The sequence below is a fragment of the Varanus komodoensis genome, unplaced genomic scaffold (genome assembly GCF_004798865.1).
Source record: "Varanus komodoensis strain SLA01 unplaced genomic scaffold, ASM479886v1 scaffold143, whole genome shotgun sequence".
Taxonomy (NCBI): domain Eukaryota; kingdom Metazoa; phylum Chordata; class Lepidosauria; order Squamata; family Varanidae; genus Varanus; species Varanus komodoensis.
The window spans coordinates 119,922-264,100 of record NW_025335417.1 but is presented as its reverse complement, the minus strand read 5'-3'; the positions used below and the strand labels follow the sequence as shown (position 1 = coordinate 264,100).

The window sequence follows — 144,179 nt, the reverse complement described above, 5'->3', positions numbered from 1 at the left end:
TCCATCTTATCCCCACAACAACAACCCTGTGAGGTAGGTTGGGCTGAGAGTCTGTGACTGGCCCAAAGTCACCCAGTTGGCTCCATGGCCGAGTGGGGACTAGAACCCAGATCATCTGAGTCCCAGTCCCATGCTCTTAACCACTACACCACACTGGCTCTCAGAAGTATCCCAGAAGGCCTTAGTTCAACCACAGCTCCCCAGTGCATACGTATGAGTGCATGGGGGATATGAAAACTTATTGTTCACACTATATCTGCAACAGAACCAATTGCCATGCCAAGTCATTCTTAGAAGCCATGATTACTGGTGTGTAAACACTTCCGTATACATTTACGCCAATATATTCCTTGACTTTAGGACATTCTGCAAGTAGCTTGTTCTATTTAATTTCATTCCCAAACCCTGGACTTGGGAAAGTGGTACCTGGAGCTGCCTTGGAACCTCTGCTCCTCCTGCTTATTGTTGCTTCACTGATGCTATAGAAAATTGGGCATGATTTTTCAGCTCATGACCTATTTCCAGTGCAACTGCTGTGCTCATCACAGACTGTGTCTTCCCAATGCAGACAGACAATGGAGCTTCTGGACTACTTTTTTCTGCTAATGCTAGTTCCTCCACACTGAACTGTGACATGTGCCAAAAATACAGAAAGCACTTCACATGCAACGCCAGCTACATAGCTCTCTAGATCACACACTAAAAACTGAGCATGAGCATGCAAAAAGGACATTTCCTCCCTCGCAAAACACTGAAATTTGATATGGCAATGGGAAAAGCTAATGGGGGAATGTGCTAAAAGGGAACCATTTCTATTTATGTGCACTGCATTCAAAGAGCAGTGAATAGCTTAGGATATTTTTTACCTTCTAATCTTCAGCTTAACATTCTAGTTTTAAAACCCTGGGCATTTTCTCTTGCTGCTTATTAAGGCCCAGAAAAATTATTCTTTAAACTCAGGCAAGACATTTGGCTCTTTCCAGTATAAGTCTAAGTTAGAGGAGCAGGAAACAGAATAGTCCGCTGTATTGAAGTAGGAGTGTTATTCTGCATCAGAGATGCAGGCCATGGAAAACTTTATGCAGGTTCTAGTTTGATGAGGATAACATGATACACATTCTGGGAGGAAGCCCATGCTCCCCAGGGAGGCAGCTAATGGGACACAGGATCCTGCGGAAGTGATGCTCTGCCAACAGAAGAAGGAGGCCTCCTAGCAGGACTGGCACATAACTCCAGAGGTGCTGCGCCTGCAGTGTCAAGCAAGCTCTCTGGCACTGCTGTCCCACCCGTGTGAATGGGACCTTCCTGATGGTATTGCACATGGTCTTAAAAATCCCCATTCCTCCAAGCTACACCAATGCCAGGGCAGGAATAAATATTTCCTTCAACGGGAGAGAAGAATAAATCAAAACTGAAGAAAGCTCCACAACAGGCCAGGAGGATATTGGGTGTGGTGGGTACTCCACATAAGATCTCCCCAACACAGGACTGCCCCACACACCTCACCTATGGACACAAAAGCCTAAGTTAGGAGTCAGCAGCTGGCATCCATTCAGCCAAACTCAGCCCCCTAATGAAGCCATGCACCAAGTCCCCACAAATGCCAACCTCCCTGCTCAGTGCCTCAGTAGCACCTTCTGCTATGAGATTTATGGCAGCTGGCCATGGGCGGTGGGCATGACTGGTTCTCTGTCAAAACTAATTGCCAAACAGGGCCTAGACTGACAGGCACAATCCACTTTTTCTGCTATGTATTTCCAGTTTCCTGTGTGGCCCATTTTTAACCACTGATTCCAGTGAGCCTTGCAGACAAGGAAATAGGCTAAAGGTAGCAAATAAGATTGTAATTCTAACTATGCATGAAAAAGTTTGTAGTAATATTAATACTCGGGTCTCCTTAAGACAATGCTTAGTCAAATCAAGAGAGTAGCTAGGTAACTGAGGTATCATTTTATACCTGCTTTAGAAAACTGGTTTGTATGTTCACATGTGCATGTCAGAGGGAGCATTTTCATTTGTCTGTTATTGAGATTACTGTCACAACTTGACCCTCATTTTTCTATGTACTCATGAGGATTAGAAACCTAAACTTTAAAAAAAACTGAAAATCAGACGCTCTCTTTAGATTCAACAGATGGTATAGAGTGCCTTTGAACTGCAAAATCTTGCCCCAATTCAAAGCAAGCCATGCTTGTACAACAGCAGACACACTGGAGCTCTTGCGACCCAAGCTGTCCTTTGATTTCAATGGAGATGGTTCGTGTATGTCTGTTCACAAAATGGCTGCCTCTACTAAAATTAATAGGTGGCCCCATGCACAGCAAGATCCTGCATGCAAACCTGAAGGAGAATGTTGTAATTCTGAAGGGAGTAAATCTTACACACACACACACACACACACACTGCATTTCTAAATTATTTTTAGGATAACACTTCTGTAATGTGCACTCCTCTGGTCATCCAGATTTTCATTATGTGCTTTTCTACAGCATGTCAACAGCCATACCTGCAATGGATAAGATGCCAAAAGCAAAACATCCCAAAGCTGCACCAACTAGGCAAACCGGGCATTACATAACTAAGTCCCTGCCCTTGTTGCATACCAAAAGCAACTTAGAAAGATGCTAGACAACAATGGACACCCCACACATTGGCATCGCCAACTTTCACTCACAAGCAAGCCACCATGGTGTACTTTGCAGCATTGCATTTCTGTAACAACTGTAGGAGAGCTAGCATAACAGTTTTGGCACACCACTTACTTTTTTTTTTTGGCATTTTCAAAACTATTAAACAGAAGACACGATTACATCATGGGTCATAGAATTCAAGCTCTGAAATGTAACTAAACTGTGTGTATATAAACTTCTCACTCTGGACTAAGCACCACATTCAACAAGCTGTGCTTTGATCAGATGTGTTCAGTAAAGCCCATTAAAAAGCATTCAGCATCTGTAAAGTGTCATTTTTATGGAAGGAAAGATTTAAGCAATTACGGAAAACTCCAATAATCATCTACAGTAAATCCATGAAGTTCAAACCTCTGCTAAACATATTAGCTCAGATTACTAACTAAACACATACAAGTCAGGCAGTATACATTAATTAAGTAATAAATGAATTTTCCTGTTTCTATAAATCAGTGTTAGCAATGACAACTTGAGTCATCCAATTTTCAAGCACTAGGACAAATGCAGTATGATACTCAAAATCATGGTGGGTTTTGCATTGCACTAATTAACACCAACATTTACTGCACATGATGTATGCATACATCAAATTGGTGATTTGAAGGAGTGTTTCTCACAGTATCAAATCACACCCTAACCTCCTCCCACCCCAAGGTACTATTTATTTAAAATATTTATCTTTCCTAAACATTCATGCTCACTGACAAAAGAAATATCTCCAACCTATCAAAATAATTCTTAGGAAATGGTATATTCCTTTACGAGCTCCACTGAAACAGGTAATCACTTTATCACATGACAATGGCTTAAAAACTTACCCCATGTTAGTTCATCTGTAATTTAGCTATACAGCAAACAAAGATACTGCTTATCAGAAAATTCTGGGCATGAACCCAAGCCTAGATTTCCTATCCCTAACCCTTGCCCCAGCACCAATCCAGAGCACCAATCCACCATCAATACCTGTTTTGGAGTCACGTTTAATAAAAGTATCCAGGGTTGTTGCCAGGCAACCCCAAACATCTTGGGGCCACCATTTCAATTTCTTACATGGCTCAAAATGGATTCTAGGAGCTGTCATTTACAACATGGCCCAGTAAAGCCACCAAAGCACACCAAAATAGGAAGGAATGTACTAGAGGGCCCCAGCATTACAGGAGCAGTCTACTGACATAGAAGGGTCCTGTCCCCACCGTCAGAAGGAATGCTACAAAGTCCCCTACAACCTGAATCCAGCCTTGACTTAACCCAAAACTTTATGGGATGACAACAGGACTTTGTCTAGTGAACCTGAAGGCCCCAAACCTATATTCATGGATAGAAGACAGTAAGTAAATGGCATACAACTCCAATCCTTGGAGGGAGAGCTTGGATTTCCATTTTTGCCTAATGAGTGGTGTCATATTTCTGCTGCCTACACCTTGGGTTCTAGTTCAAGCCTCCAGTGACAGGCAGCAGAGACGAAAGGTCTGACTTCAGGTACAGCTGCCCACCCACTTCAATCTGAAAGCCCTCATCTGGGCCATTATTGCCTTCAGGCACCATTTCAGAACCACGGCCACTTCCTTGCCATCAGGTGAAAAACAGAAGAGTGTGTCATGCATCTATTGAAAACAGAACATTCCAAACCCGCATGGCATATGGGTGGGCTGAATCAATCCTTGAAGTTTCCTCAAAATGCTCAACATCACCTTCTGGAACTGCCCACCAAGGAAGGCCAAGAACCAACAGTGCCGCTCAGTGACATACTTACCAAGCAGACAAGAAGAATGCAATGGGTGCCTGTATCAAACATTGCTGAGGTCTGGCAAAACTGAAAGAAATGTATTGCCTCCTCACTTAGGTACAGGTCTACCAAAATGGTCAGCACTGTTTCGATCCCAAAATAAGCCTGAAACCTGATTGAAATGGGTCCATTAAATCAGAGCCTTTTGAAAAAAGAAGGAGCTGCGATGCCAAATGGCAAATTTGAGCCTGGTTCTAAATGATCCAATAGTGGGGTTTAACTCTTACTCCAAGCATCTGAAGCCTGAATGGAATTATGCCCTCCTCTAAGGAGACGTTCCTCACTACTTGCCCACTCAACAAAGCATCTTTAGCTGTCTTAATCAACCAAGAAGAGTAGTCATCAAGAGCACAAATGGCTGGCCTCTAAGTACCACAGGTCAGTCACATCCTCAGCTTGTATGAACAGAAATTTATCCATTTCAACTGAGTAAGTAGCTGTCAAATAGAGATCATCAGGAGCTGCCGCAACAATGGCGTATAGCATTTGCTAGAATTATTACTAACAAAAGAACACCACATAATAAGGGCAAAACCACTATGTGCTTTAGAAAAGCACTGCAAAAAGGCACATGGTCATTCTGTAAGACACAGGTTATCTGTGCTTAACTATTTTAAAATTAGATTTAATAAGCTTAGATTTCTCGCCTACATTTATTTTTAAAGTTTTTTTTAACCTCCACTGCAGATCCAGAATGAAACAGTAATCCAATATGGAGCCCCTTGAGATCAGCAACGGATGCCCTTCTCCAGGAACCCTCTGTGAATGATATTAGGAGGGTGAGTACCCGGAGGAGGACTTTCTCTACGGTGGCGCCCCATCTACGGAATGCGCTCCCCAGAGAGGTCCGCCTGGTGCCGTCGTTATTTGTTTTTTGGCGCCAGGCTAAGACCTTTTTATTTAAAACTTATTTTAATTGCTAAATTATTGTATCAATTAGGATTTTAAAATTTTTAGCCGAGAATGCACCGGGGGGGGGGGGTTAATGTTGTTGTTGTTGTTGTTTTCTTTTAAATTGTTATATTATTATTATTTATATATGTTTTTATGTATTCTTAGTGAGCCGCCCCGAGGCTTTGTTGCGATGGGGGCGGCACAGAAATGTTTTAAATAAATAAATAATAAATAATTAGCAAAGGAATTTTATCTGACAAAAATATTTTCCCTTCATATACAAAGGATGGCAAAGGACCTTTCTGGTCCTATGCCATCCCATTCCTGTCCCCATTTCCCCTTGCAGTTATGCGCTACCCCTATTTTCTCTCTCAAAAACCTACTCCTGAAGGCCAGAGGATCTTCTGGAAAGGTATTCAATGCAATCTAAAAAGTTAAAATAGAAAAGGACTACATCTCCTAATAAGGCACTCTGGATCTCTGCCTTTGTTGTGATCTTGATCTGAAAATAATTTGTAGGTGACTAATTCTGGTTGAATGCTAATTTGCAAGCCGCCAAAATGAATTATTCTTTGGTTAAATGGTAGATAATATTTTTTCACATTTATTCTCTATCTACCAGTGCTTTCAGTAATGGTTCATCTTACCATTTCAGTAGCTACAAGGACAATATCATATGCTAAACCAAATGAAATATAATAACTGGCAATCTTACCATAGAGAGCAAACTGAGTGCCAAAGTTAAAGCAACTACAACATTTCAGAAGGTGTCTTTGTTGAAATCAGTTTGAGTAATAGTTCAAATCTGGCCACCCAACAGCAAAAGAATTCCATTTTAAAATACTCCCAAGAAATTTCATTAGAAATTTTCTCCCAAGAAAAATCCAGTGAGTTGTGAATGGCTAAACAGCAATATAAGTAAGATAACAATTCTGTGGAATAGCAGAAGCAGAGATGTGGACTTTCTGGGGAAAAACCAGACACAGGGGAAAAACCCTCCCCCACCCCCCGGGTTTTTCATAGGGAACTCCGCATACCCTTGGAAGAGAATAGAAAAATAAGCATTACTGATTTTTAAGCACTCTTTATAGATCTGAAGTCACTTTTTAGCTTTACAACAGCCTTCCCCAGTTGGTGCCAGAACGTTCAGACTTCAGCTCCCATCAACCTCAGACAGCATGGCCAATGGTCAGGAGTGCTGGCCACTGTACTCCAAAATACCTGGAGTACATTGGGAACCTAAAGCAGTCTCTACGGCCCTAAAGTCACACTATGAATAAGATCCTACAGTTGTACTATGTATGAGCTGATTTGCTCATAAAATTATCAATACACTGAAAAACTTGTCTAACTCATGCCTTGAAATGTAATATACTAAATATGACAATTTTATAAGCAAAGCAAGGTATAAATCTTAGAAGCCAAAAGGAGCGGGAAGAACTGGAGGCAAGGAAGACTGCTGCATAACCTTGGTTCTCATTCTAAGAAACTTCAGGAAAATTCCTAAACTTGTTCCTGTGGTGTGGAGCTTAGGGAAATCTGGTCCAAATAAAAACCTATTGAGATGTTATTAGTCAGGCAAGACTCAACCCATTATATACTGCACATCTTTTTTTTTCATTAACTTTGAAAGTTTGCCTCTAGCGATAGCATCACTCCCATGCCTATGCCATAGGAACCAGGCTACTGAGGAAGGTTTTGTTGGCCTGTTTTGTTTAGGTAAAAAGAGGTTATTCTAGCAGCTGCAATTAAAAGATTTTATAGAAGAGGCACCATCAAAGGATGCATTAGTGTGAGGCCTAACTCAGAACTTTAGCAAAAACTGTAGCAGTGAGTTCTATAGACCCGAGGCTCACAGTTAATTAAAAGAAAAAGAAATGTAGGTGAGATAATCCCACATGCTACTCCATCGCATCTGGTGACAATTACAGCATAATCTAGCATTTTCTTTGCATAAAGGCTTCAGAGTAGAACTGCATTAGAGTAGAACTGGTTAGATACAGCATCTAACCAACATCTAGTCCCAGAAACATGGGACTCCATAGAACAAAATCCAAACTGTCAGGAACACACATTTCCTTCCATACTACAATAAAGTGATGCTACTCGCATGCTGGAAAACTAACCACGAGCTGATGCATCCCTAAATTTCTATTAGTCAAAAGAAATATTATGTCAACAATTTTGGCAAGGAATTTAAGAATTATTCTGGCAATCTTACACAGAGGATTAAAAATTCCCCCGTGGCTTAACTTTTTCTAGACATTTTACAGTTCTAGTTTCCCTACGTAAGTATTCTCATTATACAGTTTTTAGAACTAATTTGGGAGGAGAAATATATAAACACCTTGCCTTGAATTCTAAGAGAACATTTCATAAAGCAAAGCTGCTCAATTTTTTAGAAAAAAGAAAAACAGTGACAATCCTTGCAGAGGAAAAATCCTTTCTTTTTTTCTAGACCTTCACACCTCTGGGCAAAGGATTCCAAATTCAGAGCCCATCTGCCTGTCTTATGCCCTGCCAGGAAGAACGAGGCAAAGCTTAATATGAAGGCAATTTTGCCTTCGCCCTCTCTTTAAAAATACAGAGTTTCATTAGACTCACCTCTGGGCCCATCTAGCTTGACCTCCCTTGCTGCAACCTTGACAGAGCACTCACTGTGATGCTTTCTGCAGTGACTTTGAGGAATCAGGGTGGGCAAACAGTCCCATGTCAAATTCCCCCTCCTGAGGTCATAGGAGTGCCTACAGTCTAGAGTGATTCCAACATTTCCTATGGTCCCCGGAACATGCTTCTTTCCATGACAATAATACTAGGGTTCAGTTAGGGCAATTCAACGGCCAAAGAGGAAGACCTACTATGAGATGGATCTACAACCTGGAGTTTACAAAAGCTGAACAAGCCTTTCAAGAACAGGCCATTTTGGTGGGCACTCATTCATAACATCACCCTTAATAAGAGACAACTTGACAGTCAGCACCTAACAATGTAACAACAGTGACAGCAGGCTTGGCAAACATCTTGCACCATGGCATCCTCTGCACCATAAGAGCTTACAAGGTCTTCCGCCAGAGGATGTCACTACAGGATATCCATTTAGACCCCATTCACACAATTCACTTTTCTGAACAACTCCTGCACTCAACCCAGTCCAAAGGGAGCATACAGATAAAGTTTACATGTGCAAACTAGCCAAAAGCTGAAATCCTAAACACGTTTAGGAACAGTTCAGACACACGAGGCTGGACACCTCTGGAGCATCAAATGCCAGCAGGGGGGCACTTGCAGGAACCCCCTGGAGTTGCCCCTCTTTGTGTCCTGCTTGTTCAACAGGCTCTCACTCTGGCTGAGCCTGCTGCTTTGTCACTGGCTCACTTCCTGGTCAAGGAAGTGGTTCCAATGCTGGAAGGAAAAGAAAAGGGTGAGATGCAACAGGCTGGTGACAATGGTGGCAAGCAGCATGACTCACTGTGCAAATTCACGTAGTGTGCTTTGCTCAAGAACCCTCAGAAACCTGCAGCCAGCACTGATGGCCATCACTCACTTGATGAATTGAATGGTGCACCACTGAATGTGTGAACTCTTCTGGAAAGTCCCAACTCAGGTGATGTTAAGAGGATGCAAACGTTGTGACTATCCTGTCTAATCTGCAACCATCAATGTGCAACAGATCTAACCAATGAGTGGCACAAGCAGAAATGAACCACCCACTGAAATTGGTATTACCACTAGGCAGAGGTCACACAGAAATACTCCGTATGCCAACTGCTAAGCAGTTCTGGCATGATCCAGTAATCAACCAGGAGAACCTTCTCCCATATGTTCTTGCCCAGCTGCTAAGACAGCTCCACTCTGGGTTATACCACCCAAAAGAGTAGAAGCCCCCATCCATGGATTGCACTTCCCAATGCAAATAGGCCTGGCATATTCATTAAATGCATTTAGACACCTGGTTTAAGACAGACCTCTTTAAGCCAGCAGCTGTTTCATTTGCTGCTCTGATTGTTACTGCTGGGCCCTCAATGTTGTAAATATTGTTCATTTTTCCATGTTTAATATGTATTATTTTTATACTTCTTTGTTGAGTGTTTTTGTTATTTTGTTGCCGCTGCTACTATTTATTTAAAAAACATCACATCTCTAAAGGCATCCCAGATGCTCATGATTCCACAAAATCCCTTCGTCCTCATCCTTGGCAGAAATAATGACCTGGTTTGTTTTAGCATATCAATCCTTGGCTTTCCCACTGATTAACTTTGGCTTGTAAGGTCCTTGGGGCAGGAAACTTCAATTTGCTCATGTTACTGTGTAAAGTTCCATGTGCAAAGATGCACTAAGTAAACAAAAGAAAATAAGAAGAATCGTCTCCCGAGCACGTGGCTTTTTATATTGGCAGTTTTAATACGATATTCTTTGTTTTTTAATTGAAACACAGATCTCTTGACACTTTTAGAAACAGAGTTTGAATAATTTCCATTCCACAATCCCTTAATAACCAAATTCTCTTATTTTAAAGTCCTGTATTACCATTTAAATATAATGGAGCAGCTGAAAGTAAACTGGGTGAAAGAGGTCAGAAAAGAAAAATTGTATTTCAGGCTGATTGAAGCAAACTTTTCCCAGCTGTCTAGTAACAGGGACTAGCTTGTGTTTGGTGGTAGATGAAAAGTAAAAGCAAAATCTAACCTGAATAAATGTTTGCACCTTTCCTTTAATTTGGGCAACCCCAATCCAAGCCAGGATCTCTTTTTTCACAGGGTCTCTGCTCCAGCCCTGACCAGTGTTTCCAAGGATTTAGAGGGGAAGGTGAATAAGGTGAATCCTCCCCTTTCCTCTCCCATGTATCAAATGATGGATTTCCCTCTTGGCTGCTAAGTAGATCAGAATGTTGGATGAGAAAGCCTAACTGAATGCCACGTTCTGCGTAGGCATCCGTTTCGGCTGGCAGAACTGACTGGACCTTTGCTGCCGAGAGTCTCCAATATTCCTCCATTTGGCTGGAAGAGAGGACTGCAGCAAGTGCGGAATAAATTATGCAATTCAACTGCCACTAAATTCGACTGTGTGGGAGAAGGGCGGGTAGGGGAGAGGGGTTTGGAATTAGCATTTCTCCTTCCCTGAACATTTACTACGTTTACGTTTTGCCCCTGTCCTTAGGCATCCTCGACACACACAAAAAGGATATCCTTTTCCCTTAGTCAATAGAGAAACTCCTACAAGTGGCTTCCCCAACTGCATTCTGCAAAAGTATACCCGGAATGCGAACCCACGCAACTTCAGCCAGTGAAGTGGAATCGTGCAGGAGTGCGCATTTGTAATGCAAAAATACAATCCCAGAAAATTGCATGGCTCCCCCTCCCAGCTCAAAACACGGACACGGGGTGGCTGCGAGTTTCCACTTTACCCATTCCTCTCTAAAGTTTGAATGGGACGCTGCAAGCGGCACTTCTTTTTATTCAGGAACAAATACTAGCTTTCCACGCTTAGCAATCTTGAAATTTATTCATAGCCTTAAATTGACACAGAATTCTCTCCAATACTTTGAAAATCTACTCTGACCCCACACATGCCAAAAGCCAATAAATCCTTGTTCCACCGTAAGAAAATACACCCTTGCGTAACTTTCTCCAATCTAGTCCGAAAAACTACACACACTGCTTGCGACTGAGGGGCGGGGGGAGTCTGTGGAAAATGAGCTCAGCACTGGCACCAGAACAATACTTTCCCATAGAAACAGAGCCATATATTTAATTCTTAGTAACTCTACTCAAGTTTCACCTTCCATTTCCTCCAGAGACTTAAAAAATAATTTATATTTGCACTGTAAATTATCTGCAGATCGATCTGCATCTGGCCTCATTTTTTTTGCAAAAAAAAAAAAATGTTCAGCAGCTCATGCATAAGCTCTCCAACACCCTTTATCTGTCCTGACTGTGCAAAAGGCAAAAAGAGCTCAGTAATCCCAGCAGAAGAATGCAAATAACGTCAATGCACAGCTGAACAGCAAGCCCTCCCTTACAGGAACTATGCGCGCGCGCGCATGTGTGTGTGCGCGCGCGCGTGTGTGCGCGCACGAGTGTGTGTCTGCAAAAAGAAAAAAACACATACTAAACAGGAAATGTAACTGAGAGCTATTCAAAGCCTCAAACTTCAAAATGCAATTGCATTCCGAAAATTGCATGCATGCAACTCCAAAATGCATGGACGACTTTTTGCATATCTGCAAGAAACACAAGTCGGAGCCTTACCTCTCGGTTGAGACATTTTCCCCTCTGCTCTGATGGGGGAGGGGAACACAAAAGACTTTGCCTTCTCTCTTCTGTAGCTAGTTTTGCAACAAAGATGCAAACTGCAAGCGCTCAATCTTCATGCAACTGGAGTTTTTCTTACTTCCTAGACCAGATCTCCTTGCAGAGGAAAGAACTGCAATTGCACACCTTGCAAAACAGATTGCAAAGTGGGCTTTGCTCCCCCCTATTGCAATGGTAAGGAAGGCTCTGCTGCACCTACATGATGGGCCAGGTCTGGCAGCTAAAAGCTCCAAACTTGGATCCGAGTGTCTCAGTGCGCAGACGTCCTTTCTACGACCAGTGCATTGCTTTCTGGGTAATGTAGTTCCGCCGAATAGTCCATCGGAGGCTTCTTTAAGGAGAATCCTTTCGATGGTCGGGGAGGTGAAGGTTAAGATACGCGGAGCAGCCATCTACCCTGAGGCAATTGATAGGAGGTGGGGCGGGGATCATAGATTGCAGCGAAAATGTAAGTAAGGAGTGGAAACGGCGGCTTGCAATCTTGCGCTGTGTGATCCAAGGGCTGCAGAGAAGCATTGGCTAGCAGAGCTCGTATATAACCACGTTGCAAGACTTCATGTCTGTCTATTGGCAGTTTCATAACACTATATGCATTGCCATGCTGGATGAGGAAAGCGGTATGAGGTGGAATACTCGGTGCAGTCTGTCGTTCTGACTCTGTCTAGCCTGGCAATTCTGGAAAGAGTTCTTGTGATCCTTGTTCCATCCTCTGCCAGCTGCTGGCAATCAGAAGTAAATTGCAATAAAACAGGGAGCGTGGATGGTGGCCATTAGATCTGCGCTTCTTTCCCTTGCCCTATCCTTAAGAGGGAAAAAAATGGAAAACCCAGTTAACATAAAATTAAAGCATTTTTGCTTCCCGTTGGAGATATTTCTACCATGCAAACTAACACAATCCGTAAAGATTGTCAAGACACATGGAGGGCTGGTGGGAAGGGGGGGAGCCAAGTGTGTACGTAGATTTTAACATTCTATTTTTGTATTCAATATAGTACATTTATTTTAAAGTCCATTTAAAAGACTTACATCGACCAGGATTTCTTAATCCAGTGTTAAATCAAAGGAAGTATTTTGATTTCTGATGAGCTGCTGTTTTAAAAACGTTTGCCCAATTAAATACCAGTTTGCTCATTGCTTGTGTTCCTATTTCCTTTATATACCCTTAGGGTTCAATCCTATGCATACTTAGACACCCCCCCTCAAATGTCCTACATTTTCGAGCCAGGTAGAATTTTTAGAATAGATTTTTTTTCTATCTAAATATGCACAGGGTTGCACCTTAAGAGAGCTGTCAGATCCTTTAGTGCTGCTGACAGCCAGTGTAGCCTTGCGGTGCCCCATTCAACCATGAAGTTTCAAGCCAGTTGCTCTCAGCCCAACCTACCTTACCGGGTTGTTGTGAGGCACGTAACCCAGAGGTGGAGTTCAGAAGTGTAAGGTGTGGGACCTTGACCTTATAGGTTCAGGAACACAGCACAGCACAGGACTGAACCCCAGAAAAAGCCCCAGTAAAAGCAGCAGAGTCCATAGATGGAATGTAGTGCTAAAACTGGTTGGGAATGATGGGAGTTGGAGTTCAACACATCTGAGTCACACCAGCTTGGGGAAGGCAGACCTAAGCTATGCAACAATTGTGTATGCTTGTTACCAGTGGTACCATTGCAGTGGTACCATTGCTTGTTACCAGTGTCAGCTATGCAAAGCACTGGGCCAGCATATGCTTCAACTGTGCCACCTTTGTCACTAGGCAAAAACGTATGGGCAGGGAACTGAACTCTCGTTTCAATTTATATGTTTAATACACTTCTGTATTTAAGAGCTATTGTAGAAAACATTGGGACTGAGAACTCAAACCAGAGGCAAAAGATCGCTCAAGGAGGTGAGTCAAACCACAGAGCCCAGATCAAGCAGCAGATCATGTGACTCCACAAGTGTCACTGGAAGGACAGGTCTCAGCATGAGGCATATAGACAATGAATGCGACACTGTGGTAGGGCATCACGCCAATGAGTCCTGCTGCCTTTTTCCACCCCAAATTATGGCTGCCAGCAGAACATTAGAAAAGTAGGCTTTGCCTTGAAGAGGAAGAATTCTCAACATCTTTCAGCATTAGGAATTGCAACCAACTTTTCTGTTGCTCATTTTGTCTTTTCCACTGAACCACCTACCAGCAAGGTCATAGAGTTGCAGTGTGTTCTTGCTGTTGCCCTCCCTGGACTGGCCCAATCCATTTTGCGGATTGAGACCAAGAACAAGATGGTGCCTCCTTCTGGGCCATGAAGATAAGCCAACTGGACTGGCAGGTGATTTTTTCTGCACCGCTGATGCCTCCCCTGCCTCTGCCCCTGCCCCTGCCCTTGATGGGAGAGGGCTAACTTAGCGGAGGCCACATTGCACTCAGATCTCTCCTTCAAAGTTTCACAGCCATCTCCCGGCCTCTGGTGCCTGAGGCCATTGCTTCACCCTGCCTTTTGGTAGGACTGCCCCCCTGCTCAACACATCCTAGCCCTCTCCCTCGGAAATCAATGGGACATACTCTTACCTCTGACTGAGTCTTAAGCAGCCCCAAACTTATACACCGAGGGCATGGTCCTATGCATGTCTGGACACAAAGAGCCCCACAATTCCCAGCATGCTGAAAATAGTAGGATTTTTTTCTATCTCAACATGCATCGGTTGCACTGGGAGGGAGTAACCTATGGCTCCTACATGGTGTCTGAGGGGCCATGGGATATTTTTAATCTGGGAATTGGCTTTCTGATCCGCCTTTCCCCTCACAACCAGTGCAGAAAGGACTGCAGCAGTTGCCGCACCAGATCAGTCATACAAACTCAGAGGGATAAAAGGAAACCTTTTGGTGAGTGGAGAGGAGGAGATGAAAGAGGCCAGAATATGAAGTGGAAAATGCTGGGAGCTGTAGGACATTTTTCTGTCTAAGCATGCATAGGATTGCACACTTAAAATATTTTATTTCTGATGTTATGGCCCATTTTAAAAATAAAAAGCAAAGCTCTTCTAGTTCAAATTGTTGGCTCTGGAAACTGCTAAATGTGGACTGCTATTTATTCATTCATTTGAAGTATTTTTATCCCACTCCTCAGCTAAAACAACTCCTGAAGCAGCTTGCATGTAATCAGTAAAACAAGACTGCCTACCTAGAGGCTTGCGCCTTAAACAGATACAACTCTCAAGGAAAAGTGAATGAGGAGGGAAGATGAAAAAATTAAGTCTTTCAACCAGGCTGCTGGAATGACCCCATTTTCTACTCTCATGTTCCTGCTACATATGGTGGAGTTGTATGTTTGTGTGTATGTGTGTTTGTAAATGTATATATATCAGGAAAGATATTATTCTACAATGGCATTTTTCTTTATGAGCCAGTATGAACCTACACTGCCATTGCTAGAACCTTGCAATGAATCAATAAAAAGAACCCAAATTTTGTTAATAACCTTTTATTATACAGTACATATGCAGTACCACACACATTGGACAGGCAGGGTTGGGTTGTGGGGTGTGCGCAGGCATTAAGGACTTAAGAGAACTAAGTGAAAAGACTATGATAACCAATGGCACATTTTAAAAGTCTACTGGAAAATATGCATCCCTCACTTTGGCACACCAAAGACTGAATGTTGTTTACCAGAACATACTAAAATCTTTGGGGAAGAATAAGTATTGACTTTCTGGCAGCCTTTCTTAATATGATATTCTCCAGATTACAGCTCCCATTGTCCCCAGCTAGAGTGCAGCCAAGGAGTGATGGGAACTGCAGTCCAGCACATCTTGAAAGCCCCAGGCCACTATATGAGATAATGGCTTGCCTGGACATCCATGCAAATTTTCTTCCTTTCTTGTCTGCTTGTGTGTTAGCTCTTTCTCTCTGTCTGTCTCTTTCTCCACTCCCTTTCTTTTCCTAAGTTTTCTGACTTTTTAGAGCTATCAAACTGGATAAAATATATATATATATTTATTTATGTATTTAAAACATTTCTATGCCGCCTCCATCACAACAAAGCCTCGGGGTGGCTCACAACAAACTCAAGACTATTTTGGACAGCAAAGATGAGACTTAGATCTGGTCCGAGGGCCTTCCCTTTGTACCTCCCTCCATTTAGAATGAAGGGTCGCTATGCACATCTTGGTGTGGAACACTCACTCCTTTTGCTAGACTTTATGATTTGTGGGCATGGCACTTTATGAAGAACAAGTGGACAAGTCCCTGTCCTGGAAAGGCTTACAGTCTAAAACTGACACAATGGAGACAGAGGAAGGGAAGAGAAATGGAGGCAGGCCTAAACAGAGGAAACACCTGCCTCACAAGTCAGTCAGCTTAGGGCAGGGATGGGGATATGTGGCTTTGAAGAGGCAGTTGCACTGCAGCTCCCAACATCTTTCTCCACCATTCACCATTGATTATGCTGGCTAAGACTGATAAGAATGGCAGCTGAGCAACTTCTACAGACACACACATTCTGTATGTTTGCTTTAGGAGCTGGTAGAGAAGCTGAGCTCAGGGTGTATGGCCTCTTTGTGGGAAGGATACCTGGAGGGGGTTTTGTTTTGTTTTGTGGGTGTGTGGAGGGGGGGGATATGAGCTGGGTTCCAGCCCTGCCGACTTGACCAGATTCTTTAACTGCCCTTCCCCTTTCTGAATTACGGTTTTCTGCAGAGCAGTACTCCTAACGTGATGTTGTTGAACTGCAGCTAATTGAGAGAGGCAGTGTGGTGTGGGGAGCTGAGAGATCCAGATTCTAGTCCCTACTGAAGCCTGAAGCTGACTGGGTGATTTTGAGCCAGTTACTCTCACTCTGAGCCCCACCTTATCTCATAGGGTTGTTGTTGTAAGGGTAAAGTGGAGTTATGTAAGCTGTTCTGGATTCCTCACAAGAGGAAGAACTACAGGACATAAATGCAATGGAAAAGAATAAGAATTGGGGTCAGTGCAGAGAGAGCTCAGAATATTCTAGAAGCAGGAAACTGACCTACTGGTTACTTACTATGAAATTCCCCATCAACAGTGCATACCTGGACAGCAAAATAAGCAGACCCATTGCTCACTAGTCTTCCCCAGCTGTGGGGAGATACTGTATAGTTCCATCCAAATTCCTGCAGCTGCATCTGGGTCTGCACATTAACATATGCAAACCTGTGCACTCTTTTGTCTTCCTTTTTAGTGTTACATTAATATTGTTTTTATCCATGCTCCTGTAAAGTTAAAAATAAAGGCTCCAGTCCATGAAGAGCTCCACTGACAGAGGAGACACCAGCCGACCTGACTAGATACCTGGTAGGCTTCAGAGAATGTCATGGACAGCTGTGCTTTACTGCTCAGGTGCCATACTAGGAGGGGAACCATGGCTCAACTCTATGTGCAGAGGATTCACAGTTCCAGGTCCTGCTTAATAAATGTCAAAGGCTGCAGTGAATTAACAATAATTCTTTGATTGCTTATGAACTAGTGGGGGAAATCCTAACCAGGTCACTAAGGCAGGTTTCTCTTCTGCTACAGTCCTTCTGCTTTTTGTTTCACTTTTCCATATGATATTATCTCTTTACCTCTGTTGGGGATCACATTTCACTACAACTCCCACATAAAAAGTAGCTGCTACAAAAGTCTTTTGCTCCTGGCCTTACAAAGCTGCTGAGAATAGGAAAGAACAGCAGTCCAACCTGGCACTTAACACCTGTCAGGAGTGTATATATTCCTCCTGTCCTGCACCAGTTACTCAGGCTACAGATTTCCTCTGGATCCAGTCTGGGATCCTCATTCCTTAAATGCCCCCAGCCCACCAGGTAAGGTCTAATCATTGCTCACTACTGTGTCTTTGTGGCAGGTGAGGATGGTGATGCTGGCTCCAGCCAGACTTGCACAGCATTGTGTCCTAAGAGATCTTTCTTCATCAGCTGGCATTTGGCTAGCTGGTGCCTTTTCTGCTTGTTTTATGAGTCATGGTTTATGTGCTTCAGCTTTATTTTGTTGTATTACTTATTTATGAGTGTTTTTGTTGCTTTGTTGTCTGTGAAGGGCTTTGAGCTATTGAGCCACTGCACTGTATCCAACCCTGACCATTCACCAGCAGATTTTTCCCTCCCCTCTGCAGCCCCACATGAGCCTCCAGACCTGTTCTGGAAGGTTGTTGAACCTTCCAGGGCAGGTCTGCAGCAGCAGAGTAGAGAGCAAAGCAGAACTGATAAAAGAACAACATCAGCTGGTGGGCCACAGTCTCTTTAATTGACCAGTCAGCACAGATTCCCAGTGACGGGGGTATCTATCATTATTTCAGTACATTACAAGGGAGGACAAGACTGATCCTTTTAATTACTGTTCAGTTAGCCTGTTCGATATAGTAAATAAATTGTATGTTAAGCATGTATGTTGGAAACTCTGCGAATGGCCTGAATGGAAGAACTTTATAGTGGGAAAGTAAACAAGCTTCATGGTTGGCCATTTCATCATTGACGAATGCCAGATTTGATATTATTTGATTCCAAAATGTAGCAAAAGGCCAAAGGGAGCATGCCAGTGTTGCATCCATTGATTTTAGGTCAGTGTCTGATAATATTCCCCAGGACAGGCTAAGGGCAAAACTGGAAGCTTCTACCTTAGAGCATAAACTTCCTTATTCATATGAATATGTTATACGGTAATACTAATCTGAAAATAAGATGCAGCTGGCAGGGACATTGGTCCTTAGTTCTGGCCAAACAGGGAATAAAACAAGGCTGTATTGTGTCCCCTTTTCTATTTCATTGTTATGTTACCTGCTTGCTTCAGTCTTTATCAAACCTTGACTTCTATTCACCTTAGTTGGCAAACTGATCAATGTCTGCTTTGCTGTATGGGAATGATACTGTAATTCTGTCATTTTCAGAAGTCAGACCCAGAAGAGCTCTTCAGGCATTTTCCATTATTTTACTGAGGAACAGCCCATGATACCCTACCAAAAGACTGAAATCTTTTTTTTTTTTTTTTTCCCAAAAAGGACTGTTCACTGCAGAGGCAGGTGAATGGCCATGATATAGATGAGATTAGCCAATATAAATATCTCAATGTAACCTTCCAGGCAACTGGATTATGGAGAGCACAGTGTGTATATGTTATTGGAAATGCTCAGATTATCTGCTTACACTATTCTTAGATTTTTTTCTAAACAGGGTTTGCATATATCATCTGTGATAAATGGCATTAAGGGCAAGCTAACATCTCAAATTATGTATGGGTGGCAATTGAGTATATACAAAGATGTCCATCTCCTGGAAGCAATGCAGTTCCTCTGAACTATTCATGGAGTTCCTCACCATCTCCCTAGTGTCGTGCTCAGAGTAGAATTTGGATTGGTACCACCTGTTTGGTATCATGCAATTGAGCTATTGGTTTAAACTAATTTTTGTCCGTTCTGGACTGACCCTCCTGTTCCTAGAGGATAATTTCCCTTCTAAATGGACATGAACAGTTGAGGAGAAATTACAGTAATACAGAATCTTCAAGAGCTAAAGATTGGATTGAGCTATGGGTCTGGGATGCACCTTTACAGGGAGGTCAGAATAAGTATTTAGCACTATCCACCAGCTGGCAATCATTATAAAAACTTTGTTCCTGCAGATGCTCTTGAAATTCCGAAATATTATGGAGTGTTTACCTTTGCCCATTTTACTGTTCTACTATCAGCTCTCTTGGAAAGGAAATGCTCACAAATTCCTTGTCCTTAACATTTCTGCCCTTGCCAAACTGTGTAGTTGAAACAGTCAAACTTGTTATATTATACTGTTTATATTGTATGGACATTAGTTCCTATTCATTGCCCCAATACTGTATTAACAAAATTTTGAGGCAGAACCACTGAGTTTTACTCTTCCTTTCTTCTGTCAAATGCTACCTTGAGCTAAATCTCAAGATGGCAACATTCTGTTCTGAAGTATATTTTATATGGAATCAGATGGTTAAAACATATTTTAAGCTGAAACTATAGATTGTCACTGAAGTTTGTTTTGACTATTATTTACGCATTGTTCTGACTATTATTTTAACTTGAATTTATATTTGTTGGAGAATGTTATACTTTTTAATTTATTTGTTTATTTATTTATTTTTTGTCTGGAAGCCGTCCGGAGTCTTATGCGAATGGGACGGCATACACAAATTCTAAATAAATAAATATTGGCTAGTGCTTGACTATAAATCAAACAAACAGTAAAATAAGAAAGAAAAGCAGGTTGCTTACCTGTAACTGATGTTCTTCGAGTGGCCATCTGTGCAGGTGCTGCACCTGCGCAGTGCCTAGGCCAGAAGATTAGAAAGCTAATGGATTTTGGCGGGAAAAAGCTCCGCTCCCCTCCCCCCACAGTATAACTAGAGCGGAGCGTCCGCCATTTTACTCAGTTTTGAAGACCAATGTTCGCCCCCTAGCAGGCAATGACAGTACCACAACAAGCAACATCGTTACCGCAAGATTAGTACGGAACCAATAGAAAAAGAACAAGTCCACTCACTGACACCATGCAGGGTCATCGGGTGGGTTGTGTGAATGCACAGATGGCCACTCGAAGAACATCAGTTACAGGTAAGCAACCTGCTTTTCTTCGTCGTGGCCTCTGTGCGTCACACATATGGGTAGAATAACAAGCTTATCCCAACTGGAGGAGGGAGGTGTCGTCACTGAAGAATGGCAGAGAGCACTGCTCTGCCAAAGGAACAGTCCTGTCTGGCTCACACATCAAGCCGATAATGCTTGGCGAAAGTACACGGAGCAGCCCAGGTTGTGGCTCTGCAAATATCTTGAGTTGGAACACCTGCCACAAAAGTCGACAAAGTCAGTACTGCTCGCGTAGAATGGCCCCTCGGAAGTGTAGATAAGTCCATTCTTGCCAACTGGAAGGCCAACACTATGGTCTGTACAATCCATTTAGATAATCGCTGAGATGAGACTGGAGAACCTTTGTCATTCTCAGCATATTTAACGAAAAGTCTGTTAGAATTCCGAAAGGATTCTGTGCGAGATCTGTAAAAGGCAAGGCAGCGCCGAACATCAAGTGTGTGGAGAGAGCGTTCAATTGGAGTCGATGGAGATGGGAAGAATGCAGGCAAGACGATATCCTGATTCAAATGAAACGATGTTGCCACCTTAGGAAGAAACACTGAGTCCACTCAAAGAACCACCTTTTCTTTGTGAAAATTCAAAAATGGTGGGTCTATGTGTAGAGCACAAAGCTCACTGGCCCTTCTGGCTGAAGTAACCACAACAAGGAAGGCAGTTTTCCATGATACTAGACGTAGATCCATCGTCGCCAGAGGTTCAAACAGTGGCTTTGTTAGCGCTTGGAGTACAACAGAAAGACTCCAAGTCAGCATGACCAGGCGAATTGACGGGTGTAAATTTTGTAGTCCTTTAAGAAAACGACGAATCAGAGGTTGAGAAAAAAACGATGAGCCTTGTATGGAACCACGGAAATGTGAGATGGCAGCTGTGTAAACCTTAATAGATGAAGGCTTAAGTCCCAAACGGTGAAGTTCGAACAGAAATTGTAGAATGTTCTCAATGGATGCCAATTCTGGAGAAAAAGAATGACGGCCAGCAAAGGAGGAAAATCTTTTCCATTTTGCTGAGTAAGATCGGCGTGTGGAAGGTCTTAGTGCAGATTCGAGAATCGCCTGGATATCAGGATGTAAAAACGTCGGTCCCGAGACGGTTTCGGCCGATCCCGAAGGAGAAGTCGGTCGTGTACGCAGTTGAGGAGAGGATTCTGTGGATTGAGATGGTAACGGAACCTATAGAGAGACCGAATCTAGCGAATGCTCCACGCTGTCAGTTTGAGCAAAGCTAGGTCTGGGTGTCGGATTGCTCAGTTGCACTGTGTCAGCAAGTGAGGGACCGGTGGAAGTCGATGGAAAACACCTTTGGACTGAATGAGGAGAGCGGTGAACCAGGGTTGCCTCAGCCACCATGGGGCTATCAAAATTCCTGTAGCATTGTCCTGAACAATCTTCAATACCACCTTCATCAGAAGGGGAATCGGAGGAAATGTGTAGAAAAACAGGTTGCTCCAATCGATCATGAGGGCATCTCTCCTCAAGTCCTGTCCGATACCCGCTCTGGTGCAAAACAGTTCGCATACCCTGTTTTTTCGGGTAGCGAACAAGTCTATGTCCGGGTATCCCCACAACTGGAATAGTTCGTTGCAAATCATCTGGTCCAACTCCCACTCATGAGTCGTTGACATCTGCCTGCTCAGTGTATCCGCTTCTACGTTGTCGGTCCCTGCAAGGTGTACCGCCAGTAGCATTATGTCCCTTGGGATGCACCAATCCCAGATCTGCATTGACAATCGGGCCAAGAGCGGAGACTTTGTTCCGCCTTGCTTGTTGACGTAGAAGACAGCAGCTATGTTGTCGGACGCAATCTGCACAACTTGGCTGTGTATAACAGTTTCGAAAGATTTGAGAGTGTTGAAAATCACTAGAAGCTTGAGGAAATTGATGTGTCTCCCCGCTTCTTGTTGGTTCCAAGCCCCTTGGACCCGAAGTCCTGCACATGCCGCACCCCATCCAATGAGGGACGCATCGGTGTACAATGTCACGGTTGGGGCTGACGGAACGGAACACCTGTAGGTAGGTTTCGTGTAACAGTCCACCATGTCAGGGAGTGAAGGATCGAGGACGGGATCCGAAGAAGCTTGGTTTGTAAATCCCGTTGCGGGTGAAACGATTTGTTGAAGAACAATTGAAGCAGCCAAAGTCTGAGTCTTGCGTGAGGCACAATGGCCACTGAGGTCGCCATGTGCCCCAGCAGTCTTTGTATAGTGACGGCTTGCACTGTCCTCAGTCGTCGGATCTGATGGATGTGGGCACACAGCATGGCTGCACAGGATGGAGGAAGAAACGCTCTTTGTAGAATGGAGTCAATATCTGCCCCGATGAAATCGATGACCTGTGTTGGGATAAGTGACGATTTCTTAAAATTAATGCATAGTCCAAGGTCATCAAGCAAAGTACAAGTCGTTTGGACAGCCTCAAGGAGGTTGTCCTTAGTCTGTGACACAATGAGCCAATCATCTAAATAGGGGTAGACTTGTATACCCTGAAGCCATAGGTGAGCGCATACCGGGGCCATGCATTTTGCAAAAACTTTCGGTGCTGTAGCTAGACCAAACGGGAGCACATTGAATTCGAAAATAACGAATCCAACAGTAAAACGCAGGAAGCGTCTATGGGAAGGATGGATAGAGATATGAAAATAAGCATCCTTCAAGTCCAATGAGGCGAACCAATCCCCTTTTTTCAGCAACGGAAGGATATTCTGTAAGGTGGTCATCCAGAACTTTTTTGGTTTAATGTATCTATTGACATTCCTGAGATCCAGGATAGGTCGAAGACCACCGTCCCGTTTGGGGACCGTAAAGTATTGAGAATAGAATCCGTGAAGCCCATCCGTGCGAGAGAGTTGTTGAATCGCACCTTTATGAAAAAGTTGGTAGACTTCATCGCACAAAACCAAAGATGGTGGCGTAAACCGGATAGGACTCAACAGTGGAACGATGTCGAATTCTATTCTATATCCAAGCTGAATGATGGACAACACCCACCTATCAGATGTAATGGACTCCCAAATGGGGAGTCGGCTTTGAAGCTGGCTCCCAAAAGGGAGAGGGGAAGGTGGGAGGTGGAAAGATTAATTGGTTCGCTGGGACCGTCAACGAGGGCGTTTTTCGGAGTCGAAGCGCCGACAGCCCTGAGAGAAGCACTGTTGGGGCTGTTGCCTTCTACACTGCTGCTTCTGTTGATATTGTTGGCGAGGTTGATACTGCTGGCGACCATAAAGCCTGGACCATGACCACTTACGTTTGGTTTGTGGGAGCTCCATGCGACGCGCTGTCATGTGGCATTCGTGGATGGCTTTGAGTTTTTGATCGGTCTTCGCGTGGAAGAGACCAGTGCCATCTAATGGCATTTCCTCTATCCTCCTCTTCACTTCCTCAGGAAAGTTACAATTCCTGAGCCACACATGTTGTCGCAGGGAAATAGCACTGACCATGGCCCGAGAGTCAGTGTCCACATGATGTCTTACGGAGGACGCTGTGGTGGCGCAGCCGATGTTGAGGCGGGGCACTTAGAGGGCATGGCTGAAGCAGAGGTGGAGCACTGCGGTGGTACAGCCGAGGAAGGGGTAGGCCTTGGGACCAGCTGGTCTGATTGGAGCAAGGCCTGATCCCAAAGCAACTTACAGAGACGATTCTCCCTATTCTTCCTGGCCTGTTTAGTAAAGGCCAGGCAATGCCCGCACTTGTCGGTCCTATGCCCCTCGCCGAGGCAGAGGAAACATAAGTCATGCGGTTCAGCGGGAGACATTTTGGAGCCGCACTCACTGCACTTGCGGAATGCCACCCGCTGTGCCATCGCGAAAAAGAAGAAAGAGATGGTAGTACAGAGGGTAAGAATAATATTTTTGGTTTTTGTTTTTTTTAGAGAGGTAGAAGAAAAAACTACAACAAGGAAGAGAAGAAAGAACTGGGAAAATAACAAGGAACAAGGTAAGTAGAACAAGGTATAACAGGAGCACAAGGCGAAAATCTAAGCGAGAGATGAACAGGCACGAGGCACAGTGAACGGCAGTCGCAAAGACTGAGTAAAATGGCGGACGCTCCGCTCTATCTATACTGTGGGGGGAGGGGAGCGGAGCTTTTTCCTTCCAAAAACCATTAGCTTTCTAATCTTCTGGCTTAGGCACTGCGCAGGTGCAGCACCCATATGTGTGATGCACAGAGGCCACGACGAAGAAAGTGAGGAAATAAAGCAAGGGTAATTGTATGTGCAGAAGGCAACTTGTATGATATCAGATATAACAATAATTACTCAATACTTACATACATTACTATCAGGATCCTCAGGCACATCAGTTATGTGTTGTACATGGTGACTAGTTAGTTGATTACTTTGGAAGTTACTGCTGAGAGTTTGTTGCTGCTCTGGCATTTGTTATTCTTCTAAAATTGTGTGTTTCTAGAGAAAAGACCAATTATGAAAGCACCCACAATCTGATTCGAAGAATGGAAGTGGCAGGAAGGCGAAGGGTTTCATACAGGAAGAAGCAACACCATCGCATCTCAATCAAGGAGTCCCACAGACATGATTCTTCTTCAGTGCCCCGTTCCATCTGCTCAGCTTTTGAATACCTTATTTGTATTGTTGTTTTGTCAACAATGCAGCACAATACTTGCATGCATCATTGGTCCCTGTCATATAAGATGATATATACTTTCCCATGACTAAGGAAATGAAAAGAATCCAAATATTAACATAGTTTCATTTCTTTCTTCCTGATCCACTTGACCACAGTGTGCAAAGCACTGGGTCTGGAGTGAGGTGGCCCTTTGTGGATGCTTTGCTAATGAAGTACAGTGCGGAGTGTCATCAACGTGTGGATGGCATTCAGTTCCAAAGTTCGGAAGCATCACCCCCAACAGCTTCATATAACAACATGGGGCAAAAACAGTGAGCTCTCTTCCAGTTATCTTGGGGATGAGTCCCCATCTGCAGTAGCCATCTTCTAAGAACCAAATTACAAGTTATAATTAATGGATAGCCTGCAGCTTTGACTTCCATTTTCCCATCATTGTAAAAAGGGGAAGAGCTATTATCCTGTCTGACATACATGCAAAGGGGAGCTTTCTCCCTTCCTTTCTCAGGATGGAAATTCCACTTTCCCTCCCCCTGTTGTGGTTATGGAGATGAGTGAAAAGGCCCCATTGGCACCTCTCATAATGTTTTTCTAAGAAGATAGTAAAGGAACGTGATTTCCATCCTAAATACAGAGGGAGTATAAATTTCACCTTCCCATGTGCTGCATTTAAGATAACCGCCCTGTTTATTTATTTATTCACCAGAATTTCTACACTGCCTTTCATTAAAAACAACAACAAGTCCAAAGCAGTTTACAAGATAAAATCATGATAAACTACTAGGGAACGAATCATTAAAGCAATGATTAAAGTACTGCAATTTCATGAAAATAACCACAGATCTCTGACAGTGATAACAGCCAGGGAAATGCCTGGACAAACATGTATGTCTTGGGTGGCTGCTAGAAGCACTCTGTAGGGACCCGGCCTGCATCTCCTCCAATACACCCCCCAAAGTTTTTGTATTGGATTCTGATTCACAAGAAGAGGAGGAGGGCCAGATTCTGCAGCTGAATTTCCATGGCTAGCAGAACCTAAGATAATGTCGGGATTTCAGACCTGCTTGGAATGAATAATCGGATTCAGTGGAAGCCTCCAATCAAGCACTCAACTGTTTTATTTATAACAACAGGAATCCCTAAATTAGAACAGCGCTGAAGGGTGGCAGTCTTAGACTGCTACAAAGAACAGAGCATGTCCAGAGTGTTTTACGGACTTGAGTCATGTTCCCATGAGAGGGAGAGGAATGAGACCTTGAATGAGCAATACGCAAGCACAGAAGGAAAATACGGAAATATTGAGAAACATTGGAAAAACATCATGACGCCACAAGATCTTGACTAACAGATAACAAATACAACAATCAGGAGTTACTCAATTTAACATGTTTCAATGTTTGCTTTTTACAGTCAGAGGTAGGACATTGCAGGAAGACTATGGGGAAGCTGGCAGAAGGGTGATTGAGTTCTCCAGCAGGATTACATATGCAAGTGATATCTATTTGTCCTGGGGCTTCTCTCCTTTTCCTGTAGAAGGAACCTGAGCGGCAAAAGCCTGTAGATGGAGGGGTGCAAGGAGAAAACAGGCAGTTTTCTATATTCTAAAGTATCAGACTTGTAACTTTTTAGGGCAACTCCAACAATAAAGCAGGCAATCACTGAGAATTAGACAGTTTCACGCTCTGTGGGCAAGTCTAGCAAGCAAGCCAATATGGTGGGAGGGGGTGCCTCACTAGGCCACTCATGCAGTACCAGACTAAGAGGACAAACCAGCTGAGAAGCATCAGATGCTCAAGTGACTAGCCTTTAAGGTAGCAGCACCATGAAGTTCAGGACAGCTCTTTCCGGCTGGCAGAAAAGAGCGGTATTCAGTTTGCCATCAACTTTGTATCATTAAGCCACATTTCCCCAATGGCCAGTACTCCAACTTCAATTCCTTTGCTGTTGACTCCTACAATGCCCGGCGTTTGTATCAAAGCCAGCCTGGTCAGCTGTGACATCTTGCTCTCATCCTGATCTGCTTCAACGGAAGCAGAGAAGATGGCCATGAGACACGTAACATTAGGAACCCATCTGTTCTCAGTGAGATGATTATTACTTGATAGGTGCCCCAACTAAGAAGGCCCTCCTCTGTATCTCAGCCAAACAAACTTCACTAGGATACAGAATGGTCAATAAGCCCTTCCTTTCAGAAAGTAGAGACCTGGGTAGCTTATATGGCAGAAGCCATTCTTTCAGATAACCTGGCCCTGGGTGCTACAGGGCCTTAAAAACAACAGCCTGAACATAACTAATGTCCTAGTTTTAAGGAGAAACAGAAGACCAGCTGCATGCATATGAAAGGTAACATGTCGTTTGCCCTCAGACCAGTGTTTTGTATGCAGAAGAAGACATAGGGACAACCTAGTGCAGACACTGTCCAGAGAGCTGCTAACCTGACCTGATAAGCTGAGCTTCTTGTGGGATGTGACTTCTAGACATACACAGACCTTCTATGCTCTAGTCTATCCTGTGATAGCATCACCAGGAAGATGGATCCTCTGCCTGCTGCTCTGAGCTTGTCATTCTAGACTAGCTATTCTTATTTTTAATGCAGATGTGAATATGTATTGAGCAGTGCTAGTCTTACAAATGTCATTTTGCACGCTTTTATTTCAGGATTGTGCTGCATTTGTCACCTTAATTATGCTGCAAAGATATAGAGATTTTTTAAAAGAACCAGCATAATGTGATTTGCACATTATTTTTTAGGATTGCTTTGTCTAAATTAGCAGAGGAAGAACTAAAAGCTTCTGAAAAGAAGTTGGTAGAAGAATTAATAATGATAGGCAATAGTATCAAAAGCCTTCTTACACATCACTTGTCAGCACTTGGAAAAAGCAGTCTGACACAATTTTGCCCATAACATCCTGAGCTACTTTTTCCTCTTAAAACTCCTTCAGATGATGGGAACCTATAATATTACAGTAATTTGGCAAGGCAAGACCTTTTGCTATTAAGGCAAACACAACATGATCACAGCAATGCCAACAAAGCTATACCCTTCTAAGTTCACGTATGAGGAGTTGCATGCCAAATGTCAGTCTTGAGCAACATTTTTTAATGGCTAAGAAGTACCATCCCTGGAATTTGGGCTCAGCTGTAGAAATGCTGAGAGGCCCACGGCCTATTTTCAGTGGCAGTGTAGCCCGGCTGAATTTGATTTAAATCACAATTTAAATCATCGTGATTTACATCATCATGATTTAAATCACTAGCCAATAAAACTAGATTTAAATAATGATTTCCTACATATTTTTTTTCTGATTTATATCCTGCCTTTTTCCTACAAAGGGCTCAAGGCAACTTACATCATCTCTCCTCCTCCATCTTATCCCCACAACAACAACCCTGTGAGGTAGGTTGGGCTGAGAGTCTGTGACTGGCCCAAAGTCACCCAGTTGGCTCCATGGCCGAGTGGGGACTAGAACCCAGATCGCCTGAGTCCCAGTCCTGTGCTCTTAACCACTACACCACACTGGCTCTCCATGCATGCCTTACCCGTAAGTAGAGGAATATTATTAAAATATTCCCAAACTGGATCTCATTTATGGCCTGCTTCAATAAAGGGAAAGAATAATATGATGAACTTCAGACTGCACACAAAAAAGATGCAAAGACTTGTGGAGTGTTCTGCTCAAAAGGAGTCACTTTCATTTTTAGTGCTTGCCCCACCCTCCTCACACTTAGCTTCTTGTGCAGATCTATTCCACCCCCAACAGTCTTCTATTCATTGATTTTTTTGAAATGTAGCACTTAAGAGGTAAAGGGTTGATTCCGTCTACATAAATTTGCAAAGCAACAATGGGATTAAGGTCTTTTTCTCAACTCTGCATGTTTATTTTATAACATTTTTGCAGTGCAGAAGAGGCATGTGCTCTCTGCAGGCACAAATTCACAACTTTGAGTACTGTAAAACCAAGCATCTGTGATAATATCTTCTAGACAGAAAATTGCCCAATAATCTTACAGAAACCCCTGGATGAGCATGATATTGTGGATGGATTAATGGGATTCATTTCCCAAAAAAATTAAACACTGCATGAATATACAGCCTCATGCTACCTAATTAAAAACTAATCCTTACTTCATGACAAATAACCTTTGCTATAATGTATCTTAAATAGAAAATGATCTGTAGATAGATTTTTCCTCAAAAGGCATTTTATTTTTTAAAAAATCCAGTTTAAATCAAAAAATCTGATTTTTTAATTTAAAATTAGTCATTGATTTTCATCCACTGAGTGTAGCACATAAACAGGGCTATGATCTACATGAATGATGGTACACACAGCCCATCAGCAGTGCTGGATCTCCCTGGAGGTATTCTGCCGTTCCAGAAGCCAGTGTTCTGCTGCATCTCTTCTGTTGTTCTGTGCATCCTGGGATTCCCTTGCCCATGAGGCACATCAAATCTTTGCAGTCACCAAGAACCTTGCTGGCTATGCGCACCTCAGTCTGCAGGGACAGCGTGCCTGCTTACACCAGTTGCGGAGGAGCCTGGGCGGGTGGAACTCATGTACACGTCCTGCTTGAGGGATCCTGTGGGCAGCTGGCTTGCCACTGTGTGGAGAGAGTGCTGGACTAGAGGGACCATTGGTCTGATCCAGCATAGCTTTCCTTATCTTACGCCCATCTCATGCTCATCCACAGATCAAATGGGATGGGCACAACCTGTGCAGGTCGATTTCTGGTGGCCAGCCCAATAGGACCTAGTTGGAAAGAAGGGAAAGCCACTGGTTGTGCCTGTGGTTGTGCACTACAGCACAGGTAGCCATTTTTTCAACCTGGGGAAAGGTGCTAAGAGGCTGGAACTCCCAGCAATGATATCACATGCAGAGAAGGCTGGCTGGGGAGAGTCTATCAGGTTTCCAATAAAAGAACCTACTAGCCAGGGTGGTTAAGCATGTGGATCTGGGACTCAGGCGATCTGGGTTCTAGTCCCCACTCAGTGACAGGACCAACTGGGCATGTTTGGTCCAGTCACAGACTCAGCTCAGCCTACCTCACAGGGTTGTTGTTGTGGAGATAAGATGGAAATCAAGAGGAGAATGTTGTAAGTCACCTTGGGTTCTTTTTTTTAATGTGGAATAGAAATGTGGGATATAAATAGATTCCATCTCACCCACTCCACCACAGCCCCTTCTGTTGAAAGGTGGGATCAGGTCACCTGTAATGTGCATCATCATCTTTCAGTGATAGTGATAATGCTAATGGGAAGGATTCGACATTGCCCACTCACTATTGCTATTGACGCTGCATGAGCACAGTGGAAACCAGTCATGTAGCAAATGCTATTGCATTTCATGCTGTGTTGGTCTGTTTGTTTGTTTCATCTTGCTGATTTTATTGCAATTTTATTTGCATTTTTGTTCCTACTGTACAAGGCATTGAATACTGTAAATAAATACAAGGCATTGAGTACAGTAAATAAATAAGCAACATTGTGCAAACATTCTTTTTTAAAATTATAACATTACTGCACGAGCACTTGGACAGGGTTGGAATTGTCATTATCACCATCCTGGTACTTCCTTGGCATTTTTCAGCATAAGCAAAGAAACTGTTCTGAATACACACTTTTCCCTTTAAGGAAAAAGCTCCCATTCGTGGCAGCAACAGAGAGCAGCATCCCCTTGTTCCATATAACCAGCGCATGATCAGGATGTTTTGCACATTCACGCTAAGGCTGCATGGAGATACAGAACCTGCCAGCATGAGGTGCATCTGAGAGGTGTGGGCTTCAAGCCGGAGAGGACTGCTCACAAAGGACCAGTCTGGCTTACGCTGAGCAAGAGAATCGCCCAAGGAGAAGAGGGACAGGGCACTGCTCAAAAATCAAACACCTTTTCATTCGCTCTGACAAGATGCTCTTACGTATTTGCTACACTGCATAATTCGCCCTTTCTTGAAGGTGTGCAGAAAGGGGATGGTGTTCTGGGTTCTCAGTCATGGCAGCCCCATGAGGTGGGCTCGGCTGAGGAACAGCCCCTGCCTCACAGCCCCCCAGTGAGCTTCTTGACTGATACGGGAAGACTCTGGCAGTGGCTCTCCAAGGCCTTTCCTAGCGCCACTTGCAGAACCCAAGGATCAAAACTGAAACCTTCTGCCTACAGAGCAGGTGTCACAGCCCAACATCCCTGGAACTCGGGCCTCTGCAGTCCTGCTCTGGCATCCTAAACACATGCCAAATAAGCTGCCTTGTGTGAATGTATACATCTTAAGTTTGGAATAGGCATTGTAGGGCCCCATGTTCCTTAGGACCACAGAATTTGGGGGTCTTCTGATGATGATCTATTTATTGAAAAATCTGTAGTTTTTGAGCAGGTATTATACAGTGCAGGTGCAAGTCCCACATCCTAATGTCAGTCCTAACTTCTTTCCACAGTCTTTTTCAGCTCATTAAGGCATGTCCACAGGGTGGGCTCACATAGCTTGCTAATTCACCTTGGCAAGAAGCCAAGGTAGGCTGGGCATTTGCAGAACAACCCACCATGCCCCTGGCAGACACTTGGGCTCACCAAGGGTTGCTTTTCCTGTCCTTCCCCCATAGTCCTCCCAACCATGTCCAAGGAACATTGTGGCTGAAGCCACCTGGACTCTTGTCCACAGTACAATCACAAGCTGCTTTTTGCTTACTGCCACGATCCCCCCGCCACACACACACACACACTTTACTCCCTTTTTAAAGTGTGTGGCAAACACCGACAACCTCTCCAGGTGTCACTTGAGCTCTTGCAGGGGCTACTGGTGGCAGCTGCCTGGGTGAGATCACAAAGTTGTAAGCACTTTTTGTGGCTTGGCTTGGCTTTGCACCGCGCTTTCCTTGCACATTGTTTGCCACAGTGGGAGCAGTCACCTAGGTTCAGAAGACACAATACCCATCGTGGGTAAAAGAATCCGTAGAACATCTCATCAATTTTAGGGCAGCTTGTTGGGAAAAAACAAGCCACCTTGACGGAGGCGATCTCAATTTGGAGAGCACAACAATCCAGCATGACTACAATCTACCAACCCATGCTGGGTTGTCATGTCATGTGAACCATGACATGGGGGGGGGCAGGGGGGGAGAGATCAAACAGCTTGATTTACAATTCTGCTAATCCAGTATTCACATGGAACTCCTGATTAGCATTTAGGGTGGCAACATCATTCTGTACTGTCTTCAGCAAGACAGGACACAGAAGATGAGATGTACTCTTGTGCCTTTCAGAGAGGACAAGAGAAAGTACTGTTACAGCCAGAGTTTTCCTCACTCCTTCATGACAAGTGGCTTCTGGAAAAACATCAAAGTTATGGGCATCCAGTCATTTGTATCTGTTCATCATAGTTCCCGAAACTGAGTCAGGACGTCCTTCTGCACTTTATTGCCTATTCATCAGCTGTGTTTGTTCTTACCAGCCATCCACCTTCAATATTCCTGAGAGGGAAATGGAGTCTTCACCATTTGCAAGACATGAAACCATGCTACTTCTTATAGCAAGAAGAAGTAGTTCTAGGCAAAGTTGATACATTAGCACTAGATGAGCTTTGCTACAGAGCTGTTGCTTAGCTGTTAATCCCTGGATCTGCTTTTGCTTTCAGCATGGAATTGAGATCCATGCTCCACACAAGAGAACTTCATTTCCTGCTTTTCTGCTACCTAACCTCTAGGTGGCACTGTGCTCTAGGTGATCCTTACCTCCAGCAGCATAGCACAAGTGCAAAAGTAAAAATAGAGTTTCCTTCCAATTTCACAATTAAATATTGCCTTTTCCTGCTCTGGAGCAGCAGCTGGGGAAACGTCAGTGAATATGCTCATTAGACACAGAATTGACAGAGTCTCAATGTTGTCTAAAGAATCTATAAGCAACAGTGAGCAGGGATTAACAACTGTATGGCAAATGCCTTGTGTCAGTATAACTATAACAAGCTTAGAACTGGCTAAATTGCTTCCTTTAGGAATGCAGCCGTGAGGGGTCCCAATCTGGATCCCATAGCACAGGGAGTTAAACCTTTCCATTGGCCTATGGAAATTCACCCTCCTGTGCAAGGCTGAATTCCCCACCCCAGGTTCATGTGCTGCTAGTGGTTCCTTTGGGGGCAGCTTTGGCGGAGGGGGGGAACTTTAGGTATGAACACAGCACAGGGGGAAAGGCTGCCAGCTCGGGCAGTTTTAAAATGGGATTCGACAAAGGTTACTAGTCTTGATGGCCCTAGGCTACCTTCAGTATCAAAAGCAGTATGTCAATGCACATGAATGGCTGAGGAGCATGGAGGGGAGGGTGCTGTTGCACTCAAGTCCTGATTGTGAGCTTTCCATGAGCAGCTTTCTGTGTGACTTGAAAGCGGGACTAGATGGCCCCATGCTCTGACCTGCCAGTGCTTTTCCTCTAATGGTCTTAACATGTGAATAACAGTGAAGCAAGAAAGGGCCAGTCGGTGAGGTTGACTTCCAAGAGTTGAGGGTTAGAAGGGAAGAATGGAATTTTGGCCATCTACTGAGAAGAAAGAAACCATCTGGAGGGGAAAAGGCCACAAAAGAGTCTGCTAGGAAAGGAAGGAAAACCTACAAGTTGCGTGGAAGTCACACTTGAATTTACTGTAGAAAAGGAATGGCAAACAATGAAAACTGGCAGCTTCAAACAGAAGCCATTTGTCCTTGTGTTGCTTAGAATAGGGGAAAATGATATCATCGTTTCCTAGTTTGTAAGTCAATGCATGGTTGTGGGCATTACTGCTTTCTATTACCTGAATAGGAAGCAAACATTGTTGATGATTAAGCTGAAGAAGTCTTTACCTTTCATGCTGATTTATGTTCCTGCCTCTGAATGCATCCTTGTTGCACTTAAGTTCCATTTCTTCTTTATGACTTCAGTATAACATAAGGAGTATATAACTTTCCTTTTCCAGGTAGCTACCTGGCTTTGCTGCTATGTTTTTTTTTTTTTTTTTGCCTTGCAAAATGAAGTTAACCCCCCTAAGCCCTGGGCAGGGGGGGTTGCAAAAGCCTGCTTTGTGGTTTATAGCAAACCTCTTCTGGAATTTATAGGACAACCCATGAAACTCAAAAAAAAAGTGGTGAGTGTAACTCATAAAAGTGGCAGGAACCCAATAAACAATGTCCATTCACACTTTAACTTTCCACAATGCTGTTTTAGAGGGACAATTGGAGGAAAAGAAATTTCCAGGTAAGGAGAGTTTAGTTGTGATAGAGACAAGTCTTACTCTGGACTGAAACAAAAGGAAGGGAAAGTCAGCTGCCAGCAAATCAACAGGGCCTTAGCTTGCCAAGTAACACAGAGCTCAACTGCTGACTCAGGATATAAGAGCTATAAATGATATTCTAGATATACTAGACAGTTACCAGACAAACAAAGACTTTTTAAATTAGTTATATCAAGTGTGTATTTATTTTAATATGATGTACTTTGTAGCACATATTCCTTCTTTCTGTGGCTTTAAATCTGCCAAGGTAGACAGGACTGGCACCACCAGTATTGTTACTTTTTAAGGGCGCAGTTCTATCATCCACATGGCAAATGCTTCGAAGCCTCTGAACTTGGAAGTTGGAGGTGTGGGAATGGCAGTTTCTGCCACTGCTTCTTGCAGCCTGTGTCTAAATGACTATCTAGACTGAGTATCAGGTTCAGGGTGGAAAGGAGACTGGGCCACCAGTTGCAATTGGTGCAACTCTGCAGCCCTGGCTTCCTCACCTCCCTGCTCTCTGGAATGCCTCTTTTTCCTCCTGCAAGGCCCAGCTGTGACCAGGATGGGGTGGGGCAGCTGGCATGGTTCTTTCCAGGGTGGCTACAAGAAAGCAGGGCAGGATGGAGCCTTAAGAGTCTGAGCAAAAAGGTCCTCTGACCCTGGTGGTCAGACTCCCCCCCCCCCAAAAAAAGTCCTGTGGCCTCCCAGATGATATTGGGAGGCCAAAGGATTGTGTCCCTAGAGTCTAAATTCCATGTTTACTTGCTTTAAAGTAAACTTATAAGCATGCTCCCAGAAATGTGTAAGAACAAGCATCCATGCCAGCAAGTCTAGAGACATCCAAATGTGTTAAGTACCCCAGAGTAGTGTTGGAATTGCTCTGCAGGCATTGCTCATCACTAGACTGTAGATTTAGAGGTGTTGTAATCTTCTTGTGCTGAGAAAATATAAAGCACCCAGTGTATGATTTCAATAGGCATTTGCTTCAGTGACGAAGGCACCCATGCTCTTTGGACACAGTCCAGCCCTGGGTCCAGCTCAGGACATTTTGTCACTTGAAGCAAAGGACAACTAGTGTGCCATCTCATTTCCATGCACAGGCACCAAAAAAAATGGGTCGGTGAATCAACTCAGCACTGGTGATGGGAAGGGATGCTCTGAGGGCAGCATGGCCTGGCAGCTGTCTCCTCCAAGTTAGGGGAGTGGCCAGGGAACTGAGGTGAACCACTCAAGGGAGCAGCTGCTGTTGCCCATCATACACCCCCTGCGTCCACTGGCTGAGACTGCCAAGGTAGCCTGCCGAACAGTAGCACCACTCCTGCCCAGCACTAACCTTTAGGGACAGTTTGCAAAAAGCCCAAGCAAAAACCCAAAAGCCCAAGCAATGGTCCAAAGCCAGCAGCTGCAACTTCTTCTCCATGGAGGTGACAGGTATTACTAGGCAACTGCCTTTTGTAACAGACTGGCTGACAGGGTGCCCTGTCTGGATGAGATGAGTGTGTGTAAGAGAGAATGTGGTGAATGTGCAAATGTCTGTCAGTGTGACAGTGTGTGCGTGCAAAAATGTGAAGGAAAGCTTCCTGGGGTGGCTTTCCAAGTGCTGGGGTACACCCCCCAATGTTTAGCTCAGATCTAATTTGTCCCATGGCTGAAAAGTTCCTTACAAGTGTTGTAAATTAAGTTGCTAAGTAAGAATGGGAAGCCATTGACAGAATGGATTAAATAAAATCCACGCATCCTTAGGTGAGGCTGTGCTACATTGCAAGAAGTGTAGCAGAGCACAGCAGAGTGTGGTCCATCTGGAGACATCCTATTCCTTCCTGCAGGAATGACAGTGAAGTGTAGTTGACATTTGCTCCCAGGACGATCCTGCGTATGTGCACAACTGTGATGTGATGGCAAGATTATGGCAGTGGAAGTGCTTCGAGTTGGTCCTTGGTCTACATGCAGCAGGAAGCAAAACATTTGCAGTGGTGTGTCAGTAAATGCCTTTAATTACCATGAGGGGAGGAGACAGGCATGGCCAAGGTATCCTTTATCTTGGCTGCTCCTCAGCTTCCTTCTACCCTCCTCTGAAGCATCATACTTTGATGGCTGATTGCTTGTCTAAGTGCTTTGCGGGGTGGGAAGAGTGCAGAGACATTTCCCTCTGCCTTCCTCCTGCCCTGCTTAGGATGCCTATAATCCACCAGTTGGGGTGGGGGTGTTACAGGAACCCCATAGGACTGAGCTCTATTGTTGTTACGTGTCATCAAATCTTCTCCAACTCATGGTGACCCTATGAATGAAAGCCCTCCACAATGCTCTGTTGACATCCTTAACAGTCCTGCTCAGCTCTTGTAAACTCAAGACTGTGTCTTCCTTGATGGAGCCAATCCATTTCATATTTGGTCTTCCTTTTCTTCTCTGCCTTCAACTTTTACTAGTAGGATTGTATTCCAAGAAGTCTTGCCTTCTCACAATGGGCCCAAGGTATGACAACTTCAGTTTTAATTCTGCCTGTGAGCAGCCTTCAGTGTCTTTTTTAATTTTTTGGTCGAAAGGCAGAGTAAAAGTCGAATTGATAAAATAGTACAGAAGAGAGTGAACATGCAAGAGGCAAGACTGATAGCTAAAGCATACCTGATCTTGATGGTGCATATGTGTTTGGTTTTTCCATATCATTATGTCATAGGTGAAAATCACACTGTAATTGGGATTTAAACCCCTTAGGATGGTTTTGAACATCATGCACCTTCATCACTGTTCCTGTGATGTGCAGTAAGATACCATTTGTTACAAGATCATGGCTCAGCCTGTCATGATGGTGTGAGAAGGAATGCAAGGCGGTCTCTTACGTCCTCTTCCTCAGCTGATATTCTGGCCAGGCGGGAGCTCAACATTTTCAAGCCACAAAGTTTCTCAGAGCTCAGCTTTGTGCGGGTGTGTTTTCATCTCGGCGCTGTTGTTGCCTCGTTTCCACTGGCCATATTGCATTGCAGTCCTGTCACAGTCACCTCCAGGAAGACTGGCTGGCCTGCTCTACGTCAGAGGATTTTCAAATGAACCGCTTGAAGTTCCTCTAGGAGTCGGGTGCTCTGAGGCTTCTTTAAGAGAGCACAGCCATTGGAGAGTGTGTATTTTTTCAGCAGAGTAATTGTTTCCTGCTTTTAAACTGAGGTTTATCCCTTAATACAGGACATGAGTCCTAGTGAGGAGTTTCGGGAGAAACACAAGGATACTAATGCCATCGCTATTTGACCACAGGATGAAACAGATGCAGCCTTTTGCCTGATGGATGTTGATGTTGTGTGTTGCCATCATCCAGCTTTCCTATGTGCTTTCTGTGTAGGTCACACACGTGTAATCCCACATGTCTTAATGGAAAGCTAGTGCTTGTAGCTTGGTTTCTTGTTGGATCTACCTGAATCTTCTTCCCTACTCACGAAGCACAAGGATCCTTCTGCATATTTGTCTAGGCCACTCTGAGACATACACCTGCCATTTCATGGATGATTTACAAGCCCCTTCTGCTGTTCAAACACTTGGTTTCATTCAGATGTCCCCAGTGTTAGACCCTCATGAGAGTACCCAGGGCTTTTTTTTGGTCATAGAACGCACCGGAACGGCATTTCGGCACCTTTTTTTGACAGATTTTTCCAATGGATTTTACGAAGTGATTTTGAATCACCTGTCGGGCGTAGCAGGTCAGCGACAAAAATTAAAATAGTGCCTGCAGGCTGATTGTGTGTCTGTGCTGATTGTGAGGACGCTGCTCGGCTTGGGACGGTGCTCGGCTTGGGATCAGTCGTGTGGTTGCGCGCTGAGTGCTTACTGCCGGCGGCGACCATTATGTTTATGTGTGTGTCGAGTGACTGGCTACTTGCAAAAGGTAAATAAGTTCTTTATTTCAAAAAAAGTTGGTGAATTGAAAATCTTTTTTAGTGTAAAAGTGTGACTCCAAGACATGAGTTCTGGCACCTTTTTTTTTTTTTACAAAAAAATCACTGAGAGTACCTCTCATGAGTTTTTAGCCCTTTCCCCCAACATCTCTCCTTTTCTTTTCCCAACAAATCATGAGCATGGGCTTTATTTATTAGTTGTTATTACTAAGAGCCAGCATGGTGTAGTGGTTAAGAGCATGGGACTGGAACTCAAGAGATCTGGATTCTAGTCCCCACTGGGCCATGGAGCAAACTGGGTGACTTGGGACTAGTCAGACTCTCAACCCAACCTACCTCACAGGACTGTTGTTGTGGGGATAAGACTGAAAGCAGCAGGAGGTGAGTGATGTAAGCCATGTTGAGTTCTTTTAAAAAAGAAAAGAAAAGGGTGGACTGTAAAACTAATAAATAATTGAATGAATAAGCTGGCCAGCAAGGACTGAATTTGTGATACAAAAAGACAAACATAGATTTCCTCAAAAATGGAGTTGGCTTCACCTTCAGAATGGTTTGCACTGCCTGTGAGTCAAGGGATGCTGTACATTACTCATTTGACTCTGTGGCAAACCACAGTGTTGATTAAGTCACCCCCCCCCACCCTTCACTAACCACAGGGAGGCAAAAGCCTTGCTGACAACCTATGTATCTGAGTTTTGCCCTTCCATTCCAAAAGAAAATATCTTGCATTTCCCTGTGGTTGAATGTATCATTGCCTTCAGTCGAAGCTTGTTCTCCCTAGGGTTGCAGCTTGCAGATTTGCACCATGGCCTTGCAATTAGGTGCGAAAGTGACAGCGGCGGTTCTCCTGGTTTCAGCTACCCTTGCAGTGCTGCATGCCTGGACCTCTGTGCACTACAACAGGTGGTGGAAGGAATGAGTTGAGAAGGCTGCATCTGCCTCATCTCTACTTGTGCTGCGGAATGGAAAAAGTAAGCCCTAGTCTGAAAATTGTAACCTTGCAACCCTTCATTTTAATTTGCAGGGGATGCTAAACTTCACCCTTTGGATCTGACTCCAGAAACTTGAAAAGCAGCTGGACAAGTCACTTATAGATAGGCTGTAACATCCAAGCCAGCTCTCAGCTCCTTAAAAACTTCTGACCTTGCTCCACCCTTTTTGCAATTCACTCTGCGGGTCACACTTTGCCTCTGTGTAAATTGTCAGCTCCACCGACTGCCTTTGTGCAAAAAAAAGCCCACTCAACACATTGATTCCTAAGCCCGTTCCCTCCTTGCAGCTACCTGTGTTTGTGACTGGTCTTATCTCATGTTCCAGCCTAAATCCCTTCGGACTCCATCCCCATTAGATTTCTGCCCCTGACATAATGCATCACCTGTGACGACTGATTTCTCCAAAGCCAAAACTTAGTCTCTCGTTTGAATGGTCTGATCCATGCACCTGATGGCCTAATTCACCACACTGAGTTTTGGTTTGTTTGTTTTAGGTGTGGATTGTTACAAACTAGGCAGCATACTGGTGTGTGTCACCCAGTTACTGTACTTCCATGGCAAGCAGGAGCAGGTAAACAACCAGAAATGTTCTGTCCCAGGAATGATTAGCATTGTGTCCAAACTCTGGCTTGTATTTCCCATGGCAGCCAAACAACCCTAGAACAAACCATGAGTTGGAAGACCTCCAGAAGAAATGTAGTGGGCAAGTGAGGAGGCAGTGGGGTGAAGGAGGGGCTGTAGAAGGTCATTTCCACTGCCAGTATCCTGCCACATACAGAATGAGGTTTTGGGATCCAACTCCTGGTCTCCATGATATCATCATAGATGTAATCCTATAGATACTTTCCTGAAAGTACATTCTGCTAATATTTATAGAACTTACTTCTGAATTAAAATACTTAGCTAGCTGCAAAGAGGACGTGCATATACATGGTAGAAATAAAAAGCAAATTGATACTTTCAACATCACCAATGAGTAAAAAAAACAATTGTACATAAAGGATGGTCAAAGACAAAATCAATATCAAATTAGCTTTGGTAGGCTAATCAATTAGGTGGCCAAATATGATAAATTAAGTAATCAATGGCAGGTCACATGTCATCAGTTAAGTAATCATTTGAATGGCTCTGTGAGCAGAAGCTACATAAATTTTTCCAGTGGTTTGTCCATAGAGGAAATAACATCCTTATATTTGGCATTTATATTTTGAGGTGCAGCTAAGCTAGCCAGTTGCAAAACAGGACAAGATTCCTGCAATTTTGATATTTGTGCAGAAGATGGAATTCCAAAAGATGCCCCTTGCATGGCAAGTTACACATACTGAAATTCCCCCTTCTTTATCATTGTTAAGGGTACAAGATCCCTGTCCAATTTTGCAGCTGGCTCCCCTAGGTGCAACTCAGGTATGTATATTTCACTCATTGCTTTATTTCTGGAGGTACTGTGAATCCTACTTTTCCCAACAAGGCCTAACCAATTGTAATTTAACATAATGTATGCCTATCCCTTTCCCCCCAAAGTTTTCTTCTAATCCAACACTCTGTGCTTCTGAATGCAAGACAATTATTTTCCTTATTGTTTTGGTATGCATTGCTGCATTATTTGTGCAGTCTTTTAACTTCAGTCTCATGCAATTATTTAACATCATTACATGCACAATATAGGACAACAAAACTGGCACCAGCGGGGACAAGCTCTTCAGCACAGCATTATCCAGTATGCATATAAAGCAGTTGTCACTGAGGTCAGAATTACACAGACGTTTTCATTACATTACTTCATTATGTCTGAATGGACCATCTCAGATCTGAAGGTCAAGGATAAATGTGTTTTATCTTAGTGCTTTCATTTGCTTGTTTTTTGCTTTAATGTCCCTATGGTAGCTGTAACCATAGGGCAGGACACCCTGGGGCCCATGAAGGAGAAGGTAAAGAATGCAACAGTTTTACCAGATTCAGGTTCATGAAAATAATCTTTCACCAGGTTAGATTAGCAATTAGGAGTAATTCCACAACCTGTATCAATCCCCTGAAAAATTAAAAACAAAGCAGTTCTGAAACAGGAATGCCTCTACTTTTTGATCAAAGAACAAACCAGGAACAAGCTGAGGGCAGCCACTCCCTGTGGGTCACATTCAACAAGGCCAGTATGAAACTCTCTGGTTTTCAGATAGAAGAACAACAACATTTAATTATTACAGTACGAGAGCAACCCAGTGACCCCTAGACATTGTCTGGGATGGAGTATGGGATAATTCTCAGATCTGAGGTCAGATTTTGGAGCTGAAAATCCTCAGTAAGATTCTCCCTCCCGGATGGGGAGTGGGGGGAGGCATGGAAAAAACCACACCTTCTGCCACTCAAAGATTCAGAAAGCAGCCTTGGACAGAAGAGAAAGCGGGCAGAAGAGGACACAAGCTCTTGTGAGGGTGCACCAGCACCCTTCCCTCCCTTCCATGGTCTGAAAATGGCTGTCTGGCTAAAGTGCAAAGCAGAAGGAGCAGAGAGGGGGATCACCTCCACCACTTCACCCACTCATAAGCCTCCAGGTTCAGGGCTTACAAGCACTGAACATCCTTCCATAGATAAATGAGGGTGCAGTGCTTCGATTCCTGAGAAGGCATCCTGAGAACCACAGGATATTGTAGACCTGTCCCTTCATGGGAAGAGAGGAAGGTCCACCCTGGATGATGACAGCACTTTCCACTGTGCGTTGGTCTGGCTGTGTGTTGGAGTAACCTATGATGCTCTCACCCCCCCCACCTCCCCCCACATCAACCTGCTCCCAAATAGCTGGAAACTGTACCTGCTTGGAGCTGGCATAGTAATTTCTCTCCCATTGAAGGCAGTGGAGCGGGAGGAAGAAAAACACACACACACACAACTTCCTTCCTGGATGGTGTGAACCGGCAGGATTTACAAAGCAGCAGTTCCTCTGCCCTGATCCTCGCCATCCCCCAGTAGGATTACTCTGCAAATCTCTTAGAAATGGGTAGCTCAAACTCGGTGCAGAAGCTGTTCATGGTTACCCTTAGAGTTCCCTTCTAGTACCTAATATTTTCCCAGTCCACACATGGCCCAGCTATTCCAATCCACTAGCAATGAAAAGGTTCTTTAAAAGCTGTAATCTGGAATGTTTCCAGTGTCCGTATTTTGTTCCAGTTGGGATGGGAAAAAACCCCCAGTCTATGGGATTCATTTGGAAGGAGCCAGTTTTTTCTGCTGCATCTTCAATCAGAGCTGAGCAAACCTGTTGTTCATAACAATGCACCTATACCTCATACTGATTTTTCAGCGGAAAAACCCCTAACAACCATAGCAGAAGCAACAACAACAACAAGCAAAACATATTACTGAAGTTCAATGCAGCTAGATCTGTTCTGTTACATCCTAAAGCACATCACTGATGTTGACTGCCAATAAAACAGGAACTGGGACACAATGGGAAACATCACTTTAATCAGAAGATGACACACATCCACACATAAACATTGTGTGTGTGTGTGTGTTTTCCCAACACAACCTTCAAAACAAAATGGGAAAGAGACTTTATTTCCCTACTTGGACGATGTCAAGGAGCAGAAGAACTGTGCCTGATCGAAACCAGAACAATTTAAAAATACCTCTAAGTAAGATGTCTTGATAAGAAATAAGCAGATAAAAGTCCCAGAGGGTATGGTAGAACATTTGGTTTTCAAATACTTCAGAATAGGAGTGCATGTCTATAAAGTTATTATTTTTAAATGTGTGCATGTGTATGAAACAGCAAAACAAAGATACAAACAAAAAGCCCTGATTCATGCAAGGAAAGAGAACAAATAGCAGTTCTCTTTCCCTTTTCAGTAAAATGGATGAGTTGAATATTGCCTGAACGGTGTGAAATTGCAAACTCTGCCCCACAGGCCAACACAATCACCATGACAGTTGTACATGGTGTTAAGAACAGTGAGGTCTTGGTGACACTTGCCATTTTCTCCTGACTCTGGAATTGTTAGTCCTGACCACCCTTTCCCAGCCTGGTGTCCTCCAGATGTGCTGGACTGCAAGTACATGGCTGGGAATGATGGGAATTGCAGTATAATGTATCTGAAGGGCACCAGGCTGAGGAAGGCTCATCTAGATGCTCACACTACTTTAGTGAGCCAAAGACACGCATAGAAGTCTCAAGGTTGGTTAGGGTCAACTTAACTTTTCGGTCTAGGAGTGACTTTCCCACCCAGCAAACCATGTGTAGCCACTTGATTCTCAGATTCTCCCATGAAGCATAAGCTCAGGTCTATCATATCTTTTAAGAGGGAGAGTTGTGCAGGTAGAGCAGGAAAAACAAGAACAAAACAGCACTACTGCAGATGAAAGAGAGCAGATTGCTCCAGGACCAGGGCAGGGAATGCCAAACTGGTCTGCCTGTTTGCTGTGACATGCCATATGCAGGCACCTCTGTGGATAATGGAATAGATCAGCAACTTCTGTTTTCTTTGTGGAATGGTCCTATTCTGACCTGTCTCCAACACTCAGATCAGGTAACAATATGAAATACTCACAAAACAAAGCCAATGTCCATTCCACTCATCTAAACTTTCCAAGTGGAGAGAGAGATATGAGAGAGAGATCTTCCGCCTATGTTAATGTTTTGAACCATGTTTTAATGTCTGCCTCTCTTCTGTGCTGATGTAAGCAATGAGCTGTCTATTGTAGTAATTTAAAATAATTTTACACCTTATGGGGTTTTCAGAGCTATGGTGATGGTGGGTCAGCTGTTCAAGTTTCTTCTTGGATGCCAGAGGCAAGAGAGAGACAGTGAACTGTGATCCTTCATTGTGTGAGAAGGCTGGGTACAAGTGGACACATTTCAGCATTGCTCAAATGTGAACTAAAGATGTATTATACCAAAGATCTACTTAAAATTTAAGTAACAGTTCTTTCAACCAGGTGCAGTTTAATTTTTCACATGTAGGTACAAGAAGTTAGGATGAAGATGGGCAGTTTAAAGTGCAACGGAGATGATTTGGCATCCTGAGGCATTTGTTTGCAGAGCTGAGGGTGGGGTGTCAGAGCCATTTTCACCTAACTCAGAATGTCTGTTTTTCTTTCCTCACCCCCCAGTCCGCCCTATCCCAGAGTGGGTGTGCTGTTAAGACCCCATATGCACTGCAGACAATTTCATTCCATTTAGGAGTTCCTGGTGCAGTCCAAACCCACATGTCTGGCAAAAAGGAAAGGGAAAAGCAGTAAAACCTTCAATTCCTCTTTAGCCTCTTTAGCAAATAAACATGTTAAATAGAGTATTACTATCCATGGCTATAATTTTCCAGAAAAAGAATGAATGACTGGCAATTTTTTACATGACATACCAGTGATATTTGCAGAAAGTGCTCCAGCCTGAGCCACCTCCCAGGATCTGTCATTATGTTATGCGCTGCAGGACTTTTTTTCAGCCTAACAGTACATAAGAGTCTTTCTTTGTTGTGGGGAAATTAGCTTCTCCTACATTTGCTGGGATGGGGAGAAAAATAAATCCTTGCCTTCAAATTCGATCTCAGTGGAACCAGCACTTATTGGCCTTGCCTTCTTCATCCATATTCTAAGGTAGAACATCCCTTGTATTTGGGATGGATTGGGCACCATCTCATGTGTTAGACAGAAAAAAGGTCCCACAGCTCCCATCATCCCCTATTGGCTGGGGAATGCTGTGAGTCATCAGACTTTCTCTGTCTAAGCATGCATAGGCTTGTGCCTTAAAAGTCTTTAATCCCATTTATAGTGAATATATCAGGAAGAAAATTGTCCAACAGTCCCAAAGTTCTTGGAGAGGCAGCAGCAGTGTTTTTTCCCATTTTTAATTGCTGCTATTATGGGCAGATTCCATTGATCTCTATGGTTCCCCAGATGCTTTGCATTCACCCGCTGTGCTTGGGGACCGTCCATACCATACCACGTCACATGTAAAGCGCTAGAATACCTTGACACTCAGAAAAGCAACTCAGTGAGTCTCTCTCCTTTTGCCACTTGGTTCACCTCACCCTCCACTGTTTCCAGAAGCAACTGTGTCATCCTTTTACATCACAGCCAGAATGATTCCCCCACACGCCATGGAGGATACAGCATGCTAATCAGAATGGCTGTGGGCACACACAAATTGAACACAGAAGTGCCTCTTGCACACTCGTCATTGTAGGCAGCAGGAGCTGCTGCTGTTCTAGCCTTCGGGGTTGTTATGCCATAAATGAACCCTCACATCCCGCATGTGAGGATGTGCTTTAAAGGAAGCAAGTCAAGTTTAACCAGATTTCTTCAGGGTCAAAAAGGGTGGAAATACCTCATCACAAAAGTGTGTGAGTATGTTAAGAAGTACGCTAATTGACTAGGTTTCTGAGGATCAAGCAGGATAAGCTTTTTTAAAAAGACCACACAGAACATCTGGAACAGATGTGGAACATGGATCCAAACATCTCTACCTGGTATCCAGTTCAATTAACTTCAGTAGGACTTACTTATTTTTCATGGGTTGGTCCAAGACTGCCATATGTAGGGCAGAACCCCCTGAAACAAATGGAACTGACACTAGTTGTGACTAATTTAAATCCTATTTATTTCATTGGTTCTGCTCTAAAAATAATGATGTCTGGATCATTCCTTGCTTCATACCAGGAAGTTCTTCCGTGGCACTCCAGGCAGGTTCCTCATAGGTGTCTTGTGCTAGCACTGACCCAACCATCTCCTGCTTTGTTTCAGTACAGTTGCTATACCATATTTCTTTGTGTCATTGGTAGTCTTAGGACTGCTGTCCTTAGATCTGGAGTACACAACCTGATTAGGCTGTGGGAACATTTGATAATTTGGAAAACCACCACAAAATGGCTGCCCTGTATAGGAGGCTTGGCCAATCGCAAAGAACCTGCCCAAAACACATTGTACAAGGCAGAGGTGCAAGTTTGAACCCCAACAAACTAAACTTCTTTGAAACTACAGTTTTCAGCAGCAAAAAGCCCACTTTACGATGATTCCAGCTGCCAGTAAGAATGTTAATTGAGGGAAAAAATAGGTGAGCTAAGGCACCTGCAGACACAATGTTGCCTATCCTAGCTTTAGAGTGATGAGTATTAAAAATAATACTTCGGCCTTTTCCATATGGCCTTGGTTGTCAAAGTGTGAGGCAAATTACCTGAGGAACAGCCTCCAGTCTTCACTTCATGTTCACAGTTGGCCCTCTTAAATACACACTCTATTGATTCCTTTACTTCCAAATGTCTAAAGCACCCTTCATCCAAGTAACTGCGATATCAAGAGGGCATGATATCCTTCATGCAAACAGCGAAACTTAATGGTAACAAAACCACATTATAAAGCATGGGAGCAGAGCCTCAGACACAGGGGCCAGATCTGGCCCTCTGAGTTTCCCCAAGGAGCTCTGCCCCTTTTCTCTGATCCTGCCCCTTTCCCCTGCGAATGATCACTTGGTGCTTTCCTCACTTTTGTGCAGCTTCTCATGCCCCCACCCTATTCCAAAACATTGGAATGCCTCTTCTAAAGCCGAGTGACTGGCACTAACAAGCTTTACAATCAAATGTGCTGGTATTTTTGTCCTTACCTTTTGCCTTCAGCCCTGCCCCCCACTGGAATGAGAGCTTCTTTGGAATGTAATTTGGCCTGAATGGATTTCAACATCCCTGCTATATAGGATACTGAGACCACAAAACCGATTTAAAATGCCCAGGCAAAGAAAAATGTCTTGACCTGGCATCATAAAGATTGTTTCTCCTCCTATATTTTTATTTTATACTGATAATTTTAATTTTATATTTGTAAATCAATGTATTTTTTTCTATTTTTGTATTTAATGGTAATTTATTATGTACTATTGTATTTCAATGTATTTTATCATGTTGTAAGCCGCCCCAAGGTTTCGGCAAGGGGCGGCATAGAAATTTTATAATAATAATAATAATAATAATAATAATAATAATAATAATAATATTGTACCCTAATCAATACATTCTGATATCCTCATCTTGGATATTGAGGCTGGTTCGAAACATAGACATCTGAGAGAAGACTCAGGAGTATCTCCTGGATATCTCTTTCCACACAGTGATAAAGTTTTATACTATCATATTCAGAGATGTCAATGGATGGGCTAAAAAAAAAGTGCACCTGCTATGCAGAAGACACCTTTCTTTCGTCAGCATCCAAGTTTCTTCAGGACAATTTGAGCTCATGGGAAACGTGTATAGTATATTTTATATTTTCCACTGTTGTAGAGAGGCACTACAGCACTTGGAGCAGGAAGAAGAGGAGGAGGAGGAGGAGGAAACAATCTAAGTGCTTCAACCATTTAGCCTTTGACGCTGGTTATACTGAATGAAATGCCTCAGCATTTGCCAAATTTGCCTTCACGCTATTTTTACTCTCTGAGGACATCTAGTGGAGTGACGGCATGTTGCATCTACATAATTTTCCGAAGCCTCGTATTGTATTGATATTCACCCTCCCCACAGATATCACGGTATGCTTGTTGCAATCTCCCCACCTCGTTTGTTTCACCATAGGCTGCTGCCCAAATGGTGGGGAGCCCCACAACAACAAGTTGGCCCTGGTGGCAGAGGGATGCCTACAAGATGATGCACCGTGGCTATTCAGAAGTGGTTCCTATCAGCTCTAAATGAAGCTGCCAAACACTTTAACTCTGGTGTTCAGCTCCTGCATTCCCTCAGTCCCCATGATGGAAAGTATGTCCCAGCTGCAGCAGTTGACAGCATGCTGCAAACCTCTCCAGCACACAGTCTGCCTGTCAAGGCATTTTCCAAACCACAGGAACCCTACTGTGCAGAGGGTTGGAGAGCCATCCATGCACTTCCGTTACCTTGCAGAGTCCACATCCACCCCTTTTTGCTAAGCAGAAGCTACCTGCATCTCTCCCTGCAGCTTCATTCTCGTAAGAACATAAGACCATTGAGTTCAGTGTACTGTACACCCAGTGGCCAACCAGCTACCCACAGGAAACCCACAGGCCGGGTTTGAGTGCAACAGCACCTCTCACCCAGGACCCCAGCAACTCGGGTGCATAGGCATGCTGCCTCTGATAGGACTGGTAGCCACTGAGAGTCTTCTCCTCCATGAATTTGGCCAGTCCCTTTTAAAGCCATCCAAATTGGTGGCCATCAATTGTGGCCACTCTCCCTTCCTTAATTTTCAAGCAATTCTTTGCAAGTTAGTGCAAAGCAACGAGGAAGGAGGGGTTATTTTGTTCTAGGTGGCAATGTGGGTCTGCAGCTTGATCATTGGAAAGGCTACTTTGTTCAAATAGGGAACCATTGCCCTATTATGCTCTTTGACTAGCCCCATGGCCCAAAAAATTCCCTGGCCATGTGATCACAGGTTCACACTCCATGGGAATCCTGGCCCTGGTTTACCTCCTGCTCACTTGCCCCCATCCAATGAGACTGAAGCAGCATCCTGGCCAGTGCCACCTACTGCCAATGTAAATCTTCAGCTTAAAGCCATGTTTTGCAGAATCACATACAAGCACAAGGTTGAACATATGCTCAGGTGTGCATGTAATGCATCACCCTGTGTGGTGTGTGTACCTTCAACATCATATAAATTGCTAGTGTGTGCAGACCCTACATGGCCCCTGACTTCAGAGAAACCCATGCCATCAGTACAGGAGATACCCAAGTCCTGCAGAGCAGAAGACTCTAAGGAACCTACAGAAAGGACCCAATGTCTGTTCTTTGCCTGTGGTGCCAGAGGAGACCAAGTTCCCCATTAGGCCTCAAATGGACCCCCTCCAGAAGATGGAGGCATGGTCTGCTATGCAGAGGTGAAGCATGTGCCTTAAATCCCTTAGCAACCAGAATCTGCTCTACTCAGGAGGTCTTCCCTGTAAGTAAGATTCCTGCTACAGTGCTGATCTCCTACAGCTGAGCTTTGGATGGACATTGGAAGTTCTAGGTAGATAAGCTTCAGCTGGGATGTGATATTTGCTGGAACATTGCTATACTCCCAGCCTGAGGGCCCTTCCTTCAAGACTGATGCTTTCTGCTGCTGACCTTTAGACTCCTGTCAGACTTTGTTTTTTGAGCTGTGCTTATGATCAACTGCTTTCCTGTGTTTTCACCTTGGTCATTGCTACAAGTCCTTCTCTTGGAACTCTCCTTCTTGATTAGCAATACTGTGTTCTTGACCTTTTGGTTGCCTTTTGACTTCTGCTTTGAACTGCTATTTCATTGGACTGGGAAATCTGTTCTTTGACCCTTTTGCCTGGGAACTGTGCTAAATGGATGTGTCCTTAATTTGCCATAAGGCTGAGTTCCCGGCCGGCCATAGCAGGACATGATGGCTGCCCAGTGTCACTTACCATGGGAAACTCATCCTTGAAGACCTTTCTCTCTGTTTTGCATCCCCAGAGGATGCAAATACATTTCTTACTGTTACCTGGTAACAATGAATGCCTCATGTAGAAAAGCTTTTAAGTCTTTAGCAACCTAAGATTGTGTTACTATCCAAACTGATCCTGGATCCTACATGTTAACAGTTCTCTGTGTCTGCTTGTCACAGCCAAACACTACTGTCAGTACTTGTCCCAAGGCACAACAGTTGTGTCCCCAGAGCTTACATTAGGCCAGGTTGCTCTTGCGAAGCACTAGATTTTTCTCACCAATTATTATTGCGGTACATGCTAAGCAGCAGTTAGTTATTTAGTGAGGAATTCTCTGCTCTCAGAAATACTGGGGAGTTCTTCTGCATGGCAGTGTTCTGTGTGGCTGATGAATGTTTTGAAGCCCCCTCACCACATAATCTTGGCCCAAAAAACACTCTGAAGTTTTATAGTTTTCATAGTGTAATAATTCACTTCTATTAGCAGCAGCACCATCCAAAGATGTAGACATATTGAATGACAAAGTGCAGTATTTTGTCTCACATGGTGAAAAAATTGTACTATTTATTGAAAAAATGTATAGTTGATGGAATATTAGAGGTTAAAATCAAAATGAAATAAATAAAAGATAAAACTGGTCTGCTTTGTACATACTTTGTTTAATTGCTCTCTCCTAGGATAACATTGCTGTATTCCAGCCAAACTGTCCTCTGGGATTTTTCTGTCAGGATGCTCCTAATCAGGTTTCAGGGATGCTTCTTTGCTGCACCGGCACAATCCGTGCTGTTGTGTCTCACCCACAGACTGCTCCAAAGAGCATCCAAAGGAACATTTCTGGGGATGGGGAAAGCAGCACAGTGGTATGTGAATGCAATTCACATGCATAGTGCGCCACCACAACACACTTGTGCATTTTCCTCATGTGTTCTTTGTTGCTTAGCATCACATTCTATGACATTTAGAAGGCTAAACAGAGTGCCAGGAAATTCTGGGAAACTGACAGCACAAATGCAAAAGAGTTAGATTCAAGCTTCACACATGAGGGTCAAGTGAGATCAGAGATCAAGTGAGAATAGAATTAATGGCCCTAGGAAAAAAAGGAAAGCTACCTGGGGTACTTGTGGGAGGAATCTATCAATAGCTGATTGGGCAAACAGAAGAATTTAAAAGCTCTTAGAATTGGCAAGATTCTCAAAAATGTCACATCAAAAGTATGGTGGATTTGAGTTCTCCGAAAAGTGTGCTATGCTTCATATTTTTAGTAACAGAGAGGGTGATTTAATCTCCATAAAGCAAAGGATATTTGTGCAGATTTTGCTGATATCTGCCAGCAGCTTTAGACTGGTAATAAGCAAAATTAGCACACTAATACTTTGCTTGAGCTGACGGAACAGTGCAGAACATAAACAGCATCTACATCAAAGAATTTCATAAGAAGTGATCAGACTTTAGAAATAGTTCCCAATATTTCCCACTCAGCTATGGAGCCAACTGAATAACTTTGGGCCAGTCACAGACTCTAAGCCCAGCTGACCTCACAGGGTGTTGTTGTGGGGATAGGATCAAAACTAGGAGGAAGAGAATTATGTAAGCTGCTTTGAGTTTCTTGGGGGAAAAAGATGGGGTATAAATATAATAAATAATCAAAATCATTAGGATTGGATGAATTTATGGCTAAGTTCTACAAACATTTAAGGATATATTAACTTCTCATTTAAGGAATAGTAGTGATATTTTAGAGACATGAAGAAAACCAGAAATATTAATATTACATCACATTATGCCCCAACCATTTTTCCTCCTGCAAGAAACCCGAAGTGGATGACAAGCTACTTCTCTACTGCTTCCTTGTAAGAACAACCCTGCAAGGTAGGTTACGCTGAGAGCCTGTCACCCAGTGAGCTCCATCCATGACTGACTGGGGACTAGAACCCAGATCTCCCAGGTCCCCAATCCAACACTCTCATCACCACATTATGTTGGCTCTCAGTTTGTTCAGAAATAGTTGTTTGTTCCTAAGCCTATAGAAGATCTAGGTTTCTGGGATGTTATGGGCCAATCAACTACTAAAGTTTTGCACAAAGAATCAGTGTTACTATTGAAGATTGCTCTAATAAGGATGAAACGGGTTTTATTCCCAGGTGACATTTAATGGGTTTGTTATGCATCAAGGGGTAATCATGGAACCGCCTCTGAATAAATGTCCTCCATAGGAGACAGTCTCATTTATCCAGGAGGCTTTGCATAACCTTAGAACTATGCAAAACCTAAGCCCCCAAAAAGCACAGCCACAAGAAAAGTGCTGCAACACATAGACAGTATTATATTCTTTATTTGTTTATTTAGCACAGCATCTAAGTTTATCTCTAGCTTTGCTAATTTAAAAGTTACCTTTTGATTGATCAGAAGGTTGATCCTGGTTTATCGTTACTTCTTTTTCCTACCAACCAAGGAACCAGGATAGCAACAGCTGGATTTTGCATCCATCCAAAAATGGATGAACAACAATCGACTGCTACCTTCTCGCTTCTAGTGGTCATGAAGGCATGGACCATGTGGCAGAGGCATATTACCCATCCTGAATGTCTGCATACCCTCCTTCCCCTTATCATTGTAAGAGTCTGGCTATGTAAACAAGGACCTGGCTCACCTGTATCAAGAGCCCACCATGGGTGAATTCCCTGCAAAGCTTTTCGTTGCAGCTCCCTGCACGGTTTTGAGTATCTGTGGCATGGTGGGAGCATGCTGTGGTTTCCTGTTACATGTGAATCTAACAAAGGCAGGTCATCAGGGTGGTTGATGCGGGACCCAAGACCCACAGGCTATTTTATGCATGCAGGTGGCTTGTCAACTCTTTTTTTTTTTTTTTTTTGCCTAAAGAGTGGCAAGAATGGACAGCTTGGGGGAAAGGCTAAAATATGTAATTGAAGGCAATCACACCCATTCTCATGAGTTCAATGATGTAATGATACATTATGAAGTGCAGAAGTTCATCATGAACATGTATATATATGTACATCTCAGAGACTAGTAGAACGCACTGTAATACCAATTTATTAGGTTCAGTATCACTGTAATCCTATGCTTACCTGGGAATAAATAAAACTTGAAAGCCTCCTTACCACTTCATTAACTTGCCAGAGTAATGGAAACCCATCAGTTATCCTGGTACCGACAGGTTATTTCATACCTCCTGCACTGAAAAATATTCCCAAACTGTACTTCCCATTGCTGTTTCCCCGTCCACTACAACACAATGAGAGAAACTAACTTCAAAACTAAGAGACATCAATCCTAATAGGTTGAAAAAAGAAGCACTTGATCATACAATAAGGCACTAGGCATTGGGATAAATTTGAATTCCTGGTAATGGATATATAATTTGCTGCTTCGTGTTTCAAAGAGCAACATGGAAAGGCTGAAATTTGCATGGGAAGAGGATCTGTAGGAGTCTTTGTAAGAAGGGAAAAGTGAACATCTGGTGACAACAGCCTTTTAAAACAATCTCAGCCTGGCTTACAGAATACTAGTTGAAAGTAGTCCACCATTGTCAGTTGTTCTTCATGAAAGTGCACCACATTTATTTAAAAACAAACAAACAAACAACTGCCTAATATAGGCAGGAGTAAGGAAATGTAATTTGTTGAGTTGTATCATTAAAGGCCAATACTGAGAATGAATTTGTGGTGAAATCAACAAAATACTTTACAGTATAGTATGTTTAACTTTCCTTCCAAATTACCTCTATTAAATATTTTTGAAGGAGATCTACAATATTCCTCATATAACAAAAACATGCGATTGTTTTCTTGGCAACCCAAGTGGAAATATCTAGTCACTGGAAAAGCCCTCAGTTGCCAACTACTTAACAGTGTTATCAGTATGTTTGGAATTTAGTACTAACAGCTAACTTTATATACCAAGTGTGAGTTTCCAATGCACTTGATTGCTCAGATTCTGTTGCTGAACAATAGTTATCTTTCATTTCATTTCTTATATGCCAGGGCCCCCTAGGTTAGAAAGCATGCAAGGCTCAAGGTCAGAGCAAACCTACTAGGGCTGTGGAGCCTGAGACAATCAGAGATTCAGAAAAGAGGCAAGGCAAGGCAAGGCAAGGCAAGGCAAGGCAAGGCAAGGCAAGGCACCAGGAGTCTATTCACAGTAACAGATACATAGATTGGGGACCCAGACTTAGGAGAATTTGCATATAAACACATGCAAAGCAAGCACCCATCCAGGTGCTCGGCATGCTGATGGGAACAGAGTCCACTGAGAAATGGGTGTGCACAGAAATTAATACCCTCACATGCATTTCCCAGTAGAATTTCTGCTGGGAAATGGGTACACAGGTATGTCTGTACTTGCACAATTGTTTCCGAACAGAATTTTCTCCCTTCAGCCTGCCAAATAGCCATGGGGGTGCTTCTTCTGCTTCAGAATAAGTCATGCAGGGAGAATCATCCCTGCTTGCTGTTTTTGTTTTCCAACAGAATCTCCTCAGGTGAGTGAAGACAGTTCTCCTTGCTCACCTGTTTGCTTTCCAGCAGAGGCAAGCAGCTACGAGCCCCCCCCCCCCCAGCACCTGACTGGTGGGCTGGCAGGAGCCCAGTTTTCTCACTATACACAGCACTTTGGGAAGACTCTCCTGTGCATCCCATCTAGAATGGATGGCAGCAGTTACAGGAGAGGAATTGGCATGGCAGCCCCCAGGGACTGCATGTTGGAACCAGATTTCCAATTGGTTTTCCAGTTACCTGATAGCTGGCTCTCTTTCTCCCATGGTTAAGTTGGTGCTGTGCAAAACCAAGGCGCAGGCCTTTTTCCTGGATCTGTAAGTTGTCCTGCTCATTGAGCGAATAAGGTACCTGGGCACTGGTTTGTGGTTTGAGCCCATTGGTACCTTACAAGAGGGGTGGGGAACCAGTTCCTCTCCAGATGACATCACCCATGATATCGGCCATTTTTGCAGAGCTTGTATGGAGCAGTCCACCAACATTTGGAGAGCCACAGGTTCCTTATTCTTGCCCCTCAATATCAAAACATCACCCAACTATATTACAAGAAATGCAAATCTTTCTGGTTAATATAAACAATTCTTTTTAAAATATATAAATGTTGTAGTTTTTTCATTCCATAACTCCCAATGTGAGCTATAGTCTGATTTTTCTCTTGCTTCTTAACCAGAACATACCCAGAAATTATCAGAGAAAGCAAGTTATATCCTGTTAATGACTGAACCTTTTCTATATTTCATACAAATCCAGATCCCACTGACGCAAGGCACTCTGCCACAATGACTGTCATTTCTTTGATCATTCTCTGGCCATTCACACTTGTTAACATCAGTTATCCAATAGGATGAAAGGCTCAAGGGAGAGGACTGAGGTAGTATCTGCTGCTGAGAGACAGTAATTAACAAAGGGAATTATAACTGTATATGAACATATCCATGCTCAACAAACAAGCTGCTTTTTAGGTCTCAGAAATATGGAACTGGTCAAGCTGGAGCACAATCCAATTAATTAGAAGGCTTCCAAGTTTCCAAAGTGCTGCTGGACTGAAGCCAGCAGAATGAGTGAAATGAGAAAGGCAATCTTCACCTCTCTATCCTGTGATCATCTGCATTTTTCCTAGATGGGTATTTTTAGCCAATCTAGCCAGGTGCTTTGGAGGAGAAGGTAAAGAGGTCCATGTTAGTGCGTATCCATCTCCCTTCCCACCATTCTCACTGAAACACCACTTTCCTGAGAATCCAAGGTCACTTTTCTGACCTCCGCGGACAGCCAGTACAGTTCTTTCTGCACCAGCTATGATCTGGGGTTGGATCTCCAATTCCCCCTTCCCAACACAGTGTGCTGTCTCTAACCTTGGAGGAGTGTAATGAGCTCCAGGGACTGTAGGATTGTTCCTTTAATTGAACAAACATAAACATCCAGTTAATGTTCTTCACACATAGCAACTGGTTTGCAGCTAGAGGGAAGGTTCTGTCTCACTTGTCAAAGTCAGGTTTCATAGGATCGGGATGCCTAGCCAATGATATTCACCTTGCCCCATCCTATTAACTTTCACTCAGAAGTAAATGACATTACATTGGTATGTCAGAGAAATCCACAACAGATCAGATGAGCTCAGATTTCTGTGAATTCAACTTGCAGATTCTGTAGCAGTCCAGCTTTCTCTGACTTACACAGATTTTGTAGATTTGGAGAACATTTTGTTTTTTATTTTTTACTTGGGGGAGGGATTTGCACATTTGCAAACAGGAATGACATTCTTGTACATCCTTTAAAAAAATCTGATACTGTTAATTAGCAGATGATAGCATGACAATCTGCAAAACACAGATGGAGCGTATTTAACAAAATCTGCAGATCACAGTCACTGAGTTCAACACATATTTATTACTGTGGCCCCAGACCTACAATATCATGGACATATTAGCAAAACTATTGTAAACAAGAACTATTTGAATCAGGAAGCATCAACCAAGTTGCTTATAGCTGGAAAAGGTCCAATAACAACTTCAGGTATATCTAAAGGTTTGAGCATGTCCACTGGAATATTTTACTTTCTTTACTTTGTGCCTAGGTAATTAGTTGTTCTTTGTATCCATTCATAGCCCATCTCCTGAATATGTTTGATAATGTTCAATATAACTAGTACCTTATATCTTATAGGTGAAAAATAATTATTGCTTTTGGGGAGGCAATTGCATAAATGAAATTTCTGCATATTATCTGGAGTTCTTCAGTTACTGAACATTGGCTATAAATACAAAAAAACAGAAATGGAAAATACAGGATACATCATACTGTGGACCCTGCTATCTAACCTGTTTTATTGTTTGCAGCAGTCTTGGATAACACCAATTACAGAACATTACAGAACATGCTACAACAGTGCAGATGTCAGTTACTAATAATTAGAAGTACAATAATGCTTCACCTTAAATAAACCAGTATTTCTGAATTTGGGACACTGTATATATTACAAAGCACATCATACAGATAAAAGAGCCAGGTAAGTTTGCTGAATGTTGAATTTTATTTATTATATTTTTGAATGACAGATATGCTAACAATGTAAATCCATCCATCATGTTTGTTTTAACTGTTATAAATATGCCAAAATAAATATAAAACATAAACATTATTTCTAATCAAGATGCCTTTGTTTATATAAACATCAAGTAGTAAACAGTTGTTAATCATGAAATGGAAATTAAAGAGGAGCAGCACGTATTAGCACTTTCCCAGACTCTGGAATTAATAAGCTTCTTCTACAGCAAAGAAATTCCATCTTCAGCTGTTCAGCACAATATTCCCCCTTCCCAAATTATCTTGAAGTGGCAGCAAATTACCTCACTTGCCTTTCCTAAGGTTTAGGTATTGTTTGATGGTTTGTTTGTGCTCTCCTGAGAAATGGAATGAGAATGCAGGTTCAGACCTAAAGAGGAGGAAAAAGGGCTTGTGCACAAAATGTTAAGGTAGGTTTCAGAGAAGCCTTACACAATACAGTTTGCTTGTAAGCATCCCATGGACTTTCCCCCACAAACTGGGTTAGCTGTAGTTTTTTGAGGGTCTTCAGATAAAGTCCTTGGACCCTCTCCCCCAGCGAGTATACCTTCTCATGGCATTCCTGCCAGCTGCTCTGTCATTGCTGCTACCACTTGCAGACTTGCCAGTCAGGGAGCCAATGGGCAGGCAGGCCATACCATTCCTACTCCTCCATCTCACCAACACCAATGCCTGTGACAAGGGGACAGGCAGGTGAACACACCGGCTGCAAGAGCGAAGAGGAGGAGCAAGGCCAGGGGGTTCATGCCCTTGGCTGTCAACCTTTTAAGCTGGTCCTGCTTATACGTCTAAATATTCACAGGATCAGACCGGAAAGCACAGGATCCAGATAAGAAGGCTGCAGTCCTGTGCACACTCATGTTAATAAGCTGAGGCTGCCCTGTTTCTGCATACAGATGCATTTCACTGGAACAGTGCACGAGCACATCAATTCTGACTATCGTTTAGAGCAGGGGTTTGTCCTTTTCATGCACAGCCTACCTGGTATTTCTCTGTGGTGCAGGAAATCCTGCCACGCTGTGGCCAGGCTGGCGTAGGACGGTGGGTGAGTAGATCATAATGTGTATCGCACGCAGATGCGCCGGTGTGTCAAGAGGGCTAGGACATCGGGCCTTGCTGTGACGCGGCTGGACTAAAGACGGTGGCGCGTCTCGACTTCTACGGCTCGGTAAGAATGCCTCTGTTCCCTCGCAGGCCAAAGCGCGTCGTTTCACTTCGCGGGAGCGGCTCGCCGAGGGGCGGGCGGAGAAAGACTTGTTCTGCCTCTGAAGCGGGGAGGAAAACTTGCTCCCGACGGCAGACGGCGCGCCCTCTCCTCGGAGGACAGGACAAAGCGAAAGCAGCGAGCACGGCGGCCGCGGCTCCCCGGCTGCAGGTAGGCAGGGCTCGTCCTCTCTTCCTCTCACCGGCTCAGGCCCTGCTGCTGGGAGAGGAGTAACCAAGGCGCCCCGCCCGAAGGGCAGGTAGGCGGTTCAGCTCGGCCTTTCTGCCAGCCTGGCTGCTCGGGAACGGAGGCGGGCGAGCCGAGCAAGGGCTCGGGCTGCGCGCCTCGCCTTCCTGCCGTCGCGCACCCCGGAGCAGCGGGCCTGCGGTGAAGTTGCTGCCGGGTACGGGAGTCGGGGGGCTGCGGCTCGTGGCGGGGAGGAAGGGCACGCGCACGCGACAGCGCCGCGCGCGAGTGGCACCGCGTGGGGGCCTGGGGAGGGGAGGGAGCGGGAGGAACGGTGCCTCGACATGGGAAGGAATGCGCGCCGCGGAGGAGGGCGATCGAGCGCGGGCGAAGGACAAGGACTGGGGTAAAGGAGGCGAACGGGGCGAGTGGGAAGCGGTGTGTGAACGGCGGTGCTGTGCGAGGCGGGAGAGAGGCAGCCCCGCGGCGGGGGAAGGAGGAGGAGGAGGAGGCGGGGGAAGGAGAGGCGAGGGGAGCTCTCCTCGCCGAGTGCGCCGCCCCCGTGTTCCATCCACATTCAAGGCCGGGTGCCAGGTTCCTTGCCTGGGGAGCCGCGGGAGGGAGGCGAAGCGCCGGGCCACGGAGCCTTGCGAGCGCAGGTGTGCGGGCTGCGGATATCAATAATTGAGGAGCGCGCCCAGCTGGCCTCGCGGGGTCCGGTTTCTTTGCCTGGCGCAAAATATTGCAAGATGTTTGGTCTCTTGCTAGTGCTTGAGGGCGGGAGTTGTCTTTTTCTAACTGTGTTTCTTGTCCAAAAAAGCCTCCTTTTATTTGTGGGCATTCATGCGTGTGTAATATGAGTGCTTTTCGATACTCGTCCCTTTCAGCGCCTGCACTTATCCCTTCCAGAACCTCACTGCGTTATATATTAATTAGGCATAAAGTTGATAGCTTACGATTCCCACATCTAATTAAATGTGCGCACAGAAGGGGTTGGCCAGGAGGGAGAGAAGAAGAGAATATCAAGAGAGATTCAAGCCAGGAGGTTTTTCTACTTAAATAACGGATACATATTTGGATGGCATCTCTTGTTCCGTCATGAAAAGTGTGTCTTGTGGTGGGCATGCAGACAGCGAGCTAATGCTTTCTTCACAAAATAAATCCTAAGGCTGTACTTAAAAAGGCGCAGCTCCTAGCTGTTTTTCAGATAAATATTCCAGCATAATCAGTTATCTTTGAATGCATTCATGCTGCACAAATTTTAGGAAAGAAAAAGGGACCATATCAAGGCCATCTTTAATCCATGGAGCAGCTGTTATTTATAGGTATTTTTCAACTGCTGTTATGCAGCTGAAAGTGCTTTATGCAAATATTTGGGCTTTGACGGTGCTCTAGGAGTGAGTTTAATGTCTAAGAGTGAAGAGAAGATGTGAAAGAAAACGAAAGGGAAAATAAATTAAACCTATGGCCTACCCTTCCCCTTGCACTTATATTTCAGTTCTTCAATTGATACTATACCTTCCGGTAGTGTAGGACATAAGATTGTCCTGGAAGGACTGATAAGCATTATAAGCTAATTAACATGCTAGGGTGTTTATGTTCTCAACAGTGCTTTGTGAATGTTCCTTAGAACATCTGTACATTTTGCATCTCATTTTCCTTTTAACATGTTTACATATCTCCCCTTCCCCCTGTGTGTGTGTGTGTGTGTGTGTGTGTGTGTGTTTAGGATAATACTCCATGTATCTGATGAAGGGACTCTTTAATACCTGAAACCTTATTCAGTAATAAACTTATTTGTCTTTAAGGTGTCAGAAGACTCTTTGTGGTTTTTGCTGCAGTGGATTAGATTAACATGGCTACTGATCTGGAAATACGGAGATGGAAGGGATAGTAAAGACTATCTAGTCTAGCTTTTTCATCTGCAATGCAGGATGCAGCCACAGCAGTCCCTTACAGATGGCTTTCCAGCCTTTGCCTATATATCCCGTGAAGGATAATCCCTCACCTCACAAATCACAGCTGAACACTCCCAGTATTCGGAAATTTCTCGTTATAATGCTTGACCAAAATCTGCTTTCCTCACATTTCAACCCACTGGTTATAATTCTGCCCTCTGGAGCAGCAGAGAGCAGTTCTGCTCCATTTGCTGCATGACAGCCTTTCAGGTATTTGAAGATCGTTATATCTGTAGGGTAAGGATAACCAGCTCTCTCATTCCTTATAGGGCATGGCTACTACGTTAGGGAACACTGTCTAGGGGCCATAGCATAGTTCAGATTGCCATGCTTGGAGCTGGGAATTAGAGCTCTGACTCTCCCTCTGTCCAGCCCCATTGCAGTTGAGGTGGAAAGAATTGCAAATACTGCCTTTAAAGGTCAGGAAGGCACTCTCAGAGAGCAGTTGGGGGGGGGGGTAGGTAGAGGAGGAGATTGGGGCTGTCAAGACACAAGGTATCCTAAACCTGCTCTAGTCTCTCTCCCTCTACCTCTGAGGTGTCATCTGGTGAAAATGCAGAGTTGGAGGAATAGGGTGGCAAAGGTTTCTTCTACCACTAACATAAAAGAACAGCTTCTGCCCTGCATTGGATGAGCATGAGCTTCCAGGTTCAGGGGCTCATGCACACCTCAATAAGATTGTGTCCTGGTCTCTCTTCTGTAAACGAATTCCAGTTGGTAAACAACTTTCTTCAAATCTGTTGCCTAGAATTGGATGTGCTTCTCCAAATCAGCCTGGATAAATACAGGATAAAGCAGAACTTGCTGTGTTTGGGTTACTGCAGCCTAAGATTGCATGAAATTTTAAAACAGCTACATCATACTGCTGATTCCTTAAGCTTGAGATCTAAAATAACTAGATCTTTCTCACAGGTATTTATTTAAAAATATTTCAAAGCCATCTTTAAGGGTGGAACCCTCTTAAAGTGGTATTCAAGATTAAAAAACACCCAAGTATATAAATAGGCAGTACATGTATAATAAAATACCATAAAACAGTATAAGATAGATTATACAATATTTTGCCAACAAGCCAGGTTTCTCCCATGCTGTACTTGTGTTTTGGATTTTGTGTTTTTTACCTACATGCAAGATTGCTGAATTTCTTATTATTTTGGCCCTGTGTCCCACACTATTAAAGTAACTTTGAATGTTGATCTTTTTTACTATGGTGTTACAATGGCTCTTGGGACTTTGTCAGCTCAAGTTAGTTCCTACCTGGCCTATTAATCATAACTAGTAATCTTAAACAATGCAAACTGTCAATGTCATATTCTTTAGGTGGAAACATTTCCTGAAACTGTCTGCTGTTCATTCTATATAAATATAAATTATAAATATTACAATCACTCATCACCACAAAAAATCTGATTTTTAGAGTATCTGCTAGAAACAGCGAGAAGAGAAAATTCTGATTCTGTGTTTGTAGAACAGGTTTTTCCTTTTTTGGGGTGGGGGGTGGGGGGCTTAACTTGCCAATCTTCAGTTCTGGTTATCTGCCTTTTGCTAGTTCAAATGAGTTAATGGTAGCTCATACTGACTTTGCTGTGATTAGTTTCCAAACCTTCTTCTTCATTCTGACTTATGACATTGTCTGAGGAGTGCACCATATCGAATAAAATGGAACTACAGGATTTCACTGCTAATTACGTGGTCTTGCCCTGGTGGTTCCTTTTAATATGTCAGAGCAGGAATTCTGTTCTAATTATCCTTAATTTCCTATCATTTCCATTTTTTCTAGGAAGAACCAGTGTGAAGGGTAGACATTGTTGGCCTTTCTTCTTACTTTTTCACCATTCCTCCCTGAGCATGCACGCAGTTACAAGAGTGAGGAGTTGGAGCAGTGTCTACTCTTCATCTTATGCTTTCTTCCTGGAAAGTTGCATGCAGAGGCAGAAGACTGTTGAATAAGCCCCTGTTTCGGTGAGGAGGAGAAGTTTGGCCCACGCATAAAGAGAACATCAAGGCCTGGAGCCAGCACTGCTTCTACACATAAACACTCTTCTATTATAACAAGAACAAATGTTTAAATCTAGTACCTATATGTCTATGGATGTTTTCTGCATAGTAATGAAGTATGTATCTTAAAATTAGTATTTCAGCAGTTCTTTGGCAGGGCATGCTGGCACATGGCTACAGTACTATAACACTATCCAGTGCGGCTACCTGCCTTCATCCAGGCTTAAAAGATTATGGGACGTCCCAGGATGAATGCAGGATGAGCATGGAAATGATGATTTCCTGTGTGCCTCTCCTGTCCTGTCTCGCCATGGCTCATGGGAAGGACAGGCCAAGGTGCCATTAGAATGCATTGTCTCTAAATTATTATTATTTATGACAGCCATACTGGCTAAGGATTTGGGATAGAAATCCAACAAACAAAAAACAAGATTTTGATTTCATCTTTTTTTCTTTTAAAGAATTCAAAGTGGTTTACACCTCCTCCCGCTCTCAGTCGTATCCCCACAACAACAACCCTGTGAGGTAGGTTGGGCTGAGAGTCTGTGACTGGTCCAAAGTCACACAGTTGGCTCCATGGCTGAGCAGAGACTAGAACCCAGATCACCCGAGTCCCAGTCCTGTGCTCTTACCCACTACACCACACTGGCTCCCAGTGGAGCCTCACTCCTCCTCTCCTAATGCCTAGAACTCCGGCCCAATGCTGGCCTCAAGGTTGGTCTTTGAGCCTCAGAGCAACCACATAAGCAAGAACTGCATCAGCTGTGAGGGTAGGAGGAAGGTACTCCGAGGTCAGAGTACCAGCTTTGGAGCATGTTACTGAGGCTCAGACTCTGGCCTCTCCTGTGGCCATACGGACAGTGTCTAGCAGCGGCAGGATTGCATCTCTAGTCAGTTAGGTAGCCATCTAAATATTGGATCAATTGAAAAAATACCTCAGGTTGTGCAGGCTGATTTTTTTAAAAATACATAACTTATGCAACTACTTACAAAAACTGGGAGCAAGGGGAAGGCAAATCTCACTGTCCCTGCACATGGCACGAAATGCTTTTTTTTAAGAGCATTGCCCAGGGTTTAGAATTACCTAAGTGCACTACTGCATAACCAAAACCAGACCACTCTCCCCCCATCAGACCCACTCTGCATAGTTTTGCATAATTAACAAATTAAAGTCAAATGTTTTTCAACTATGATTGCTTCAATGGATTACATCCAAGCATATCATATATTTGGTCGGGTCACTGTAGAACTATATATCTCCACTTGTTAATTTGCAGCATGACCTGAAGGCTGCATTCGTAAGTGTGCTTATATGTGTCACTGAACATCCTAACTCACACGTGTATGCATATAGGTGTATCCAACAGGTGTGAAATAAATCTTTTACCAAGGCATGGTCCCCATGTGGTATTGGACCACATGTACTTGAGCGAAATGGGGAAATTAGTTCAACTCTGACAGTTGAAACATAGAATTTTTATTTTACTGTAAAAGTGAAACACAGTGTGGAAAAAAATTGATTAGTACACCGACTCTCTAGCCCTAGACAAGCAGACTAATATTAACAGGAATGATAGAACAAGGCAGGAAATTAAGGCTCGTCAAGTAAGGAATGTGGAGAGGACTGGGAAAATACCAAGGCAGGACATGGGAAAGGGCAGCCACACTGAATTTCTGTCTTCTAAAACCCAATACAGAGAAAGATGTGTGCACAGATGCTTCTGCTGTGACCTGATCTCTTTCTTGGATCAGGAAGTATGTTTGTAAATTGTATGCACATCTAGACCCACGTCTGAATACAGAGGGCTATCAGCAAAATACTGCTTTAAATAGGATATTCATTAGGATTCATATTGATGTTGTGACTACTCTCACTACAGCCATGCCCACTTCTCATAAAATACAGCCTGCAAAGTTGTTGCCTCAGAATCTGAGTCAGAGCTGTAGGAAGAGGTGGGTTTGGAATTTTTAATTGAAATGGCAAGGCCAACAGACCAGAGATAAGCCAGGCATCTGCTGAGAACCAGACAACAAATAGTTTGGTAGGCAGCCCTGTTAAGCATGCTAAGCTGGATGGGGCAGGAGTGAACATTATTAGTAATTGCCTGGTGTCAGATCAAAAGGGAAGACCGGTTGAGTAGCAGATTAAAAGGGAAGACTGAGTCGTGTCAGATGTTCCCTGTATGAACTGTGCTGAAGATGGAGCCAGCTTCTTTTGGCTGGGAAGGAAGGAGAAGTATTCAGGTGGGAATCAGTCTGGCTGGCCAGACTTAACATGATAAAGACTTCAGTGAGAAAGCCTTTTGCCCCAATCTGCAACTAGTCCAGCACAGTTCAGATGCACACCGCAGGCGCACTTGGGAGAGCCTTCTGTTCAGTCATAACCATGCTCACTTTTCCTCTGCTTTAACCTGGACTGGGTCCAGTCTTGGAACTGGAACCATCAAGCCCTTGATTTCCATTGTTTTCAGCCCTATAACTGCCTTGTTGATGCTCTTTTTTCTGTTTGGGTATCCCTCATATTGATGTGTCTCAATATTCCTTGTTACCATGTCCTAGCAGTATTCTCTGCTCTACTCTTATTCCCATCCCACACAGAATCACACTCTCTCCTGTTCCATTTGCCCAGATAGATCAATTTTCCCCATGTATTTAAAGAGAGAACCAATGAGCAGTTCAGAACCTTTGGCTTTGTTCCATTAAACATATTTTAGCATGCTGTCCATTCCAGACCGTTAACTGTGATTAGTATTAATTATGGTTGTTGTCTGAATCAGAATCTGATTCTCTTAAGGCACTGCAGGCAAGTGGTTCTTAGGTCTGGGAATTCGACATTGAACCGTTCTGAATGGAGCTGCTCTCCTGCTGAAGGAACAGGTTTGCAGTTCAGGAGTGTTTCTGAATCTAACTCTGTCATTGGAGGCCCAAGTGACCTCTGGCTGGGAGCATCTACCTTATGCCTAGGCTAGCATGCCAGTTACACCTGTTCTTGGGCAAAGATACTTGAGCCACTGTGATCCATGCACCAGGAATCTGCAGACTGGATTATTGTAATGTGTGCTATGTGCGATAGGCCATAAGGCTGGTCTGCAAGTTGCAGAACACAGCAGGATATTTATTTGCTGGAGTGTTGTATTACACACACATTATGCCTGTGCTGAAAGAACTTTGTGGGCTACTAGTCTGCTACCAAGCTAGTTTAAAGTGTTGGTACAGGAGCTCAAGGAACATGTTCCCCTACCAATTTTCCAGGCTATTAAGATTTTCAGGGGAAGGCCTGCACAGGTTTCAGTTTGGCAACAACGTGGAGATGGGCCATCACACTGTGAAATGATCTCCCCTTTTTGATGCTGGCATGTTTTAAGTATTTATTGAGAATGTATCTGTATGCTTTGGCCTTCCCACAGGCTCGAATTTTCTTTGTAGGAGCCTTCTGATAACTAGTGTGTTATGTGTAATCTTTTCTGTTTGTTGCTTTGTTTTGCTTTTATTTTGTAAACTGCTTCAGAATTTTTTTCAGATGAGAAGTGCTACATAAATATTAATCATCATCAATCACACCAGCTTATTCAATACATTAAATTTTAACTGGAAGGGAGAGCTTCCAAAGAGCTTCTTACTTCCAATTTAGATTTAACACAACTTATTGTAGAACCTGGCTTGTTTAAATGGTGAGAATGAATACCAGGACCCACAGGGAAGATTGAATCACCTTGAATCCCAATGTTTTTATTGGTGAGATCAGCCAGGCCCCCTGCACTTACTTACAACAGCATGCTACCAGGTAGTGGTCTCCATGGCCAACTACAAGCTTTTAGAACATACACAGAGTTTTTTTTATAGATTCTGAGTCATGTGGGCCCAGCAGCTGGGCAGTTGATAACAAAATAAGGTGATCACACCCGGAAGTTAAGAGGTCTGTAGAGGGGGCTCAATACAATGGCATTTGATTGCAGGATAGTAACATAATGATCACTGAGGCACAGAGATTACTGTGGATCTTGGCATGCAAATGAGGGTGATTGCAATGTTCTTAACCTGGCAGTCGTATCAGCTCTTACTGATCAGCAAAAACAATAGCCCTGGAAGCTTCTCAGGGAAGCTATAGATCCAACTTCTTAATTTGGGTGCTTTCTGAAAAAGGGGTGTAGGCATTCTTATTACACAAAGGCACATATAAACAACCCTTTTCTGCCAGGATTTATCTGAATTTTCCCAGCACACACAAAATATGGTTGTTAGAGTAGAACTAGACAACTAGTTCAAATGCTCTAGACTCTCCTTAAGTACTTAAGCTTTATAGAAGAGTTCTTCTTTGGTAGATCATAGTGACATCTGAAGCAGGAAGTTATGTTCTAAGCTCTACCCATAGTACAGTTTGAGGCTAGTTTGCAATCTTGATTTGTAAGGAGCGCTTAGAGTACAGTTTAAATCACAATGTACTGGGATGTTCAGTTCCTTTGAAAAAGTCTTTTAACTGTGCAACTATTGTCCATATATTTTTATGGGACATTTAATTGCTTTTTTAGTGCCAGTGAAAGAGAATTTTTCAAAATGGCTACAGCTATTTCAAACAAGAAAGAGCATGATTGGATCTCCAAGTGAGATCATGCTCATAGTAAACTATAGGTTTTGACAATATTAATCCACTAGTGCAATCTTCATATCTTTTAAATTCAAATATTTAAGCACAGTTGATTCATTAAATAATAATGCTCACAATAGAATAATTGCCATTAGTTTTCAGAAATAATATACTACTAAGAGTGCTAACTGTTCTATTTCTGAGATGATGTCATGTTGCTTCAGTAGATGGCATTGCATTGGTTTATATTTTTAATGTTTTCTTCCATTTAGAAGACTTGGAAATGGATGTGCCTAATTCAGGACAGGGCTTTCCAGTATGTTTTTCAGAAAATGGCATCAGGTGCCAGAACTTGAATCTTACACACACTTTTACTTGTTTTGCTTGTGCTTAGAAGGCTGGATGATCAGAAGAGTATTCTTGTCCTGTATAGAAGTGATGCCTGCTGAAATTATGTGTAATAACATTTGGAGTGATAACATGTATAACTCTCCTGAAAACAAATAGTAAAAGTACCAGTTACAGCACAATCCTTTGGTGGAATTTAAACACTTTAAAACAGGGGTCTCAAACTCAACTTACCTGGGGGCAGTCTTGGTGAGGCTGGGCCGCATCAAGCATTCCACCACTGCGGTGGTGGTGGGCCGCTCATCCCGCGTTGCTCCCGGAGGTGCTTTGAAGGCCACAGGGCCCCTGCCCCATGCCCCGCCCAGCCCGGCAATTGGCCCGCGGGCCACAAGATTGAGACCCCTGCTTTAACAGGATTAGGAGGGAGGGAGCGCATTGAAGGTGCCTTGTCCATGTAAAACTCACAAGGAAGCAAACTCACCCGCAGGTCCTTTTATTTGTGGTTTCCAGCTTCTGTCGCAGCTGCACTGCCCCAAGTGCCAAAGCCCTCTCCTCGCCTGCAGCCTTCCTCACCCCTGGTTCTAAGGCAAAGAGTGATGTTGCCTCTGGGGAGGTGGGGAGCTGTGTGGGCATTGGGTCTGATCTTGCTGCTCCTGTCTGGCTGTCAGCGCATTGCAACAACACCAGCCACTTCCAGCTTTCTCCCAGAGGCTGCTTTTGCACATCTCCCCTCGTTCTTTCCTCCTCTGCTCCCTCCCTCCCTCCCTCTTCCTCTGCCCAGCCCCTCCTGTTTGTCTAGTCCCTGCCTTTATTCTCTCTTCCCCAATGCAGCTGTGGCTGCTCTGACTGCCAATCCCCAACGCAGCTGTGTGTGTGCCCGTGCATCCCCACAAAGGGCATCCCACGCCTTGTTCCTCCCAGTCTCTGGCCACTCTCCGGAGACTGCCATGGGAAGATGAGTGAGCCCCTCCACCTCCTGACAGACACCCATAGGAATTTTGGAAGATTTGGCTTTGTGGTCAGGAAAGTGTTTCAGCCTGCTAGCTGGGACCTTGACTACCGGTCCTCCCCCTTGCCTCATAGCTGGCACCAGCTGTATCTCGGAGGTTACACAAGTGCTTTGGATAGAGAGTTGAGTGGGTGTTCTGAGCCAGTAATCTAATGTTACAAAAAGTTTTTGTAAGAGTTGGTTGCTTGCGATTCCAATTAGTTATAACAATTAGTGTCTATTTTCTTTGCCTTTCAGGCCACACATCAAAAATGTCTGCAGATGTTCCAAGACAAAAAGGGGTATGGCGACAAACCAGAGCTCTTTTATACAAGAACTGCCTAGTTAAATGGAGGACTAAAAAGAGTAGTGTTCAGGTGAGTTTTCCAGCTGTAATTTAGTCTGTGTTTTGAGATTCAAATGTAGATTGATTTGGGATATTAAAAACAAACAGATGTGGCTGCTTTGATGGCAGTAGTTCATTGGCATGGGACTCCATTTTGACTAGACTGTTAAAGTTGTGCTCTTGTCATAAACTGCTTTGCATAATGTGGTTAATGATACTAAAGGCAATATTTTAGTTTAGAATGTCAGTGCTTCATCCTATACATTACCTGAACAGTATAGGTAACAGATATGAAGAATGCATATGACAATTATGATGAGCGTCTTTTGAAACAACCTCACCCCTCTGAGTTGCTGTATTTACGATGTTGCTGCATTTCCCTGTGGCCAGAGGGCACTTTGTTGCTTTTCTACCCATGCTTCTTCTCTTTCTGTTGCTACCAGCTAAAGGGTCTTCAGGTTTTTAGGAAGCTTCACTGTTCCAGTGAGTCTCCAAAACAACCCTGACATAATAAATATATTGATAGAATAGGACCCCACATAGTGGAGAGATTGAATATATGCCCGCAGAACAGCTAAAATGAGGCAGAATCCTGGGTGAAACATGGGCAGCATGCAGGAGGAGCATTCCTATGCCATGTCCTGTAATCTATGGCTGTGCACATGTTGATAGTTTAGCATCATACCAACCATATGCATGGCACAAGAATTCCCCCCCTGTTGTCTTCTGTTGGCCTCAGGGTGAGAGGATAGGTTTTTAGGCCTGCTGCAGTGCTGCCTATCAGGCAGTGTGGGGTGGGAAGGAGCATGGTCAAATGGGCTGCCAGGAAGAGCAGTGGGCCAGAATGTCTCATTGTGTCCATGAAGTTGCCCAGATGTGCCTTGAAGGATGGATGTAGGCTCTGTGTTGTCCCTGATAGGCAATTGTGCCCTGGATTTACACTTGTGGCCTCCAGCAGGTAAAATGCAGCTGTTTCACTGGGGATGGATAGGAGGCCAACAAACGTCCCTGCTGTTGTCTGCTGCTATGGGTGACTGGTTGAGAAATTGTTCTGTGATGTTTGCAATTTGAATTCAGATTTAAGAAATGTCCTCTCTTTTGTCCTGTGTGACTGTTTTGGCCAAGCAACCAAAAGATGGGTGGAACTGTGTTGTCCCATGAGGCTTGACCTCACATCTTCAGGCCCGCAATCTCCTATACTATGGAATGAGCTAATACTGTTGTCAGTGTGTGTGTGCCCATGTTACGTTTCCTGGCTCTTCTCTGGTAAAAGAGTGGAGGGTCACTCATCTTGAGCATATTGGTTCCCTCCATGTATGGGTAGAATGTGGGGTTTTTGCCACATTCAATGATTGGTGAACACTTGGCACAATTTCCATCTGTCTGTCCGTCCATCTGTCCTTCCTTCCTTTTTGCATCCATGTGTTGCTTCAAGGTTTTACATCCATGTAGCCACCCACATACCTGCAGCCAGAGATAGGTGATAAAGCCCTCTTCTAAGCATCAAGCACAGAGCAAAAATAAACCGCAGACTTAACGAGGATGTTGGGACTGGAAGGTGGTGGCTTTATTTCCTCTCCTGTTTAGCTCCCGGTTATGAATAAGCCTGGGCCACATTTCGCTTGCTAGAATTGGGCTCCCTTCTCACTACCGTGAGGAAGGCAAGCAGGATTGTTGAACCTTATAAATGCAGATTCTTGTGATGTTTAACTACCAAAACAGGGCTTAAGTGGTGACATAAAAATTACCATTGTATATAACTAGTAATATATAGGGAAATACTCAACAATTCTTGTGTTTGAATGGAGGGCACCTGAATACAAAAGATGGAGGTGAGGGTTGGGTGTGTTGTTGCTTTTCTCCCCATTCTGCAGTCTAACAAGCTGCATTACACACCAGACTGTAGGTTTACAATTATCTGCATATCTTATAGTCCTCCCTGGTGCAAGCAGAAGATGATATTCAGATCTAGCTGCACCCCCTTTTGTTATTTAAAAGCAATTTATTAACATTGTCAGTTGGGTACAGTTGATGACACTACAAATCTCACTGTTTTTGGACTTTCCAAGTGGCGCTGATGCTACAAACCTGGGCCTGATTATGCTGTGTCTGTATGCTCAAGCCCATGGCCTCCTATGGGGTTTGGTCTACAGATGTAGCGTTAGACAGTTCATTCTTATTATTGTACTTTTAATGTGTTCGTTTCATTTGTGCAGGAAGTCCTGCTTCCTCTCTTCTTTTTATTTTGGCTAATACTAATGAGCATGATGTATCCAAACAAGAAATACGATGAGGTGCCTGATTCTGATCTTTATACTGTGGACCACTTCAGCATCTCTGAGTTTATTGTTGGCTACACACCACCGAACGATGTAGCACGAGAAATCATGCACAAAATGTCTGCAGAATACTTTACTGAAGGTACTGTAAGCTTTTGCACTACTCTGCCCTTCTGGAAACGTGTTTTGTTGTTTTTCTTGTGCTTATTTGAAAGACACAGTCAGATATTCTCTGCATGGAAAATGTTTCTTGAATCATTTGATTTTTGTCACATTAACTCACTAACCATGCATCTAGTAGTGAAAGAGAAGCAGCTTCCAGTTTGGAAGCATGTGAAGCTTCAGGTTTGTGTAGGAGGAAAGGTTTCTATACTCCCTGAACAGAACCTAACCTCCCAACATGTTTCTCATTGGTGAGAGTGTTAAAAGCCTACACCCACAACTCACCCTGCCTCTGATATTAGGAGTGGGGCTTGGACAGGTGGAAGAGTTGAACTTCCTACTGGGCAGAATTCACAGTGCTGCTGACCAGGAGTCTTCACCACAGTCAGGCGCCACTACTTTAAGCATAGAAATGTTGCATAGCATTTATACCTTCCAGGAGCAAAGAAAACACACTCAAGATTTTTGTTTCTCTTAGCAGAACAACTGGGTGAATATCCCTTCAGCTAATTGGCATCCTGAGTGTGGCAAGCAGAGTAGAGTTCACCTTCCCACATGTCTTGTGCTGCTTGTGAGTGAAAGAACGGGGTTCTGCCATGTATTGCCAGTTTTTACATTGCATGAGTGGGAGACACTTGTACTGTCATATGGTATCCATCATATGGAGCACACACAGAGCTCTAATACATAGGATGGAGGAGGAAGAAACGTGCTGTTTTGCAAATATGATAGCTTTGTTTATTAACAGGATATGATGCTTCTCAAAGCAGGGTGGATTTGATTAAATCAAATTGATTAAAATCACAATTTAAATCACTCATCAATAAGAGTAGATTTAAGTCATGGTTTTCTACATAATTTGCATGCATGCTTGCCTTATCCCTAGGTAGAGGAACTTAATTGAAATATTCCCAAGCTGGGTCTCTTTTACAGCCTGCTGCCATTATAGGTTTTCTCCTCCAGGGAATGACAAACCTCAGGCTACACACAAAAAGATCCAAAGACTTGTGGAGTGCTCTGTTCAAAAGAGTTCACTTTCATTTTTAGTGCTTGCCCCACCCTCCTGACACTTAGCATCTTGTACAGATCTATTCCACCCTCAACAGTCTTCTGTTCATTGAATTTTTTAAAAACTTGGCACTTAAGAGGTAAAGGGTTGATTCTGCCTACATAGTTTTGCAAAGCAACAATGGGATTAAGGTCTTTTTCTCAAGTCTGTATGTTTATTTTATAACATTTTTGCTGTGCAGAAGAGGCATGTGCTCTCTGCAGACACAAATTCACAGCTTTGAGAACTGTAAAACCAAGCATCTGTGATAATATCTTCTAGACAGAAAATTGCCCAATAATCTTTCAGAAGCCTCTGGAAGAGCATGGCATTGTGAAAGGATTAATGGAATTCATTTACCCCAAAATTTAAACATTGCATGAATATACAGCCTCATGCTACCTAATTAAAAACTAATCCTTGTTTCATGATGAATAGCCTTTGGACTATAATGCATCTTAAATAGAAAACTATCTTTAGATAGATTTTTCCTCAAAAAGCATTTTATTTTAAAAATCCATTTTTTATTTTTTAAAAATCATTGATTTTTATCTACCCTGTCTCACAGAGATGTATGATTTTTCACTTTAAATAACTTCAGGGACTCACATCCAATGTGTAAAGTTAGATATGCCTAAACAGTATATTCTTGGCTGGGCTAACAAATGTTGCAGCTAAAATACCTGATTGAAGTTCTTTTGACTCAGAGGATTCAGGATGAGATTAATTAGGATAAATGTTTATCTTTTGCAGGAATAATTACGGAAGAATTTCTAAGTGAGCAAGAAATGCAAGAGGCTAGTCTCCGTACTCCCCGGAACTTTGTGGGTGTAATTTTCAAGAATTCTATGTCCTACGAGCTCAGATTTCCTCCTGCAAAGGTCCCAGTGTCTGCTATTCATGTGGAATCAAGAGGTTTTATAAATATATCTATATATAATATGTATATCTACTTGTTTATATATATACTGAGTTGCTACTTTCACAAACTTATGCAGTTGTATAATTAACAGGTGGAACAAGAGCCCTGTAGAAGATACTTTTTCCTCCTTTCCCCTAGTGTGATATAGTGCTAAATATAGTGCTGAAAGGCTGAGTTTTCTGGCTGGCTGCCAGCTGTGAACTGAGTGCCCCCACTCTGCTAATGTTCGTCCCTCAGCATTCCGTGGCTTAACTGGAGACTTACTGTAATCGACAGACCCACGTAGTTTGCCTGATTTCTCAGTCTGGGGTTTCATTTCTGTTTTCTCCTATATAGAATCTGAAATGAAATGAAATCGGCCCATAAAAAATGAAGAAATAATTTATAACATCTACAACTGAACCTCCACAGAGACATATCAGGAGCTTCTCCCTGTCCCTCCCTCCCTCCCTCCCTCACACACACGCACACTCAAATGCCTGTGCCCTCAGCATTCCAAAGGGCTAGTTTGGGTGTGTCTTTGTGTAAATCATTTTTTTCAAACTATATTTCTACATATTTAGGAGAATTCCCAAGTAAATATACCACCATATTTTGATTAGCACCATTTCATTTCCAAATAAGCATGCAATCATTGAATTTACAGTTAGAGGTGATGATGTATTTGCATATGTTTGCGTGTTATTTAAAAAAAAACCAATTTGCATATCTGGTCTTGTTTTCCCTGTGTCATTGGATTGAAAATGAAGATCTCAAGAATTTGTTCCCTTGGATAATGATATTAAAATTTCCTGCTAGGTGAAAGCAATAGAGAGGATTCCTTTCCACATGATATTTTTATGTTGTGTAATGTTTGCAGGCAGCTCCCACTCTGCACAACTCTTGTATCTTTTATGCAAGTAGACACAAGTAGACCAAAATACAAAATAGTCAATCATAGGAGTAGTTTGCAGGTTTAAAAACTCAGTGCTGCCTTAGATGTCTCTTATGAACAATGGTGTGTTATATGCCTCCCTCTTACACATTATTTAAAGGGTTTCTGTACAGGGGGATCTTGGAATTATGTATGGAATTTCTGGTAATCTATCCATGTAGGTATCGTGCAGAAACTAATGTCATTCTAGCTTTAGCAATTTTGAATAGTTAAAATGGGTTTAAGTTTTCCTCTCATCATTTAATTTTTCTACAGCTAGTTGTCCAAGCCCTTCCAAGATATGTGAAGCTGAAACATACTGGCGCTATGGATTTACAGCTTTACAGATCTGCATTGATGCTGCAATAATACAGGTATATGAAAAGAATCAGAATGTGAAAAACGCCAAATTGTAATTAATAGCCTCAACTTGGCCAGCCTATCCAGAAGGATGCCATGGTTGATGGTATCAAAAACCACTGAGAGGTCCAGGAGAACCAACAGCGACGCACTCCTCCTGTCCCTCTCCCTACACAGGGCAACCAAGGCAGTTTCAGTTCCACAGCCAGGCCTGAAACCAGATTGAAATGGCTCTAGATGGTCAGTTTCCTCCAAGAGTGCCAGAAGTTGTCCAGCCACCACCTGCTTGAGCACCTTGCCCAAAAACGGGATATTAGCCACTGGCCTATAATTGGAGGCTACCTCTGGATCCAAGGTCACCCTCTTCAGGACAGGCCTGATCACCACCTCCTTCAGACGGGCGGGAACCCTTCCCTCCCTCAGAGAGGCGTTGATGACCTCCTGGACCCAAGTACCTTAGGCTTGAATTATATCCACAGTTACCTGGGAGTAGATTCCATTGTATTCCATGGGTTTGATCCCCTGCTGGCATCTACTAGTGGGTTAATGCTGCACAGCAGAGCAGACTGGGGTTCCTGTGAGGAACTGCAGGAACTTCATTAATATTTAGTGACTGATATTGCAACTTTTGGCTAGTAAAATCCTTCATTCTAATATACACACATGTATATGGGCTGTGACATCACTTTTTGAAAAGAAGTTACAAAAGCTAGTGAATGAGGATATTACAACTAGGAATCTGGATGTGATTTGTAACCAGGATTTATTTATCTATTTTTAATTAATCCTGCTTTTTCTTCAAGAACTTCAAGCTGCTAACAGCAAAAGATTTAAAACAAGTGTTTGGGATAATAGTTTTGGGGAACTCAAAGTAGTTTGAGTGTCATGGCTTTCAGTTAGGTTGGCAGTATAAGCTAATTAAAATGCACATATTATTATAGTTATAAGTTATGACTTTGGAAATAAAATTTGCATAATAGCAGCAGCATGAACACTGATTTAACATACATTATATTTTTAGCTGAAGACTAACAATTCAGTTCTGGAAGACCTGGAACAAATAAAAGCTGTCATGATGGGAGAGTCTGCCGTTATGGAAATAGATAACTTTCCTCGTGCAATCATTTTAATTTACCTAGTAATAGCATTTTCACCATTTGGTTATTACTTGGCAATCCATATTGTGGCAGAAAAGGAGAAGAAACTGAAAGAATTTTTAATGATAATGGGACTTCATGACACTGCTTTTTGGTATGTATGTGCCTTTGTTCTTTGATGTTAAGGAAACTATAGATATTGTCTCATTATATTCCTTCATGCTACTCTAGGGAAAAGAAACACATCATATCTTGCTCTTAAATTATCTTATGAATAAGTTATTCCCATGACATACATTTTCTACTATTCCTAATTTTCCCTGGTCTATTTTTGAAAATTAGGTAGGTCTCAACAATAAATGCTTTGAATGGTAAGAGATTTGGAGCTAAGTTGCTACTATAATTTTGAAAAGGTTGGTGGATATTCTGAAGTACTTTGTAATCCATGTCCAAATTTATATTAGTAAGTATTAATTCTATATTTGCATTTGCCCTAATTATCCTACTGGTGTTGTTGTTAATATTATAAAATTTAATATTAGCCCCATTTTAGTGTACATATGATCAAAGCTTTGCATGGACATTTAAATAATAAAATTCTCATCCAGATGTGCCCTCTCAATCCCTGGTGGGTTTGGGCAGATCTTTTTCATTCAGCACTACTCAAAGCTCAGTTCTACATTAGAGCTGATAAATTAACAAGACATCCGAATTCTTCTCTTGAGAGAGGAGGGTCAACTATAATGGTGGAAACACTCTCCATCAGGACCAGGAAGCATTTACCGATCTTCAGCTGGAAAAGAAAGGGCCTTTCTCCACTTCCAAGATTACTTTCTGGATTACTTCATGGAAAGCATGTTCCAGTGGGTCTTGCTTTTGAAACTCACTCCACCCCACAGAAAGGAGAGAGAAAAAGACTGTCTTAGGACTGCCAGGAGGAATGAAGAGAAGGGTGTAATGGACAACTCCTCACTCAGCCTTCTCTTCTCAGTGCTCCTTCCCATGGTGGACCCCTATCTCCCATCCTCAGCTTACTTACATGGAGGCTTAGCTGGCAGAAGCAGCAGAAGAGTGTGTGCTTGGGGCTGCTGCCGCCAGAAGCATGTTCCTCAGGGCTGCAAAAGCACAGTAGCACTGCCTTACCTGTCCTCCAGGAGGCCACTCCAACTGTGATTCTCCTAAGCAATCCCTTTCTCTGCATAAGTGCTTGTGGCTTCTTCATGGTCTCTGCATCACACCTATTGGCTCTGTGCCTGTATGGAGCCTTTTACTAGAAAGATTTAATAGGAGTGTTTTGGCAGGAATCCCTCCCCTACTTCAGCATCCATATAAAAGAGAAGAGGTCCTGTCATTTCCCTCGGTCCTTCTTTGACCTCCTTCAGTGCCTCTGGAAGTTCTTTCTCTCACTAGATTTTTTTCTGATCATGTTTTCTTTCTTTTGTCACCTTTTGGATAAATTTAATGTCTTGTTCCTATATGCCTGATCTCTTCTTCTCCTTGCAAGCCTTTTTTTCTAAAAAGCCTGCTCCATTTTACCTATTCACCAAAACAAACAAACAAACAAACAAACAAAAGAAGCCCTCTTTGTGCTCTGCTCTGTTGGACCTTCCTTGTATTTTTTTCTTCAAAAAACATCCTGGTGGCTTTCAGGATAGGTAAGAGAGGCAAAGTGCTGTCTCCACTACAGGAATCCAGGTAACATCTTCCCTTAGGCATGACATAGCCAATAATAGATTCCTCTCAAAGCAAAAGTAAGGAATTTCATTGTTCTTCTCCCCTTTTCAAAGGATGGTTATTCATCCCAGTCGGGATTATCTGTTTTTGATCACCTCTATAATTCCAGTCATCTCACACTCTCCTTCCCTTGTACATGGATCCAGGAGAGTTGCAGTTACAGGACAGAGTCAAACATTGGGAACAGATTCACCCCAGCCTTTGGTAGATTAATGCCCTCTACCATTGGTACTATGAGGAGTAGGGATAAGAGCTGTTATAAGCTTTGCTCCTCCCATAGACAAAGACACAAATGATGTGGCAGATCCTGGGTCCAGCTTCTCACCTCTCATCCCTGCTTGCAGCTTTTCACCTCAGATTGGACAGAATTTCAGGAGACCTTGGGAACAGTTCTCTCAGACTGGGCACTATTTCCAGAGGAAAGAACCCACATTGGTTGGGCCAAATTATAGCCCTGGTATGTTATTACCCACTTTACTTTTCTGAATGTTCCAGCTCCTCTTAAGAGAGATCTAACATGGGAGCTTTTCCTCTATCTTGAAGAAAATTAGTGTACACTTTTAGAGTTATTATGATGCCATTTAAAGTGGTTTGTTTAGTACATTACTGCCTTAAGGAATTTGTTGCAATATCTGTGCTACAGTAGCTTTGCTCCATTCACAGGAAGACTCATTTCTGGGATATCACTTTGTACTATGATGTACAGCATTTAATTCATTTGATTTCAGCTTATATTTCCTAATGGTTTCTGTGAAATTGCACAGTTGGGCATTGTGTCCATGTAGGCAAGGTTGGCATTTTCTGCATGTTTAGTTGAGAAGAGGGCTATGCTACCCCTCCTTCCAGATGATGAAACATCTCACTGTGTTGACTCTGCTGCTGTGCTGCATGCCTGGGGCACTGTGAGGATACAGAGAAGTGCTGTATCTGTTGTCATCCACTCTGTACACTGTATTGCCTTGATAGTCTACCTATCTAAGTGAATGTTGCAGGGCAGATAGCTGCCATAAATTGCCAGATTTTAATCCCAGATTTTAATCAAAGAGGCAAGCAGAAATTATTCTTCCAGACTTTTATCTGTGTGTGTGTGAGACAGAGAGAGAGAGAGAGAGAGACTGCCCATTTCATCAGTCGTGGATTCATAGAAATGAGGGACGTTCATATTTTAAATTTCATGTTTTAATGCAAACATACCTAAATTGAATTTTCTGAACCAGTACACAAACCAGTTATCCTTTAGCATTTGCAGTTCTCTGATTTTAAAAAAATGCTTACAAAAAATTGTGTTTTAGAAGAAAAGGTGCACAAAAATACACATCCTTAAAAGGAGCACACAAAAATGCACTAAAACAGAGGAAGTTCCTTGCAACATTGTATATGATAGGCAAAACACTGGGCAAAATATGCATATTAGAATTTGGTCTGATGTTTGTAAAACTGTAATTAAATATGGGAAAAAGATGGAATTATTTGCTCTTTGTGGGCAAAATACCTAATTTTGCTATTGCACAGATCACTATTCAAAATACCACAGGTAAGTGATTTCTCTATAATTGCACAGACAAATGAGAATTCATAAAATTTCATTGTGTTTTTCCTTTTTCTAGGCTTTCGTGGGTCCTACTGTACACCAGTCTGATATTTGTCATGTCCCTTCTCATGTCGATCATTGCAACATCCTCTTCGCTGTTTCCCAAAAGTAGCAGCTTTGTGATATTTCTCCTTTTTTTCCTGTATGGAATCTCCTCCGTAAGTGTGTGTGTGCATATATGTGTGTGTGCTCATTGTCAATATACTGTGGATACTGAGGGTGTTGTGTTAGACCCATTGCTGTTAACATACTTAAGCAGCTCATTTCTCAGCCTGGAACAGTAGCAAGTTCAAGTTCCTTACCCCAGCACATAAGGGATCTAAAATAGTTACATCTGTGTATACATTTTGGCAGACTTTTTTCCCATTTTATGTTGAATGTATTAAAATGGCTACTAACTTTATTATTTTCCCACCTCCCCCATTGTTAGATTTAATTGCAATAGTCACTGCTTTTCTTTTTTCCCCTCATTTGCAAGAACTTTAAGGAGTATTTTGTAAACTTCCTTTCTTTTTAGAAAGGTTGCCATTCATCTGCAAAAATTACCATTGATTTTAGTGATCTTAGACTAAGAGTTTCCAACCAAACTGAATTTTTAAATATTTATCTTACCTATATAATGATGATGATGATGATGATGATGATGATGATGATGATGATGCTTGTAGACATTTAAGTGTATCAGTGGGTGGAAACTAGATGCAGTCCTTGAGTACTAATATTCTTCATACGTAGTATTCTAATGACAAGAATATTCCCTAATTCAGTGAGCTTTGGCAGTAAAACTATTTATTGGTTTCTGATGTGGTTCTCTGTTCTGATTTTGTTTCTTCCATATGCTCATTTTTTCTGATGCTCAGTCTGCCCTTTAATGAATAAAACAGTTTAAAATCTCATGCGAGGTAAGGACTAAGAGTGTGACATAATTACCTAAAATGTATCTCAGCTATTAATTTCTGCACCTAGAATCATAATTGGAAGGTGTTATTTGAAAAGAAAACCTATTTTTACTTATTGCCAGGTAATCTGTTTTAATTACATAAAGAAAATGTCACTGTGCTTTATCTTACCTTCTGGCATCTGTTACTTTGGCCTCAAAACCAAAATGAGACAGTGAATGTTACCACATTAGATAAGTCTCAAGCATCCTTAGGAAAGAGTTCTTGATATTATGAAGTCAGTTGATTTCTTGCACCAGGTACATTATTGATCTGTAATAAGTATTATATGAGTAACTTTGATGATTGAAAAAGATTATAATTAATGTAAAAAGTAGTACTTTAGCATCTTTAACCAAGGATTTTGTGTATTGAAATAGTTGTTCCCTTCCTGTTTAGGTTTTCTTTGCATTTATGTTGACTCCTCTTTTCAAAAAATCAAAACATGTTGGCACAGTTGAATTTTTATCAACCTTGGCTTTTGGTTTTGTGGGCCTGTCGATTGTCCTTTTGGAAGATTTTCCGAAGTCCTTTGTGTGGTTATTAAGTCCTCTCTGTCAGTGCACATTTTTAGTTGGCATTGCTCAGGTTAGTAAATTACCTTTTTTTACTTCTTACTGTGATATATTGACTTGCAGGAATAGTTATTACACTGTGGTTTGAATACTGCATATGATAATGTTTAATGGTGCAATCCAGGCCAGATTACCTTCAAACTTGGAGGATTAAGTGCATCCTATATAAGGTGGAAGGAGCAAAAGGAAAGGTTGCCCTCATAGTCCCCCTGCTATGCAAAATACTGATTTCAGTCATCTACAGATCACACCCTGGGATTTAAGGAAAGGAGGCTGAGAGTACCTTTCTTTCTTACCTGCCAGAGTGCCCCCTCAGTCCCATCTCCAAGGTTGCTGCTGTAACCTCAGAGATGCTGTCAGCAGTTTTTTCTGCACTGGCTGTGCAGGAGGGAAGGTGCCCTGAGACTGGGGCCCCCATTTTGCTAACCTTAGCAAAGTTAGGTCTCCAGAGAGTTGAGTTTCAGAGAGACGTAGTTGGGCCTCCAGAGAGACATGGAGATTGCACTGCCCATGTTTCATCTCAGACTAAAACTAGATGTGGCTAATATTTACCTCATTTGAATATTTTCAGTAACACATTTGATTATTTTCTCATCAGTTAAAAGCTACTTTTTGTTTTAAAGTAAAAACCACGATTTCTGTAAACAAAGAGCACTGTTCTTAGAAATGAGCATGCACACAAACATAATATGATAAAAATCTTTCTTGACAGATGAGGTTCAACATCCTATTATGCTGTACTTGTTTGGGATTGTTTACTTAACTGCATTTAGCAATTTTAAAGTGCATTAAGAAATTTGCATTGAACCAGTCATCTGGTTGAATACAAAAGGCAATGGGTTTAAAAATCCATTAAAAATTGAAATTTCTTAATAATTGGGTGGCAGTTATAGCTTCATATATGGAAATCTTGGCATATAAGCACTCTACATTTTTGAAAGAGATCCTCAATCCAAAATGAGTCCAGAAGGCATGATACTGTAGTCCTTGTAGGGCATGCCTGGGACCATAGGGCCTTCTGGACGCCTTATTCTGAAGCTATAGACACTACTACATCTTTGAGAAGGGGGCTCTGAAATCTCATCCCTGCAGCAACCTTTCACAGCCTCCATGGAAAGAATTGCTGCATCTGCCTTCTGATGTTGCAGAAGTGGTCTCAGAAGATGCGAAGTGGTCTGCAAGGGAGCGTCCTGGTGGGAGAGGGAACAGCATGACGAGGAACCCTATGGCTGCCACACCCAATGTGTCATTCTGGGCGAGTGCAGAGGGGAGAACAACAGCAGGAAGCTTAAACTAATCTTAGGAGGGAAAGGCTCCTAAAACTGCAGTGACAGGAAAAATATATTTTGGATGGAAATATATTTCAATAGATGAGGGGGTACCCCCCAAAAAACAGGAATTATTTTCTGCAGGGTGGGCCCCTTGTAGTACAGGCTTCCCCCACCAGCTGAGTGTTCTAGGAACCCCAGCTGGGTGGTCATGAGAGGCTATGTTTGGTTTCACTGAGGTATTTTTTGGAGACTCTTTCAACGTATTTGCCTATTAACAGTACATGACAGTAAATGCTGTTTCATAGCATTTTATTTATTATTTATTTATTGGCAGGTCATGCATCTAGAAGATTATGAAGAAGGAACTGCTTTTTCAAATTTAACTCATGGCCCTTATCCACTGATTATTACTCTTACACTGTTAGCCCTTGATAGCATGCTTTATCTACTCCTAGCAGTTTATCTGGATCAAGTTATTCCAGGTATGTTTGAATTTTTAAGAAAAATACATAAGAAGTAAACCCCTCCATGTGGTTGGTGAAGGACTTAGGTCCAAATTCAGCACAAAGTCAGTGGAATTATGTAGATTGCAACGGATGTAATTGATGTAATCCATTTCACTCAGAGAAGCATGCCAACCCATTAAATAAATAAAGATGTTCAGTTACCAACCATATTGGGAAAAGCAGATAGATGACATATTCCAGGGAGTGAATTCCTTAAATGCTGGAGAATGGGTCATTGAAGACTTTCCAATATTCAGTTTGTGACTCCTTCCATTTTTCCTTTTGAGTTTGAGGTTGTTGCTCTGAAAAACAAATAAGCAGCCTGTATGGCTCAGATAATACTTTCCCCATAATTTGTCCAACATAAGCAAAAATTCTGTCGAGGAATTATGGGATTTGCTGTCCAATGTATCTAGAAGTCACCAAGATGGGGTAAACGGGTGTAAAGTAAGTAGGAGAAGGAATACTTAGGTGTAAAGCATTAATACTGTGCCATATCATGGTGTGGAATTATAGCTGAACCATCCCAGTAGTTGGACGCATGATATGCGACAAATGATACCTATGAACAAAATATCATAGGCTGCTGTCCAAAATCATTCTGCAAAATCTTTTAAATGTATGTTCCTGTTGGATTCAGAAAAATTTGCATAATATATATCTGCTGATGAATTTGAGCAAAACAATTATGTTTTGGTTCATGATGAAAACCAGAGGACTTACTCTGTGTTATTTCCTGAATCAAGGTTGAAACCCAAAATCCATTTTTTTTCAATAGCCTTAAAGTCAGGAATTCATAAATGTGGAAAGCCATCAAATTTATGCATCTAATTTGTATCTGTTGTGTCCAACTTGTATGTATGCATTATAAACCTTTCTGTTCTTTTTCAATTTAGGGGAACATGGATTGAGGCGAAGCTTTTTCTTTTTCCTGAAGCCCTCATTTTGGTCAAAGCAAACAAGAAATTATAAGGAATTGTATGAGAACAGTATTAATGGGAGCTTAGAATTCAATGAGATCATTGAACCTGTATCTTCTGAATTTCAGGGAAAGGAAGCTATCAGGTATGATTGATTACTGTGTCATTTAACTCCAACTGCTAATGTGTAATATTAATATTTTTGTGGAAATGTGATGTATTAACTGGATATGCAACAACTGTGATTGGTGGTTATCTGTGTGCTCAAGCAATGCCGTGAAAGGAAATATTATAGCCACACCTCTGTGAAGCAATGATTTTTATCGCTGAGCACAGGTGAAGAAGAAAAGTCTGCATTAGGAGAAGGCACTGTTAACTATGTCAGTTTACCAGAGTGGGTTTGATCCAGATTTAGTCATATATACAGTAGGTCCAATGAAATCACTGGCACTAGCAGTCATGGCTGATTTAAGTCCCATTGATTTCACTGCATTTTCTGTAAGCATGACTTACCTGGATCCAGCAGACATAAGCATACATAAGTGTCTGTGGAAGTGGTCCAAAAGCACACACATGTAAGGTTTGCGTGGGATGACATTATTGTATGCACCAAGCATTTTGTCGTTGAGAAAAAGGAACAAGGAAGACTGCATACATCGAAGTGGTTGAATAGTAACTTCTGCCTAGGAAGATGAAGCAAGAAATAAAACAAAGCTACTTTAATTTCATTGCCAAAGAGACAGATGCACTTTTTCCAATGGAAGTTAGTGTATTTTCTTGTTAAGACCTGGTACACATGGCACCAAACCCATCCTGGGTAACTAGCCAAGGTGGCTTTTTTCTCCCAGTAAGCCAAAGTAGTACTGTGAAAGACATGAGTACCAGTAGGAAGTGATGTATGTTCTTTCCAGCACACACACCAAGTCATATTTTTCTTAATGTGACAGACACACAGATAAAATAAAATGGTCTTTATGGATTGGAAATGCTCCATTTTGCCCTTTGAAGCAGGCTTACACTTTATTCTGTAGTGAAACTTCTTTTCACATGAGCTTCTGCTTATGTAGCTCAACCAGTATTAATGATAAATCTGGGGATGGAGGAAAAGATGGTCAAGCTACATGTTCAGGGAAAAAAATGGTAGTTTCTTTCTGAACAAAGGATTTTGGGAGAGGATTCCCCACATTTATTTTGTCTCAGGAGAACTGTACTTCTCTGAATATGTGGTAGATTAATTTTCACTGTTAAGTGAAGCTCTGTTAGCTCTAGTAATATAACTACTAAAACAAGCATGGGATCACTACGTATTGTTTGCTTTCATCTTGCTAGGGAGAGAGTTCTGAATCACTTTTAAAAAATAAAATTAGCTTGTCTTCTTTCAGAATCAACTGTGTCCAGAAATCTTTTGTTAAGAAGGGTGAATCTGTGGAGGCTCTGAAAAGTAAGAATTTTTAGGTTTTCACCTGTCTGCCAGAAGCGGGAGTCCTTGTAGTTCAGGTGCTACCCATCTGTTGTGCTGATTTTTAATTAATGAATTCCCCAATTTGCCACCCAAAAACGTGAGCTATCAATAAAACAAAATCTAAATTAAAACATAAAAATAGATACTTTAAACCATAATTAAAAACACGATTATAAACATGACACTAAAAGAAATAGAAAGCACCCAACTCATTAAAACCCCCTTCAGGAATTGGCCAGCTTATATGCCAAAGGCCTGTTTGAGTAAGAAGTTTCATTGCTTCCTGGCAGGGAAGAAACAGACCTTGCCTCCTTTCACAAAGTGTTCCAAAGCCTGGCTGTAGCTACAGGAAAGGCCCTCACGTCCCCATTGAAAAACAGGAGCAACAGCAAAGTGTGGGGGTGGGTTTGTCTTAGTGCTCAGTCATGTATTAAGTCTTATTGCTGCAAAGTTATATATTAACTATAAAATGTTATGTTCAATGGCAAATGGACATGTTTTCTAAGTTTGAATGAAAATATATTCTATATGGTAGTGTCTGAATATGCATAATGAAACTTGAAGAAGTGCTTTCTAGCGCCATGAATTACCTCTCCCTGGTTCCTTTCTTCTATTAGGTTTATCCTTTGACATATATGAAGGTCAGATCACAGCATTACTTGGACACAGCGGAACAGGAAAAACAACATTAATGAACATCCTTTGTGGGTTGTGCCCACCTTCTGATGGTAAATATTGTTTAAATGTATTGAGAGCGCCAGATTTGGGGGCAAAAGAGGCAGTATCTCCTTCTGCTGTTGCTTGGAGGGTTTGAATGCATTTCGGGGAGGGGGGGGGAAGAATGTGGAATACAGCAGTAGGAATCCCTAATCCTAACCCCTTTATTCTCTGGGCTTCTTTGTAGAGTAAGAAAAGATAATTTCAGGATATTGATAATAGATTTTGCTGGCCCATTTTGTTTACCACATTTTCTAAATTTTATTTTATAAATTTGTGCACTAGTATGTTGATGCAGAGTAATAATACTATAAAAACAAACAAAACATCATCTTTATTCCTCCCTTTCTGCATGACCCCAGAATCCAGTTTAATGTAATCACTCCCTGCAAATTATGGAAATATAAGCTGCAGATAAATAGCAGATCACGATGTTGTACATTGCAGTCTGTCTGTTTCCTGTTTGTTTGCTTGTTTTAAGTTCTGGTAATTAAGAACCACAAAGCAGGAGAAATTCATCAGGAGATAATTTCATAAGGATCCCTTACATATAGGTTGTTTCTCACCAAACCACAGTGGATGTTTTATGGTGACAGCCCTACCAGTGGTCCATGAATACTTTTTCATCTAATGGTTCTTTTTTCTGTCTTAGTGACACTCTTTTTTCACCATTTTTTGCATTAGGGTTTGCATCCATCTATGGATATAGAGTTTCTGAAATTGATGAAATGCTAGATGCAAGAAAGATAACTGGAGTTTGCCAGCAATTGGATATATATTTTGATGTATTAACAGTGCAAGAGAATTTATCTATAGTTGCCTCAATTAAGGGAATACCTCCCAATGATATGATACAAGAAGTGAGTAAATTAGGTTGTTTTTTTTCTTCGATATATATCCTGCCTTTTTCCTACAAAGGGCTCAAGGCAGCTTACATCATTCTCCTCCTCCATCTTATCCCCACAACAACAACCCTGTGAGGTAGGTTGGGCTGAGAGTCTGTGACTGGCCCAAAGTCACCCAGTTGGCTCCATGGCTGAGTGGGGACTCGAACCCAGATCGTCTGAGTCCCAGTCCCACACTCTTAAGCACTGTACCACAGGTTCAACTTGTAGAGTGAATACAGTCATTTTTAATAAATGTCAACAGATTACCATATTTGATTTCAGCACAAAAATATACATCATTTCATGTGAATAATTTCAGAATGTGTTTGTATAAGGTGTTTTAAAACTCTGCTCCCATAACATTCTATTTTATTTTAGTAATCATTTCAAAACATGAAAACTTGACAGTGTGGGAAGGATGACATTAAGTGGGCATATTAATCATTTTCTCTCTCTCTAGAATTCCTTTTTTAGAAGTATCCCCCCAAACCTCCTTTAATATCACCTCTGTTTAAAAATAAATTTGAACTTATGTAAGAGCCTATATAAAAAAAACAAAATACAAATAGAGAACATGTGCACCAGTGATGCATAATATTTTAAAGGCTCTCACCTCAAATACTGATACTGCTTTTTTGAATAGTTTCATGTTCTGGAACATGTCCATAATCTATTACATTACTCAATTAGATTTTGCAACCCACCATAAACCTTGAGTATGATAAACATCCTAATGTTAAAATAATACTTACTTTCATTGTAACTACATGCTTTTTATGTTGAATTTATAAGGTCCAAAAAGTTTTACTAGATTTGGATATGCAGCCGATTAAAGATAACCAAGCAAAAAAACTAAGTGGAGGACAAAAAAGAAAGCTGTCAATTGGAATTGCAATTCTTGGAGATCCTAAGGTAACCAGAAGGAGTGAATGGTTGATTAGTGCTATAATAATTTGATGTTTTCATGGAAAATATATTCAGAGGGGTAGCTGTGTTAGTATATTGCAGCAGAAACTACAATTTTTGGAGCATATTAAAGATTTGGACTGTACATAGGAATATCAGAAGAAACTGCAAACTCTGAAATGGGAATTCTATGCAAATGTTCAGGAAGTTGTGCAAACATAGTCCAAGGGTCTTGATCAGAGGTCTTATGTTTACTACATAAAATAAACAAGTGAGGCAATCCATCGAGACTAAATTGGGGTGTCAGATTATATGAAATCCACTGTAAGACATTATTCCCCAATGTTTAAGGTTTCAGAAAAGTATACAAAATATATTATTTCTTTTCATGGTTTGTAGGTTACAGTTGGGGATGTATAATAGTTAAAGAATCCTGGAACAGGAGCATTATAGCTGAATCTATTCAATAACTTAAGAGCCTAAGTTTGCACTTAAAATAATCTTATTCCCAAGCACTGTTCTCACTTGTAAAATGAATTCCTGAGAGTTTTCTTTATTGTTTTCCCTGGCCAATATTTAGGTATTACTCTTAGATGAACCAACTGCTGGCATGGATCCGTGCTCTCGACATACTGTATGGAACCTCCTGAAAAACAGAAAGGCCAATCGAGTGACGGTGTTCAGTACCCATTTCATGGACGAAGCAGATATTATCGCTGGCAAGTACAGTCAGGCTTCTGTGTCATACAAGTCGTACACAGCATGAAGGAGGCTGTTTGGTAACACAGCCAGCTTGTTGTTCCTCTGCTTGTGATTGCACTAAGGGGCTCTTCTGCTCTTGTTTCCAGATCGGAAGGCTGTGCTATCCCGAGGAATGCTGAAGTGTCTTGGGTCCTCTCTCTTCCTTAAGACAAAATGGGGAATTGGCTACCGCCTGAGGTATCTTTTAGAAATATTCAGTGCACTGCAGTGTTTTTCAGTGTGACACATAATTGCCAAAATACCAAATCAAGTGAAGTAAACGTAAATCCACTAAATCAGTGGAATGTGGATTGGAATATTGCTTAGATTATCAATTCATAGTTAACACTATTGTTCTTCAGTGGAACAGGAAAACTCTATTTGTTTTTAGACTGACTTAACATTATATTCTTGTTTCTTGTTACTGTAGTTTAAACAATACTCAGTTTATAAACGATAATCTTTGTATCTTGTGTGTATTCTCCTTAGTATGCACATAGACAGGTACTGTAACATAGAAGGTACAGCATCTTTGATCGGACAGCATATCCCCGGAACCAGTTTATTAAAACAGACTGAAGAGCAACTTGTATATGCCTTACCATTTAAAGACACAGACAAGTTCTCAGGTATAATGCTTCTCTGTACTGAACATTGTTGAAAAATTAGCAAATTGAGGAATTTCTGAAAAGCAGGGAAGGCAAAACTGAAAAGGCCTTCAAAAGAAACAGCTTATACCAGTTGATTTTGGGCCTGTAGTGCAAAAGAAAACAGTACCTATCCTGAAAGAAGATAACTGGCCCCACACTGTTTTTCCTTATAATTATTGTGCAAGTAGTCATATTTTCTGCCTGTGCAAGTATGGGGAGTTGAGAACATAGTACAAGAAGCAGGAACCTTCAGAGCTTAGACAACTTTTAGTCAAAATCATAATCAAAGAAAAATGTTCTCCATAGTATTGGTCCTCAAAATATAGAATGATTAAACAGGTGTGATAGAAAAAGCTTTTCTGTGGTTGCACTAAGCAGTTTAAAGAAATAAGAGAAAATAATTGCAAGGGAATGTGATTGTATTAACAATAGTAGCTTTACTACTTCTGCTTTTTCTTCTTTTAGCACTGTTTGCTGATCTCGACACTCATTCCCATTTGGGTGTTATTTCGTATGGTGTTTCTATGACAACTTTGGAGGATGTGTTCCTCAAGCTAGAAGTTGAAGCAGAAATTGACCAAGCAGGTAAGAAGGAACCACATAACTTTCTGTAGTGCTTTTTCATATGATTTGGTAATCACAAGTCATTCCCATTTTATTTCTGCTTACAAAATACCCTTTTTAATTTTGGAATACTGTACGAGACCACATGCTTCTCACATGCTCAGAATGAAGTGGGCCATTGAGTACACTAACCAAGAAGAAAAGCACATTGAACTTACTAAAACAACTGAGGCTTGCAGTGTAATTGTTGATGGAACTGCCTCATTTAGAAGGGCTGTGCACCTCCCATACTCTGTTGTGGGTGCTTTGCTATTTACTGGCTTTCTACTACCCCCATCCTGGTTGCTTAGTCTCTCCTCCAGGAAGGGGACATTTGATCTTCAAAAAAAGGCATCACAGGACATGCCAAGCAACCAGATAACCTGTGTTAAGGTTTAAAGGAAAGAGGAAGAGAGGCAAACCATAACTTTTCCACTGACTGTCCCTCCTTCCTTGCTTTTTCCCCTGCTTGTCTTCCCCATTCTTTTCACCTTTCAACAATAGCAGCTTATTTTCCCTTTACTAAAATACTTTTTGTAAAAGAGTCTGGCACACTGTGGAACAAATCTCCAGTCACACCTCTTCCATCAATTCCCCAAAAGCCTCTCTGGACGTCTCTCTGCCTGACCAATTCTGTGGGAGGGAAAAAAATTAAGCAAGGGATTAAGATGCCACTGTCTCTGCTGTAATGTCATTTGGGGGTCCTCCAGTCATTTGGCTCCAAACCCAATAGACTGCTTTTCTAGTGGGCCATTTTATGGGGAAGTGGTCCTTAAACTTGGCAGCTGTTCCTGACCTTCCAAAGACAACAACAAAGCTATTTCATTCCTCATTTTAATTAACAGCAGTACCGTTTTTTCTTATTTCTCTTGGATGGTTCTTCTGCCTCATGCTAGACAAGTTTATATATCCTGAAGAATACTCTGCCATATCTAATTTAGTATGTTGCTAACGATTTCTGGGCATGTTAGTATGCTACTGACATCTTCAGTAAACACCAAGCTTTATGGATCCATGGTCTGGTCAGAAGTTGCTTGACCTTTTCTCCTTTTGTCTCCAGATTTCAGTGTATTTAACTCAGAGCAAACTGAAGAGGAAATGGATACAAAATATGTGGATGAGTTAGAGCAGAGCCTCCTCATGCTCTCTGAGGCAAAATCTTGTGCTGTGAGCAACAGGTCTCTTTGGAAGAAGCAGGCCTTTACTATGGCAAAGGTTCATTTCCTTAACTTAAAACGTGAAATGAAATCAGTCACAGCAGTGTAAGTATCTCCTATTTGTGTTTCTTCATCATAATATTAGAAAGCGGGTTATTATTGAGAGAAGGAGAAATGAAAACAAGTGCTGGTTTTAAAGCCTGCTCAAGTTACAAGCTCTTAACTGGTGAGGACTGAGTGTCTTTAGTTTCGTTAACGGGAAGCTGATGTTATTTCAAGATCAGGGTTGGCTCCAGGGCTTCCTGCAGGCAAGGCTGTTCAATGGCTTCCCCCATTTACTTGTGCTAGTGGGCAAGGAACAGCAGTGCGTCACTCGCCACAGGCTGTCCAGGATTCTGCAGGTACCGCTGGCACGACACTATCTACACACAATGGGGGAATATCTTGGGGGCATCAGGTGGAGTGTTACAAACCTCTCAATAGGACTCCATGAGGCTGAGTGAAAATTGGGAAGCGCCCCGCCCCTCCCCCCCCCCATCTGGCTCAATATCTGTAGGTAGGGAATGTGCTACGGTGAAGTAGAAGATCAAGCTAGGAGAAGGGATGAGACCAGGTGCATGGCCTGGGAGGGTGCCATGGGTTGGATTAGAGGATTCCCATCTACAATGACTTGAATACAGTGTTATTCCAAGAACAACACTACATCTGGGAGTGTAAAGGACACCCATTTTTAAGTGGATTTGTACATAATTTGGATCCGTGTATAATTTGGAATACTTACGCTTTTTCTTTTCTTTCAGGTTCTTGCTATTCACAGTGTTTCTTGTTATTCAGATTTTTATGTTTCTTATACATCATTACTTCAAAAATGCTGTGGTTCCTATCAAACTGTCCCCAGACTTATACTTTCTTAAACCAAATGAAACTCATCACAAGTACAAAACCAGCCTCCTCATTCAAAACATGACTGGTAAGAAGTGACAAAGAACTATATTTTAATATGCCTGCATTTGCATCAACCAGCAGCATCTGGTCTGATCATTTGCAGTGTTTGCAGCCTAAGGATGTGATCAAAGTTTCTAAAAATGTTTGCCCAACCATCCTAGCTTCCCATGTTGAACCAAAGAGTGGGTCCAGGAGATGATTAATGCCTTGAAAGAGGTATTTATGCAGCTTCTTTTCAGATGAAGAAGAAGGCTCTGAAGACCTGCCTTTTTGCTTCCTTTAATATAATCTGTGGGCTGCTAGATCTGTTGGTGTAATTTGTTTGCATAGTCTTTCAGTGGATATTTGTTGCCTATTTGTATGCTTTGTAAAAGCTTTGGGAAGATTTACTCTTAAAGGCAGCCTAAAAGTGTTTAGCAAACAAAATTTGCTATCCTCACTAATTCCAGAACACTGGAACAAGTATTGGCCAGATGCAAGTCTTCCCTTTTTCAATAATGGGCTTGGGAGGGTAGTGGTGGCCCAATTCTGGTCACAGATGGATGAAACAGATATTTTAGAGGAGGAAGCTGAAGCTCAGGCTCGGGGGCCAGATCTGGCCTTCCAGTAGCCCCAGTCTAGCCCTCTCAGTTTCTCCAGAAGGCCATGACACCTTTTGCTTACCACTGATCTTTTGGTGTTTTCCTGGCATTTGTGCTGTTTTTCTCATAAAAAGCTGGAATGCCTCTCCTAAACCTCAGTAAGAGCTTTAAAAGAGAAAGAAAGCAGACAGAAAGAAAGAGCGAGCAAGCAAACTAGGGGGGGGGGGGGAAACCCTAGAAATCCAGGCCTTTGTGCTATAGGATTTCTGCTTTCTCCATGGCACTCGAACTGTGCAGTCTGTAAGGTCCTATCTTATCCTTTATGAATGTTAACATCTAATTAAAGATCATTTGTGGATACCAAGGGAGATGCCATCAGGATGTAGACAAAACCCAACTCTCTTTCTCTTCAGAATCAGAGTCAAGTTGAACTGCTTTCTATACTCAGTAATAGTTGGGGCAACAGCCAGTAAACTGAAGCGGAATCCCAACAAGATGGAAGCACTCTGGCTTAGTGTTCCCCAGGTTCAGAGAGTCAGGGTATTACCTGTTCTGGATGGTGTACATTCCTGCTGAAGGAGCAGGAACATAGCATCATCTGATCAAGGAGCACTCTCAAACTATTTGAGACCCAAATGGCATCAGTTGTTTGGAGCATCTTTTTTCACCTTTGGTTAACTGTCAGCTGTGTTTTCTTGGATAGTGATAATTTGACCACAATGATCCAGGCTCTGGTATCTGCCAGGATGGGTTACTTGAATGCATCATCTGTGGAGTTAGGAAGCTTCAACTAGCAGCTTATTCATTTGCTAGAATTTTGCAGGCTTACCTGGATGGAACCACATTAGAGACATTCTCATAGAACTGCTTTGGCTGGCAATTCACTGAGCCCAAGTCAAGGTGTTGGCAATTACCTTTAAAGCTTTAAATAGTTTAGAGGCCAAATAACTGAAGGAACACTTCCTACCCTATCATGGTTTAAGATTATCAGAGGATGAATGGTCTCACTTTCCATCTACAGGATAAGTGCATTTACAAAAGATAGGCCCTTTTCTGTTATGGTGTCCTGACTTTGATGATGATGATAATAATAGTAATGATGTTCAGGTATGCTTGGGACCAACAATGTATTCCTTTTGATACCAGGTTAAAACCTTTTAATTCACCCAGTCCTTTAAAACAACAGCTTTTTCAGCTGGCTGCATAGTTGCATTCTTCTTAATTTTATTATGTTGTTTAATGCTTTGATTTGTATCAGTTTAAAATGTTCATATATACCACCCTGAAAACCATTTTTACATGAAGACACCGCTTAGAAATTCTCTTTAAAAAAAATTCTGCTAGTCAAAGGCCATGTGCACCGCTGGGTGCCAAGGCTTTCTCGGATTGGGTGTGTACACAGTCCAGCCCTGTCTGGATGCCTCAGTGTTGCTCAGTGGTCTGGCCTTTTCAGAGGTTTGAGGGGTGCATACAAGAGTACTGGAGTTGGGGGTATCTCTTGGCATCTTTGGCCTTGGAATCTTCATCAGAGGAAGAGACTTCTTGGTAGGAAAGTTCTTGCATGTTTGAAGCTTTGTGTGTATACAAAAATTCAACTGAGTGCAAGGAGTCTCCACATTCATGACACTTACATACACCTTTCTTTGTTGCCCTAACATAGGATCAGACATTGATGACATCATGACCTCTCTTAGAAACCAGAATATATTGACAGAGATGTTCAATGGCAGTGAATATGGATCAGTTGACTCACCCAGCACAGCATTAAATGGCAATAGTTATGTATCATTTGCTCCACACAATGCAGCATTAAAAGTATCTCATGAAGACAAGGTGAGGAGAAGTAGTGTTCTTTCAGGGACACAGAGGGCTGGAATAAACTGTTTTGTGTATCATTGTGCACATGTGGTTTTAGGGCTTGTTCTGAAGGCAGTGTTGCTGACCACAAAGCAGGTCACTGCCTGGATGGGAGGATGCCTGGAAAACCTAGGTCTCAAGTTTAAACTTTAAAATCCAACAGTGAAATATACAATGCATTCTTAGGGCATTTATGAAAATAAATTGATTCCATTAGGAAAATTTCTGCATTTTAATTAATATTATATATAATGTTTTACACAGAGAGAGAGAGACTGAATGAATGAATGAATGAATGAATGAATATAATTGAGATGGATAGGTGGATGAAGAGATTATCCCTATCAGAAGAAATATTGTAGGAATTTGGGAAAATATTTCTAGAGCTTTCTAGACTATATAACTGTATCCCAAATGAGAGAAATACTGTTCCTGGAAAGAAAAACAGAGAGATAACATTTTCTGGTGTGTCCAGTCACTACTTCTGCAGACTGATTAACAAGAGATAATCACACAGTTGCATTAGATTATTTGCCCAAGTTGGAGCTGTAATGGCTCTTCAGTGAGAAACATATTCAGGGCCAGTATTTGCATGCCTAATGACCTATAAGTAGTCCTGTTCAAGTCTTCCTAAAGCTACGCCAGACAGTTTACTTTGCTTCTGGAACCTAATTTCTTCAATGTCTTTTGCTGTTACAGAGCTACATGTTTACTGCTGCTTTTAACCGTACCATGGTTCATTCTTTACCTGTTATGATCAATATCATTAGTAACCTGTATCTGCATAACTTAAATGTAACAGAAAGCATCCATGTCTGGAGCAACCCTTTCTTCCAAGTAAGTGAGTGTAAACCCCAAAGGTTGATACTGTACATGGCAGTAATATTTTAAATGGAAGTCATAGGAAAAGTACTTGAACAGGTGATTTTTCTCAAGGATGGCTTGTTCTACTCCACATTCTGCTTCAGTTGATTTATGCCAAGTCATCAGAGTTTTCTAGTATTAGTCTTGTAAGGTGCTCATGTGCCTTCACCTTTTGTTTGTCACCCTTCCAGCATTTTTATTCCTTTCAGTTTCCTATTTGCATCAATGTATGGGCACTTCCTTGCAAAGAGTTTCTAAACTGAGAAGTGCTGCTTAAGACCCAGAGCCTGTCTGAGCAAATGAAGGTCCTGGAGCCTCAGTTAGTGTGTTGCCACTCAGCATATCTGGCTGCTTGATTCCTGTGAAATGGAGTGGCGGGGGGCGGGCACAGGATGCGGTAGCATCAAGTTGTGTAGGGATGCTGGAGAGCATACACCACATACACTATAGGGGCTGTAGGCCATATTCTCATGGCTAGCTAAAAATGCACTGCAAATAATGTTTCTCTGTGCATAATCTAAAGTACGTGCATAATCATCTTTAAGTGTATCAGTGATCAGAAAAATAGGAAATGGGGACAGATTGCTCTGTATCAAGTCTTTCCAAATTTTAAAAAGCTTCTCTAGAATAACTGTGTGTTTCTTTTTTTTTTAATTTATAAAAAATTTTTATTAAAATTTTAAACTAACACTAAACATCAATCATCAAATACATCAGACGTAGCGGGTCAGCCCCCCACTCATATTTTTTAACATTCCATAGTCATATTTAAGTCCATTTATGATAGCTTAAAAACATATTTAAATCTAAACCAGGTCCCGTTTCTCTAGCCAATAATAAAAAGAGTCGCAAGTTTGATAGAAGTCTATGTGTTTCTTTATCACCAGTGTCAATCCAGAAAATGAGCCAGAAAAATCACAACTATGAAGCTGGTGGGAAACAAGGGAAAAGTGTCAGCTCTTTCCTATTTTCCAATGCCCTTAAGAAATTAAAGTCAAATTGGAATGTGCCTGTATCTCAGCATTGCACAAGTTGCCATGTATTGTGGTCTACCAAATGTTTGACAATCCCTGTTTTTGCAGTCTTAGGCAGAGAGCTAAAAGCCCATGATGGACCCTCTGTGCATATGTTCAGGATGGCTTTTCTTTTTCATTTTTTCACTCTAAGATTGATTAACTTGCAGGAAATTACTGACACGGTTTTTACATTGGTGCTATACTTCGAAGCTGTGATACTAGGAGTGATTGTTACTGGGATGCCACCATATTTTGCTATGGAGAATGCAGAAAATCACAAGGTAACATATTAAGCTGTGATTTTTTAAAAGGTAGACAAGTCTTAGGTACTGGCCTATCATAGTGCCTTTTCTGCTTATATTTGGATCATATGGATTGGTCATCTGGCTGACTTCATGACCCATATGAATTGACCTCATGCATTGTAGTGCTGTACCCTGGGACCATATCATAGTGGAGTGAATTGAAGACCAATCTATCCATGGAGCCTTTTACAGAGCTCAGCTGCATTTGCTTACAAAACACAAAGGTCTACCGGCAACTAGATACGCAGGGATGTTGAGGCTTATATATACACCCATGTGTGTCCCCCAATTCCACTTCAGCTCTACACATGAGCAAACAAATACCTTGTGTCACTAGATTCTTCTTGAATCTGGATTCATTTCTCTGTGTTGTTTTGTGTGTCTTGTTGCAGTACAGTGAGTGGGACCCTTGATATCTCTTTCAGCCCTCCATTTCTGTGATTGTTGGATCTGTTCAGTCCTATATTGTATAGGTTCTTCCCAGATGATAGCATGTAGATGTGTTTGCAAACCAATTGAAAAGAAGAAAGAGAAAATCAAGTCTAATTGTTAGGAATACTGCCGTTCTTCATACAGCTATATGTATTTTAATGGTTTATTCTTGCACCTTTGCAGATCAAAGCCTGTACTCAACTTAAGATCTCAGGCCTTTATCCTTCTGCTTACTGGTGTGGACAGGCACTTGTTGACATTCCTTTATTTTACATTATTCTACTCCTCATGATAGGAAGTTTATTTGTATTTCACCACGGAGTTTATTTTTTTCCTGAGAAGTTTCTTGCTGTGGTAAGTTTCATATTTTTTCTTCTTTGTATTTCTTATATCTGGAATTTAATCCATCTCTGCCTAAGTATGGAGAGTAGATAAGGGTACTTCAGAAAACAGGTCTTTGTCCTGCTTACTGGCTCAGTGTGGACAGACATTAGTAGACATTCTGTTACTTTCCATTTCCATTTAGGAAAACAGTGCATTATTTAGGAATACTCAATCCCTACTAAAGTCATAAACTGTGTTGCCTTCTGGCTCCCCAGTATTGAACAGAAATCCAGCTGTGACACAGACTTCTTAGAGTACTTCCTCTAAGTATGTTTGCCCATTTGTTACTAGATGCTCCAGTCAGGAGATACCGTGAAGTGCACATTTTAGCTAACAAAACTAAGAGCTTAATCGTTTGAGTAGCAATCGTTTGATATTCTCATCTGCCAGCCTTACCAGGCAGGCATCGTACTGGGTACATTGCAGCATTTTCCGTGAACAAAACACCCATGTGTGCTTGAACACTATAAGTGTAACAGACTCTTTCTAAAGTCTGCAGAAACAAGCCGTGATTATCAGTGACCTGCAAGAGCAGTACTGGAGGGGAACAGAGCTGCTGGATGCATGTATGGATCCACAAGTGGGCAAATGAAAAGTAGGCGGAATTAAGAGCCCCAAGGGAGAAAATGGAGCACTGTTGTGTGTTTTCATGTCCGAACGCACTAAAAGCAACCCTGACAAATGTTATTTTTCTCCCTCAGGTTTTTTGCCTAATTGGCTATGTACCTTCGGTGGTTCTCTTCAATTATGTTGTCTCTTTCACCTTTAACACTATACAAAACACCAAAGAATTTTGGTCTTTCATTTTTTCAGTGGTAAGTTAAATTGTGGTATTTAATTTGCATCTCTCATTTGCCATAATTGAACATTTTTATATAAGGAAAGAATGGGTTGGATCCGGAATCCTCATTCCACCAACAAGAAAGATTTTGCTGGTAGAACATGAATTCTGTGTCATTTCTGCTGCAGCCACCTAGGGACCACCCTCCCAGATCTTCTGTGAAGGATCCCTAAACCCTATAGAGGATATTTGAGGAATTAAATTAGAATTCCGGATCCAAGCCATTATCTCCCACAATTTTTTCCCATAATTTGGGTGGGCTAGGTCCTGCGAACACACAACCCTCTTCAGGTTTTCAGTTTTCTGACTGCATGAGGATTATCCAGAACTTATGGATGAGTCCTGTCCCCTAGAAACTGACATATGTATGCTGTAAAGCTAGCCACCATGTGTGGAAGGAGCTCCTTTTCCCTCTCCCTCTCCTTGTGTCTGTGCGTGCCTGTGCAGGGCTCCTTCCACAGGGCTGGAAACTGACTGGATGAAACTAAATCGCACCGTTCTTTATTTGAATTCCTTTTCTGTTTCAGGCAGCCCTGGTTTGTTCTGTTGTCATTGAAATTGCTTTCTTTATGTGGTACTATACAGTAGCCGCTGTTCTTCACACTTGTTTTTCTGTCTTCGTGCCAATCTACCCACTTATTGGATGTCTAATTTCTTTTATAAAGGTATGTTTTCAGAGAACCTGAAATGTTTGATGCATTTTGTTTGTATATGTGCTGGGGTGGAAGTGAAAAGATAGTATTTCTCCAAATATATTATTTCCATTACCTTTTCTGAGCTACAGGAGAAATAATGGGGGTTTAATGAGTGTGGACAACCTCCTTTGCTTTACAACAAAAGTGTGACTTAGGGGTCTTTTAAAGATTGTAAGGCAAGGTGGGCTGGCAAGAAAGGCAGCAGGTGAAGAGAGGCCATCCCTTCCAGTGACAGAAGTGGGAGAACAAGCTTAGTGGGGAAGGAGCAGTAAAGGGGCTGACGCTGTCTTCACATCTGCAATAATTCTGGGATTTGGTCATATATGACTGTATCAGTTAGACATAATGACAGTATTAATATATTTGTGCAAAACCCAGCATCCACTCCCCAGTCAGAACAGATTTTGAGCGAGGGGAGGATGGGGAACAGCATCCTCAGCACCCTGTTCTACAACATAATTCTGCCAGCAGGGCAAGTTAACTGAGTGCAGCCATATCTAACTTGCTGGAAACTAAGACACAGGGAAATTTATCAATTTTCCCAGGGTGAAGCAGAAAGTCTGAGGAAACAAACAGAGCCAGAATCACACGTGCATTCAGCACATTCATTGCTGGCATCTGCCCTGCTTCTGCCAATCTGTATTATCACATGCTTCATTAAAAATTTCAGCACAGCTGTCCCATTTCTGAGGTTTGAGACCTGGGGTTTCTGACCTCAGAGCTGGCAGTCAGAATCCACTCCATCCACCATCATGGAAAGAACTGTGCCAGCTGCCTCCGCAAGGTCAGGATCACAACCTTGGAGGGTAAAGGGACCCATTTCAGTGGGCGAGGAAGGAAGGAAACTGGAGAGACCACGACACAAGCTAGCCTGAGCTGTCTTCTCCAGTCTCTATTCCTCCTCCTCTAGATAGGCAAAAAAGCCTGTCCAGCAAGTTCGCCTCTGCTGCACCTCCCACTCTGCACTGGATGCTCCTGTGTCTTTGGGCACAGCCTGTCAAGAGCACAGTCCACCGAATTGTGCTCTAAAATAATAAGCCAAATGTGGTTCAGCATCTGTCTTTATCAGAGACTTACAAGAACACTTGGCCTAAACTCTTGCAAATCTTTGGTTAAAGAGATACAACTCCATGCAACTTAAAAGTATGACATATATAGTCATCAGAAAAGTTTAGCAACAGCTACCAATACAGATGAAAATTGCATAAAATATGTTTTCCTTTTCTTTCCAAAAATAGTTTCAGGAATAATTGTCATAGAATAATGTAAGTCCCTTAAATGTCACTTTAAGACAGGCTCTAAGGCTGAAAAGATGAGTGAAGAAAGAACAGTTACTGTTTTTTATACATAAGAGTGAAGGAAAACATTTAAGCTCTCTGGGCAACATCCACAGAATGATGAAACAGAGATCTTCCTCCAACAGTGCCTGTGTGTTGACAGTTGGGTTTGATGAGAATTAGACATGCCAGATTTTCCTTCTGTGTAGAGTTGCCAGCTAGATTGTATTTTAAGGTTTGTGTTTAAAATCAGTATGATAAAACAGTATGATTAACCACATTCACTTGAATACGCTATAGCTTTGTAAGCAAACTTTATCAAAGCTTTTGGAAAATCATATGAATATATTTCCTGAATTATAATAGTTTAAATAAATTAGATTGAGCTGCAAAAACATTAGAATTATAAAAATAAGAATTTACTATTTTATTAGATAGCGCGGAAACTTGATCACAAGATGGAAAGACACTCAGAAAGATTGCTGGTTTCTGTAGTAGCGGTAAGCACCACATTTTTCTTTATGATACAGGAGATTGGTTATCTGAGGACACTTTTGAAAGTAATGGGCTATTGCATACATTTTTTAAAGTAATGAGAAAATGTTGCTGCTTGTTATGAACATTCTCATTTATACTTTGGGCAATGGTATCATATTCCTACATAAAATGTTTTACATGACTTGATTATATGCAGCACTGCAATTCATGCTAGAGTGTAAAAATCTTTTCAGCTGGAGGGATCTAATGGTTATTAAAGAGACACTCCTTGAACAAGATGCTCTTGAATCATTATCCATGCTTTGCTAAGACTCGGTGAATTGTTGCTGTTGTTACTATTGTTATTATTACAACATTGCATTTATATCCTGTTTTTTTGCCTCTTGTGAGGAACCCGACTGCTTACATGGTTCTCTTCCACTCCATTTTATTTTCACAACAACAAAAACAACAACCCTGTGAGATGGGTGAGGCCGAGAGTGAGTGCCTGTCTCTGAGTCACGGGTGAGCTTCATGGTCAAGCAGGGCCCCCACCTCCCCAGACCAACACTTTAGCTTATGACACCATACTTACCTGGGAAAAGCCCTATTACACTCAGTGGAATTTATTTCTTAGACATATATAAGATTGTGAGCTTAAGTGGAATTTGGTGGATGGTGGAGGACAGGAAGGCCTGGAGGAATGTTTTCCATGGGATCACAATGGGTCGGACACGACTTCGCGACTAACAACAACAACTGTTACTTTACCTGGGTACAAAAAGAGTAGTGGTAGGGTGAAAGATATAGCAGTATTTTTAGTTTGCCGCAAAACTTCCTTGGGATTTTCTGTGCCGATAAATCAAGTTTTAAAAAAGTAAATCTTTTTGCTGTCTATATTATCATTCAGAATACATAGAAGTGGTGAGTTACACAATTTTCAGATTTAGGAATAGAGAAGAAGGCAGTAATTTCAGGACACCTTTGATGGAACAGGGTTCTTATGTCCACTCTTCTGTTAGAGCCTTATTCAAATGTGCGAGCAGCTCATACCACCTTTTAAATAAGAGCTAATGAGATAGCAGTCTTGCTCTGGGGATGTGTTCATGATTTTGCATTCATGACATGGTCATGAGGAATTATGTAAAGAAGCAGCTTAGGCTGAGGCTTACAGGTCTCCTTCAGATTCACACAGCTGAGGCATAGGAACAACTAGATCTGTGCTTGTGCACTGGTGGTGCTTTTCTGATGCAGCCGGCCTTAGAGGAGCCCCTGTCAGAGAAGGAGGATTGGGGTTCCATGCAGAAGCCAGCCGTACCAAAGATGCTGGGCAGCCTGAAGAACCTCATCACAAGCATGTCCTTCCTGGGGACTTGAAGAACCTCATGGAACCACCTTGACCTCCAGCAGATGGGGCCCCCAGCTCTCTTCCTGTGGCTCCTCAGAGCATTGCTAGAGGCAGACCAGGCAGGGAGCCATCATCCAAGTGCCTGCCTGGCCACTGAACAACCTTTGCACCAAAGGACTCCTCAGGAGAAGGGAAATAACCCAGCTGCAGCTGCTGAATGAACCTCATAATGATGTATATACACTTCCAGTTTTCTCTAGGCATTTGCTCGGTTAACAGCTGTCATTGAGCTACTGCTCCATCTCAGAACTAGTAGGCTGGATCACACACACGGACAGTCCATGGGTGGTCAGGGGCAAGTGAGAGACAGCGGGTGCTCTGCCTGCAGAACTTCTGCCACCTCTGCTTTTACCGAGCAACCCACAACTGGCTCCTTTGTAAGTTTCTGTCTTGTCTGAACGTGAATCCCTCTGAGGGTGTTTTTTTAGGAACTAAGGCTTAATTCAGCAACAAGCCATGCATTGATTCCTAGCTTGTTTAGCCACTAAGCAACCCATTAGTCTGGGCTTGGATGACATGCTCAGCAACCTTCGCATTTATGGGTTGCTGGGTAAAAACAGAAGCAATGAGCAGGCAACAGCCCATGGATGGTGTAACACATGGGCTGACAGTATGTGTGAACCAGATTATGTTACGCTGGACCTTGCCACCACTGTGACATTTTAATGCTGTTACATATAGGGAAAGGGATATATATAGGGAAAAGGTGGATACAGCCTGCTGATAATGTTTTGCTCTAGACACAGCCTTCAGCTTGGTACAGAGAGGAAACAATGCCACGCCAGATGTTTCAGTAACACTCTACTCTAAATACCTTTTTTCAGGTTTCGCTTGATTTGCTCTTACTTGTAAATGCAGATACAGTAAATGAGTAAAGCTGTTGTAATTTACTTTTCCTTTTCTTCCTTTTAGCCTTATTTGCAGTGTGTAATTTGGCTCTTCCTTCTGCGCTATCTTGAGGTGAAGTGTGGAGGCAAATCAATGAGACAGGACCCATTTTTCAGGTCAGTGTGTCCGGATTTTCCTTTGAAAGATCAGTACTGACATTAGTGCACCAGATCAGGGTTTGCCATCAGTAAACTGCACTGAGGCTGCAGCAAAATTCTGTTTCTTTTGTACAATGGCAATTATCCTCACTTGAAAAGTTGAGTGATCTAATGTAATTATTTGCCCTGTTGTAATGATGAAGGATTCCTAGCCAGAAATAATAGTGAAAACTTAAAAAGAAAAATAACTCAAAATTAAATTAGTATTTCAGGTCAGAGGCTGACTATAGGTTTGTCCCACTTAGCCATCTATCTTTGCTTAGACTTTATATGTAATTTTGCATTTTTTATTAAAGGGAGACTGAACACCATAGCACTAGACAAGTATCACAGGGAGAAAAAAGCCTTCTCAAAGTAGACAGTTGTCAGGCTGAAAAGAAACTCATTTAACATAGTTTCCTCTATTGAAAACCACATGAAATTAGTTTATTAAATATGAAATTGCAAGAAAAATACATTGTCAGGTATGCATGTAGGATTAACAATGTGCCACAAGATATTTCCAGAATATTCCAGGCTGGATGTTTGAAAGCCATGTTTACATGACGTGTTTCTCAACATTTTTAGCACAATTCCCACTCGCCCACCCTGCACTGCCAGAGATACTCTGTCTTCTAGAGAACAGTCTCCACATCCCATCCTTCACGTGCCATCTCACTGCTCGGTCAATTCTTGAATGCTGCAGATTAATTTATGCTGCTACATGTGCAAAATCAATTTGGAATTTTATTTGAGAGTATTATTTTATGACTTTAATACATCCAGGTACTTATTTACTCTAATAGGAACACTAAGCCATCCTTGCCCATTCGTTTGTCCTCTCCCATCTGGCAAAATAGCCCTCCTGCTGCGGTAGGCTGAGAGAGCAGCAGCTCTTTCGGTTGCCCCTTGGAGGGCTCAAGGCTTAGCAGGGAGACAGAAAGTTGTTCTGCTCTTCCCTCAGTGGTGGGTGACCCTGGAAATCCCAGGACTTAGGAGCCCCCTGCAGTTACCTGTGCAGAGCCATTTACTTGAAGGCAGCTCCAGCTCACTGCCCAAGCAGCTTTGCCCAAGGGCGCATCACACAGAGGAACCCTGGCAGGCCTCCAGCAGTAGAGCGGTGCAGTTTCCATGGTCCGGCCTTCTGGCCAGGCAGATTTGCCTTCCCCTTGTGGCTGCATCAGTTCAGAGCAGACCTGTTTCCCCATCCTCAGAACTCCTGTGAAACTCAAGCCCTGGAAATTTCCAGAAGTGCCGCATGATGAGGATGAGGATGAAGACGTGATGGCCGAGAGGCTGCGGGTTAAAGAGATGACAACCTGCCAGAGCTGTGAGGAGGTAAATCGCTCCCCTTTGTCTTCGTGCTCAGAATCTCTCTGGCGCCAGATCCTGTTATGAAGGAACGGGCACAAGGGGTGGTTTGCCTGGCCCCGTGGGCACTGGCATTGCTATACAGAGGTGCAGGCCAGCGCATGGGGAGGGCACCAGGTTGGGGAGGGCTCATGCAGAAAGCCTCAAAATACTGAGGAATATGAGGTAGGCTGTGTGCCCTGTGGTTGTTTAATGATAGTGTCCATAGCTCCACAATGACAGAGGTGGCTGAAGGTCATCTCCACCAGCACAAAGAGATTTCTCTATGCAACCTCTGAAATGGGAAGTGTGTGTGTGTGTGTGTGTGTGTGTGTGTGTGTGTGTGTGTGTGTGTGTAGAGAGTGAAATGGCGAGATGTATAATTCTGACATTAACTAACTGGGATTTGCATTATGTAATCAAACTAAGTCAGTATTAACGTCTGCATTATCTTTTGTTTTATCAGAAGCCAGCAATTTTGGTTAGCAGTTTGTATAAAGAATACAATGAAAAGGCAGATTTTCTTATTAGAAGAAACATTAAAAAAGTGGCAACTAATCATGTTTCTCTTTGTGTAAAAAAAGGTTAGTATTAAATGAGTTGCTACCAAATCAAATTTAAAAAAAAGAGATATGTCATCTTGTTAAGTAAACCTGCAGGATTTTCACGTGCATTTTTCATGTGTATTTTTCTTCTGTAGGGGAAATTCTGGGAGTATTAGGGCCAAATGGAGCTGGGAAGAGCACACTGATTAATATTCTTGTGGGAGAAGTTGAACCAACTTCAGGCCAGGTATCTGACTGCAAACAAACTTCTGTGGCTCCCCTTCCTCCCATGCATATTTGTTAACCATTACAGGTGTATCTAGAACAACTTCTACAGCTCATGCAATAGTTCTTTCCTGGTTGACGAAATTGATGTTTCACACAGAGGCTATATGTTTTTACTAGATAGTATATGCAATGAAATACTACTAGAGGCTGGCATGGAGACTTACTAGCTGGCATGGAGACGTTGATTATTAGTCACCATATAGCTGACTAAATAGTGCATGTGAAGAGTGATGTACCTGCATTTGGAAATGCACATGTGTATGAAGTCTCAGTATGTTGTCTCTTGTGGTTTAGCAAACAGTTTTGGAATTACATAATGGAAAGAAATCTATGAACTGACTACAAAATATGTGGTTGAACTGAGTAAAACAGCACTGAGAGTTATGAACATGCTCATATGATCACCTTGATTCCTACAACATTGCATTGAAGAGTAAAGAGGAGGGCAAAGTGGGGTATTTGATTTGCAGGGAAATCCCGTAAAAGTATGCTTGGAAGCTTGTCCCAGTGAGGTCAGGTAAGTGGGTATAAGATTGCAGCTTTACAGTCAAAACCTAGCCATTGCAGACAAAAACTGGACCTTGAATGTTGCAAAGGGCAATCCTGAACAGGAGAGACAGCCTAATATACAAATGTGTGATCATATAGTAAAAATAGGCTGAATAAAATCTTGAGCTAATATTATTTGTCGTTATTTTAGTTTTCATATTACCAGCTTTAAATGCTTTCCTGCATCTTGCCTGCAAAGATTATATAAAGATATTGAATAAAGGCTGGTATATTCACAGGTGCTGATGGGAAATTATTCTTTAGGTGAGAATGAAGAGGAAAATTCAATGAGATTTGTGGGATACTGTCCACAGGCCAACCCTCTTTGGCCTGATATCACATTGCAGGAACATTTTGAAATTTATGGTGCTATCAAAGGAATGAGTGAGAGTGACATGAAAGAAGTCATAAAATGGTAAATGTTTCATTTTAAACTGCTTACTTGTTTGTGCATTAGGTATTATTTTTCTTTCTTTTATTTTACTATTATATGGGCTACTTGAAATGGCCACCAGTTGATTGTTTTATCATGCCATAGAATGGAGATTTTTATATAAAGGATAAAGTGCAAATTATATTCAGACTAAAGCTATGTAACCTGAAAAAGTACACCATTCTCATTTTTTAGGAATAATGTATGTGTTTCTTGGGATTATGCACTCTGCTCACCAGTATCTCATGTGTCCTCATTTGCATAGTATACTTTTTTCTGTTCTTTGTTCAGAGTACAAAGCACTTTCTTTCTTCAAAATATATCCTTATTCCTACTTGCCTAACACAGAGTGCACTGCTTATTTACAAAATATAAGGGATTTTATCAAGTATGATGAAGTCACTTGTGTGATGCTTGCTATAGTTTTAGAATACTCATAATGGAGTTTTTCTTGCCATTTTCCAGTATTTTTAAAAAAGCATGTATACATTTTACCAAGTGTACTTTTCACATTTGATGACTGTGGTTGAAAAGAAAGGTGAACCAAAAAGGGAGAGTCATGGTAACATTTGCATGACATGTCAACCTATTTTGGGCAACAAGAGATGGGAACGGCAAATAGCATGCTGCCACCATGCTGCGGAAGGATTCAGCCTTCTTCCATTCGGACCCTAATGAACACTTTGTAAATGAGTATCAACTCTGGAGAGCCCTTCACTTAAAAATCATGTTCATGATGCGGATGTGTGCAGTTATAACAGAAGTGTTGAGCTGCCCTAAATCTCAAGGGGATGGACAATCCAGTATGGATGAGGGCAGGGAAAAGGAATGAATTAATGCTAAATCCATCACCTTTCTTCCTTATCAAACAGCTTTCACCTTGTACTGTTCTATCTGCTGTACAGGCAAATCACATAAAACTAATCAGCACTGTTAAAAAGAAACATAATAAGCATATTCTGATGTTTTAAAGTTACTTCAAAATGATGCTTTAGGATGTTTACAGATGTAATAGACCTCTTTCAAAACTACAAAACTGCATTTGATTTTCTACAGTATTTCTAGTGCACTTGACTTCAAGGAACATCTACAGAGCAGAACAAAGAAAGTTGGGGCAGGAGTCAAGCGAAAGGTATTTTATTGTTCAAAGATGGATTTTTAAAATTCAAGCTAAATGAAAATAACTAATAATGGGGTGACCATTTGGCTATTCAAGCATCTCTCTCAAATTGCTGCAAGCAGAATTGAGGTGGGCACAGCTCAAACCCTTTCCCCCAGTATTTTTATTATTAATTAATTAATTAATTAATTAAAACATTTCTATGCCGCCCCATTCGCCGAAGCCTCGGGGCAGCTCACAACATAAATTAAAATACAAGAAGTAACAATATAAATATGAAATAAGTCGCCCTGGCCAGATAAAATAAGCAAATAATATTAACAATTAAAATGCCGTTTGAATAAAAAGGTCTTCACCTGGTGCCGAAAAACAAATGACGGCGCCAGGCGGACCTCGCTGGGGAGCGCATTCCATAGATTGGGCTCCACCGCAGAGAAAGCCCTCCTCCGAGTACCTACCCTCCTAATTTCTTTCACGGAGGGTTCCCAGAGAAGGGCCTCTCCCACAGATCTCAGGGGGCGGGCGGGTGTATATGGATGTAAGCGCTCCTTAAGGTAACCAGGACCCAAGCCGTTTAGGGCTTTATAGGTCATCACCAACCTATAGGTCATCATAAAAGATTTGCTCTTCTAAGAAAAGCATTTGTACCTCTGGAGTTTTGACTATCTTAAAGTGCAATCCTGCGCTCCCCAGAAAAGTATCCAGAGCCCATTTGATGCTGTAACCTGCCCTTCTGGTCCAGCAAGAGAGGTTAATGTGCCAAATGGGAGGCCCACCCACTGCGTTCTTCCCTCAACAGCATCAGAACTTTCCACCACTATAGCTAATGTGCCAGTGATAAAGACAGAAGAGAAGCATTCTCAAGGCATGTTGGTGATGGCTCATAAGGGTATCCCTACTTAGAGTAGATTGAGACTTAAGTTAGTCATGACCAACTTAAGCCTCATTCATGTCATTGGGTGTATTCTAAGTAGGGCAAAGATGGGATCCTACCCAAAGAGCTGCAAATTATTTTCTGCTTGGAAGCCTCTGAGCTTGGAAGCGTCTGAGGTTCCTGTGGCATGCTGGTAGGGTGGGAAAGACAGCTTGCCAATTTTTAGAGTAATTAGCCATCTGAGTAGTCTTTTATTTTCTTTCCTCTTCCCCCCCTTTAGTTATGCTTTGCTTTATGCATGCTCGGGAACCCTTCCATTACTCTGCTAGATGAGCCATCTACTGGTATGGACCCTACAGCAAAGCAGCACATGTGGTGAGTACCAGCCGATAGCAGGAAACTGTTGTTTCATGGAATCGCATGATATAGTTAGATAGTCAAAATTATATCCTGTTCTCACAGCATAACTGCCCGAACAGTTTTTAAAAAAGCATTTATTTTAAAATCGACACAGTGAAAGAAAATTTGGCAGCAGTGGCATCTAAAGCAGCAGCAGCAGCTTTTTTAGTTGTTTCCAGAGGAATATCCTTGTTAGCCAGTTGTAGCGAAACCAGTGAAGCAGCTTGTCAGACCTTGAAGACTAACAAATATATCACAGCACAAGCTGCAGCCTTCCCGTGCTACAGCACCTTGGCAGCTGTGGGGAACCTGCTTCTGTGCTTGCAAGTCTCTTTGCTGCTGACTTGGTCTCCCCTTTCCTGTGTGTGGCAGGTGAAGCTTTGGGCTGTCCTGCCATCACCGCTTAGGGGATCTGAGTGGACACATGTTTACCAATGGGAGCCAAGTGACTCCTATGCAAAAGCATTGCTGCAGGAGCTGGAGGAAGGATGGTGGGGAGGTAAGCTTGTGGGAAGAAGAAGGACAGAGCCATTGAGAAGGAGAGGAATGGAATGGCCGTGGAGAAACGTGTGACCCTGCATCGGTGAGGAACTTAAAGGTGCAACCAACAGGGTGGGCAAAGGGAGCAGAGTGACCACATGGCAGAGGAAGAGGAAGAACACACCCAGGTTAAACTACAATATAATAAATGTGTTAGGCTTTAAAATGTCATGAATTCCCTTTTTAATGGAGCTGTAGTTTTCTCCTCAGAATGCCCAAGAAAAAAATTTGGGGGGAAAAAATGAGTTGTCTTAAGGAAGCTTAGCTGTTGCTGTACAAGGAAAGGGTTTCAAATTAAAAAGACCATATCTACAGATCCTTCTCCTCTCAGTCATCAAGTTAAGGGTTATTTTTGAGAGGGCTGCATATATAAGATTGACCTCCCTGGCATCCTTGGGAAAATGATGCAAAAACCAAGGAAAAAGCATGTGGTTGGGTTTAGATTTGTCCCTCCTTGTAACTCCAGTTTGGTGGAAGATCCAGTAAATAGTTGTGTCCCTTATATTTGATTGCAGTAAGAACCACTTAAACTTTCAGGTTTGTTTTTTCACTGAGTGTTGATTACATTTTTTTAGGAAAGCAATTAGAGCGGCCTTTAAGAGTAAGCAGCGAGCAGCCATTCTTACCACGCATTACATGGAAGAAGCAGAGGCTGTATGTGATCGGGTAGCAATCTTGGTGTCTGGAAAATTAAGGTACCTCCTCCACAGATTGGAGCATCTTGGGAAAAGAAATTCAGATTTCTATTTCAAAATATCTTAAAGGTACTGACTTTTGACTTTGATATTGATTTTGCCTCCCTACCTGTCTTTTCCTCTTTTCCCTTAAACAACTAACAGGTGTATTGGGACTGTTCAACATCTCAAGAGTAAATTTGGCAGAGGATATTTCTTAGAAATGAAATTAAAGCATGAGCCAGACACACAGAGGAAGGAGTATCTTCAAAGGGAGATTTTGCACATCTTTCCAAATGCCACTCCTCAGGAAAGGTAAAAAGCTGTAGTTACAAATAGTGTGGATATTAAACAAATACAGAAGTTTGGTTCCTTCCTTTGGTGAAGGTGGCTTATTATCATGAAGGCACCTTGAGATTTCGGTAGTAGGCATATAAATGGAAATATAAATAAAAAAAATAAATTATGCATTGTGTGGGGGTTGGGAAGGAAGACTGAAGCACACTGGCCCATCCCCACCAAATCTACATGAGACCCCAGAGCTTGTAAAATCTCAGAACCAAATACTGACTCAAAGGTTTTAACCATTTCAAAATATCCCTATGCTGAGAAGTCCTAGTTTTCCTGCTTCGGCTAGAGTTTAAATTTTTAATATCTTAATTTCAGTCTTCCTAAATTTGGCAGTTATATCAGTAATAAAGCAGAATGAATTTAGCCCCTGAGTTCTAACTTAATGTAGAAACATAGAAACAGTGCGAGTTAGAAGGGGTCTTCCAGGCCATCTAGTCTGACCTTTGGCACCAGCTGGCTCCGCTCACGACATGCCCACCATGTGCACGTCCAGCCTATCCTTAAACACCCGCACCGATGGGGCCTCAACCACCTCCCGTGGAAGCCCATTCCACACCCTCGGGGTCCTAACTGTCAGGAAGTGCTTTCTGCCATCTAAATGGAACCTTGACTCCATTTTTGCTTATCTATTGTTTGCCTTCATGTCTTAAGTGTAGTCTCAGCATGTCATCTTCTACTGGGACAAGTGGACAAACATCAGCAATCCACACATAAAGCAAAATATTGTCAGATTTTCTGAGCAGAATTGTTAATTGTACTTCTTTTCTATAGCAACTGTTGCTCCTACTAGAAACAGGCAAAGCTTCCAAAGATGTTTGCAAGTCGGAGCTCAGAACCTCAGGTCCCTCTGAAGTCCCAGTGTGGTCCTGCAGCCTACCCACAATAGCCTAGTCCGTACCCCAACCTCCAGTTTCCAGTGCCATTTTTCCTCTGTTTAGAAAAATGGAATGACCCAGTTATTGGCAGAAGAAGGTGTGTGCTAAAATATGCTGGTATTTTGGCTGTGTACCTTGCCCTTGGCCTCACCTTTTTTGTCTTCAGACTTGTGTATCCTGGAATTCCCCCCCCCCCCCAAGAGCTTAGTTGAAATGGAATTTGGCCAATCACATAAAACCATTTTTTTTTGGGGGGGGTCATCCCTGAACCAGTTCCAGAGAAGTGATTCAAACCAATGTGTACAAATCCTTGATGAGTTATATGCCTCAAGTTTTCTCTCTAAAAGGTTTGTGAGCTTTCAGAAACTTTCTCTATAAAAGCCTTTTGACACCACATTCCTTCCTTCCACATCCATTATTTTGTAGATGAAAGAAAGCAGCATTTTAAAAGTTAAGTCCCATCTTTGCTGCTTAGTCAGACAGCATAGGATATAGGGGACTATGGCTCTGCACCATGACAGCTATGCCATGGAGTACCGCAGGGGTCCATTTTGTCCCCTTTGCTGTTTAACATCTACATGAAACCGCTGGGAGAGGTCATCAGGAGGTGTGGGCTGCGGAATCATCAGTACGCTGATGATACCCAGCTCTACCTGTCGTTTTCCACCAATCCAGGTGAGGCAGTGGCTGTGCTGAACCGGTGCCTGGCTGAGGTAATGGGCTGGATGAGGGCCAATAAACTGAAGCTCAATCCAGACAAGACGGAGGTCCTGTTGGTTGGCGGATCAGGCTTCGGAGAGGGTGAATTGAACTTAGTCCTGAATGGGGTTGCACTCCCTCTTAGGGACAAGGTCCGCAGCCTGGGAGTGCTCCTCGACCCGGAGCTTTCATTGGAAGCTCAGATGACAGCAGTGGCGAGGAGCACTTTCCTTCAGCTTCGGCTGATCCATCAGCTTGCCCCTACCTGGAATACGACTGCCTGGCGACAGTGACACATGCGCTGATGACTTCCTGCCTTGACTTCTGTAACGCGCTCTACGTGGGGCTACCCTTGAAGACGGTCCGGATACTTCAATTGGTTCAAAATAGAGCTGCCAGGCTGCTGACGGGGACTGGGCATTATGTTCACATGACTCCAGTCCTCCGTCAGCTTCACTGGCTTCCCATTGAAGTCCGGGCCCAATTCAAGGTGTTGGTGATGACCTATAAAGCCCTAAACGGCTTGGGTCCTGGTTACCTGAAGGAGCGCTTACATCCATATATGCCTGCCCGCCCGCCCGCCCCTTGAGATCTGCGGGAGAGGCCCTTCTCCGGGAACCCTCCGTGAAAGAAATTAGGAGGGTAGGTATTCGGAGGACAGCTTTCTCTGCAGTGGCGCCCAATCTATGGAATGCGCTCCCCAGAGAGGTCTGCCTGGCGCCGTCGTTATTTGTTTTTCGGCGCCAGGCGCAGACCTTTTTATTTAAATGTCATTTTAATTGTTAATATTATTTGCTTATTTTATCTGGCCAGGGTGACTTATTTTATATTGTTAATTTGTTTTATATTTTGAATGTATTATATTTTAATTTTATGTTGTGAGCCGCCCTGAGGCTTCGGCGAATGGGGCAGCATAGAAATGTTTTAAATAAAAATAAATAAATAAATAAAAATATAGCATTGGTGGACTTCCAGGACCCCTAGAAGTCCCAGGCCTGTTAAGGATACAGAATTGATCACAGTGACTTTAGTAGTCTAAGACTGAGTGAGTTATTAAATAAACCCTCTACATACATCAGCAGAAACCAGTATATTTGCAAATCAATGACAGTAAGAGTTGAGGAATAGAAGGATTTTTTTAACCATATACATAAATCTGATAGCAGGCCCTAAATGAACTTGATGGGATATAATACATTGAAAATAATATTTAGAAGCTTGTGTGTGATGTCTCAACCATGAACAATACTGTAAAGAAGTAACTTCATAATGACCTCATTGATTCATACGACCCACAACCTGCAAACATCTGTTTTGCCGCAAAAGCAAGGCATTGAAAAGGTCATTGGTGACAAGGGTGTACTCTGAGATCATTTGTTAGTAAAGGCATATTCTGCTGACTCCTGCTAGCAAGACAGAGCTCTCTACTTTGTCTTTGTTCAACTTCATGATAATGTTCATATCATATTTATAACGCTTTAGGAACCTTGAAGGATTAGGTAATTCCAAAGTTAGACATTATAAAAGATTGCTACCTAAGATACCCTGACTTTCATTTTTTCTTAGATTGTATATTTATATTTGTTTACATACTTTTGTGATGCCGTTTGGGCTAACCTATATGCCACCATGTTTCATTTAACAATGCAACAAACACCAGATTTATTTGCTCCTAGGCAAAAATATGTATAATTTTAATTTCTGGCTTTGCAAGCTTGAAGGTTTCAGTCCATTTCCCTTTTTTGTGACCATTCAATGAGTTTTTCTTCATAATGAGCACATCTATTAGACCCAAATAGGCAGGAAACAGCCTGTCACTATTCTGGTTATGTGATTAGTTGAGTACTCACAAAGGCAGCGTGTGAAGGGGTCAGTTTTCTGCTGATCAGACTTTGCAAAGTAAAGGCTTTACTTTGAAATGAGGTGCCACAGGGCTACAGCCTCAACTCGCTGGCTACCACCATACAGACTCTGGGCTGGCTGTAGGGAGAAGCTGGCCAGGTGGATGAGAACCCCCAGAAAGCACGGTGCCTGGGACTTCCTCAAACTTGGTAGCACTCTGGGTAGCATTCACCTCTCTCAATGGGGGTATCACTTTTAAAATCTACAGCTTCAGTTTGTCTTCAGTACCGAGAAGCACTGAGATTACATAAAACCATATGCTGACGTTAAAGGTATGGGGAGAACATGTAGACAAAAGAGTATTGTGGCACCTTAAAGATTAAGCATTCATAAGCATCCATGAACCATGCCACATTATGCTTGCTGCACACCACAAAGGTAGCATTTGATTGGCTTCGCTTGCTGCTGCTCACACTTACCCACCAGAAGGCTTTAATGTGAAATGCCACATCATGGGGCTGCAGCCTTAGCCAGCCATGGCAGTGGCATTTTGCTTTGGCAGCAGCGGGACAAGAGAAACAGCCCCCAGGAACAGGCAAGAGAAGGAGCAACCCACCTCACAGCCTGTTGGGTTCCTTTTGGGGTCCTCCTGAGCCACCAGGCCCCCTAGCTGCCTCATGGCAGGCCCTTGCAGCACCAGGGAGTGCTGTTAATTGTAAAAGGCTGATCCAGTGGGAAAGGGCAACAGAAAATCCATGGCAGGAGCTCCACCATTTCCTTAGCACTGCCTCCTCTTGTAGGGGCCAAATCCCCCGTTTACCTCCAGTGTGAGCAAGCACATTATGCCCGGTTGTGGGCTGGAGTCGTTTTCTGCTTTGTCTGATGGTGTGTAGGAGCATCAATGAATCGTGGAAATCTATGGGTCTTTAGTTACCCCGACACACACCACAAACTGCCCCCTTGTCAACTGTACATGGCCACCCGTGCGACAGCCACAGTGGCAGACCTGCAGCCAGCCAGGAAGGCCCTGCACTAGCAGAGGGACAATCCGCCATGTCCATCAGCAGCCTTCTCAGGACACATAAGATTGTTCCTGTGGCATGTAGCTGACACCAGCTGTTAATATCACCCTGAACCCTTGTAGTAAGTTCAGACTTTTTTTTTTCAGAAGGGCAAAATGAGTTATATACAATAATCCCCTTTTATTAGAACAGTTCCGTTTGGTTAAACATTCCAAACATGCCATATAACTAGAATGAACAAGAGCTTGTAATCTAATTATCAAGGCTTGCTGTGCCTCTTGATTCAAATGGGTCAAAATCCCAAAATAGATTGGAACTCCGAAGTCTTACTGTCCATAGGAGGGTGTTCCAGGATCCATAGGATAAAACAGACCTCTCCCTCCCTCCACTCCTCCCTCCTCTCTCTCTGTAGACAGAGATGGAAGTGCAGCGTCTGTTGCTTTCTTAATGTAGTGGCTGAAATTTCTCCTGCCATTGCTTACCCACCTTCAGTCTTGTGATGGCAATAAGAGCCCAAACAAGGCATTTTCAGGGGCAATTAAATAACCATGTGAGGTCCCAACTTCCATTAACATACCCCAGTAACAGTGGAAAAAGTGCACCAGCCTTGCTTCTATAAGCCCAGCAGGACTTTAGATTTGGTGGTTTCTGTCCCACAGATTCTAACCTTTCCCACCACATAAGGTCTTTGACTTAGATACCTTCGGAATACAGGAGAACATCTGCCTGGAGTATGTATGTATGTATGTATGTATGTATGTATGTATGTATGTATGTATGTATGTCAATGCAGTGCAAGGCAATACAATGCATAAACTGTGTGTATGTCCCTGGAAAACTTGGTTCTCTTTCTCGTCCGGAAATAGTAAACCCATCCACCCACTCTCATCTTTCTAATTTGTGAAACCTGAGAATTTTTAACCCTTCAAGAGGTTTATATCGCATGGAAAAAAGAAAAAATAACAAATTCATTTTCACTTTCTTTGCACTTTTCTAAAGATGACAGTAGATGTCACTCATGGTCTGTTAAGTAGACCTCACCCACACCGCTGTGTTTTAATTTTGCCTTTTCACGTTTAGTTCTGAGGCCTGTTCTTAACCTTCAGTCTTTTTAATTTATGGCTTATTGTACTGTTTCTGATGTTTAGCATGAATCATATCTTGCTTTTATTCCTGGTCGTCCTCAAAGCTTTTAGTTACAGGGTAGCTAATGGATATTGGTAATAAATAAGGATGAATGCACAGTCTAGCAGTTACTTGTTTTATATTCAAAGGACTGCCAAGAATTAGATTGTGATGCATTTAAGAAAAATTATTCATATGTAGAACACTATGTCTGTTCTAGTATTAATACAGTATATATCGTTATTTAAAAAGAAAGCGTGACCCTTCCTTTTTCTCACAAATTTTTGCACTTGCCTAATATTTCTCAGATTGGAACTTTATTTAGGCTCATGGGGCTTCGTTTTGATTTAGCCAAGGTGATCTTTCCCTTTATTCCATCCTGAGGCACTGTAATGTCCAGAGGGCAGATTACTCCTCCCTGTCCCAAACCTATTGTTTTTTCTATACCATAAATAGATATCGACAGAATATTTCTTCAGTCATCTGCATCCCTTCTGATTGCCAAGTATTCCATTCTTGAAAAATACTGTTGGCAGTGTCTACAAAATTCATACTCTTAAATTAAGACAATACCTTAATGTATTATGTTCTGCTCTCATTTATTTGCCCCTATATGTATTTTGTAAGAAAGGGCTTCTCTGCAAGAATTTATTGTGCCCTAAGGAGCATTTCCTCATAGAAGGCTGTGGAACCTGTCCATGGCATTGTTCCCCCCCCCCAAACCTCTACTGTGTTATATAGCCTTTCACATGGGCTTTTTCTTTAAGAGTGAAGCAGGTGCAGTATCAAATGTTAAACTGGGGCAAGCCAGAATAAAAACTCCATTGAGAGTCTCAAGAATGCTTTACTACAGCTGTATGGCAGCACTGCCTTCTGCTTTGGTTAATGCAGTATATAGAAAGGGAGAGAAATGCAAACCCAGGGGAAAAGCTCTGTGTAAAGTATGCAGTTTTCCCCTGGTAGAAGAAGGTCATCTCAGTAAATGCCTCTTATGGAGAAGCACGAGTCTCTGTTCTTGGGGTAAAAATGTAGCATCTCTGTGCATTAAATTGGTTTTTGTCTAAATATTTGTCCATATCATCTGGTATTTATTGGTATAGAAAGACCTTGCCCTCTTATTTTTGCCAACTGTATTCCATTTATAGGCAATTTAAACTGCATGTCAAAAGAAAAAGCTGGACTAATATTTTCTTTTTCATTCTAAGCAGTTGCATGACTTGCTCTTTTCACTTTTGAAAAGTAACCACAATGGACTGGACTTTTAGTGCCTATTTTCCTGCAGTGATTTCCAACATACACTCTGTTATGGCTGAGAGTAGAAGTTGAACTTCATCTTTCTCTCAGTTGAATTGGCTATTCTGTTGCCATTTTATTTGTTTGTTTGTTTATTTATTTGGGGTATTTCTAACCCCTCCAATCACTACACATCTCTGGATGGCTTACAAGAATAATTCAGTAAATACAAAAGTATAAATCTCAAATAGCCCAAACAGTAATTGTACTAATAACACTAATAACCCATAACTGGAATAAAAACATAATTAAAATTTTTAAACTTTAAAATACTGGGTAAATAAAAGGGTCTTGACCTGGCACCAGAAAGCATATATACAATTCTTTAGCAGACACTTCAGTACAGTTGTCCTTTTTTCCTTTTCTTTTTTTCTAAGTTTTTTTTAAGGTTAAGCTTAACTTAATTTTCAAATTTGGTTTTATTACCATGAGGGGTATTATTTTATATTATTTTTTAAAATCTGAACCCCCTATTTTAGGCAACAGTTGCCTCAGATGTTCTCAATAAATAAGCTTTCACACAATTTACATTTTAGGTCAAACATAAATTTCTCAGCAAACTAATAAGTATAAAACTGCTATGTAGAAAAAACATCTCTAATGTCTTTATCCACACCAAGTTACATCCAGTGTTAGCCTAACTGATGTTCCATTGATTTACATGAGTCTACTCTGAGTAGGACTAACTGATGGTAACCAATAGTGTTTACAATACATTATACCAAAAAATAAAATCAAGCAAAATAATTAAATACTATAAAAGTATAATATGCAAATAAAATATAAATCCACAAAGCCTGGTAACAACAATATAAATGACTTTAGGAAATTAAGAACAAGCCGCAGGAGTTTGCCTTCATTCACTGTGTTGACACAGTCAGTAGAAATTGTCATACACAAGAGTCATTGAGTGGTTTGTTGTGAAAGCAGTCTGACTTCTATCAGCATCACCTCTAAAATTTACACTAATGTTCTAACGATGTCATAGACATCATTTTTTTTCTACATCATTTCTAAAAGATCTTTTTAAGTTTTAAAACTCGTCTTGGCCTAAGTTTATGCCCACATTCTGCCATTTTATCTGTATTGCTCCTAAACTAGATACAGAGTTATCTCAGCTAAACTTTGTTCATCTTCAGATACAGCATTTTCATGAAAAAAATGCTGTTTACAGGAAGACTGTTACTTCCCTACTACCTTCTTGTGATCATAAAGCACTGTTCTAGTTTTTGATCCTGGGTGAGATACAGAAAGCAATTGGTTATGCTGCTGATAACAAACAAATTAGGTCAGAAGGTAAAGAGTGGTTAGGAATACGACTGCCAAGTGTGCAAGAATTTACATCTTTGTACACTTTAACTAGTTAAAAGGTATAGAATAAAAAAGAAAGTATGCTGGAATAAGAATGAATCAAGGAATAGTTTTTAAAATCATTGATAGGAACAACTGGCATTTCTGTAGATTGTACTTGCTGCTTTGTAACATCTTTCTTTTGAGTATCATGTAGCGCCTCAATTCTCTTATTATTTCAACTGGTAATTTTTAATATTTGAATGTCTCCTTAAATACCTCCTTAGAAATAAGTTGATAAAGTTGGAACAGATAAAACAAAAATAAGTTGGAACAGATAAAACATCTAGTCAGAACCAAAATACTTGTAGAGAGCAACTGCAAGATGTCAGTGTAACAAAATGTCTTTCTGAAGCCACCTGCGATTGTCATTGTTGTGACATGTGCTCTTGTCTATTTTGTGTTGCAGTTTTGCCTCAATTTTGGCATATAAAATTCCAAAGGAAGATGTCCAGTCGCTTGCATTGTCTTTTTCTAAACTGGAGGAAGGTAAGGTAGCAATTTGCGGAGTAAACTGTTTTGGTGAAGTTTCCACTGTCTGATTCTCAGGTATCCATCCAAATTCCTTGATTTCATTCTGAAATCACCCTGTCAGTGCCTACCCACATCATCATATCATCCCATAAAATCATCATATATATAAATAAAATTTGCCTCATTGTCTAGCTTAGCCTCCCAGGCCTGTTTTCACAAGCACAGTGAAGTCCTCTAATATTAGGTGGAAGAGAAATGAGAAATCAGTTTGCCATTTCCTCACAATTCAGTTTGACTAACTCTATCATCCTTAAATATTAAAGAATTCCAAAGGTTCCTACTGTTTTGCATACCTGGTGGGGTTCCCAGTCCCAACAATGTTATAGGACAGCTGGGTTCATACACCTCTGATAGACCTTTGTGCATGCGTGTCGGAGAATGTCACAAGCTCTGTGTGCACATCACCGTGCCTGCAAGCTGCAGACTAATTTGCTATTCCTGGCAGCAGAAGGAATAATACGTCCTTTTAAAGTGCACTTTTATATTAAAATACATTTTTCTATTTTGATGCTTAACTATCACTGAGGAGTAAGCATTTCTTCTTTCTAATGTTTTAACAGCAAAACATGCCTTTAATATTGAAGAGTACAGTTTCTCTCAAGCAACACTTGAACAGGTAATTTAATGAGACTTTTCTAAAAATTGTGCAATCTTACAAAGAATAGTTTTCATGGTTTTCACATTTATATTTACATGTGGTTTAAATAAAACAACTTGTCATTTGAGAATACACTGTCAGAACTAGAAGTGACTTACAGCTCCCATTCGTGCTACAGACTTTTTAAAAATAGCTTTCTAAGTACACAAAAGATTTGTAACTTAACATTCTCAGTCATTATCCCGCTGTGGAGATTTGGAACATTGTACTAACTTGGCCTTCCTCTTTGCCCACAGTTCAGCAGAATTCACATGTCGCTGTAATTTCATGTATTCATGAAATTCTTACTCTTTTTAGGTATTTGTGGAACTTGCCAAAGAGCAAGAAGAGGAAGACAGTTTCGGAACATTAAACAGCACACTGTGGTGGGAGCGAGCCCAGGGAGAGAGAGTTGTTTTCTGATCTGTTCCACGTTGTAGAATTTAACAATGTCATTCTTCAGGATTTTGCAAATTAATTGTTTCTGTTAGTTTGGTTTGTATTCTTCAGAGTGTGTGCACTGACCACTATGAACTAGAAGCGTATTCCCAAGCAATTCAGAGTATAAACAATACTGATTCCCTTTTGTAAAAATGCAAAATTACTTCCATTCACCTTATTTGCCTTACATACATCAACATCATAATTATCCTTTTAGGAGAAATTGTTCGGTAGCAGTGACAGAAGTAAGTCAACATAGGATTTATTTGGAGGGTGGGATGTACAATTTCCAGAAAGTCATATACCGAAGCGCATCAACAATACAGTAGTTGACATCCACATTATTAGAACAAGTGGTTAAATATCTGATTCTAAGCCCTTTATACATATTGCATTTTATGAAGTTTGATGTATTTTTTATCCTTAAGGTTGTTATAAGCTTTTGTTTAAATGTGGAGAAATGACACCAATCATTATCCAAAACTTACACCCACATCCCTCAAATTGCCCTTTGAACTCCTTCAACAGTAGCCCTTTCCTTCGCAGAACTAGCATGCATACACTAGTTTGCTAATATGTAATTCAGCCACACATGCAGGCTTGCAAAACTAGCCAGTAACTTTAAATATACAAGACAAAAGACAAGGGCAGGAGGAAATAGGGAGGGTGACCTACTTTTATATTGCCTCACAGATCTAGGCTAACTTGAAAGAACACTTTGTGGCATTGGTAAGAATTTTTTCACTTGAATAGTAAAAAAATGCATTGTACTTGCACTTTAAATCACTCTGAATTACTCTATTGCTTGTCATTCGACAAAGCCCAGATATATGTCCTTGTATGTACAGTGTAGCATCAGGCAACTATATTGTTTGTTTTTGAATGGTAAGTCTAAGTTGTGTCATTGTTGCAAGTTGCACAGAAGCCTATACTGCATGCACAGGTATATTTAAATGGTTTGCACAAATAAATACGTTTCACTTTTACAAATGCAAATTGTGAAAACCAAATGAAAAAAATCTCCTTGTACATTCCTTACGAAGCACATAGCATGTTAAAGCATTGCATTATCTTGGTTATTTTTTTGTTGAATTTGAACATTCAGAATCAACCCCATGTTTGGCAAGCTGACTTTTCTGTCTTCAGTTTTCAAGGTCTTTCCTTGACAGTGAAACTGTAGCCTTGTACTTATCATTGTTGTGACGATGATAACTATGGCAAAACAATAATGATTCTATTCCATTATCACTGGAATAAAGAAAATCTAATGAATAAAGGTTTATGTTTGGCACAGTTGTATTTGCACGTTATCAGTTATGACTTACTTTAAAGAATAAAGCCTCTAAAAAGGAAAAACTGGCAATCGTGTTATCATAGACATTACTAAATCCACCACAGACACATTAGGCAAAGTTGTGAAAAGTTTGGTGCATAAGGAACAAATGAACATTTCTCTCATCCAAAACACCATTGCCTTAAAATCTCAGACTTGGTAAACACATTCAGGTTACTTGTGTTGTGTGAAGGCTGTTGCTTTTGCAAGATTTTCATGCTCAGGATATCTCATGCTTGTCCATTTTCTAAAAGTGAAATTGAATTCATTCAGTAAAAGAAGGAACATGTAACCATAGTGCTTTATTATTTTGCATCCTTTTTATGCTTCAAAATGAAAATCTATTGCTAACCTATTTGGTAACCAAAATGAAAAATATATCAAATAAGTGTGTTGTGCAAAGTAGATAGTGTGTTCTTCAAACTACATACAAAGTTTTGATTTAATAAAGATGCAGTTATGCAAACTTCAGACAAATATACAAAGCATATAAGAAAAAAGCTAGAGCTGAACATGCTAATATTTATCTCTGCATGTTTCACTGAGATTTGAAACACACTCACCACATGGTGCATGTCTTTTGGATGATGTTCTCCAGTACTCAAACCATTCATCATTCCCCTCAAATGTGGCAAAGAACAGCTTTGATAAAAGATATGTTCCAAACAGTTCAACAGATGGCTCCTGTTACCTGTTCAGCAACTTTTATCATGTTGAAAGTAGAACGGGGCTGAATACAGGCCTCATCCTTCCGACCACATGGTCTAATTTTGACCTCAAGCAGGAGCCCATAGGCTCAGTGGCATATCCAACCAGGGCAGCAGCATTTCAAGCAGCCCCATAGGAGCATATTGCTTCAGCAAAATCTGGATGCCTTGTAATTGTCTCAGTCCAAAGTAGGGAAGTAATTAAGAACTATGAATGGGCTTCCCCCTCACCCCACTGCCACCCCACAAGGATCCATACTGGGATCAGTGCTTTTTAACTTGCTCACCAATGGTCTGGAATGTAGGGAACGCAATGAGATAGAGGCAGTAGTAGATGTTTAGGACAAAAAGAGACAGGGAAGAGCCAGAAAAAGGATATCCCCAAACTGGTGAAATGGACATTAAAACGGCAAATGCAATAAGCAAATGAGAAGTGATGCACCTTGGAGCAACAAATTATGACTTTACATCAAAACTCAAGGGGTCTGAGCTGGCAGCGATTGCTAGGAAAAGGGAAATTTCCATGTTGGGCATCAAAAGGCAAGGAACTGAAGATGAAACTTTCAAGACAATCATGCCTAACAACTGATGTGCTCAGACTTGGAGTACAGTGGCTGGGTGCGGTCATTGCACCTTAAAAATAATATTGCAGAGCTGGAAACTGCCAAAAAGGACAACCCAAATGATTGAGAGTCGGGCTACTTCCCTATAAGGAATGCTTACAACATGCAGGCCTTAGTATCTTTGAGAAAAGACATTTAAGCAGAGGTATGATAAAGGTGTGTGAAATTATGCATGACGTGGAGAAAGTGGATAGGGAGAGTTTTACTAATCCCAGTGGGATTAGTACTTGTTGTCAGTGATGAAGCTGAATGATAGGAGAGCAGATAAAATGAAGTGCTTCTTCACAGAGTATATACCTTAACTATGGCCTTCACTACCTTGAGCTGCAGCAATAGCCACCAGCATTCTTACGTAGAAAGAAATTAAATTCAAAGATGATAATGGCATCCATGGCTACCAGTCACTGTGGCTATGTTTTGCCTCTCGTATCGGGCAGCACACTTTTCAATATGACTTGCTGTTGCCCTCGCGTCCCCTGTGTGGGTTTCCTGCAGGCATCTGGTTGGCTACTGTGGGAACAGAATGCATGACGAAGGTCCAGGAGTGGCTCCCGGAAAGCACAAACCCCAGCCTAGAAGCAGGCCCAGCTATGTCTCTCAGGTCCCTGCTTGGAATTGCTGCCTTCACCATTACGGAAATGTTGCGCGGCAAGTGATGCCCTGTTCCTGGAGGAACTGGGCATGGAGAACACGTACGAGGAGCTTGGCTTGAGTTCTGCAGGCTCACAGCTGTGAGGTTCAGTATGTGGACCTAGCTGTGTGCTTCAGTTGTCTGTTTAGCAACAGCAGATTTGGCCAGATCATGCCTCTAAATCTGAGTTGGGAGCTCACTCAAGGCCAAGGCCACAACAGGGGAAAAGGCTGCTCCTCAGGAAAAAAAAAAACGGTGTTGTCAAAAACAAGTATATACATAGTTTGCATAAAGTAGAAGACACCAGACAGCAGCTTGTTGGTCTGGACACAGCGATCCAGCAGTGCATGCGAACTTTGTTCACAGATGCTTCTGACCCAGCATGGAGTTCCTAAAATTAGCCCTACTTAAAGTAGATTCATTAAAAGGAATGGGAGCTGAGTAAGACTAAAACTTGATACAATCCATGGATATTGCATAGTGCTGAATGTGGCCTTCACCCACTTGCATAAACTTTCCATGAAAAGAACGTTTCCAAATGAAAACATTCCATTTTCAGATACAGCATACTTGTTCACCATTGCAAATACTATGCTGTAATTTTAAAGCACAGAACCAACTACAAAGCTTGAAAAGAAGAGCTGTACTTCCCACTACTTTGCGTATAAAGTAAAAGAAATAGTGTGCTGTTGACTCAGATACCATCCTTTACAAATAAAATACAGCATATTTAGACTAGCATGTAAAGGGTGTTTGACAGAGGCAGTGTGCCTTCCTTTGGTATCTTGCAGAACAGGAATGCACAGCCTATGGGCCACATAATCTCTGGAGCTGGCTGGATTGCAGCTTTACTGCTGCTTAATGGTATGACCTAAATCATATCCCTGATGAATATACAATAGAGGTTACAAATAGATGTAAGGAATTAGATTTGATAGACAGAGTGCCTGAAGAACTTGGAGGTTTGGAACATTGTACAAGAGGCAGCAACTAAAACCATCCCAAAGAAAAAGAAATGCAAGAAAGCAAAATGGCTGCCTGAGGAAGCTTTACAAATAGCTGAGGAAAGAAGGGAAGCGAAAGGCAAGGGGGAAGAGGAAAGATACACCCAACTGAATGCAGAATTCCAGAGAATAGCTAGAAGAGATAAGAATGCATTCTTAAATGAGCAGTGCAAAGAAATAGAAGAAAACAATAGAATAGGGAGGACCAGAGATCTCTTCAAGAAAATTGGAGATATGAAAGGAACATTTCATGCAAAGCTGGGCATGATAAAGGACCAAAATGACAGGGACCTAACAGAGGAAGAAGAGATTAAGAAGAGGTGGCCAGATTACACAGAAGAACTATACCATAAAGAGCTTAACGTCCCTCATAACCACAATGGAGTGGTCACTGACCTCGAGCCAGACATCCTGGAATGTGAAGTCAATTGGGCCTTAGCACGTCTGAGCAACAACAAAGCTAGTGGAGGTGACAATATTCCAGCTGAGCTATTCAAAATCTTAAAAGACGATGCAGTAAAAGTGCTACACTCAATATGCCAGGAAACTTGGAAAACTCAACAGTGGCCAATCGATTGGAAAAGGGCAGTTTACATTTCCATCCCAAAGAAGGGCAATGCCAAAGAATGTTCAAACTACCACACCATTGCACTCATTTCACATGCTAGCAAAGTTATGCTCCAAATCCTACAAGTTAGGCTCCAGCAGTATGTGGACCGAGAACTACCAGAAGTACAGGCAGGATTTCAAAGAGGGAGAGGAACTAGAGATCAAATTGCCAACATACGCTGGATCATGGAGAAAGCTAGGGAGTTCCAGAAAAACATCTACTTCTGCTTCATTGACTATGCTAAAGCCTTTGATTGTGTGGATCACAACAAATTGTGGCAAGTTCTTAAAGAGATGGGAGTACCTGACCATCTTATTTGTCTCTTGAGAAACCTATATGTGGGTCAAGAAGCAACAGTGAGAACTGGACACAGAATCACTGATTGGTTCAAAATTGAGAAAGGAGTTCGGCAAGGCTGTATGCTCTCACCCTGCCTGTTTAACTTATATGCAGAGCACATCATGAGAAAGGCAGGGCTAGATGAATCACCAGTTGGAATTAAGATTGCTGGGAGAAATATCAACAACCTCAGATATGCAGATGATACCACTCTCATGGCAGAAAGTGAAGAGGAACTAAAGAGCCCCTTGATGTGGGTCAAGGAGGAGAGCGCAAAAGTTGGCTTGAAACTCAACATTAAGAAAACTAAGATCATGGCATCCGGTCCTCTCACTTCCTGGCAAATAGATGGGGAAAGAAATGGAGGTAGTGACAGATCTTATTTTCCTGGGGTCCAAGATCACCGAAGATGGGGACTGCAGCCAAGAAATAAAAGACGCTTGCTCCTGGGGAGGAAAGCTATGGCAAATCTAGACAGCATACTAAAAAGCAGAGACATCACCCTGCCAACAAAAGTGCATATAGTCAAGGCTATGGTTTTCCCAGCTGCAATGTATGGCTGTGAAAGCTGGACCATAAGGAAGGCTGAGTGCAAAAGGATTGAGGCCTTTGAATTGTGGTGCTGGAGGAGACTCCTGCAAGTCCCGTGGACTGCAAGGCGATCAAACTGGTCAGTCCTAGAGGAGATCAACCCTGACTGCTCTTTAGAAGGCCAGATACTGAAGATGAAACTCAAATACTTTGGCCACCTAATGAGAAGGAAGGACTCCCTGGAGAAGAGCCTAATGCTGGGATCAATTGAAGGCAAAAGAAGAAGGGGACGGCAGAGGATGAGGTGGCTGGATGGAGTCACTGAAGCAGTCGGCGTGAGCTTAAGTGGACTCCGGGGGATGGTGGAGGACAGGAAGACCTGGAGGAATGTTGTCCATGGGGTCGCGATGGGTCGGACATGACTTCGCGACTAACAACAACAACAATGGTGAAGGAGGGAAAAGAGGCAGAGCTCAGGGAATATACCAGGAAGGACACTGAAAAGAGGCAAAGATCTCATTTGCAAGTCAGGGGGTTGGCCCTTTCAGAATCTCCATCCTTCCAGCAAAGGGGCAGAGTTCAGGATTATCAGATGGCAGATGCACATAATGAGGCAGGTATTCGTTTAACCTCACTGGGAGCTGTCCTTGGTGCTTCAGTCACCAGACTGTGTTGCCACTTTTCCTGCTGTGGCTCCCTTACTGCTTCGCTCACCATGCCAGCATCAGAAGTTGGCCTGGGCGGGCTGGGAAGTTCAGACGGCTCTTTCCTCTGACCCTGCCACAGCTGCCACCACAGCCCTCCTCCCTGCCTTCCTGGCTGGCCCTGCTGAGCAAAGGAAGCACCATGATCCAGACTGTGGGCCTTCTGTCCTATTTAAATGTAGCATTTTTATATGCCCACACTTCTCTTATGAATGGCAATGATTCGAACCAGCTGGATTCTGCCTTTGGAGGGGCATGGACAAAGAGGTCACAATTCAGTCTTCATTTCATTCTTGTGCTCTCATTGGCCAGGTTTTACATTTGCTTTTCAAAATGTGCACTGCTTTGGCAGCAAGGTCTCGCCAGGTGAGTAAGAGGACAAGTCCAGAGTGGAGGGTGGGTGGGCTGGCAGATCCGGGCTTTGTGAGTGAGCAGCTGGCTTTGGCTGGCCAGGGGGAACTTTATAGGTGGTGGGTGGGCAGGTGGGGGGCTTTGGCAAGGAGTTGCATGGTGTTTGCAGTAGCCACAGATGGGAAAAGATACAGAAAAGTGTAAAAATTAGGCTACACCTTACATCATCTCCCCACTCCTCTTTGTTTTCTTTCACCCTCATTTTCCCCTAAGTCACAGGGGAGGCTTGAGGGTATTACAATGCTTTATGTGAGCACCCCCCCCCCTTTTCGGCTTTTTGTTATATTGCCAAAAAAGAGTGTGTGGGGTGGGGGGAGTTTTAAAAGAAGTTAGGCCAGATCTTGAGGCCATGAGGTCTGCAATGTAGGCTTGGCAAACAGGATGGGACAGTGGGGCAAGACTTCCTAAGCACCCCAGTTAAAAAGCCTCTGCTGTTTCAAGATGGGTCGGTACATGAAGAGGAGTCACAGGTCACAGGCAGACAAAAGTCAGTGTGCCAACTCGGGACACTGTCCACTGTGACATGGCTGTCGTGGTGGTCTCCCTCTCCACCTCCAGGGCTAGCTGTGCTCTCAGGTTTCTCATTAGGGCTCAGCCCCATTCGTGGGGGCTCCTGCTTAGCATTGCACCATATGAGATAGGGTGGCAGCAGAATGCCTGCTCAGGCGTCCTTCCTCCATCCCTCCTGTTTTTGTGCTTCTTTACCATTCAAACTGCCAGATGAGGAGGGGCAGCAGTCTCTGCACCAGCCCCACTGGAACCCCACACAATTTAACACTAGCAGTGATGCCAGCGCCCCTCCCCCTTCTGACTGCAAATATCACTCTTCTGGAACAGCTGTACTCACTGCATAACACTTGCATATCCTCCTTTTGTGACATCTAAATGAGATCAAATAAATTATGTCTCTATTTAGATTATCTTATACTGGGCACTTGGCCCATATCATGATTTTTCTTTTTTAATGTGCATGGCTATCACTACTGCTCAGCTTCTATTTTAAAGCACTTCAAAATCACTTTGCTGCCTTTAAACAATACATTAGAATTATAAAACTATCAGCAGTTTGGTGCCTTTTAGAGACTCGCAGCTGCTATTAGCACTGAAGTGCATTCTTGGAACTTTGCTTCTGGTACAGAAGCATTTTCAAAATCCGTTTCCCTCTTGCAATTTAAGGATCTGAATAATTTATTCAGAATGTAATGCTATCAACACTGAAGCACTTTATTGGAACTTTTCTGCCTGCAGAGGGGAACAGAGTGGGAGGAGAGACTGGATAAGAACCAAGTTGACTGAGCTGAAATAGGCTGCAATTTTCATTGATTACAGCTCGATTGAGGGCAGGGCAGGGCAGCTATTTGCCTCTCTGTCACAGACAGCCAGAAGTCTTGGGCTGGCCTTTGCTTGCTCCGGGTGCCTGACCTCTTGGCCCAGCTGCACTTAGCTGAAGGGCCTGAAGGCAGAGCCACCAAACATCCAGAGCTGGGTGTCTCCAGCTTCACCACCTGATACTAGGCACAAGATACTTGTCTAGAAACTTGTCTAGACTACTTATCAAGATACTACTAGATACTTGTCTGCCCTGGGCACAATGCTGGGAGGAGCTCTGTTGGAGGGCAAGGAACTGAGGCATTTCCTCTAAGTATTTGAGTAAATGATTAGAATTTTAGCTATCTGCTTTGTAGCCTTGCTGCCAGACTCATGGCACAGCCTGTTTACCACTAGATGCTGCTACGCATAAGGAAGGGCAGTGCTGCGACCTCGGAAAAGTGCTCCCAAGGTGGAGCTGGGACTCTGGCTGCACAGCACCCTTCTTCTATCCTCACAGCCAGCACTGTTTTTTCCACACCAGCAGCAGCCCTGAAGCCGCCAAGTGTGACAGCGCAGTGGTGGGTCTGCTCTGGGGGAATGGAGGAGCAAGGTTCCAGGCGGTACCTGATTCCCTCCTTCTTGTGGGCAGGGGCTAAACAGGGAGAACCAAAATCAGCTCTCTGACTTTTGCAGGTTGGGAGAGGTGTCTCCTCCAGCCCTGGATGGGAAGCTCGTAATCCTCTGTGTTGGGGCGGTTATCGGCAGCCCTACGGGTTGGCACCCTCCCAGTGCTCTAACTTTGTTTGAAGTATATGATCAATAATATTTAAATGGTCAGTAAATTGTTGAGTACTGTATCATAAAATTAGTGTATGCTAGCAGATAAATGGGATCCCACAATAAAATGTTTCCAACAGCAAATCCTCCATCCTAAGAAGAGCAAAGTGGCATAGCTCAGGGTTTCCCAGGATGTGTGGGACCAGGAGGGGGGAGGAAAAGCAGCACTTATTTCTTTCTGAGGCACCTGAAACATTCCTCATTGGTGCCCTAAAACAACGGGAAGGACAATGCATGAGACTGTCTCTAACCTGTCAAACTTGGAAGAATGCAGACATCCAATTGAGGGCAGGTGAAGCATGCAGGTGGTCTGTGCCTTTTACCCCTGCTCACGAGGAGGAGGGGGCCAAGGCAGCACCAGGACGCCTCATATCCCAGTTAGCCCTCGCTCATCCCCTCCCCTAGGACACCCCACGCCCACCAGCCCAGAAGCTGCATTTTCTGGCTGTTTCAGAGTCAGAGCCAGAGAGAATCACACCCACTGGGAGGAAAGAAGTTGGGGGGGCCCATGGTCAGGATCCCAGCTCTAAACTTGGAATGCCTTTGCAAGGTCCAGACTGGCACCCTGCCCTACCTTATGCCACCTAGACTGCATTGAGAAGCAACAGACTTGCACCCCAAAGGACTTCGCTTAGGGCTAGCTGCTAGCCCAAACTAAATAACTGGTTTTGCTGAACACTGGGAAGGGGATATTCTCTGAAGAATAGGAAAGGAAAATGTTTCCTTCTTCTCTATAGGAAGGCAGGTTTTTCAGCTCACACTGTGCTTGTACCAAATGCTACCATTCCAATACACTACAAGTTGCTAAACACCATACAGTTCAATTGCACTTCTACCCATTTCTCCCCAACAGACGACCTCAAGATTGCATAGATCCTGACAGGCATTTATTATCGCTCATTAGTGAGAGGGCTTGTTGCTGTTTTTAACCTTCTTTTTCCTTGCATCTGGTATTTCTTTGCATACCCTAATGGTCCCTGGGGAACGCAGAAACCAGTACCTTAGTTTGGGGCAGCCACGTTCTACTTCCAAGCAGGTAGGCACAGCCCACCAATTTCTTCACTTCTCGGAAGAAGTGATGCAATGAGGTACTGCTTATTAGCAAGGTGTTGAACATGAGTGGATCCCTGTACAGCACTATACCTGTTAGATTCTTTTTGGAAAGCTGCCAGAACAAAAGGACTGTAGCACTAGGGAATATGTTGTTTTCCTTTGTAACAATTTCCAGGCATAAGAATATTATGGAAAACTTTTTAATAGCTGATTTTGGAGCACTTAAAAATAGTTAAAATATTTGGAAACAAATATGGAAATAATTCACTATATCAGGTGTGGCAACATTTAGGCATCAAGGCACTCCCAAGCAACTTTCTGGGCACCCACCAAGATGTTTTGCATCTTCTACATAAAAAAGAAAGAACTGGCAGCCAGTATAGGTGTGACATAGCTTTCAGTTGGTGCAGAAAACCGTGGATTCAAAGAAGTTCTTGAGCTTATCAGGGTCAGGCCCCACCTCTGCTTCATACACAGTCTAGTGGGGAGAATGTTTAATGTTTGCCAAATGCCCCATATCAGCTATTTCACAGTGGTGCCCAGTTTCTTGAAATCCCCAATGGGCCCACAGTCCAAGTTGCTACAAGTGAATTTTCAGCACCACAGCATCCCATCAGAATGTTGTTAACTTTTATGGGTACTGCCATTTAAGTGTTAAATTGAAAACTGGAGGACAGAATTTAACTATCAGGTTACACTATTAGAGAGTGCTCCTAGCAGAGCTTGGGTTGGGAGGGAGGACAGATTCTTTATGATATCTACTTTAAGATTCAAAGCCTTGTCACCTCACTGCAGCTAGAGCAAAAGATGTGCATATGATTTCTAATCGCCACCTCCGCCATCATCTCGGGAAGTTAAAGATTTAGAGCCTTGTGGGGGGATTGTCCAGCAAATTTTGTGCTGAGAATGCGACGGACCTTTGCCCTCTTCTGCCACCTTTCATCCCCAACATGCCCCCTCTGGGGGACACATCACAGGACTAACAGTGATAGCAGGACAGTGTGTTGCTTCTGTCATGAGAAGGCCTCCACCCAGGGACCGTGCACAAAGAAGGAAACCCACAGCAATCAATGTTGCTGTAACTACCCTACCCAGGAGCTCAGAATTGCTCCCTTGGGAGGTTCTGACTTGTTCTTCAGCAATACGAGAGTGGAACCAGTTGCCAGGAGGTGGTGGGCTCTTGCACACTAGAGACGTTCAAGGCCAAACTGGACATTCATCTGGGTGGGATGGTGGGACTTGGCATCCTGCACCCGCAGCGGGTCAGACCCAATGGCCTTCTTGGTCCCTTCCAAACCTATTTTACAAATCTATGAATATTAGATTTGATTAGAACAGTTGTTATGGTTACTAGTTCTAACATATGAACAAGCAAAATAAAAGGATTTAATAATATCATTGGGAAAAAAGTTACAGAAATTAGAGCAACAAAGCTAAAAAAACAGCAGCATGGGAATGATTGTTGTGGGAGATAATAAAGAAATGCTGGTTACTTCATTTAAATGATTTCAGGTTTGGATACATTCTTCTTTAGAAACAAACTTTGTACTGCAAATTCAACATGTACAACATCTCAATTTTATTAAAATAGGGTCTTAGCAATAGTCTGAAAAAAGAGCAAGTTGTTCTGGATACTGTGACTTGTTATCTTTATTGAAAGTCTAGCTAATGCAATCAGAAATAAACAAGATGGGAGTTGAGGAGAAAAAATTACATTGATGCTGATGATATCATGTAAAATTCAATTTATTCAGTAATTTACTGAACAAGGGGGAGAAAAATTTCCGGGAACTTAGACAGAAATTGGAATGGGCTTCATTTAATTGAACAGCAAAAAATGGATATACAAGAATGGCTTGGTAAATGGAACATGAAACTAGTGAAATATTTGGGTATTTTCCTCACAGGCTGGATCAACTGGATATTATCAGATATAACAGCATTTTAAATTATCTTGGATGGGAAAACGTGTGCCATTCTAAAACTGCTGTTCCTTTTAAATGCTGCTGTTCTAGGCCAACACAATCAGAAAACCAAGGAAAGCAAGGCTGAGGTCAGGTCTGATAGAGGGCAAGAAAAGAAGCTCCACAGAATTTTTCCCATGCTTTCTATCATTGCAAGGCACACCTTGAAAAGTGTCAGTGCTGACCAGACTCCAGAATTTTTAAAGGCTTGCCTATATCACTTTACATTTACCTTTTCTAGAAAGGGCTGATCTGGCTGCTGTTCACACATCCTGTGACAACATTAAGATTTAATTGCTACAGATCCTTGACCTTGTTTGCTTGACCTGCCATTGGCAGTGAGTCATGCCGTGCTGTTCTGGTATCCATGCCCAACCTAGTTTATCCCTTGTTTTTGCAAACAAGAACACACGAGCTGTTCTAGGATATATTTTACCCATGATGGGTTGTCACGTCATCTGGACCAGGACAACCAATCCCACAAGTTTAGGCAGCGACCGGCACTGGCTTGCTTTCCTCCTTGCTGTGTTCAAGAGCTGTTTTCTGTATTTGTACTCTCTTCCTAGGCCCCCCACCCCAACATATGGAAGTCCAAAAATGGGCAGCTTCCTCTCAGTAATGTCTAGAGAAGTACCTACTGCCAAATGCCACAGGTATCAGCCCTGGACATTGTACCAGGAAGGCACCAACTACCCCCTTTCCTCCCCACTTTGGTGTGGCAGCTGTCAAAAGGCAAATTGTCAAGCTAAACCAAATGTGCGAGTGAGCTTTGCTTGGAAAAAGGAGGTGGTGGGATTTATATCCCTTTCATAGCAAATTCCACTGGGAGATGTTTTTGGGGAGAGAGGTATAATTCACTGTGCTCTCTCTCATCCACTTGCTCCTTAAACTTGAGGTTTGTGGGAACATGGAAAACTGTGAGCCATCTCTCTTTCAAAGAAACCGGCATTTTGACAGCTAGCTGTCAAACTCCAGCTCTTTTTAAAAGTGGATTTTGGGGGAGTACCCCATGGTTTCTTGCCAGAAGGGGAGAGATGACTGCTATAGTGTTCCCTGAGGTATTGCCTGGAGGACCAAGAGAAAGGAGTGGATAAACAACCCACAGTGAGCCCAACTGTCTGCCGTGCTCATTGTGTAGAGTCACCAACCAACCATGGCTTATGGATGAGGTGAACTACTGTGACAAGTGACTCCCGTGCTCATTGTGCTTTTCAGAAATTGCATTTTGGGCAAAATGTGTCAGCAAAGTATTGTCCAGGATTTGTTTTCCAGAGGATATGACCATAAGCACCACACGAGTGCAGTAGCACCCTCCCATTCATGCCTCCCAACAACTGCTGTTGAGATATGTACTGCCTTCAATACTGGAAGTATTACTTAATCTTCACTAGTAGTCACTGATAGTGTTTTCTTCTGTGCAGCTATTTCATCTTTTAAAGCAGTCCAAGATGGTGCTTGCTCTTCACTACTTCCTGAAGCAGTGAATTCCACTTCATCTATCTGCTTTGTGAAGAAAAGCTTCCATGTGAACTGAATTTCCTTCAATTCTTCTGTGTTCAACACCTTCAGATCTGCTATAGTAAGAGAAAGAAAACAATCCTTGCCTTCTTTCTCCACACCATACATAATCGTGTATCAATCTACCATGTCCCTATCTTCCCTTACTCACTGAGGTGCTGAGGGCAGTACAGATCAAAGACTAGAAGCATCTGCAGCCACTCTTGCCAGAAGATTCTGTGATCTTTCCATACCCACCATGGTAAAATGGTGATCTTAGTCCAGACAATCAAAGAAGCCATAGTGAAGTGTGAAAACCTTAGGACAGGCTGTTGATTCTCTTCATGGTTTCAGAAAAATCACAGGACCACACAGGAACTCCAGATGACACAAAAGACCCACAACAGTACAATTTCACCATGGCTTCTGGTGTTGTGAACCCACATTGTTTCAGATGCAGTCGCTCCATAGCTTTGTATAAAAGTATGATGATCTTGGAAGTTTCAAGTTCAGCTCCCGATGTTATGATCGCCAACATAAAATTTGATCTTTTTGAGAGAAGCTGCATGTTATTTACATGACTTGAGTTATGAACCATAAAGTCAAGTTTCCTTTTCTGGTAAAATACCACTAGTTCAGTCCTCAACAGCATATATATAAAGTTAAGAGTTTTGCCCCTGTATGCAGCACTTCATAAATGCTTACAATGAACTGCATTTGCCCCCCTGCCCCCAGTTTGGAGAGATCCTTTTAGAGCTCTTTGTTGTTCCTTTTTGTTTTAACCACCCAAAATAATTTGGCATCAGCAGCAAACCTGGTCACCTCACTACTCTCTTGGAACTTAAATCAAGTTACAAAACACCAATCCCCCCAAAAATGCTTGGGGGATGCCAGTTCTTATATCCTCCCATTGCAATAACAACTGTCTATTTATTCCTACTCTGTTTTTTTGGTCCGTTACCTCCACTCGTGCTTCATGACTGTTAAGTTTGCTCAGGAGACTTTGGTGAGGGGTCTTTTTCAAAAGTCCTGTAAGAATCAAAGTAAACAACTTCTACTGGATCACTCCATCCACATGTCTATTGACACTCTCACAGTAAATGGTTAGTGACAAGTGATTTACCTTTGCAGAAGTCATGAATATTATCTTTAATAATATCTTCCAGGAATGCATATGCAAGATGTTCCATTTATTGTCCACCATATAAAAATAAAACTGAGAATGACTATGGTCTAGAATATTTGGTAAGTAGAGAGCAGAGGTTTTTCTTCTAGTACTTCAAAGGTCCTGATACATGAATTGTATAATGAAAACAAGGATCTTTCACTGCCTGTACCAATTGCTAGCAGCAGCAGCTTTCATTATCCATTTCACAGCCGCATAAATTTCCAGACAACATTCCCCTGAGGACAGTAGTATTTTTTTTTCTGTTGCAGCTGCATCTCAGCCCCTTTTATCAGCATTTGCTCAAAATATCCAGCACTGTGACCTTGTTAAAATGTAGTTTAATACAAGCATATCTTTTGAAATATCAAAGAATTCTCAAGGATTTATGAACAATGAAGGCCATTTTTCCATATTGAAGCACACTAACAACATCAGAGAAACTGGAAAGGATACACTCATATGGTCCCAGTAAGATAGGCTGCAGAAGGTGGGGCAGGGAAGGCTAGGACAACACCTTATTAAGGCAAAAGCACGTAAAGGACTGGTCTCCCTGCAAACTCTTTTTGATGGAAAATGAAAGGATATGTGAAAAATGTACTGCAAACACAGTAAGAATTTACAGAACAATAAGCCAAACAGGCTTTTTAGCTGAACGGTTTGCTGAGGACACATACTATATGAAGAGGATGATAATGATACAAAGGGAAATTCTAGCTAGAATCCGAATTCTAAAAGTTTGACTTAGTGTCTCTTGAACAGCTACATCCCTCCCTTCAAATGTCACATGGTAGAACCCTTTTGAAACTGAAGGGTCTTTCAGAGAAGTTGTGATGCTGTGATTTGCTGTTCAAAAGGGGGAGGAGGAGTGACAGTTAGTGCACCTGGCGTTCCATGCAAAAGTATTTCACAGCTTAAGATCTGTTTATAAAACAACTGTGAATTTATTGACAGACTGTACATGCAGTTGCTGGTTGCTCAGTAAAAACCTGCAGAGTAAAAATCTCCCAGAACATGCCAGCCATGGAACACTCGCACTGTAGCCTGTGGCCAAATTCTCCAAATGCTTGCCCAGCAGACACACAACAACCTATTCGTACTTCTATGCTTTCTGCTTCTGCTTTTACCTTCATCTTTTATCTTGCACTTTTCTGACTGAAAACAGAAAGCTGGATATTGAGTCTTAGGCAAACCCGAGAGGACAACTCTTTCTCAGTATTTTGGCACAAACAGGCAAAGTACCTGTTTCTCAAAGCTAGACGCCTCTTCCAATTGAGTTAGAATTCTCCTTAATTTCTTTATCGTTATTATCGCTTGTGACATATCTGACAGGCACTCGTAACCCCCCCCACCCCACCCCCTTGTACCCTTCCTTCCCAGTGCGAGTCAAGGCACTCGGGACAGAGCCCTTCTCCCTCCAGCCTCACACTCCCACCCCGCCCCGGTCGTGTGGAACGGGACAAGCTCGTGGCCTGCGCAACTTATGCGCGCGCGCGCACACCCCTTCCTCCAACTCGTGGGCCCGCCGTCCGCACCCCGTCGTGAAAGGGGCCTGGGCGCTCGCCGCTTTAGGCAAGCCCGCCTGTCCACAAGGTCTCTTTTTCCAGGCCCTGGTTTGAAGCAGGATTCTCTCCTTCGCTGGAACAACCGCGCGCCCTGCTCTGCCTGAGACCCGAGAGGAGAAACCTGCTCCGGGCGGCGCTTGCTTCGGTCTCCGAAGAGAATGGTGGCGGCGGCCACCCCCAGAAGCGCCGGTAGCTCGTTTCTGCGGCAGCGCGCTGCCCGTGGAAGCACGGGCCTCGCTCGGAGGGGAAGGAAGGCGCCCCGCCCCGAGGGCGGGCGCTTCAGGCAGGCGAGCGGCTTGCCTGCGCGGAGAGCGCAGCGGCAGCCAGGGGAGACGAAGCGGCGCCTGTGTCGCAGCCCGCCCTGCAGGTGGCAGGGACGGCGTGAGCTGCTCTCCCTTGGCGCGGCACTTGATCCGAAGAGGGGTGCGAGGAGATGCTCGTGGGAGCCGACCGAGGTCAGTACCGTTGGCGGAACGGCGCCTCGAGAAGGGCGGCGGGAGGAGTTTTTGCGTCCAGGAAATATGCAGGGCAAAGGAGCAAGGGGGAGCCAGGAGGGTGCCTGACAGGGGCGGCGGCGCGTGCCGGGAAGATTCCGGGCTCGGGCCCACGCGGGGAAACTCGCGCACGTACTTGCGCTTGCCCGTTGGCATATGCTCCAATACTCTGTGCTTGTATGTCTTTCAGGGAACCTGTTTCCTGGGGACACTCCTATTTATATACGGGGATGTATGGAGAGTGGAGTGGAGGGCATTTGATTTCAGGAAAAGAAAAAACCTTCAAGCACTAGGAGGTGAAGATCCCGCCGGCAAAAAGGCGGTTATCCTAAGGGAATCAGATGCAACAGAGATCACCGGTGGCCCAGTACCAGTATTTCAGCAGGATGCCCGACTCCCCCGCCCACCCAAAAAAGAATTGGGGCTCTAGTACGCTGCCCCCGAACATTGTCCCTGGTTGGGAAGGTACCGAGAGTGGAAGAGAGAACATTCGGGGCTAGTGTCCTTGGGAACAAGTGTGCTGATGGTCCCGAAGAGCAAAGAGCATCGCAGAATAGCAGGTGGCGGTGTGGCTTGCCTTTGGCATGTAGCCAGGAACGGAAAGCTTCGTTCCAAAGGACGAGGCAAACATGACATAATAAAGAAAGAAAATGGAGCCAGTGCAGCAGGAAAATCCAAACGCGTCCTTCTTCCCTGCCCCAGCGTCTGACTGCCCCTCGTTAGCATCCACCCGGTTCTTCGGGTGCGATGTGGCCGCTGCGCCTGCTTGAGAACTCCGGCCCCGGGCTGCAGGGAGTGAGGCCTGTCTGGTGCGAGGCGGCGGTCAGACCAAGCGAAGCCAAAGGGCGGGCAAGAGGAGACCAGGTGGGTCGGGAGGAGGAAAGCTCCGCATGCCCCCCTGCCAGCTTCAGTAATCCATAGCTGCTTCCTTGCCTGGCTTCTTTGACATCCTTCTGGCTGACTTGCAGCTGCAGTTAATTGGCGCCTTCACCCCAAGGACTGCAGTGAATGGGGCGTGCCAACTGCTGGGCAGCATTTAGGGCCAGAATTCGGCCAGGGGGTGGAGTTCCAAAAGACCAAGAGTGTGGGATCCTGCACACGTCTTTTCTTAGCAAGTTGTTTTCAGCCCCCACAGGTTGGTTTTCACCTTTTAAAAACATTCTTGTTCTGCATTTTCATCTGTTTTTGTTTTTAATTTTGGAAAACTGGGGAGGCTGTGAGAAGTGAGAGAGGTGTGAGATAGAAGTAATGTACAGGAAAAGGGTGAGTACTAGTCTGGGATGAAGGTTGAGAGTATCTTTTTGTCTTACAAAGGGTCAACTGTGATAAAGGTCTTGGGAGGGATTTTGGAGAGTGATGTATAAGCCAAACTAATACTGGGATGAGGCTGTACTAGAAGCATCCATATTGGCTTCTTGGAAGAAGAAGATTCAGCAAAGCCTGAAGAAAAGAGCACTTAACTTTCTTTAATGCTGGGTTTCTGTTTGCCAAAGGAAACCAGGAGTTAGTACTAACCAGTCACCACCTCTTAGGTACTTCTGCTCAGTGCCGGGTCAGTTCTTAAGGTATCTTATCCCTGGTCCTCCAGTGTGGGGATCCACCAGTACCAATGTCCCCATTGATACTGGTACTGCTGGGCCTCACCTGATTTTTATTTTTAATTACAATTAATTTATTTAAAAATAATTTCCATACAAAATGAAGCACCGGACTTGAGTGCCATCTTTGTTACTAGTGTATTCAGAGACATTCTTACAAAATAAAAACTGTGGGTAGTTGCAGCCCAGGGCTTCATTTTGAAGCATGCCCAAGTTAGATGTATAAGGGATATGATTTAAACACTGAGGAATGGGTGTGTTTTTCCTTTTGTGTGATATAGGCATGGAAACTAATTTGTTGGTTTTAATGTAGCGTACATCTCTCTCTCTCTCTCTCTCTCTCTCTCTCTGTGTGTGTGCGCGCGCGCACGTGTTCATGCACATTGCCAAGACTTTTTTTGTGTGTGTGTGTTGTATGTGTTTGGTGATGGGAATTCCAGTTTACTTTCTGTTAAATTGGTATTTTCTTGTGCCTTGTGGGACAAATCTATGATTAAGTATTTTGGTATCAAATCTCACCCTGATCACTGCTCCTTGTCTTAAGTTCCTTTGCTCTGAATCTCATCAGTTTCCTTTCTGTGGAATGGGGTGTTGAAAAAAGGAACTGTAGGTTTGCTGTTTTGGATTTTGGAGCTCAGCCCTCACCTTTGTTTTGTAATTAGACTCTTGGGAAAGTTACTTTCCTTTTAGCCTTCTTGAAAATGTGTGTTTTGTGACCAGACATCTCCACCCCTCTCCATGGCAGTTCTTTTGTGAATGGGCAAGCTGTGTATGACAGCCATATTCTAAGAGTGCCCATGACACACTTTCAACATTCCAGATGTTTCCACCTATGTAGAACATTTGGGTACCCTGAGATTTATTCTATCTCTAGCATGAATTGTCTGCACAAGAAGCCAGAGCTAGGGAAGCTGGAGCAGGTAAAGGGAATATTCTTAATTGGATTCCCCAACAGGGCTTACTGACATCAACAGCTCTGTGAGAAAGGAGTAAGGGGTACAGGAATACAAAGAGAACTTCAAAACCTGCTCCAACTCACTTAGCCCAAGAAATGGAATGGGTGTAGACTGTTCCACGAGCCCTGCTGAAGTTTTCCTCTTTCCTCCCCTATCACACTTTTCTTCTGTGCTATGCCTTTTTGGAAGATGCTCCCCAGGGAGGTTCGTCTGGCGCTGTTTCTTTATTCTTTTCGGCGTCAGGCAAAGACCTTTTTATTTTCCCAATAGTTTAACACTTAATTGGTTTTATCCTTGATTTTATCATTATTTATTGGATGCAGTGTGTTGTGCATTGTCTGTTGTTTATGGTCGCTTTGTTTTTGTTTTGTTCTTTGTAAGACGTCCAGAGACTTCTAGTATTGGACAGCATATAAAAACTTTAAATAAATAAATTGCAAGCCTATCACCATGAGTTTTTGCCACTTGGAGGGATAAAATACTTTAAACAGTAATAATGAATACTAAGAGGGCAATGGATGGTCCGGAGCAGCCAAAATAGCTTTATCTTGTAGGAATTCTGTTTCTTTGCCTGTGTCTCTATTGATCAGACTTCTTGTTTTGTGGTGTCACACTGTCTCCAGCTTCTGGCAACCCTACCAAGAAAGGCACTCCAAAAAGTCCTTTCCATGGCAGCGCCACTTAGCTCTTCCAAGTTCAAGCCTGTGGCTTCCTTTATGGATTCAGTCCATCTCATACTTGGCCCTCCTTTTTCCATCTGCCTGCAACTTTCACTACAGTGATAGTCTTCCCCAGAGATTGATCAGACTACTTACATTTAATATATGTATCTGATTTCCATTTTTAAGACTTGTTCTTTTTTTGACATTGGGGAAAATTTTGAGACATGCTGTATTTGTGTAGAAGAGACTGAATCCATTTGATTGAAGATGGAACTGAACTGTGACCCAAAAGTTCATGGAGCAGCTTGTAAAGTGATTTATGACAGCTATAGGGAACCTCCCTTTCAGGATAACTCCTCCTATTGTTCTGCTTATTTATTTGATTTATATCCCATTTTGTCCTTGCAATGAACTCAAAGTGGATGAAATCATTCTCCTGCTGCCCACCTTTTTCTTTTCTTTCTTTAATGAACTCAAAGCAGCTTATATCATTCTTCTCCTGATGCTCTCAGTCTTATCCCAACAACAGCAGCCCTGTGAGGTAGCTTGGGCTGAGAGTCTGTGACTGGCTCAAAGTCACCCAGTTGGCTCCATGGCCGAGCTGGGACTAGAACCCGGATTGCCGAAATCCCAGTCCCACGCTCCCACTGCATCACACTGGCTCTCTGCTTATCTGAATAGGGAGAGTGATAACATTCCAGTCAGCTTAAGGACATATGGAATGACTTTAGAGAGCAAAGACTCATATGGCAAGTTGCATCCATTACTGACAGCTGGACAGAGATGCTACATATATCTGTTCTTATGCTCATGCTGAAACCTCCATGACTGAATGGGAGAGCAGAATATCACAGTGCTAAACAAGAAAATAGATACAGTGGTAATATAAGCAATCGGGTGGAATGGGTAGACTCAGCAGCATATTTTTAATCACAGATATAAAATGTGTGCAAAGGACAGGGAAGGCTGTATTGGAGGTGGGGGGCTTCTACATATCAAAGGAACTTAAGAGAAATATATGTCTTCACTGTTCCCTGGACACTCTGAAAATGTTCTCAAGATAGAGAAAAATCATGCAGGCTGCTGTGGAGGAAAAAAATGTAATAATAGTTTAGTTTACTAGCATCGCAACAACTCAGTAAAAATGCACATTTAGGTGGCCACAGAGATAATGTTTCTGGGTAAAATCAGTGCTTTTGTCTTGGAACTACTAGTCATGGAACTAAGTGAACGAAGATCTTTTTCTGCCCAGGGTCTGGTGCAAGAAGTAGTACTATCAAACTAATTTGGGAACAGTAACCATATATAGCCATTGTTATTAAATTTGGCAGGTATCTATATCTGAAAGTTGCCCAGAAAGTCTAACACAATTACATTTGATTTCAGATGGGGGAAACAATCTAAAGTTATCGGGGTGATTAACAAGGAGATTCAAGGAGATTATGAGAGAACCAGTGTGGTGTAGTGGTTAAGAGCATGGGACTGGGACTCGGATGAGTCCCCGCTCAGCCATGGAGCCAAGTGGGTGACTTTGGGCCAGTCACAGACTCTCAGCCCAACCTACCTCACAGGGTTGTTGTTGTGGGGATAAGATGGAGGAGGAGAATGATGTAAGCTGCCTTGAGCCCTTTGTAGGAAAAAGGCAGGATGTAAATCGAAAAATGAATCAAATAAATGAAAAGGAAGCAGAATAACAGTGAAGCCCTCTGGCCCTCTGTTCAGCATCTAGAGGGCCATGGGATTTTTTGGATTTGCAGAACCAAGGCTGAGAAAGAGGTCTGACCTTAGATCTGCGTTCTGAGCTCAGATTCCCTCCCACTGCTCACAGCCAGTGCGCAAAGAATGGCACTGGCTGCTTCTCCACGGGCAGAACGGTAACCTTGGAGAAGGGGTCTAGGAGGCTTTCTGGAGGAAGCAGAGGAGGTCAGCACTGAGAAGATGCAACGTATTCTGGTGGTACCACAGTCTCCCCCACACCCGAAGTGTCACAATTACATGGCCAAAAAGGTCTTTGGAGAGAAGGAATAGGGATATGTGATGCTGGAAAGATCAGAATCTGGTTGTCAGAAATGGGCTGTGACAGATTTTCCCCCCAGGTTTTAGAAATACAAGTGAAATGCTTGCGTATTTGAGAACCAGGACCTGAGTATTTGTAGCAAATGGTTTTGTTTTGTTTTTGTGCAAATGCGGTTTGAATCTTTTAAGTTTGTGTTAGTGGGTTTGCTGTGTTTTCCCAAGCCTGTTACATAATCTTGGCTGCAGCATGTTCCCTTGATAAGTATCTATCTTAGATTCCCTTTTCTCACTACTTTATTATTAGCTCCTTACATCCCTTGCTTCACAAAGAACCTGTCAATTTCATCTAGGTCTGCATCAACATTATGGTTTTCTGCTGGGGTTAAGTGATTTGTACACATCAAATAGACATTTTAAATGATGTTCAGTTATTTTTAAGCTCCCATGATTGTTGCAAACAGGGTCATGGGTTTTTAGTTTGTTTCCTCAATCCACCTTGTTCTTCCACCCATATTCTGCATACCATGTCTGATATCTTTCAGTAATGAATGTGCTCTGACACATACTGTTAATTATGCTCACCTGTTTATGTTTATACTACTGATGGTTTGTTTGTTTCTTTCCTTTTAAGCAATGAGGTGGTAGAAAAGTGTTAGGGTCCCGTGAATGGCTTGAATTTACACGACTTTCAAATGTGTGAAAATTTAAAACTACAATTTGTGCAAAGTTCCTGAACTTTTTATAAAAGTAAATCTGTGCAAGTTGTAACCCTTTTATAAGCAGAAGTCTTCATACTGGCTCAACTCACATTGGATTTGGTACGAGCACAGAAGAAATGCAATGGAATTCATGAACTGAGGTGGCAAAAGCCATCCAATTTTCATCCCCCAAGCATATTCCTAATACATCCCTTAGCTAGCCATATGGACAATGCTGAGGAGCCTCAGTGCATGGGTGAGATGGTTGTGCAGAGAGGAGAGTTCATATTTGAAACCCACTGGGAAAAACTTTGGGACAAGCTGGGCTGCACAAGAGGAACGGGCTCCACTTGCACCAAAACGGAATAAGAATATTAGTGGTAAACATAAAAAAGGTGGCAGAGCAGCTTTTAAACTGAACCCTGAGGAAAAGCTGACAGGATCTGGGATGCTTCTGGTTTGAGTTACATCATCTCTCAGGGAATGAGAATGAAAATGATTCCGATTGCCAAAGGGGGAAGAAAGAGGCCAAGAGCATATGATGAAGCATGGCAGCCAATCAAAGAGACCTGTGGGCCGTTTCACATCTGAGGAGGGGCAGCAGGGATGTTTCTAATCTGGCCACCCATTTGGATGGTTTTCAAAAAGGATTAGAGACGTTCATGGAGGATAAGGCTCCCAAATACTGCTAGTCCTGCTGGCCGTAGGCTCCCGCCAGCATCAGTGCCAGCATGACTGCTGGGAAACACGGGCAGGAGGGTGCTATTGCACACTTGCTTTTAAGAGGGTTCACCCATTTCACCTCTTGTTGTATAATTGACAAAGTAAGAAAACATTCTGTAAAAGTCAGCTATTCCTCATTCTACTTCAAATTCGTGTTTGATATTTTAAAAGTACAGATTAAACATGTCTTGTGCTTTCTTTTCAGGCACAACATAAAAATGTCTACAGATGTTGCCAGACAAGTAGGTGTGTGGCGGCAAACTAGAGCTCTTTTATACAAGAACTACTTGGTGAAATGGAGGACCAAAAAGACTAGCATGCAGGTGAGTTGCAAAGAAGCATCATTTCCTAGCACCTCCTCCTCCTCCTCCTCCTCCTCCTCCTCCTATTTTTAACCTGCCTTTCAAGATGCAAGGACCTCACAAGATGGCTTTCAGTATTACAAGAGATGAATATACAATTATAATTAAACACACAGAGAGAAAATTAGCAGCTAGTGACTTCAGGCTACCAAACATAGCCTGGAACAAGCAAGTTTTTTCTGTTTTTAAAAGATGATGCCATATGCATTGCTCTCTGGAATGAATTCTAATGTTTGCAGCTTCTGTTGAGAATACTTTGTGCCTTGAACCAAGTGTCTCTTGCTAGTGGACAGAAAGTAAGATATTTGATTGTCATCTCATTGAGGCAAGCTCATTGTTGTTCCTGTTATTTGTATTAGTATTATTAACAAATACAGGTATAGGAGATCCTAAACAATTTAAAGCATTAAAGTACTCCTGGCAACTGGTACCACCTTTTGCCTCATAAAGAATGCAGGGTCCAGAAGCCATCCCAGTCTGACTACCTGGTCCTTCAAGGGGAACATCACCCTACCCTTGGTCACTTGCAGTACTTCTGGTTTATCTACATTAATTTCCAGCTGGTTGGCTCTCATGCATTCCAGTTTTGCCTCCAGAGACCCATCCAGGATTTGAGCTTCCTCCGTAGGTGTGAAAGATAAGTAGCGGTGTGTCGCATCCAAATAGTAATGATGCCTCAGCCCAAATTACACTTCTAGATAACTAGGTTCCAGGACCCTGGAGCTCTGGTACTGAATGGTGTCTTAACAGCTAAAATGTTTACCAATGGCAAGAACAATAACAACATCATGGATGCACTGGGAACTGCATTGATTTTTTAAACAGTGCATTTAAATGTTTGGATAAAACATGTTTTATATCTGGCAGTAATCATAGCCCATGATGTAGACTCTCATTTATATTTATGCTTTGCACCAAGGTTGCAGGCCTTCTCCTCTGTGCAGGAGGAGAACTCTTTCTATTTAACACCCCTTTCCGCAACCCTTTTTCATGTAACTTGCTTTTTTCATTTGTGCAGGAAGTTCTGATTCCACTTTCTTTGCTAAGTTTGCTAACAATAATAAGTGTGATACAGCCAAATAAAAGACAAGATGAGGTGCCTGATTCTGTTCTTCATTCTGAGAATCGCTCCAGCATCTCAGAGTTTATTATTGGCTACACACCAGTAAATAATGAGACAAGAAGAATCATGCACAATGCATTTTCCGAATCCTGCATGGAAGGTACTGGAACTTTACTGGTATTCTAACATTGCATAAATTAGTCTTGCCTTATTTTCTTGCATTTCTGGAAGTTGCAGTTGTTGGAGTGGCTGATGGAATATATTCTCTGCAGGAATAGTATTTCTCCTTGGTGTAGACTAAATTATTAAAACCTTTGCCATCTCTTCATGTTTGGTCATAGTAAAATTGAAGAGCAACCAAAGGAGGGATGTAGACACTCTTTAGTGCCTAAAGGTGCGTATGTAAAGCTCATTTTAGCCTGACCTTACATTCACTTGGCTGCCAAGCATGCTAGAAAAGAGCACACCAGTCTGCTTGTTAAGGTTAGTCTTACTGCATTGATGTTAGGCAGCTTCTGATTTCCTTTGCTTTGTTTAGCTTTTTATTTGGATTAAGGATACTTTCTTATAAGTGTTACAAGGTTTATATGACATTTGGTGTGTTGTGCTTTTTCTTTTATTGATATTTTACAGATGTTAGTGTCATTCCTATATTGTATAAGATCTGGAGGTCATCTGTTAGTGGCAGGAAGACTTAGTCAGTGGCACTAGACTGTCAGTGAAGGCTCCTGGTCCACAGCAGAGTGAGCACATTGCTTTTGGGCTACAGCTGCCTGACTTCTGGACCACTGGCCATGCTAGATCTAGGGCT

At 42.4% G+C, this 144,179-nt stretch overlaps 3 protein-coding genes and 2 long non-coding RNA genes across 9 annotated transcripts in view; 3 read left to right on the top strand and 2 right to left on the bottom strand.

The window, feature by feature from the left end:
* The window catches only part of LOC123020202 (dual specificity mitogen-activated protein kinase kinase 6), a gene marked incomplete at its 3' end in the record, with an annotated part of 66,421 nt that extends 54,549 nt beyond the window's left edge, over positions 1–11,872 (bottom strand). Inside the window, exon 1 of the mRNA XM_044423634.1 lies at positions 11,619–11,872. Within this exon, the coding sequence (XP_044279569.1) occupies positions 11,619–11,634 (16 nt within the window). The remainder of the gene's footprint in view (positions 1–11,618) is intronic.
* Positions 11,873–12,044: 172 nt separating this feature from the next.
* On the top strand, positions 12,045–24,974 carry LOC123020199. Its single transcript, XR_006414031.1, has 3 exons — positions 12,045–12,129; positions 24,145–24,209; positions 24,683–24,974. It is a non-coding gene; the product is annotated as an uncharacterized LOC123020199 (long non-coding RNA).
* A 31,386-nt stretch (positions 24,975–56,360) lies between these two features.
* LOC123020197 lies at positions 56,361–57,531 on the bottom strand. Its single transcript, XR_006414030.1, has 2 exons — positions 57,393–57,531; positions 56,361–56,749 (listed from the first exon to the last, which is right to left on the bottom strand). It is a non-coding gene; the product is annotated as an uncharacterized LOC123020197 (long non-coding RNA).
* On the top strand, positions 57,470–119,867 carry LOC123020196 (cholesterol transporter ABCA5-like). 5 transcript variants are annotated; one of them, XM_044423628.1, is made up of 39 exons: positions 57,470–57,579; positions 67,937–68,055; positions 70,241–70,445; positions 72,267–72,428; positions 73,625–73,722; positions 74,730–74,959; positions 78,147–78,288; positions 79,468–79,656; positions 81,249–81,396; positions 82,317–82,485; positions 83,723–83,781; positions 84,420–84,530; positions 85,204–85,379; positions 86,199–86,318; positions 86,893–87,031; positions 87,161–87,251; positions 87,543–87,682; positions 88,169–88,288; positions 89,367–89,568; positions 90,264–90,433; positions 92,650–92,822; positions 93,546–93,683; positions 94,894–95,007; positions 95,647–95,817; positions 96,549–96,662; positions 97,216–97,353; positions 99,095–99,160; positions 101,458–101,549; positions 102,785–102,908; positions 103,387–103,504; positions 103,621–103,712; positions 104,542–104,717; positions 105,792–105,867; positions 107,010–107,104; positions 108,244–108,363; positions 108,508–108,657; positions 117,309–117,388; positions 117,994–118,049; positions 118,389–119,867. In XM_044423628.1, the coding sequence occupies exons 2-39, from the start codon at positions 67,951–67,953 to the stop codon at positions 118,491–118,493; spliced, it is 4,974 nt and encodes a 1,657-aa protein (XP_044279563.1). In that variant the 5' UTR covers positions 57,470–57,579; positions 67,937–67,950; the 3' UTR covers positions 118,494–119,867. The 5 variants fall into 5 exon arrangements, 4 of the variants coding, with proteins under 4 accessions (XP_044279563.1, XP_044279562.1, XP_044279564.1 ...); XM_044423627.1 differs by lacking the exon at positions 57,470–57,579 and adding an exon at positions 57,654–57,786; XM_044423629.1 differs by lacking the exon at positions 57,470–57,579 and adding an exon at positions 61,348–61,721.
* A 22,294-nt stretch (positions 119,868–142,161) lies between these two features.
* Positions 142,162–144,179, top strand: part of LOC123020200 (cholesterol transporter ABCA5-like) — a 49,435-nt gene continuing 47,417 nt past the window's right edge. The window contains 2 exon segments of the mRNA XM_044423631.1: positions 142,162–142,266; positions 143,324–143,528. Coding sequence (XP_044279566.1) covers positions 142,162–142,266; positions 143,324–143,528 — 310 coding nt within the window.

Coding starts and splice junctions, on each gene's coding strand:
- LOC123020196 (XM_044423628.1), top strand. CDS start 67,951: ATGTCTGCAGATGTTCCAAGACAAAAAGGGGTATGGCGACAAACCAGA. Junction 72,429..73,624: donor TATTCATGTGGAATCAAGAG/GTTTTATAAATA, acceptor ATTTTTCTACAG/CTAGTTGTCCAAGCCCTTCC. Junction 118,050..118,388: donor CTCAAGCAACACTTGAACAG/GTAATTTAATGA, acceptor TACTCTTTTTAG/GTATTTGTGGAACTTGCCAA.